Genomic DNA, 144179 nt, shown 5'->3' with positions numbered 1-144179 from the left:
TGCGTGACACAGTAAGCGAAGCCTCTGCACAAAGTCTGCTTGCTCCTCACTGTGATTACATCATATTGTCAATGAAAGTCTGCTCAGGTTGGGAGATCTGATGACTTTAGTTACTAGACTAAATCACTAGTGTTGGAAATTGTGTGAGTATTTAACTATAATTTCCATGTTTAAGGACTTAAAGGGAGTGCAGGTTGTGGAACCGTGTGTGTGTGTGTGTGTGTGTGTGTGTGTGTGAGAGAGAGAGAGAGAGAGAGAGAGAGAGAGAGAGAGAGAGAAAGCATTCATAAGTGGATGATGAGTCCTTTTAGTGACTGAATGAGTGTGCAGGTCAGGGGCCAGAGAGGGGAGGTCCTATTCTTTGCAGATGTGACTGTGTGTGTGTGTGAGAGAGAGAGAGAGAGAGAGAGAGAGAGAATTTCTGCATCTGTCATCACTTTATTGTGTCACCACCAATTACAGATAATTACACCTGGCAGCATCAGCTTCATTCAGCCAACAGCACACCACTTTCATCCAGTTTCTAATGGAGCGAAAGGGCTACTTTTACAATTTCTCCTTCTCACACACACAAGACTACAGATTAATACATTGACATTTTGTGTTTGTATGTGTCTTGTATCTACAACACACTGACGCCCCATCAACCATGAATTCCCGGCTCACGCCTAGCATTCCCAGGATCTACTCTGAATTCAGCATGACTCTGAACAGGATAAAGCAGTTACTGAAACTGAAGGATTGACCATGTCTTGTGTTTGAAATGAAAAACATAAACATTTTGACATATTTAATCACATCAAACTAAATATAAATTGTAGGCTTCATAGATTATCAACATTATTTACGTTTTCTTTTTCCTGACAGAATAATGTCATTGGTCCTGCACATGGTAAAACATTTGGCAGCAAACTTTTTTGCTAGCTAGCTTAGTATGGTGGACTTAAAAAAAAGAACCCTTCGACAATATCAGTAGTAAAGCTTGACCCAGTTTGGAAATATGAGAGGCAGTAGCAGTAGACACAAGAACAACACTGACTTGAAAAATGTATGTATGTTAGTATCATCCTCAGCTTCTACTGGACCTGAAGTTTTATTAGTTTTATTTGCTATATCATTATTTTTGTTCACATAAGGAAATGCATACGAACTGTAGTGCACTCTGGGCCAATTCCATGGCCGAGAAATTTTACTGTGCTTTGAGATTTATGGACAGGTTCCTCAGTACAGGATCAGACTATACCTGTTCTGGGTTATGATGTTGAGTCAGGGGAGAAAAACAATCTAATATGATGTTCTTGAGCTGTCGCAAGTTGCCCTGACAATCCACCCATCCATCCATACATCTACCCATCCATCCATACATCTACCCATCCATCCATACATCTACCCATCCATCCATACATCTACCCATCCATCCATACATCTACCCATCCATCCATCCATCCATCCATTTTCTGTAGCACTTATACTTCACAGGGTTGTGGATGAACCTGAAGCCTATCCTAAGAGACTCAGGGCCCAAGGTGGGGGACATCTTGGATGGTGTGCCAACCCATTGCAGGGCACAATCACACACTACAGACAATTTGGAAATGTAACTCAGCCTACAGCACGTCTTTGGGTTGGGGGAGATAAAACCGAAGCTTGGGGAGAGCATGCAAGCTCCACGAACACAGGGTGGCGGTAGGATTAGAACCCCTAACCCCACTGAGGCAAGACAATGAGTTAGAGAGTGACAAAGTCACTATAGTCAATAAGGAAAATGGATTTATTATTTCCCAGTTGTATAGTTGTTTTAGCTTCAGCCAACATAAGATATCGGTGACATAACAAATAAGCCAACACACAGTCTGTGCATTTTTGTATTTCAAACACTATTATATCACCATTCATCCACCAGTCTGTGTCTTTAGTGACCAGACATGATAGTTTTGTTCTCTTTGGATTTTAACTCCGATAGCTTACTACCATTAGCCCCAGAGATACATATAGACATGGGGAAAGCCCATATATTCTCCCTGCAGCACACTGTGACTGGAGAAACTCTTCCCTTTCAATTATGCTAGTTAACTAACATTAAGTGACTAGTTTATTCTGTAAGATGTTTATGATTCTCCAGAAGGAGAAAAACTACACTGTGCCAGGTCGACCATGCACGGGCACTGCTGCTAGATCTGGCAGCTAACTGGCTGACAGGAGCTAAAATACAAACTCTTTTTTTACCTGATACTCAGTAAATGTGATGGTTGATGTGTACAATCACATATATTGAAACCCTATTCAAAACTGCTTAGTACCGTAATAAATAGCACTGTGTGTCAAAACACCATTGTTGGCTTTATTTTCAGGCATACTTCTTCATTTTTGACTGCTTGTTGTATGTGTTGAAGGGTGTATTCTGGAATCCCCTGCCTCTTCAATATATATATGTACAGTGCATCCGGAAAGTATTCACAGCACTTCACTTTTTCCACATTTTGTTATGTTACATCCTTATTCCAAAATGGATTAAATTAATTATTTTCCTCAAAATTCTACAAACACTACCCCATAATGACAACATGAAAGAAGTTTGTTTGAAATCTTTGCAAATTTATTAAAAATAAAAAACAAACAAAAAAAAAGCACATGTACATAAGTATTCACAGCCTTTGCTCAATACTTTGTTGAAGCACCTTTGGCACCAATTTCAGCCTCAAGTCTTTTTGAGTATGATGCTACAAGCTTGGCACACCTATTTTGGGGCAGTTTCTCCCATTCTTCTTTGCAGAACCTCTCGAGCTCCATCAGGTTGGATGGGGAGCGTCAGTGCACAGCCATTTTCAGATCTCTCCAGAGATGTTCAATCGGGTTCAAGTCTGGGCTCTGGCTGGGCCACTCAAGAACATTCACAGAGTTGTCCTGTAGCCATTCCTTCGTTATCTTGGCTGTGTGCTTAGGGTCGTTGTCCTGTTGGAAGATAAACCTTCGCCCCAGTCTGAGGTCCAGAGCGCTATGGAGCAGGTTTGCATCAAGGATGTCTCTGTACATTGCTGTATTCATCTTTCCCTCAATCCTGACTAGTCTCCCAGTTCCTGCCGCTGAAAAACATCCCCACAGCATGATGCTGCCACCACCATGCTTCACTGTAGGGATGGTATTTGCCAGGTGATGACTGGTGCCTGGTTTCCTCCAGACATGACGCTTGCCATTCAGGCCAAAGTTTCATCATGGTCTGAGAATCCTTCAGGTGCCTTTTGGCAAACTCCAGGCAGGCTGTCATGTGCCTTTTACTGAGGAGTCGCTTCCCTCTGGCCACTCAACCATACAGGCTTGATTGGTGGAGTGCTGCAGAGATGGTTGTTCTTCTGGAAGGTTCTCCTCTCTCCACAGAGACATGCTGGAGCTCGGTCAGAGTGACCATCGGGTTTTTGGTCACCTCCCCGACTAAGGCCCTTCTCCCCCGATTGCTCAGTTTGGCCGGGCGACCAGCTCTAGGAAGAGTCCTGCTGGTTCCAAACTTCTTCCATTTATGGATGATGGAGGCCACTGTGCTCATTTGGACCTTCAATGCTGCAGAAATGTTTCTGTACCCTTCCCCAGATCTGTGCCTCGATACAATCCTGTCTCGGAGGTCTACAGTTCCTTGGACTTCATGGCTTCTTTTGTGCTCTGACATGCATTGTTAACTGTGGGACCTTATATAGACAGGTGTGTGCCTTTCCAAATCATGTCCAGTCAACTGAATTTACCACAGGTGGACTCCAATCAAGTTGTAGAAACATCTCAAGGATGATCAGTGGAAACAGGATTCACCTGAGCTCAACTTTGAGTGTCGTGGCAAAGGCTGTCAATACTTATGTACATGCGCTTTTTTTTGTTCTTTATTTTTAATAAATTTGCAAAGATTACAAACAAATTCCTTTCACATTGTCATTATGGGGTATTGTTTGTAGAATTTTGAGGAAAATAATGAATTTAATCCATTTTGGAATAAGGCTGTAACACAAAATGTGGAAAAAGTTAAGCACTGTGAATACTTTCCAGATGCACTGTATGTGTGTGTGTGTGTGTGTGTGTGTGTGTGTGTGTGTGTGTGTGTTTGTGTGATTTGTAATGAGTTATTAATCAACATTTATTTTTCAGAATATCAAATGCTTTGAATGGCTTCTTCAAGCTTATGAGATTTACTGTTCTTATTTAAAGCATTTCCTTTCATTTTCATCTTCAATCACTAGAGAATAATGACGAATGCTGTCTGAACTTCTTACTGAGAGAAAGTATATCTAATCAGTATGTTTTGGGAAAGCTTCCTGGTCAGACCATAGCTTGACCAAATCCAACCTTGAGGAAACTGTGTAGCTGTGTAGCCGTGTGTGTGTGTGTGTGTGTGTGTGTATGTGTGTGTGTTTGTGTGTGCACTCTGTTGTCACAGGACGTTCGGAGGTGAACTGATCATCTGACGAGACAACTGTAGCCTAAAATCTCAGAATGATGACCTCAGTGATTTACGTCGTGCCTCAATCAGGATGTGACTGACGTCCAAACATTTTCTACATTTATCTATGCCTTAACCAATCAGAATCATTCAACCTGACGTAATGACTAGCTTAGTGATTGTGTGAAAGTATAATTGTTGAAGTAATGAATGTGTACGCAGAGTGGCCTATGAACTCCTTGCTGCATATTGAAGCTAACTTCTGCTGATGAAACTGCAAACTGTTCTTCAGTAAAATCTCTTGATTTCTGGACTTCATTCATTATATCTGGTCCTTGGGTCTTTAACTATAAATTCCCTACAGTGTATTGACATGGCACTCGCAGCCATCCAATTAAACATCATGGGTATTGAAGGATGCAGAAGAACCCAGGGTACAACATTCTCCGCAATAGCATTTTTCTTCTAGAGAGGGCAGAACACCATCTTACTTCCAGCAGTTTAAAAAAACTGGGAAAGAGTGATGAGAATTTTGTCATCTTTATATTTGTTGTTGTTCTTGTTGTGCTAACTTAATCCAGGTCTGTTATATCCAGGTCTTCCATTTAATGATAATCATTTTTAGAGGGAATGTACTGTGTAGAAGATCTGATCTTTCTCTCTTATGTTCCAGTAAAACTAAAACTATTACAGGAGTTAGTTTAATGATTAAAGCAGCCAAAAATGTTTTTGCATAATTTAAAAATCATTTGTCATCCTTGGCTGACCCAGCTTTAGATTTTACAACAGCAGCTCTACACTTAATCATACTTTACTGCCTGGCCTAATACACACACACACACACACACACACACACACACACACACACACACACACACACACACACACACACACCCCTGCTCAAAGATGCACACACACAGTATGTGCAATAGTTTTCAAACATCTGAGAGCACACTGAATATCTGAGCATGGAACTGAAATGTTAACAATATTAATACAAAGAAAGGAAATGTTAAATATCTCTAACAAAATCTATATTCTACAATAAACAGAACATTCAATATTAAAGATTCTGCACTATTTGTAGGTCTCTATTTAATTGTAAGCAAATTTGTGTTACTGACCATGTTAATGCCTTTTTACAAAAGGTCAGATTTCTTAAGTCTGATCACTTCCATTGAAGCACATGTTCACACAACACTCTGATTTGATTGGATTGGATTGGATTTTATCTAACATGGATCGTCAGGTGTTATACAAGTATGTGGAGGCCATGCCAGCTCAAGCGGTTTCAGTTATTTAAAGCAAAGGGGGACAAACCATATAATAAGTTAAAAATTCAAAACAGAACCATGGTCACTGATGCTCTCAGACTTTTAGACCCCACCATAAGGCTGAAATGACTGCAGTGTCAAGGTTAGAGATGCATAAAGTCACTAACACACAACATGCCACACTCAAAGACATACCTAATTCACCAGTAAAACACACAGTGATAAAAGTGGCCTGGTAGAAGTCTAGTCTCTACCTTCAGTCATTTCCAATTTGATATGAGCAAAGCCAGTAGTCAGACACATACACTAGTCAGTTCTCTGTTCTTTCATCTGACCTTCTGCAGCACAGATCTATACCTATACCTATATTTCAGCAGCATACCCTCATCACAAACTCAATCAGTGTGATCTATAGCATGTCCTCTCTTCTGGAAAGATGTAGAGAATTGTGGGAGGAAGGAAGAGAGGAAAGAAAGGGGGGGTTGGTGAAAAGGGGGTATTCTTATTCCTTTAATTATGTAATTCTGTCTCCACCACAGCTTATTCTCTTTTTTTCTACCTCAGTTTCCAGTGACATCTTTAAACTGTAGAGTGAGTTCTCTAAATGAGGGGTCAGGCTGCTGCCTGCTTCTGATTTAAAACATAAAGAGCTCAAGAACAGAGAGACCGACTGCTGCTACCACCGAGATGCTAACTGTTACCATCTGTGTGTGCGTGTGTGCTTGTATGTGTGTGTGCGTGTGTGTGTGTGTGTGTGTCTTTGACTTTTCTTCCCTCCCCTCTCCTGCCTCTCTCTCCATCCGCATCCCGCTGATTCTTACCCTCTCTGAAGGCACCATAAAGCACATGCATGTAAGAGGAAGTGACTTAACAAGGTGTGAGGCCCAGGCTTGACCAATAAGAGGTCACATTTTGTGGGTCCCCTCCCACCCTGTTCACTCTGAGTGGCTGTCTGTGTTGCCCAGATGTTCTGTCTTTAATGATTTTTTAGCCATTAGGTTGATTGTTGTTTATGGCTGTGAAATGCTGGAATGTGGAACTCAGAGGAAGGGGCTGAGAAAGAGAGTGTGGGTGAGAGAGAGTGAGAGAGAGAAAGGGGGGTGGGGGGGGGCATATGTGGTGTGGAGTAAGGAAGCTGGTAGCCTTTGCTTTTGCTTTTCCACAATTTAACATTAAAAAGGAGTCTAAACACTCGAACCAAGACACTAACAAGTAACTAAAAATACATGTTTGACATTTGTATCTACAGTATTGTCCCAAAAGTCTCCATACTTTGGGGAAATTAACTCTATTTAGCAAAATGTCTTCCAAAAATATGTCTTTTTTTTTTCAGATAGCCTTTAAGAACGACTTTGACAAAAGAAGAACATATTGAAATCATTCTCATGGCTGGATCAGGGTGCTGTCGCAAGGTTGTGATGGACACTAACAGGAAACACGGCGAGCACATCACACACGACACTGTTGATAAACTTATTAACAAATTCAAAAAGACTGGAAGGGTTGCGGACCGACTGAAAAGTGGACGTCCACCAACATCCGCTGACGAAGACACAACCGACGTGGTGCTGGAAAACATAGTCCCCTATCCAAAGACTTTTGGGACACCCTCTATATGTCTTCCTGGACATATTGCATATTTACCCTTACATAGTTGAATGTAGGCACACAAAAAAATCACAGAGCCAAAGAAAATGATTTTTGTAAACTGTATTTTTGAACACAAAGTTTAGTAGTGCAGGAGAGCCAGTACAATGACCTAGAAATCACGGCAAGGAAGCAAAAGTGATGATTGTAGACTGAATTCTAGATATTCTCTCAAAACCTGTGACAATCATCGAGATAAACTGAATTAGATTCACTCATTACCTGCGTTCTCATTTCTATGCATGTCTCCTGAATTTTCTCCTTCATTTCTCCTGAAAACAGAGCAGATAGTCATACCATTAAACTCGCACTGAATAATGACAATCTCTACCATTACTGTGCTAAGAAATTAAAGATTGCCTGATTGTCCATTGAGGTAAACATTTTAAACTCATTATGTAAACTATTCTACAAACAACAAGGCAGATACTAATCAGATAACTCCTATAGTAAATAGGGTATGGTTTACTCACTACACCACTGCAATAATCAGACATAAACTCACATGTCCTTAGAGGATTGGAGAAGCCATTAAAACCTCATCAGCTATTTGGACAACAAGGCATTGATATAGACAAAGCCACTGTGGTCTACTCTCCACACAGCAACATCAAGGTTGTGCATTCATTACACTAAAAAGAACAAACATAATCCAATCTTCCTTCATTTATCCATTTGATAGCTATTATACTATTACTATATGATTAAAAACAATTCAGAGATAGTCTTATAGCTCATAACATTTTAGTTAAAACCATAGTTTGACCATGTAGTTTTAACTATCATGGTGTACACCAAGTTCCCGAAGTGATCCCAAGGTAGGTTCTGGATCCATGTGACCAAGGCCAATATAAAGCAGTTACTGGAGATTAAAACAGTTACATGCATTTCAGTACACAGTTTGATGCTTCTTTTTACTTTAAAAGGCTAACAGTATACTGTATGATGCTACAATGAATCTCCCAGGTAAAAGTCCATATACTTATTAATAACTATACATGAATGTTAAACTAAGCATATGAATCTAAGTAGAAATGCCTGTCAATATAGTAACTGTGTTTGCCAGTTTGCCTATTACACTTAACTCTGCACACTGGGCTAGTCACAAACTCTATTACACTAATCGTGTGTGCTGCTTGCTCACAAACACGCTAAACTGAAACCACCTGCTATAGCAATGAAAACCAGCCCTGCCTTTCACAAGCCTGGCTTTACTATACAGAAGCTACTTCACATGCAGACACACGACATGCAGCTTATGAAACTTTGTGCTATGGGTAGGCCATAATTCTCTAATGAACAAACATCAGGTTAAAAATAAGCTTGTAATTAATTATACAACATATATCACAAATCAGAAATCTTTGTAAATATATTTCTAGGGGATGGCAGGGCTGGCAAAAACAATGTCTCTGTTTAGCACATTGCTGACGCACTACAGAACATCTGCCTGGTTGTATAGAAAGTTAACATTCTCTTCTGTTATCTAGTGTTTTGTATGATGGGATAGTGACACAGAACTGAAAATGATTGCTGATCTTTTTCATGAAGGTCTGTTTTATACAATAACATAGAAATGTAAACCCTATCAGACCAGTCGCAATTAGCACAAATACAGTTTTACCAGATGTTAATGAGACAAATATATTTCAGCCACAGTTAAAGCTTTGGATTGTCATTTCAGGTGTATTTAAATCGATGATTAGTAATGTCTGGAGTAGCACTGTCATGAACACTCTGAACTAGCTAAAGCTAGACTATGAGAATTCAGAGAGCATATACTGTACTTTTTTTAAGTTCAAATTTGGTAGTTTAATTTCTCACATTTTATCATGCTAAATATCTAACCCTATTACTAGCCACTGTCTACCAGCAGCTAGCAATATCTCTACACTGGCTATAGAGATCAGTTGTGTTTACACTGGTAATACTGCCTTTATTGCTTTATTGATCATTTTCCATGTCTGTATTTACTACCATTAAAACCTTAAAAAACATTTAAATGTTTCTATCACTTAAATGGTGCTGTGTCAATTAATGCGTATTTGGTGGCTATTAGCTGACTAACTTTTTAACCAATTTTTTGACATCTAATGTAAGCATCCACCTTAAAAGCATATTTGAGGGTGTTTTTTGTTTTTTTTGGTTTTCAAATGAGTCAACAATCTAATGTAACTTCACAGAAGCAGCTCACAGAGGAATTGTAACTAATGTAAACAAGTCAATTTTTTGTGTCTTAGTTGCTATGGGAAAATCCCACTAATGGTCAGTGTGTTTTATACAATATTTGTTCTTCTACATGCATGTTAATGGGAATCCTTGTGTTTGATAGTAACCCATAGCGCTAATAGCACTGTTAAAGTACTGACCTACTAATGCTTCTGAATGTATACAGAAATGTGATATCCATTACACAAACTAATTCATTTGTCTTGGCAAGGGCTACAGAATTATTTGGTATACGCTTACAGAATACAAAAAAATGTTGTTATCTTTGATGCAAAATGTTTCATTCATGAGCAATGCTTCCTATTGTACAGCCAAGTTATTCGCTCAAGCCTGGCTGAAAAGTGTCTTGCTTTTAAATGCTTTTTCAGTCAAATAAATTACACATGTATTTACATTACTGCAATTCAGCCCATACCCTTTTCATAGAGAAGATTTTTACTGTCTCTTATTTACCATTAAAAGATCATGTGTGGCCCAGAACATGGAGCGAGGCCAGGAGAGTGATGGGTCTGTCTGTCGTGCTTGTGTGTGGGGGTGTACATGTGTGTGGTTCTGATCCTTTCCTATCCATCTCTGTCTTCCTGTATGTAGTGGAGCTGTATCCTGTGACTGAGGCATTGGCCATCTGGTCTGGCTCAAACTGATCACCCACATTACTGTGCTGCATTTGGCCAGGCACTCACTTATACATATACATCACCATGAACACACATTAGGGCTATAACGTTAAACATTAATTTCTCTTAAACCCTTCTAAACAAATGTACATTGTTGCTATTTTACATGCTTGTATTCTTATAAACCAAGCATGTGAACATACGTATACTGCTCAATGTATTCATCTGAGCACATACACACACATACACACACAAGATTGTCTTACTATCCTTGTGAGGACTTTCCACTGATTTCATCATTAGTGCAGCCAATTAATACTATGAATACATTTAAATTAATCAAAACCAGTGAATAACTTCTTTTTCCTGTCTATATATCCTTATTATTACAATCAAGACTTTCCTTTCTTCCCCACCCTCCATGACTATCCACTTCCTCCCCATCCCTTTCCTCTTCTCCACTGCACTTCACTATCTGTTGCTAGTGTTTCTTTACAGGCTAGTCCATGATATACACAACTAATTAATGTTGGAAGCCTGGCTTCCTTCACCATCCTGCCATATGTAGGTGTGATAGATGCCACCGGCAGGCTAAAGGGAAAAATGGCCACCACTGTGGCTAGAGGTGGCTACCTCGCACTCCATAAATTGCTCAACAACTCTGCCGCTAGCGTTTAATCAGCACCACCCCTGTGATCTTAAGCAGTATTAGCGCTTTACTGCTAAATGGCAGTTTAAAATAGGTTTTCTAAAGCAGTTCGATTCAGTGTACTGTCAGTGCTCTTCATGTCACACCTCTGCTGTGCCTTAACCTGGGCTAAGTTTAGCTATGACTCATCAGCTCATACCAAGTTGAATATGCATGTTATCGGGTGACATTTCATGGGAAAATCCAGTCAGATTAACCCTTGATATTATCCACAGACTACAGATGCTCTTTCTTTCTGAAACACTATCAGGTGTTTTCACGTTTCACACAATAGTCTTGAAAATTATGTTAAAATCATGCCTCATGTGAGTGACTCAGGTAGGTGTGGGAGTGTCTGGGCGAGAGCGAGAAGTAGATGCGCTATTCTGTCAGCTAAGTGCGAGTGAGCTCATCAAAACAATGACCAGTAGACACACAGGCGTCAAACTCTTCTCTAGATAAGGTGTTGTAAGCCTACTATTATCTAAACTCTTGGTGCATGGGGAGGTGTGTGGGGTGGTGTTTTCAGGGGAATTCCCTCTAGCACTCTTTCTCTCTCTCTCTCTCTCTCTCTCTCTCTCTCTTTCTTTCTCACCTAAGAGGTGAATATTACATTCCGTGTGAGGAAGAAGTTCAGTATGTATTTCAAATTATTGTGCAATGAGTAAAATAATCATCTGTTGTTGTCACAAGTCAAAGTTTTGTAGATGGCCGTAAAAACCCTACACAGACAACATAGAATATAGTACAGTTCGATCCAAACTGCCTACCAGGTCATTACTGCTGTTTAATTAAGGAGTGTTTCTGTAAAGCTTCTAAAAGTGGACCACAATATATGCTCTTTCTAGCTGCCTGTATACATGTTAGTCCCTTTCTCTGTCTCGTTCCTTCTGTATCATATGCGCCCCAAACCCTGTAATCTTTTTTAGCCATAATATGTCCAAATGACACACCCTGCCCTTACTCCATTTTTTTTCCTCATTAAATGAGGTACTAGCAGAGCTGCATTTAAGCCTAGTGTGAAGGGAAAATTATAGTTCTCTGCACAGTACACTTTGATATCAAAGGCAGTATCTTATATACACATACTTTCAAATGGTAGTCTATAAAAACTATTATTACTTTGTGTAACTTGAATATGGAAAGAAAGATATTTTTCCATACAGTTTTTTTTATTGCATTTGTTTATTATACTATATGAAAATATCAGGACATTGGTCTAATATAATTCTGTGGTCTAAAATATTTTATTTATAGGTGTAGTTTTTTGTAGTTGTTGGTGAGCAGTACATGTTGGCTTTATCTCAGTTTATTGAAGAATAATCTGTTGGACCTGGAGGAGTACAGTTCAGATGAACAATGCTAGGTCACTTCAATTGGATATACTGCACCCTATACTAAAAGCAAGCGTTTTATGATCATTTGTACGTGAACCACCCTGTGTTTCACTAAAGAGTCGTTCTGAGGGGTGGGGAGACACCCTAACACTGAATGACTTCCCTGGTCTATTGATCATCTAATCCACCTACCTACACCTCTTTGTAATCTCAGCTCATCAAAGGTCACTATAAAGGGATTTCAGTATCAGAGTCGTTACTAAACCCTGCCTGTCATTGTTGTTAGTGTGTTTATGAGCTGTTTCTCCTGTTAATTTCTCTGGGGTCATGTTTGCTTTCTGCCTCACTCTTTAAATTGTGTTTTGAATTCTGTGCTTTTTGTCACCGTGCATGCCCCTGTTTCTGCCATCTTTGGTTCATAGGAGCTTACTTCCTGGGAGCTTCATTCACACACACACATTCACACACTCATTTACACCTAGCAGCAATCCAGGTCATCAAACCACCTACTAATATGCTCTCATGCAAATAGAAAACCCACACAGACAGAAGGAGAAAATGAGAAACTTCACATAAACAGTAACCCGAGTTCAGAATCAAATCAGGGTCCCTGGAGCCATGAGACGGCAGCGATGCCCACTGTGCCACCATGATTCCAACTTTATTTCAACTGATCATTGTTCTTTTAGACATATTACATACAATATAGTATGAACAGTGTGCAGTGTGGCAATGAAATGCAAACCCACGAAACACACTTTTTGTCTCGCACTTCTGTTTATATTCTCCACAGCTTGCTAGGACGTTTAGCATCGTAGTAGCCTATATTAACACAGAACTCAAATTTGCAAGCTTTTGTTTGCAGGATTTAGGATATCTGCAGTATAAACTGCCAGTCTTCATTTATTTCCTGAATTGTCCAGTATAAACATCTAACAAGGAAAAAAAGTATTGCCTCGTGCTTTCAGCAGCATGCTTATGAAGTACACAGTATCAAAGCATAAGTAGGTCTAAAACTTTAATGTTACGTCTTGTCTTTATCTTTTGTGAGCAGAACTGTACAATGGCATTTAGAAGATCAGTGTAATCAGTAGGAGTTTAATAGCAGGTGGTGTAGGGCTGTTTGGGTCACTTAGAGACAGTTTCCAGCAGGAGTAAATAAAAAGGGCCTGTCATGGCTGCCTGCCGTGCTCTGTCCTGTAATTTAGAGTGTGTCTCTGCAGCCTAATCACTGTCTGACTGCTCACTGTTATTACCTGTGCTCACGAGAGGGAGAGGCTCACTGTGTGTGTGTGTGTGTGTGTGTGTGTGTGTGTGTGTGTGTGTGTGTGTGTGTGTGTGTGCGTACTGGTGCCAGTGAGACAGACTGACCTAAGGGCACTCATTACAGACGTGAAGGACGCTAACCTACAGCCTGAACAGCTCACATGTTTCACTCTTTAGTGCTCTCTTTACCCAATGAACAAAAACTTTGATCAAAAAACACTGCCCTACTCAACCCTGCTGGGTTTTTTCCCTCCCCAGCTTTTCAGGATTCTTAGGGACATATATTCCCACAAGAGTCCTTAGAATGTATTTCACTGTTTGAATACAATTAGAATTTTCCTAATATTTACATATTCAAACATTTACATATTTAAATATTCAAAGGTGAAATATCCACATTTGATTGTTTAAGAGCCCATGTTGAACTTATCTGTCAAATGTAAGGATATTGAAACAATTTTCCTAATCATTTTAAATGACCCTTTGTTTCAAACGGCTCTCAAAAATGGGGAATCGGCTCTGAAAAAGTGTGGCATTCATCTTTTGCGTTTTATGTGCATTTTCATGTCGCTGAATCTAAAATGGTATTCTGTTGGGCTCACAATTTAGTGCATTGGGCCTGTGATGTCATTATGTTATACACTAGGTAGTGAGTATAAACAATGCTGGAAGCCATTTGGGATTCAGCCTGAGTTGGAGTGTCATTTTAAAAAGCATCTTGTGTGAAGATGGCATGTTTTAACATGAGTCTTAAGAAAGTAACACATTTTCGAATAAATTTAAATACTTAAATACTTAACATTTTAATGCAAAATTTGCTACATTTCAACCCAACTGCAGAACTGTAGAAAAGTTTGTATTTCACATTGGCAATGTCCTAATGACCTCCAAACAGCTGTTAGTCATTTCAGTGACAACATTCCCTACATTTTATATTTACTGTATTTTACCACTTAAATGTTTGACTTTTGATTTTTTTTGTCAGTTATTCATCTTAAAGCATTATACTGTTTGTACAATGAACGTAATAGGAAAGGTACAGTATGTAGTTATGAGAGTGAGAAAGGTACAGTACCGTGCAAAAGTTTTAGGCACATGCAAAGAAATGCTGTAGAGCAAAGATGTCTTAAAAATAATGAAATTAAATGTTTCTACATGTTTTTAAAAAAATGCAGGAAAGAGCAGTAAACATTAGTAAATGTAATAAAGTCAATATTTGCTGTAACAAAAAATAAGTAAATAAATAAAGATAGTCTTTGGTACAATTAGTACAGTTTTATAAGGCAATGACCTGTAAGTTTCACCGAGCATCTTGCAGAACCAGCCACAGTTCTTCTGGAGACTTTGATTTTGATGTTCTTATTATTTTTGCAGCAAAACCCAGCAGCCTTCATTGTGTTTTTTGTCTGAAAAATGGTCTCTTGCATAATATGTTGCTTTCTTTACTGACATACAAACATTTTTCTGTAACGTTTAATTTTGTGCTGGAAAACTAATTAATCTTAAATGTTTGTTTTTTATGTACTGACTCGATAATGTAAAAGTCATAAAATAAAATTAAAAAATTCTATAATAAAGTTTGTACTAAAAAAAAAATAGGTTGCCTAAAACTTTTGCACAGTACTGTATGTCTGGACCCTAAGACTAGTCTTGGGAGTTTAAAATGTTAATGCAATCTGTTAATGCAAACTGTGATTTTTTAAAAAAAATCTGTCATTAAACGTGCTGCATGCTCAGCATGGCCACCTGTGTCCATAGCAGAGAATGTTTCTGCTCTGTCATTTACCTACCAAATTTACCTTTACCCAGACAGCCAGAGACATCAGAGCCCAAAGCAGAAGCCGGCCTATCATTTCAACTGCCACATCAGATGACTGCAGTGTTTGCACACAGTGTAACAGAAAATATGTCTGTCTTCTGAACAAAGATACAGCATTAAAATGATTCAAAGTAGGACATAACTAGTTGCATAAACATTCAATGGCACTTTAAGGTCCCTTAGTGTTGGCACTCTTCAGTTCAGTTTGAAACTGAGATTTACATGGTAGAACGTGCTCTGGAATTGAATAATGAGAGGAAGACAGCGTGGACTCTTCAGCTTTAGACTAGTCTAGTATAAAACCATCATCACTCTCGTTCCTCTGACAGTGAAGTTGGAAACAGAACTTTGGAGAAGAAAAGAATGCCATGCAGTCCATGCATGAAATATTTAGATTTATGTCCCAACAGTTTGTAGCTTTGGCACAAGAAGCTGTCTCCTTCTGTCCCTTCTGTACTTTTTTTAAATAAAAAACATGAAAGGAGTGCCCAGCTCTTAATGCATTGTTCATTACAACATTACAACCAGATGTTCCAAGCTATAAGTATGTAAGATGAAGGATTTAGCTTTAGTAGGCCTATTTAGTAAAAGAGAGGGGGGAAATGAATTGAATCAGGATATTTCTTTTAAAATGATTCACTGGATGGCTTTCAAAGGCCCTGCCTACATGGGGAAGTTCCAAGAGCTGAGAGTAAAAGAGAGGAAATGATAGTCTTTAAAATACCAAATGGCATGAATGCAATGGTTTGCAGAAAGAGAGATATTACTTATATATTTTTTTCCTCTTTACAATTACATAGTGCGCCTAACAGAGACCATGTAGGACAGAATGACTGTGCAATGATGTAATGAGATGGTTTTATTAGTGGCATAAGACTAAACTGCTTAACAGATCTGTTTCTGATGATATTTTCCTTTTCTTCTTATTTTTTTACATTATTGTTTGAGTTCTTGAATGTCAAAACTTTTTAAAGTATTCAATATTTACTGCTTTTAATAGAATTTTGAATAGGAGATTAAATATTTCATGTACTTTGTAATTTGGCTGTAGGAATCAATAGGATACATACAAATCATTAAAGTATGAAGTTGTCAGAAAAATTATCTATATGTATGAATGTATGTATGTATGTGTATATGTATGTATGTATGTATGTATATATGTATGTATGTATGTATGTACGTATGTATGTGTTGTAAATCTAATAGAGGACAGTGTGAAGAATGTAAAAAGCCTGGTGATCTTATTAGCATGGTAAGTAACTTATACTTTGTGAGTGTGTTGTTTCATGTGAAATTGATGTCCCTCAATCTTCCAGTATCTAGACTAAACATTAAGATAAAAAAAAAAACACATGTATACCTCCACTGTACAATCAGAGTGGTGCATTGGTGCATTAAATAATTAAAAGCATTGAATTAATCATGGAGCTGTGCTTTATACATATATGAAATCAAACTCAGGTTAAAGTCAATAGAGTACAATAGCTAAGCAATTTGGAAATATGGATGCTGAGCCTAAGACAGTTATGACTGGGTCAAACAATTAACTAGCTAGCAGCTACCTGGCCATTCAAGACTGTTATATGGACAGTGTAAAGCCATAGTGACAGTGGAGACTAGACAATACTATCAGCGATGTCAACATTTCCCCCAGATGTATTGCTACAGTACTAAGATAATATTTTTGAAGATTATACTCTGCAATTACACTTTGCACTAACCACAAACTGAACTTCTACAGGTTCCATTATATTGAGGAACATCAATGCACAAATTCAAAACTCTAAATTAGCAACATCACAAGAGTGAGCAGATTGTATGGTGTCTTTAGCACAGTTAACAGATATCCCCATTTAAACATAACAGTCTCTGATGATTAAGAGTCTACTTTGTTAACCCACACTTCTCACTCTCTCCAAAAATAGAACAGATGGAGTCCTTCAGACCCTTACTTCCCTCCTCTACCCAACAGTATGCACAGGTTACAGATAGTGCTGCTTCTCAGATAGACATGGCACCAGACAGAGTGATAACTGCACATACTTGTCTGGGATTTAGTTTCCAAGACATTGGCAAATTGTTGCACAATTGTGCACATACACATGTATGATAAATAACTGGTGGTCTGTTGAAGTTGTCGGTCTGTGTCTGTTATTCAAGGACACAAAGATAAAAGTTCCAGGATAGTTCATTTGGTTTTCTCTCACATACTGTATCTGTTGCTCCTTTTCTATTGACAAGGTGCTGGTTCTCCAACCATTCTGCATGTTTCCACTACAAAAGAACCAGGTCTTGGCTGGTACTAGCCCCAAAATGGTACTTGTCTAGAACCCTGAATTGGTGATGTCATGGGTGACATAAAAAAATTTTTATAGATTAATTAGAGCATATAACTAAATGCAACAAACTAACTAAACAGGAGCTAAGTTGCTACGGTTGAGTAGTTACATACTAAAAGTAGTTGAAGAATGTATCTGTCATCTGGAACTTAACCACTGCCTAAAACCTTCCACAGTTTAAATATATTTCTGTTACATTTTATATTAATATATTAGTACATTTCTTCTATGTTTAATTATGTAATGGGACATAATGGTTTGGTTTGTTAACCAGTGAAACATGAGTGTGTGTGCATTGTTATGCCTTGTGTTTTGCAGCTTAATATGTCTCCTCAAAAAGATTCAAATAAAATGGAGTAAATCTGACTCAATATGGCTCAAAATAAACAAAATCACATACGAATATTATCTTCACTTGATTAGTGAAACATTATGTACAATGGATATTACAAATGTCATATATGTGGTATTGAGAACAATCCAAAAAGCACCCTATTCACACCATTTTTGCACCAAAACTATGATTTTGAGTTCTGATTCATCTCTTCCCATTTGTCAATCAAACTGTCTTCCTATCTGTCTATCTTCTTCAAACATGCATCTCAGCATCCAATCTCTGGTGACCAACGACAAACACAATGGGTTCATTGAGAAGCAAAAAGCGAGGGATAGATATTTTCTCAGAAGGAGGACAATGGGCACTCTCCTCCATTCGCCTTCCCCCTTTCATCCCTGGAGGTCCACAAGGGAGCCGATTGTTGGGACTCAATGCAATATGTGGAAACTTTTGAGAAGACACATCACGTTTAATTAACTGGTGGTAATGATCTCATTATTGGAACCAGGGTTCACACACATAGTAGAGAGGTGAGACTGAGGTCAGTGGAGCAGAACAGGGCAGAAGAGAGGAGAGGAAAGAAGAGGAGAGGAGAGAACATAGGACTTTTGGACAGCCATCCTAAGTCTAAAATCATTTTCCTGAATTATAAGTCTTCATAATATTTTCTTTAGTAGATAAATGGACCTTAATGGAGAACAGAATGTCATGAATTCCTGTGAAGCCAAAGGCTTTATTCATGTAACCGTTTTTCTTTCAAGAGATGAGAGTTAATCTCTTGATATCACTAAAACAAACATTCTTTTCTCCATTCTGCAAAGTTAACCTTGTCTGGGAGTGTTTTTGTTTGGTCTGCCAGTTACTCAATGGCCTCTTACACTTTTCTCTTCAAGGCAACTACATTTATATACCAGAGGAGGATGTTGCAACATAAACACAAAATGGACTGCATTAACAAGACAGGGATGAGATATAGTCAGACAAAGCATCTTCTGACTGCGGCCCAAATGTGTTTGACAAACTGGAAGGATGAATAAGTGATTAAAGACAAATGAACAAGGACTGCTAATATGGATGTGTTTTACTAAATACTACAATCCACTGATGGAATGCTAACACAGTAAGTGGCAAATGATATAAGGAGACATGAGACATGTAGTAACTGCAAAAGACAAGCTACAGAGGGTCAGAGAAAGGGAAAGGGGAAGGGAAAGAAGGGATACAGACAGACACAGACTGAGCTGGAGGAAAATAGTAAGAGGGAAGCGGGGGAATTTCAGAGCTTGTTCTTATCTCCAGACAGGCAGGGCCAGAGTGATAATAGGCTCTGGAGACAATGTCCACTCCCATCCCACACCATGACCTGCCAGCCATGAGCGTGTATATACAGGGTGGAGCACTTGACTTTACAAATAAAGTGCACTGCACATACTGACCAGTAATCCTTCCTAATGACTATAAATATTTTATTTATTCATCTAGTTTTATAGTTTTTCACTTTGTGAACTTATTATCAAGAATCCAACATCAGGTTCACTGTGAAGGCATATTAAATAAATGTATTAATGCGCCTTCTTGTAAGACAGCAGGAGCTCTGGTATTTGTCCTTTTGTTATGTCTGGTGTTAAAGTGACTTCTGGCACACTGGCCCATCCAAAATAAACAAACCAGCAGACAATATGGCATGCTTCAGTCACTCTGAGCTCCAACTGCTACCTCAAACTGAAAATGGCTTCAATGGTGCATACAACATACATCTGGACTCACATACAAGTGATCACATGAAAGAGTGATAATTAATGATTAGTAAAAACGATTCTAACACTGTAATTGTGCTCTTAATACACTTGGACATAGCAGTGCTCTTAAATGTATTTTTTACCACAACAACAAAAAAACTCTAAGTAACAAGACGGTCAACTACATTACTATAAAAATGCCCGACATATTTTGGGTATTGCTTTACCAGATTGCCAAAAATAAATCTTGTGGGGTATAAACAATATATTCGCATATGTATCAGTTTAATATGAGTATTTCTCAATTACCGCTTATGGTAACACTTTTCATTATGCAATAGTAGTTATAACAAGAAGCAGGTAGCACCTACAATGTATGGTTAAAAATATGAATCATAGAAGAATGAATCACTAAGAAGCAGATAATTTTACCCAAAAGTATTACTGTTAAGTAGTCATAAATTATATATTCATTTATTTGAATTCATTTGAATTAATGTCTAGACTCTAATTTGAATTCATTCGAAACTAAATTGGGAAGCATTTCCATCACACAGCTCTGAGGTCACATGTTCAAACCTGAGCTTGGGTTACTGTCTGTTTTTGTGCATGTTCTTCCCAAGTTAGCATGGGGTTCCTCCAGGTTCTTCGGTTTCTTCCATACCAGTACAAAGACTGGCTAAGATAAATTGTCCCTAGGTGTATGTGTATGTGCATGGTGTGCTGTGATGGATTGGCATCTCATACAGTGTGTATTCCCACCTAACAACCAAGTGTTTCCGGGAATGTGCTCCGGATCCACTTCAACCCTGACCAGGATAAGCAGTTACTGAATATGAGTCAGTGAGTGAAGGTAACTTCTCATTTTGGGGGCCTTCAAAGCAGTACACAATTAGCTCTTAAATTACTACCATTAAATAATATTAAATATTTTTCATTTATTCAATGTTGTGCCAAGCAGTGATTGTTAAATTTATGGCCCACACACAGAAAACATTATGTTTAACAAATGACTTGGCAGGGGCTCAACTGCTCAATGAATTTAATTGAATCTCACACCAGACTCTCTATATCAACAGATTATGGTTTAAAGACGAAGGTCACAGAATCAGACTAGTTCTTCCGAATATTAAGTAAACATGACTGTGTTGGATGTGTAATAAGCATTTAAAAGATTTCAGACAATCGATCATTTATTAGTACTATTTCGTTTTTCATTATACTTTTCACTAGTGGGCTGGGATCTAGCGAGCAGGTAAAGGTGATGTGATCTTGTAGTTTTAAGCGCTTGCCAACACAGAAGACAAATAGAATAGCAGATTTATATGCACGACGTAGTGCACTGATTGATTTAGTCCATACCCTTAATGTTCTTTCCAGCGTTTGAGGTATTTTGTATTATTTATTGAAATACATTTCGATGTAGGTAATTGTGCTGATGACTGGCTGTGCCCACTCATTAACTGTCAAATGACTGTAAGTGAGTTAACACTCTTACCTTAGTTAAACATCTGATATAGAAGGTGGGTCTTTGAAGTTACATCCTGAAATAGCCAGATGCACACTGACGTATACAGATGTACAGTGGATATCTGGCCCTTCCTAACTAATCTTGATGTTGAGGCACAAAGTGTGTATTCTTTTTAATACTTCTTTTTTGCCCATGTTGATCTAAGTCTTCCTTATTGCTGATACAAGGCCCTGCTTCCATTATGCTGTTTGCTTTGGGCAGTTTTTTGGGCTGGGAGCCACAAGGCCTTTTTACAGCTAGGGTGAAATTAATAATTCTTATGTAAACATCATGCACAATTAGCTGGTAAAACAGAGGCTAAAAAGCTCTATATATGCATACATACACACAAAGGCCAGATATTTCATAGCTTATGATGAAAGCTGGAAAAGGGTCGATATAAAGCACCATACTCACAGCAATAAAATACCAAAACAAATATATACTGCACATAAGCACATCACCCTTATAGGAAGCAATATGCTATAAAGTCTGAACCTATGGACTTACCTGTGTGTGTGTGCGCGTGTGTGTGTGTGTGTGTGTGTGCACGCGTGTGTGTGTGTGTGTAGGGGGTAGATGGGTTCGAGGACTTTCTGCTTGCTTGCTAAAGGCTGTCTTTGGTGGCCTCCCTCATCACTCCCCCAGGGATATTCTCTCTGGCCAATGTAAACAGAGATTAAATAATGGCCTCGACCCATGTAACTCCCTATCATCCTCTGTCACTAGTACACACACACACACACACAAAATCAGGGTGTGTTTTGAGTTTCTAGTAATCTCTGACTAGCCCTTGTTTGTGGATAGTGATTATATGGCAGTGTGCTCTTTGAGACACACACATGCACAAGGTAATCACCTTCTGACAGTACACTGACTGTGACAGATAAACAAAAAATATTTGCTCTGGATTTGGCTCAGCTACTTCAGTTCGGTTTAGATCAATTGATAAAATTATCAAATTACAAGACATAAATATTTGAGATACCAAAGTAACATTATCATAAGATCACACGAAATGTGCTCTGAGTCACGATTGTTGCCTAATTACTACCTATACCGGTCTGTGACTGTTCTGTTTTGCTGGATTTTGTCTGAATGGCCTGTTTGCAGGTTAAGTCCGATTAGCAAGAGACTAAAAGCAAAATTGATCTTGTATAAAATGTAATTTTAGATTATAGGTGAGATCACTGTAATGAGCCTGAGCCCACTAACAGCAACTTTGAGAGAAACCAAATTACCTGGATCAATAAGCCAAATATTATAATGCAATTTGAAAGCACTATCTGTTAAATTGCCACTTTCTAAGGGTGCATTTGCTAGGGGTTTCATTATCTCAGGCTACTGTTGAAGTTGTGTCTGTGTGGACAGTCTACTTACGCTAGATGAGGAAAAGGTAACTATGCAATCCTTCAATTCCTGAGCGACAAAACACAGCACACATTTTTTATGTGTAACATCAGCTATTTGAGTGCAGAATTACTGATATGAAAAATCCTTGCAGCAATTATCCGTGAAAGGCTTTCTCTAAACTGCAAGGAAGATTTAACCTCTGAATCTCATATCTTTTAATACTATTTCTAAGTATTTATGCAGATATACAAGCTAATAAATATACTATATTCATATTAAGTTAGCTGTCTTTGCTTTATAGGCATAATATATAGGCATAAATGTGAGATTTAAGTTACATTATGGCTTATTCCGAAAATTATTTTCTAGTTGATTTGAAGTCAAATGTCACATCAGACCAATGCAATATTGCAACTCTGTTTTTTAGGTCCTGTTTAGGAACCAATAATTTTGTATTGTGGTTAGAACACACAGGTTTCACCTTCCTACAGAATGGGATTCTGGGACCAAAAACACTAAAGTATCACAAACATAACACTTAACTTTTTAATAACACTAACATTTTTAATAATAACATTTTTAAAAACACTTGAGTAGCACAAACATAGCACTTAACTTTATTTAATTCCTGGGATGGTTGTTATGGCACAAAACATCACTGCTAACTAAACTAACACAAAAAAAATAAATTTATATATTTGCTAAATCACTCATGTGCTACCATCTTCAATGTCAAACCATGTCAAACTGAACATGGCTGCTGATAAAAACCTGCTTGTGCATTTGTTTGTTTGTTTGTTTGTTTGTTTGTCTGTTTTACATTAGTTGTTATATGTGACATCGTGGAGTTCCTGGCTAGCTTCCTAGGAATGCTAGCTTTAAGTAACACTTATGGGACTTTATATGTACACTATCCTTACAAAAAAAATCACATACAATTCATGCATGATCATAAGCTGTTTTGCATGTGATTACGTGAGTAATATGTGACCACGGGAAAATTGTCCATGTAAAAAACCACAACTGAAAAATATAAACACATGCCCTACATGTGGATCATTATTGAAGTTCATATGAAGTTCATGTGATGGTGTTACAGTCAGGCCAAAGTGGTTCCATGGTGGACCATGCTGGACTCAATCTTAGTGGAACCTATAAGCTGTTTATTCATGAATGACAATCATCACAGCAAGTTTGAAGATTATCTTAATGAGTTTGCCCAGGGTGGGAAGTTATTATGGCTCCGAGCTAATGATTACACATATGTGAGCTGCTTGCAGCTGCTTCACTTGTGTTCTCTTTTGAAATTGAGAAATGCATTAAATTCACTGTAATTGAAGTCTGTCTGTCTTTCTTTTTGATGTGGGTAACATCAATTTGGATAATGATTTAATAAGATTAACATGTACTCAAATACAATTTAGGAAAGAACACTCATACTCATGTTCAGTCCGTTCTATCCTTACCTAACCTCAGACTGGCCTTATATAGCCTGTACCAGACAATCACTATCAAAATGCTGTGCTTTGGTTTTGTGCCACTATTTATTACATTTTATCTCTTGGCAGAAAATGCATCTTTGAAAAATGTATCAAAAATAGTTTACAAGTTTACATTAACTATCACTGATTGTGATTTTCATTAACATTAACAAACAACAACATTCAGAATGAATAAACCATTAGAAATATTAACAAAATAACAGACTGAGTTAATATGTATTGAATAGTAATGTTCAATGCTGATTAGTCAGAAGGTGGTGATTCATTTTCTGTTATAGCACGACTATGAGAGTAGTCGCAGGGACTTACTCAGGGACTTGTGTGGCAGAAGCTCTACATAAATGGAGATCTTCTGTGAAGAGATGTTTATTTAGCATTTTTTGGAAGGAGTCTCCAGTGTCAGCACTTTGTTACAGCTGTACATCTGACTGTTACAAAGTCTTCAGGACAGAGCGCTTTGCAGTTTCTTGGTAACATGACAAGCTACATTACCTGGAGGCTGGTGAGGGAACTATTGTTTATACTGTTATAATATGAGTGATAAGCAGAACTAACTTTTTCATGGATTTTCCAAAATATTAAACATAACTATAAATGAATAAAAAAAATATGATGTGTTATTCTTTCATTCATAGGAAAAATTGAATAATAGGAATAAACTTTGTGGCAGCACCAGTAACTCAGCTTTGTGTCACGGCTGCATTACACTGCCTCATCATTTATTATTTTCCTATAACAGCACACCCCATCATGTTTTATAACTTACCTAAACTCAATTGAACACCTTCGATCACATATTAGCCTCATTTATGAATTTTCCCAATTAACCACTGGAAATATATCAATTAAGGCACCAGTTCATATTGGTCAATGTGCAAGTATACTTTTTGGTTTATTTCAAAAAAATAATAAAAACAATATAAACATTAATTACTTGGGTAATGTTACTTATGGTGTGTTTATGTATAATGTTGGTTATAGTACTTTGTTACTGTGAATGAAAGATGTGAGGGGATTGTAATATAAAGCATTACACTTATATATATATATATATATATATATATATATGAAGAAGTGACTCAGTGAAAGGGCACTAAACATGTATCATGTCCTATGTGAAGGAGTTTCAACAATTTAGACAAAGGCTCAATAGAAACTCATGGCAATAGAGAGAAAAAGAGAATAAAAATAGCAGGAGAGTGCCTCACTCACTATAAAACATTCACACTGTGTGGTCTGTCTGCCTGGTTAAGGGCTGTGGTTGTGCTAAGAAAGCAGTTATACTTTTCTCCACCTCGTCTCATCAGCGTGTAACTTTGTGTGAGTCTGGATGGAACTATCGCCCCATGTTGCTACTGAGTCTGGATGGTGAAGTGGGCGATTAGAAGGCGCTCAGCCTAGCTTATTAAAGTTTGGTTTCTTTGAGGGGGTGGGGGTCTTTTGGAGTGAAAAGGGAGCTAATTTACCTGTCACTCAAAATACATGACGCCAGCTCCCTACTGCTCAGCACTTACGTTGGTGTAATAGTGCAGCATTAAGCTGAAACCACTTCCCAAGTTCATGGCTTGGGTAATGAAACATGCCATTCTGTTCATGCCTGTTGCCTAAATCCATCCACTTAGACATTGTAAACTTATGGATTATGTTGAGGCCTACATGCTCTAGATGACTCAAATATAAACAATGAAAAATAAAATAAGTCCACCAGACACTGACAATCTAGATTTAACCAAAAGTACGTCTTTATCAAGTATAATAAGAGTTATTGCTTACAGTAAATGTGCGATGTTAAAAACTGTACAAGGAGAATGACTACAGAGGGAAGTTTGGAAGATGAATGGCAAGTGGAACAGCAGGAGACAAGAGGAAGTGTGAGAAGCACGGGGAGAGACAGGGAGTGAATGACCAGACGCAGAGATGGAGAAAGAGAAAAGTTTGTTTCTCATGCAGCCTCCCCCACTTGTAACCTGATAGCATAATGAGCTTTGACTCCTGCCAACGACTTCCCTTTCCTTCAATCTCACATTCACACACACACTCTCACATCATACACACGTATACATAAACATGCATGCATACTGTACATACACATACACACCCATACATATTCACACACCTACCATTAGTTAAATGTTTTCTGCTTGTTACATGTGTCGCTTTTATTAAACAATATGAAGTAATAGAAATATCACTTGTGGTGTATTTTAATCTTCTTGTTTTTAATAGAGGAAGAAAGGTGGCACCAAGTACCAGAGGAATGACAGCCATTGTGTTGGTGTAATTTAGAAATCACAGCCCAAGGCGGGGCTGGTGGGTGTACAATACAGTGTATGTCAATCAAAGAGAAAGAGAAGAAAGTTTATATGAAAGGCGAGTGATGTCTGTTAAGAAACATTATTATTATCACCCTGAACTTCCGATTTACCTTAATCTGACAGGAAGGAACGCAGGAAGGGAGTGGATGATTGCCTGTAAATTGAAAAATCGTCAAGGACACTGTTTATGTTTGTGTTCTGTTTGTTCAGGTGAGTCTTGCCTGTACATTTTACCTACACGAAGAGAGTGTGTAGCAGCAGTGTGTCATATTATGCGAAGGAGCACATGGTTATTTTCTGCTGTAGAAAATTTGAGGCTTGCACAGAAGGAAAGACATTTCTATTTTGAGCAAGTGCATTATTTTGTTCACAAAGATCTGACATCACCAGGGAAGATGCAGAAAAGGGCAAAGATGGAAATGTGAAAACATACAAGTGCCATGAGCAAAGACACACACACACACACACACACACACACACACACACACACACACATACATAAAGGTTTGTTTTATTTAGGGAAATCTATTCGATTTCCCATTATTAAAAATATGCCATTGTTTATGATCATCACATTTAATACTTGCCTGGGCTGAAAACTGAGATGGTGTTGGTTAGATGGGGATGGCTTGCCATCGGGAGCAAGTTGGGGTTCAGTGTCTTGCACAAGGACACGTCGGCATGTGGAATCATGTTGTCTAGGATTCGAATCGCCAACCCTACTATTAGTGGACAACCTGCTCTACCACCTGAGTCACAGCCGCCCATTAATTTAGTAATTCAGCTTGAAAGTTTCAAGTTTTTAGTCAGGAACACAAGAGCTAGACTAGAACTAGAAACTAAATGTATATCAACCTTCAGTCTAATGTACCTAATAAAGTAAAAGTAGCTCTTGTGACCTTAGAATTATGTGAGGAATAAGGACGTTGTTGTATGATGGGATAGTGTGATGTGATACCACGCCAGAGTTGATTATTTTGTTATAACAGCCCATGCTGAAGTATTTTCTTCCTCTTATACCACAGTAATTTGCTTACAATGACATTTTCTTATTAATTAAGAATAGCATGTCATACATTTTACATGCCTTTAGCTATGATTAATATTGTGGAACAGCTGCAAGACAAGTTCCTGTTATCACTTACATTATAGCAGCTATAAACAGTCATTTCCTCACCAGTCTCTTTTGAAGCCTCTCTTCCCTTCCTTGAAGTTAAAAAGAAAAAAGAAAAAAAAAAGACAAAATGCAATTGTTACAACAAAAATTAAAGCACAAAGTTCTCTGACCTGAAGACCTCTTGTGGAGAGAAACTTACTGATCACTGCAAAGTGTTGACACCGGAGACTCAAATAAATAAATAAATAAAAGACTTGTAGAAAACTTCCATACTGATTGTTATAACTTTTTCTTTGGGTTTTTTTTTTACACACTTGTGGCAGTGACATCAACACTTATTTGGTGTCTGAAGTTTGCTTCTTTAGTTTTGTATTACATCTACACTGTAAAACTGGATAAGTTCATTTAACGCAATGTTAATGTAGTTATTGAGCAATCAAACTGCATGTCTAAATCATCAGAGACATAACTTAAGCCATGTCATGTAGTTTAGTATCTCAAACAAACTTAGTTTAGCTAACTTTATATATCACTATATAAAAATCTATTTTTTTGTAATTGACTGTGCATAGTTAAAGCTGCAGAAGCTGGTTGGTGAAAAAGTTTCCAACTAGGCAATTTAAAATGGACTGGTCACTGAAAATGGAATTTCCAGTTGAAAACTTCAGCAAGGTGGACCTTGTTGTGAAATAAACACGCTTGATATAACTGTCAAAATTGAAGCCTAGCATTTCTCTGTTTGGATCAGTTTTACACTTTTACTATGTATATATATATATATATATATATATATATATATATATATATATATATATATATATATATGCAGTATCTCACAAAAGTGAGTACACCCCTCACATTTTTGTAAATATTTGATTATATCTTTTCATGTGACAACACTGAAGAAATGACAATTTGCTACAATGTAAAGTAGTGAGTGTACAGCTTGTGCAACAGTGTACATTTGCTGTCCCCTCAAAATAACTCAACACACAGCCATTAATGTCTAAACCGCTGGCAACAAAAGTGAGTACACCCCTAAGTGAAAATGTCCAAATTGGGCCCAATTAGCCATTTTCCCTCCCCGGTGTCATGTGACTTGTTAGTGTTACAAGGTCTCAGGTGTGAATGGGGAGTAGGTGTGTTAAATTTGGTGTCATCGCTCTCACACTCCCTCATACTGGTCACTGGAAGTTCAACATGGCACCTCATGGCAAAGAACTCTCTGAGGATCTGAAAAAAAGAATTGTTGCGCTACATAAAGATGGCCTAGGCTATAAGAAGATTGCCAAGACCCTGACACTGAGCTGCAGCACGGTGGCCAAGACCATACAGCAGTTTAACAGGACAGTACAGGACAGCACAGATGCCGCACACTGCATCAAATTGGTCTGCATGGCTGTCGTCCCAGAAGGAAGCCTCTTCTAAGATGATGCACAAGAAAGCCCGCATACAGTTTGCTGAAGACAAGCAGACTAAGGACATGGATTACTGGAACCGTGTCCTGTGGTCTGATGAGACCAAGATAAACTTATTTGGTTCAGATGGTGTAAAGCATGTGTGGTGGCAACCAGGTGAGGAGTACAAAGACAAGTGTGCCTTGCCTACAGTCAAGCATGGTGATGGGAGTGTCATGGTCTGGGGCTGCATGAGTGCTGCCGGCACTAGGGAGCTACAGTTCATTGAGGGAACCATGAATGCCAACATGTACTGTGACATACTGAAGCAGAGCATGATCCCCTCCCTTTGGAGACTGGGTCGCAGAGCAGTATTCCAGCATGATAACGATCCCAAACACACCTCCAAGACTGAGGGTGAAGGTGATGGACTGGCCAAGCATGTCTCCAGACCTAAACCCTATTGAGCATCTGTGGGGCATCCTCAAACGGAAGGTGGAGGAGCACAAGGTCTCTAACATCCACCATCTCAGTGATGTTGTCATGGAGGAGTGGAAGAGGACTTCAATGCCAACCTGTGACACTCTGGTGAACTCCATGCCCAAGAGGGTTAAGGCAGTGCTGGAAAATAATGGTGGCCACACAAAAGTATTGACATTTTGGGCCCAATTTGGACATTTTCACTTAGGGGTGTACTCACTTTTGTTGCCAGCGGTTTAGACATTAATGGCTGTGTGTTGAGTTATTTTGAGGGGACAGTAAATTTACACTGTTATACAAGCTGTACACTCACTACTTTACATTGTAGCAAAGTGTCATTTCTTCAGTGTTGTCACATGAAAAGATATAATCAAATATTAAATTTATATTGTTAGTCCAAAATAGCATATAAGTGAAGCAGATAATGATCATTATAAGCATGTAAGCCTCTAGCTGTGCATATAAAGGTTAAAATCAACACTGGGATTTGTACTGATAACACTAACTGCTGAACTACCAATGCCTTCTTACTTGTTAAGCAGTCAGATAATGGGTTAAGGCCACATGAGATGCCACGTATAAATATTCAGCAAGCAGAAATGTCCTTTCACTTGAATAACAAATGTTCAGAAAAAGAAAGTATGCATCCTACTAATCACTGAGGATGTCATCAGACACAAGATGTGGGAATTAAGTAAACACTTTCCCAAATCAAAATGTCTATTGAAGGAGCACATTCTCTCAGAACGAAAAGAATCTGGTTTCAATGATGAAAATCAGCTGTAGATATAGATTACTTTAAAATGAGACGGAATGTGTGGAAAAGAAAAGGAAGGTCTTTATAGACGATGTGTCTTGTGTTCAGTTTTTCACGAAGAGGAACTAGGTACTTGAAGGTAGTGGCTTGATTAACCTAATTATGTACAACGTGCACACTGATCAATTAAATAACGAAATATAATCTTCGTTGTAGTACAACCATTAATATATCTTAAATAATATTTGATTAGCTGCAAACATGAAAAGGATTTGGGGATGTTGACTGTTAAATGGTGTAATGATTTGGGGCAGTTATACACAAACCTTCCAGACAAACTCAGGTTATTCTCAACTATAACATGATGAATCACAAAATATTTCTAAATTATTTTATATGCACAAAGTAAATGTCATGCACCGTTTCCCCTTTACAGCTGTGGACATCTGTTTTATATTTGAGTAGACAATCTTTATGTTCTTTACGCTCTTAATACTGACAAATTTGCTTGAGGAGAGGAAAAGAGAGACATATTCCCCGGTCAGTGGTCTTCAGTTTGAACCTTTTGAGAGAGACATATACCCTGCTCAGCAGTCTTCAATCTGAACCTTTTCAGATGAGTTTGTGTATGAGTGTGTGTGGTGAATGTGTGAGGTATAGGCTGTACGTTTAACAGCAAAGGTTGCTCTGAGAGAACTCATAAACATGCCACTGAGAGCTTGACCTTGCAGTAAACAGCTCCACTTTCTATAGTCACTCTGACTTCCTCTACATCACTCTCTCTCCTGTACGAACTTGCACCATTTATCCCTCCTTACTTTTGCGTTCTGTTTTTTCACCATGTGTTGGGAGTTTTTGGAGGGTATTACCCCATTTTCATATTCTGTTAACACTGTTAACACATAGCTTCACACCCTATGGTACATAATGGCGTGTGGGGTGTGGTTAGTGTACACTTTTTCTAGTGCCCTCATTTGTATGAAATCAAACAAAGTCCAACTACATTGCTTCACTTGTCCATTTTAATAATTTATTTTTTTTTAATGAAATCCATTTTCTTGCTTCTTTTAATGCCTAAATATCCCAGATTATTATTCAGTTATTCATTATTCTATGAGTCTATTTAGTAACCATATAGTGAAACCAAAAAGGATTAAGAGGTTTTGAGGGGTTAAGAGGTTAACTTGGACCTTGGTAATCTGTTGAAAAACTAAAAGAGATGTGCTACTACATGACTCATATTAAACAGCGACCATTATAACTTCATATTGTATAATCTGATACCAAGTATATTTCTCTCAGCTACTAGAATTTCTGAAAGTAAATTGCACTGGTTCTGCTTGGTTACACTTATTAGGCATAATTATGTGTTATTTGTGTATACTGCTGTTATTCCTGCACAGGTTTTCTTCACTATCATTTTACCCAGATGAGGACGGGTTCCCTTCTGAGTCTGGTTCCTCTCAAGGTTTCTTCCTCATATCATCTTAGGGAGTTTTTCCTTGCCACCGTCACCACCGGCTTGCTCAATTGGGATTAATCCACACACTTAAAATCTGTATCCTATGTTTATATATTTCTGTAAAGCTGCTTTGAAACAATGCCCATTGTAAAAAGTGCTATACAAATAAAACTGAATTGAATTGAATTGAATTGAATAAAGTAGTTTACAAATACCAGTTGGCTACATTATTTTGCAATTACATTATCTGCCTGGTGGTGGCCAGTGTCCACATTACCAACATATTCTCCATCCGGATAGTTTATGAATTCTACTAATATTCCACATTGAGTTATTATATAAAGCAAATAAGGTTAAAAATCCCTGCAATAATATATGTACACAAGTCAATTTTTTTGTTATCAGAAAAGGTTTGAATAGTTCACATGTCTTCTGACCTACATATTATGCTTCTGTTGTGCAGCATTTGTCTCAATTACTCATTCTCTATCCCAGTGCATCTGTCGCTGTCCTCTTAAAGCTGACACTCGCTCCAAACAATCCTTGTGCTTTAACGTTCACCAGGGAAGCACTGTAAACCATCTGAGGAGATTAATTCCTGTGCATTTAGCCACATGGTTTGGAACAGCAAAGAGCAACTGTCATTATTCACTCCCCCAGCAGCAAATTATACCTCACGTGTGGTGTCAGTGCCAATCCCTGCAGTGAACAAACAGATAAATTCACTTCATCAGACGGTTTTATGACAACATTTGATTTTATTAGCGGGAGGATCCTCCTGCGTGCGAAGTAACATTTCAATTAGCCTGATTTTCCACAAAACTAACAGTTAAGACTACCTTTGTGGAAGTATTGCTGTACTGCTGAGCAGTTCATGTGCTCTTTTCCGATTCTATAAAAAGACACTGTTTTGTGTGAGAACCAGCCTGATCATGCAGAAACTGGCACAAGAGTACAGAAAGTAGTCAGAGAGAATGACTTCAGTGTCTCTCCCATGATAATGATGTGAAAACCTTCTTTATTTTTTTCAGTTATGTGGCCACTGCAGGCAACCCCATTGTACTGAGGCTCTACTCCACCCTGTACATAATTACTGAGAGAGGTGTGGCCTTTGGCATTCAACAGCAATCACAAGCTCTCCTGAAAGAGCTTTGCATTTACAACCTGCAGTACGCAGCCTCGGTCCCAGCAGAGAGAAACGTGATAAGATACAGACTACAAGGCAAAGTAAACTGAGTGCCTTTTACTTGAGCACTACTGAAAATAACCAGTAGTTGCTATGTCACTTGGCTGGTTTCATGTGATGATTGTCTGCAAAGTGACTGTCAATTTCAACATAGAAATACAAGACAGACTGAACATTTTTAACAAAGGAGGATTAAAAAAGATTGTTTATCTGACCTTAAAAGACCCTTCCATGCCTCATTATAGTTTTCTGAAGAATGATATTTCCGTCTACCGTTCTAAGAATGTGAATCATCACAACATTACTGGCTATTCAAAACTAAACCACAGTCTAACTATACAAATGTTGTGTTAAAAACCGATCCCAGATCTGCACAGGTTGTACAAGTAAGCAAGACTAAGCAGAAGTGGAGGTGATATTTTTTAGAAGTCGGGTAGTAGGGAGAGACACAGGCTTCTCTCCTTTCAATACTGTAATCCAGGGGCTCTGCGCTCACAATGCAAATACATTATATCACGGCAGGAGGCCTGAGGCTACGGCTGCCAAGCCAGGGTGTGTGTCACAGTTTAAAAAGGAGCGAAGAAAAAAAAAGATAAGAAGCTTCTCGGGCAAGGAGCCAAATCTGCTTCTGTGAAATCCAGTATTAGTCTCAAGCAGTATGCACGCAACCTTTTATAGTTTTCCACCCCTTTTCCCTCTGTCTCTGTCCTGCTTTATCTACTCCTTTGTGTTGATGGTTTGTTTGTACCTAAACTCTTCATAGAAAATTCATTAGAGGGAAATGGATTTTTAACATTTTAACATTTGTTAACATTCATGACAGTGAAAATTTGTTCTCGTTTTGAATCAGATTAACAAGAATGCAAACTTTGGGCCCGAGTCTGTGTAGACGTTTGATACATTAGTATGCTCGAGCTATTTTGGTTTCAGTACTGGGGATTTACATGTCAATGGTGACCAGATTAAAGTTCAACTTTCAGCTAAAGTCCACCAAAAATGTCATTATAGCTGGAAGAAAGTAAGACTGCCATTTCAGGATAAAAGGCTTATTGGCAGGGGCGGCAGTAAATTCCTGCTGAAGTTCACATCCACATCTAAGAATATGCTACAAATTCATTAAAAATATTGTCTCCAAATGTTTACCCAGCTAGATAGATTGTATTTAATGTTAGCTAAAAAAATGTTAAGGTTGATTTGATTGATTTATTTAGGCACGTCAAGGTCAGTTGGCTTCAACCTGAGAGCAAATACCTTCTTGAACATGCATGTTTATCGATCCATCACAGAGCCCTCACTGTAACTCTTACAACCGTATCTGCACTTCCGTACACACTTCAGCAGATCAGTCACACTCAATAACAAGTGCCAGAGGCTCCTGGTCAGGCCTGGCCTTGTTTGGTGGTTTAGATAAACGTGTGTCCATTAGAGCTGTAGAGTGGAATGGGTTTTAGCAACTAGGGGTCAGTGGCTGAAGCCTTGTTCTTAAGAGCCCAACATTGTTCTGCCATCTATGGACGGGTTCCTCAGGGAAGGATCCTGCTGTCTACCATACAGCGAAGGCTTTTAAGTGCTTGTAGCCATGCTGTGTCTACAGATTAGAGCATCTTTACTTGATGAGTGTATGCTGGAAAGTTTTTTTTTTAAGTTGTGGTATTGTTAACACACAACCGCTATGGTTGGCTGAATGTAAAACCCACAATCTCTGAGCATACAAGTTAGGCGGCACTTCTGACTAGCGTTAGAACAGAAATACTGCCACTCCAGAAAGAGTTGGCCACATCCATGTTCCCTGACCTTTTCTTCCCCACTTCAGAGCACTCAGCAGCTCAGAAAATGCTACCAAAGTAAACAAAAAATTAAATACCAATGTAAAGAGGTTGACATTCAGTGTTTAAGAGGTATAGCCAGTCTTTTAAACATTGCAAGTATTATAATTTCTCTGTTGGTGCAGATTTATATCTAAATGTTAGCCTGACATTAGGTTAAATGTTTGGAGAGCAGAGGACTATGAGGATGTGTTTCCGGTTAGTGTTTTGCTGTCTTCAAAGCAAGGAGCTTTGCTTGTCCCTTCCTCTCAGGAAAATATTTACATATCCAAGCTATTAAATGGACACTTGTCAGAAGGCCATCACTTGAGTTTCCAAGGCGAGGTCGTTCAGTGTTTTACTCTGGGCATTACACATAAATAGCTGCTGTGGAATGATGGATTATGTTTGTTTGTTGGGAGTGCCTGGGTTTATTTCATTAGCAAAGCTAATAAATAATCATCTGAGACAGGGAAGACATTTTTTCGCAAATTTAAATCGGAAGGCCATCTTCCTGCATCTATCTATCTATCTATCTATCTAACTATCTACAGGGGGTTTCAGGTTCTTGGGGTTGCATCACTGCCGGTTGAAAAATTTTAGGGAAATGTTTATGATTAAAAGTGGTTAATGGACATCAAACATTTTTTTGCACTTTTTACTTAAAACAAACTTGAATCAATGCTAGTCTGGCCTGGCATAAGCTAAGAAAACAGGATAAGATGCCAGTTAGTGTTACTCCACATTTGCTGAGGTAGACTAACGCTGCTCATCCTCAAGTTCCACACTGTAGTCCAGTGCCTTATCGATATTCAAACACACTACAATATGTAGCATGTGAAGGTAAGAGCACGATTCCTGAAAGTGTTTTTTCTACATTGATGAACGTGATTGATTGCTAAGGAAATGATAGGATGCTAAACTGACTGTAGCATACAGTTACTGTTTGAATGCGAGAACAAAAGACTTTTGAGATCTGTAATGATTACTTTGAAGGACAAAATAAAAATGTAAGGAGTACAAAGGAAGTTTACAAGTAAGAGCACAAGTATTACATTTCCATAATAGTATATAGTAACGTAGTACAATTACTCAAATATTGTCCACGGCTGAAAACAAAGCATAATTTATAAACTGTATGTATTTATATCAAGTTCAGAGCTGCTGATATGCCAAAAAATAATGAGAGGAATGAGCGAGAAGCAGAGATGCAGATTCAGGCCCAATAAAACTAGACTGCTGAATGACAAGGAGAGCAGTTTGAAGTCACATCAAAACAAATTGAGCTTTTGTAGCACTCTCAGTCGGAGCCTCTGTCAAATTTACATCTCAATGCAGGCAGTCTGGTGGGCCAGTGGCATGGTAAATGAGCAATGCAAATAGTACACATACTGCTGTCTCTTTATCCACACACACACAAATGAAGAATATCTAGTGAGAGACCAACTCAGGACATGTTTGTGTCTAATTAGGATCAGTGGTAGCTCACTGGTTAAGCTGTTGGACTACTGATCAGAAGGTCATGAGTTCAAATTCCAGCACTCCCAAGCTGCAACTGCTGAACCCTTGAGCAGGGCCCTTAACCCTCAACAAAAAAACTAGATAAATGTAAGTCACTCTGGATAATGGTGTCTGCCAAATGCCATAAATGTAATGAAGCTTTATGTGTTTAAGAACAACAGACGGATGTTAGCCAATTGAGCATGTAAAGACACATGCCATCATTTCAACAATATGCACAAGACTTTTGCTTAAGACTTTCCAAATTTCACAAACACTTACCCCAAGTTTTATGTGATTGGCAGAGACAGACTTAATCACCTTCCATGTCTTAACGTGCTAACTTATAGCACAATTATCCTGTAAAGGCAATGAACTGGCATGAGGTTTCATTCATATAGTTTCAGTATTTTATCAGCCTCCAGAAATATTTATACATTCATTTTCTAACAACATATAAAATAGTCATCCGCTCTTCATGTTAGGTATATTCACTGAGAGCATATTATATCATTTCTATCAACATTAATATGAAACCATACCCTGTTACTTTTTCTAATATAGAAGAAATGTGACATGAGGAATAACATTTTAAATTAATTTATTAACTTATCAAGATGCATAAGTGAAATCCCTCAAAGGGTTTGTATGTGTTTTTTAAAAACACACATTAGCTGGTAAAGCAGATGATGGCTCAGGCTGGGTTGAATTCAGAACACAATTGGAGCATTAGCTTGTTTAAACTCTCAGGCTTTTGTTATCATTAGGTGAGCACTAATAGTCCTGAGGGAAGCGATCCTCACTAATGCTAGCAGCTGTTAAGTGGACGGCTTGCTAATGGCGTCTTGCAGAGGTACCTGACCCACAGAAAGATCACCCGAGATGGCCGATCTGATGCTGACCAAGCACTTAGAGCTGAGGCAGATTAACCATAGATAGGGTTGAAATTAATTTTAGTCTGGTAAATCAGCATGCAGAATCTTCCAGGATGTGGGTAGGCTTTGGAACTTGCACAGATGAGATTACGATCACTGGCAGCCCAAAGCAATTGAGTTTAAGGGTGAGAGTTTCTTTTTCAGTAAGCTTGCTTATTGCACCCAAGAACAACAATCTATGGAATAATTCAAATCATGCAAATGACTTGCATACGGCACCATGAATGAAACTGAAGAAACGTTTGGTTGATTTTTCAGGTAGTTATCAGGTACATTTCAGTGGCTGGCAGAAGGGCTTTTTTCAGTGTAACTAGTTAGAAGTCAATGTTATGGTTTCAAAATTGTACAATTATAGGGTTGTGGTTATAAAACAATGACTAGAATTAAACTATGGCCAAAAGAATTAAAAACATAATCTATCACACTATATTTAAATGATTATATTTAAACTAATATATATATATATATATACATACACACACATATACATATACACATACACACACACACATAAAACTGAATATTACTTCACCTGTGTTTTAAGTCTTGCTAAGCACTCTTAAAATGAAATTTGTTGGCAAATGTTCCTCACTCAGTCACCTTAAATTCTATTACTTCCTGGTTTTTATGTTATGATGAAAGTCTCTGTGGTTTCAACACCAAAAATATTTGCTTTGAACACCCATTCACTTTCAAGATCATTTCAAACCTAGGCTTCATAAAAAAAACAGGTATCAGATAATTCACTGTTCACTGCTGTTGAACAGTTGTTTTCCCACAATCGCAGCACTACACAGTTTACACAGTGCACACATGAAGTCCTTGCACAGATTACCAGGCACAACTTTATATGTTGATGGCTGTATCGCATCAACATAACCTATTTAAGACTAAAATCGAAGAAATTGTATGAAACATTTGAATTTTTTTCCCCGTACCATATCATGATCCATTACACACATCTTTCTAGCATCGATCATATTTACAATTGAACTGAAAAGATATCAGTGTTTTTGCTCATTTCTTCACTTCTGTCTGAGAATATGCGGAGCGCTTTACTACACCATCTCCATAGCAAACTAATTCACAGTGGAATGTGAGCCTTAGGTCAAGCTGAGCACTGTGGTTTGCAGATCAGTGTGTGAGTACAGTTACCCGGACACCACTATATTGACTTACTCTGAAAATGTCAAAGTTCTCGGAACAGGTTTGTAGGGAGGTGAAATCTCCAGGCTGGGTGAACACAGGAGCGTTACTGTGCCTGCAGAGTGCAAGCTGAGGGCTCAGAGCTTACAGCTTCCTGACATTCCCTCAAATGCTAAATAAATACTCACTCAGCCTGCAGCATTAATCCCCAGAGTGCAAGTGTGAGAGAGCAAGAGAAACGTAATGTGTCCCCTCTGGAGGGGCTTCAGAAATGACGCAGCGCAGTGGAAGGCTCTACTTTTGAACAAGGCCCCTGTGTTAACTCCCCTGCGTCTGCTACCACTAAACTTCAGAGAAAACAAGCATCTGTAAAACACACATTAATACACACATCCTTATAAAAAAGAATTATAAGAAAATCATTGCCAGGCATGTTTAAACATTTACAGTCAACACTGAGTCCTTTATTTATAGAACTTGACTGAAAAAAGGTCCTATTTGTACCCTGGTGTCAGTGATTTTTTTTTTTTTTTTTTTTTTTAAATGCAAAAAAGTATTTTCATCTCGAATTTATACAAATGTGCAAATAAGATGAATCCTTCAGTCTTCAGTGTCAGTCAAGGATCCACAGGACAGGGCTTGAAAGGCTTATTTCAACAACTCTGCCCTCTCAAGCTCTAATTCAAGTAAAGTGCTCCATCAAGGGAAAAAAAAAAGCATTTCTCTCTCCATTTACAAAAGAAAACAATAAAATTACAATGCAAATGGAAAATAATAATAATTATAATAATAATAATAATAATAATAATAATAATAATAGTACAGCAACAAAATGCTACACAGTTCAAGCATGGTGAACATCTTCACTCTGGTTCCCAAAGACCAGCGAGCGAGTTCAGTCCCAGCACAGAGGCACGGTGAAATAGTCACTAGTCATACGAACTCGAGTTTCCCGTGGCCTGTGTACATGCCCCAGTGCACGAGTGAAAGGAATCGTTCGCCCCCTTGTGCGCTCAGTTCAGCCTGACGGAGTTTATCACAACCTGCACAGCAGTTCTCATGGCCAGTCACAGGCACCATGCACTCCAGGTCCAGCTTTGCCATGTGGCCCTTCTTGGCATGGTTATGCCCATGGAAACTGTAGTGCAAGCGTGAGAGCATCTGCTGTCTCTGCACCCGGAGCCGCTTGTTCTCACTGCGCAGCATGCGGAGTGCCAACATGATGAGCAGCACCAGGATCAGGCCTCCTGCGATGGGTACGGCGATCACAGCCGCCCGGAACCATACCTCCTTCGCTGAGGCTAACTCTTGAACTCGTGTGATCAAGTTCTGGTTTGAGCTTGAACGATCTGAAAAAGCAAAAGAGACAAGCTTCTTTCATTGGTTGTTGTTTCACGTACAGGTTTTCCTAAGTGCTGCTTGTATCTATGCATCTAGCATGTGTTCTCTCCGAAGCACATTCCTGCACAGTGAGGTATTACATAATCCACATACTATCAAAAGCATGTCATTGTACCATACTCCTCAAAGGAAAACTATCTACTGCCTACTAAGCATGCAACTCATTAAATATCTGGGGGAAAAAACAACTAATCAAAAAAAGAGCCTTTTAAACTCATGCTCTTGAGATCTGGCCCTCAAGGACAAAACAAATTAAAATTGAACAAACCTCCAGATATCATCCATTATATAAATTGTTTTGTATATCTATTTTTATATAATCACATTAGTTCTCACCTGTGGGGTCACTTTGTGTGTGAACAATACTGGGTAAACCCCGGTAGTTGCACATATCATCATGACAGCACTCAATAGGAGACGGGCCTCCATTTGAAACATCCGAGTTCTGAGTGCACACATCCACAGAGTTTAATAGTGGGTCTAGACATCCATGTGTTAATGGGGAGTTTGTGTTAAACGGGTCCAAAGCCTTGGTAAAACAGGCGTTGAGCTCTGATTTGCACATGTATCCAGTGGCAACACACTGTGGAGCATCACAGTAGCACCTGATCTCTCCTGTAAAATAAAATATATAGAAATAAGTGCCGTTTAGTCGAAATGAACACCTGATTTCCATTATGACAACTATAGATAATGTATCATCAAAATTGCTAGACTCAATGTTCTTATAACTTGAATAGTTATTAAAATAATGTGTGCTTAATGAGAACAACAACAATGCTGACTGTATTTCAAACCCCACTTTATCTGACTATTCTAATGCCCCATAATTTAAGAGGGAGAATTATTGTATTAAAATGATACTATTACCGTGAGAAATTTGTGTTACATCGCAGAGAGACCAGTGTAGAGCCAAATCGGGTTACAAATGTGTGTGAAAATTCAGACCAGTGTCCAATATGGTTATCTGGGTCATGGATTTTAAACTGTCCCGTCGGTCCATTATGAAAAATAGCGGTTTATGGGTGTATAATACCGGGCATGTCTGCCACAGACAGTTTCACAGACCCAAATGAAAAGTTGTAAAGAAAGAGACGTGAAAAAGTCCATCTGCACATTACATGCAAGGCCTATTCTGAATATGTTCTTAAGGAGATATTGACAATACAGAGATAAGTTCAACATATTCAAAACTATAAATATCAGAAACCACTGGCATATTATACTGTAATGTGTATATATCACCAGGGGGAATTTGTGGAAGTGGTGTCCCATTGACCCGTTTCTTGAGCATTTTTAGACTATATGAAAACTAATTGCCAGTGTGTGTCGATGTACCTGGAACAGAACAAAGCACACACACACCGAGACGCAAACACAAATAAACACAGGTTTTGTACTGGTGTCTGTGGACCTGCAGGACTCGAGTTACAGGTCATCACTCTTGTTAGTGTAAACTGCTGACAACACAACTCATACAGCACCAGAAAGCAGAGGAATACAAGCTGTGCACTAAAGTTTAGGGCTATAAACAGGCTACTCAATGAAAACGGTAGTTCCATTTAAACGCTTATTGAAATTAGGAATCATTCAGGTTTTGCAAAAAGGTTTCTGGATGCACTTTTATGGATCTTACAAACAGAAGAATCCTGACAAGATCTTATAAAGACTCTTATAAAGTTTTTTGTTTTTTTAAAAAAAACACACACACACACACACACACACATCTGCTGGCCTGTGATAGGCTACAAAACACTACAAGTAATTTTCCCTAATATTACCTTCTCATTACTTTGTGACCACAATTTTGTGATTTTAACTGGCGTATAAAACCACACAAGTTATAATGAATGTAAGTGTAATCCCCATAGTTTCTGTAATCGCAGAGATACAGTTCAGTCTGCCTTCTGGTCCAGAATGTGCTACAAGTTCTGACACCTTGTGGATAAATAAAATGCTGTTTATAAACAACATACCGGGCTGAGTTGCACTGTTCCCCTTAGACAGAATGTTTTCAGTGAACAAGGTCGATCTAAGGTGTGTGTAAAGTAGCACCAGGTGCACAGCTCTTGTTTGGGGCCCAAACAAATAATAACCTATATAAAAGATATACTGATTGATTAGATGAAATTAAATATATAGATCGGACATACCTTTAGTGAGGAGCACGGCCATGGCACAGAGTTCCAGCTGAAGCCAAAGTGAAACGAAACTGGAATGGCGATCCATTTACGACCAGTTCCCAGTCCTCCAAGCCAGCGACAGAGACAACGTCCGATCTACACACTTGTTTACATGTAAAGACGTGCTTACATGTGGTTTATCACAAAGATAAACAAGTGCATTCCCGCAGTTCCTTCGGTTACATCATGATCAAAACCAAACGGAGTTAAAAACTCTCCTGTGCCATGGGCTTAGTGCGAGTGTGTGATGATGAGTCAGAGTCCGCACGAAGAAAAACACCACGCTACTGCAGAGGAACACTCCCTGTGTATAACCTACACACTCACAACGCAAAACAAAGCATCCGAATCACCACGAGTGGCCAAAGAAATAACTGTGGTGATGTGTAATCCAGCTGAACACAGCTTTCAATCAGGACACACGACCGCACGGCCGACTGAGTCACACACTCACTCACCACCCAGTTATCAGCGCACGGCTTCAGGAGACCTCTCATGGCCACGCCCTCTCTGCTCAATGATTGGCTAGAGGGGGGGGTTTCTTTGCATGCGCAGTGCGATTGGCATTCGTATTGGTTCAGGCGGCGGTCACACAATGAGCCCGCCTTCAGCGCGGATTAAAGCTGCAATTAAGAAATAAGGAAAGAAACTATTCAAAAAGTGGACATGTTTGATTAAAACAAACAAACAAAAGAAAGTACTTGATTTGGAATTTATATATATATATATACATACATATATATGTTTACATAGATGTGTACATATGTGTACATACACATGTGTACTATATACATATATATACATATATATACATATATATACATATATATACATATATATATACACATATATACACATATATATACACATATATACACATATATATACACATATATACACATATATATACACATATATATACACATATATACACATATATACACATATATATACACATATATATACATATATATATACATACACACATGTATATATATATACACATACACACATATATATATACATACACACATATATATATATACATACACATATATATATATATATACACATACACACATATATATATATACACATACACACACATATATATATATATACATACACACACACCTGTGTGTGTGTGTGTGTGTATATATATATATATATATATATATATATATATATATGTGTGTGTGTGTGTGTGTGTGTGTGTGTGTGTGTAATCATATATATAACGTTTTCTTAACATTGTTTATATGCACTGTTTAAAATATATTTATATTTAAGTAAATATATAAGACTGTGATAACATGATCTTGTTAATCAAGTCTATATAGAGAATCTGTTTTGTAGGTTATTACCGTGGCTACTGATTTGGAAGAAACGATGACTGTTGATATAGAATCTATATGCTATATTAAAGATAAACAAGAAAGAGTCTAAATACATTTTCTGTATGTATGATCAGGTTAGGACCAGCAGGGCTGCTAAAATGATGACCGTCTGAAGTAATATGTGTGCTCCTCAGACTACTGAAGTCTCGGAAGGAAGGTCGCCTATAGAGAAAAGCGAGAGACTCGGCCTAAACTGTTAGATAAATTAGCAATCCAAAGAGGCCCATGGCGCCAGAGAGCCGACACAGACAGACAGAGACACTCAATTAGAGCCGAGTCGATCCCATACAACACACACACACACACACACCCCGCTCCGCTCCGATCGATATCTCACCGTGGCCCTTCCAGTCTGTTCATATGTTTATCATTGAGGATAGGCCACTGTTCGAAGGTAAAGCGAATCTCTCACTCACTAGCAACAGTCAACCTCCAGAGATAAGAAAAGTCGTTATGAAATCGACCCAGGTATTGCATATACAAGTACATACACTTATATCATTTACTTATAAAATCATCCAGCGTTCAAAATATAATCTGATAATAAGGATAATCGGATGCCTTCAGATCAGGATCACTTTGACTCTTAAACCGTCTTATTTGGCCATCTATAAAGTTACACCAGTCTAAGGAGAGCTCTTTGTGGGGAAAATAGAGGTTTGTGGGAGAACAACTAGAAACAGACCAACTTGAAATAGCCTCACATTGTTGGGATAAATGTCCTAAACACTAACAAATCTATTTTAAAACAACAACAACAACAAAAAAAAACCTTGTAAGCCACACTGGTCAATACTAAAAGTGTGTGTCATGCTGCTTTGATGATGTGATCATGCTCTGTGCTAATAGCTCATCGTGTTTACAGGTAGAACAGCTGCTAAAAAGCCAGAGACAGACAGAGAGACGCTATTAGGGCCGATTGCCCTTTGCCTGCAGATAGAGGGCCATCGATCCAGTGTCATAAGGGGAAGGACTAGTCTGCTTTGAGGGACACACACACGCACGCACACACAGACACAGACAGAAGTGCACTGACAGCAGTTGGGGTAATTGTTGGGAATTTCAGCAAGGCGCCAGTGTGTTCAGTAGCTCTAGGCGATGTGCCTACACCTTTTACACGTTCTGCAGCTAACAGCAAGGCCAAAGGCAGCAAACCCCACACTTGTGTGAACAGAAGCCTGGAGTATTAACACCAGAGACAATCAATAAAAAGCATAACCATAGCCGGTTCTTTATAATGTAATTTTCTAATCTTCTAACACTAATTAGAATAATAGGGGGAAAAGCCCCCACTAAATATTTTTGCCTGAATCTAAAGGAAATCCTCTTTTCCCGACTTTCAGAAAGCTTTCCGACACAACAGGAAGTAGCTCATATAGTAATAGTCTACAGAGAGGGGATTTTCCTCCTAGCACCCGAAAGTATTCAGTCTCATAACCCTAATGTGCCCAAGAACGAGTAAGTGCTGCCCTCTTGTGTCTATCACTGCAATTACATTTAGGTGGGTTTAACACGGTCGTAAATACAGTTGAGGGTAAAAGATGGATATCCATGTTTGTGTTTGGGGTTTCTTTTGTGAAGGGAGGGTCAGTATGTTACTCATTATTGATGAAAAATGCATAAATAAACCAAACTAAATTAACATTCTTTGTACTGTGAAATATTGCATTGTAATTTTATCTAACTTTTCTTATAATATGGTGTATATACACATGATCGTGAACAACTGCATGACTCAAAAATGTGACACACAACCTACAGTTTCTTTAATACTGTCAGCAGAGTCTTAGTCCTATGGCATTACAAACACTCAACTATAACTGTGAAAAGTAACTGAACTCGTGTTCAATAAGGAAGACACTATTTTAAAAGTTGTCGAGGTACAAAATCCAAACAAACAGTCTTGCTGTAAGAGTAATACTTTACTGAATGGATTATGCTGTATGTAGAAAAACCTGTGTGCCTCGACTGGTATTGATTGCTGATTACCATTAGTGAGCACTTCAATAGAAATAGAAAGAGAATCAAAGTGAGGAGTGAATGGGTGTGGGGATAAGCGAGTTTGGGTAGGGAGGAAAAAGAGATTAAGAGAGGTGTGAAAAGGCCTGCAGCTCTGTTTACACATTTCATGCTGAGAGTTCACACTTTTAAAGAGATACAGTGAGAATAAGAGAGCTGTAAGGGAGTGGATCAGGAAAGAGGTGCTCAGACACAGCCATGATATCATCTGTAACAGAGTTTATCTGTGTGTAGAATTTTCTCTGGACTCCATCTTAAAATGCCTAATTAAGGAACAGTATCTTGGAGAAACACACTATGCACAAGCAATTTCTTTCATTAATCAGAAAATAATTAGATTAGCAGTAATATTCAGCATGAGGTGTCAAATTTACAGCCTGCACTATGGACTGGGAAAAGCAGCTTCTTTATAATGAATGCAGTAATATAATGCAAAGAGTATTATTAAATATTATGAACTCTCAACAATTCCTGAATTTGTGTTCCAGCTAGCTGTGGGAAAAGCAAAGGCATCAAATATCTGTTATAACAGCAGCGAGTATTCTTACTGATCATTGGCTTTGAGATCAGGAACTGAATACAATGTACTTTGGTCCAATTTTACCTTTAATCATGATATACACACCAGTTTTAATATCCCAAAAATAATATTGTGATCACTATGTGCAGAAATATAATCAAAGTTGACTTCCCCCCCTTTACATAGTCATCTCCTTCAGATGGGCAACAAAAGAAAGGTTATTATGGTGAGAGGCAATTTGCTGGCATGGTTTGGGTCCACTTTACCTTTTTAAGGGAAGAATCACTGCAAATCAGTTCATTCACATTGACTCTTCACATATCCTACTAATGCACTTATAAGTTAGCGACTGCCCCAGGAATAGGCAAAGATGACAAACAAATCAAGATGTACTTTTTAGCATGTTTATTACAATACATACATTTCACATTTGACCTTCTGACCCCAGGTGACCCTGCCCTGATTCTGATGTGGCGGAGTTGGTAATGTCCAGTCCACGGCCATGACCTTCAACATTTCATTTCCTACTATCCAGTAGCACTAGCGCCACTCTGTCCAATCAGGGTGCAAAGGAAAATGTGTGACAATAATTTATGAATACAACATATGATATACTAGTAATCACTGCAACTTTTAATAAAACTCTTTTTAAACTCCATTATTAATTATCGACTGTACAAAGGAATGAACTCTTGGTTTAATGCAAGCTGCAATAAACTTACTTAAAAAAAATAAGAAGAAAAGAAATAAAAATAAACTTGCCGAAATGTCTGGAACCCCAAGAACAACAAAAAAAAGTTGGTGTCAGCTAGACTTCACCAGTCTCTGGGGAAGCCAATTTGGGAGGCAGGTAGGCGGGCATTTTAGATCGAGCAGCAGGAATGATCATTCAATGAGCAAAATGATCTCTATCTTTCTCAGATTCACTCCTCCATACAAGCAGGCACTGGTGTTGACAGAGGGCACATTAGGGCCATTGGGGCAGAGACCACTGAACCATTGTGGACAGACATGATCTAATCCCTTCAAAAGGCATGGACTGGGGGAGTGAAACTTTTACGTTGCAACCAGAGAAAGCAATCAACGGAAGAAAGTCCATTAACCATTTAGCAACATTACAATTACTCATATGCAGAGAGAGACGGAAACAAACCAGACAGGGTTTAATAGGTGGAGGTGTGTGCAGTCAGAAAACATGGATGTGTGTGTGCGCGCGCTGTTGTCATTGTCACTAGTTGCCCCCACTGGATCGTCCACCTACCCTCCCCCCTACCCCATGCACGTATAGTACATGCTCAAGGCAATGGCTCACCAAATGATTTTCTGATGAGCAGATTTCAGGTTTTTTTTTTTTCTTTTCTTTTCATAAGCAAGTTTAAAAATCTGTGGTCAGACTTTTACATATGGACATCTGAAGACGATGAATGTCCTCAGCTGGACTTGGTGCTGATTGGGATCGTTTTTTTTTTTTCTTTTTTAACCATTTGGATGACAAAAGCTTTTCTGATAGGCATGGCTTCCCACGGCTTCATATCTACAAAACATATTTACAACATGGAAATAACATCTACAAGAAATCTACATATACACGGCCCCTGGCAAGAGCAGGTCCCAAAACATCTGCACCTCAACTGGCCCATAGCTTCCACCCATTATCCCCCTCCCTTGCCATTTAGTCCACAGCTCACCGAAGCTCCTTTTTGTGTAAGACTGGACCCAGAGCAGAACAACAGAATGTTGGTTCTCGAGGGTTCTGTGCACATAAAATGGATTCCTACTCATCCTCACACCTCTGCTGTCCTTCTATTCAAAACCCACACCAAACAAACCGAGAGTTCTCAAACCATGAAGGAATTCTGATTCTTCAACTTTTCAAGTTCTTTAATTTGTTGTCTCAAAAAGAGTATCCTGTGAGAGAGAGAGAGAGAGAGAGAAGCACAAAGGGAAATATAGCAGAAGACTGAAGATGAACTACAAGTCTAGAAATATCCATAATGAGATTTCAAAATAGTACAGTATTCTGACATTCACAAGACCCCTTTAAATAAATAAAAAAATTGAAACGTTCCACATTCTGATGAAGGCCAAAATGGTATTTAAAAAAAACATTCAATAAAACATTTAGGAGGTATCTACACTAATCTGAAGGCAGTGGTTACCTCTGTTCACGCAGTGTGGCCTGGATTTCACACACGCGCACTAGTGAGCGCAGGTTCTTCAGCTCTGTACAGTTCTCAGACATGTAAATGCTGCCCATGGTGTGAGCCTCTTCACGTAACCGTGACGCCTGAGAGAAAAGAAAAAAAAAAAAATCAAATTCTCTCTCCAACACTCATACCATGCAAAACATCTTATCCCAAAGAGAGCTCGCAATGCCATGCATCAAAAAGCAAACACAATGACTTTTTTTTTTTTTTTTAAGACATGCACTGGAAACAGTGACTACAGAGACTGGAATTGATCTGAAGTGGATCTGATTCAAAGTAAGTGGCTTGTCTCGGAGAAGGCTTGTTCCAGCTGGTTTCATGCTCTACACCAGCACTTTGACCATCACCACAATCGCCACTGTTACCGTTGCCAAAGAAGATGGGATGCCGAAAGGGGTTTTCGGCACTGCTAGCGCATTTGACTATGTTGAATGTTGCAATTGTAGTTTCACTCTTGACCAGAAGATGGCAATCCAATACCACAATCAGACAAGACTGCATTAACCAGTGCAATAATGTTACGCCTGAATTGGTTTCCTGTTCACCATATAGTGCACTATTTGGGCGACATCCATTTGGTAGCGTGGTCTTGGTGAACCCCCCCCCCCCCCCAAAAAAAACCCCACATATTGCAGTACACAGAACATTATAATATAATGAATATCATTATATGTACATCAGTCACTATTTACAGACAATGAACCCTATTAACATACCCAGATAGCACTGGAATATGGTTTTACATCTTCCTGTATGAACTAAGGAACACTAAATATGATTAATAGTATTCATTTTTATATACAAATTATTATTAAATAACATTTAATTAGTTACAGAAGTTGCCAACAGTCTAGAGAGATTTTTGGCAAGTTTCGAAACTGGACTGCAAAAAAAAAAAAAATTCTGAATATGAAAACAGTAAGTCTCCTATCTCATTCATCTGAGAATGGCAAAATCAGTGCCTTTAATGATGCATCACCGCGGTTGGGGGAAGTGAGCTCAATTCTTGCCTGTACAGATGAGCTAAATGTAGGTTAGACCAGGAGTGTCCACCTCCACCTGTAGAGCCCAGCACAATCTAGTGATTTTGCTTTGAATTTTTGAATTAATAGTGAATTAAAATCAGGTGTCATTGAGCAGAGACATCACCAAACTGTCCTACATTCAACCCACAAACAAAACTACTGTTTTGTACTGGGGCAAAGATTTAATGATTTGTAGAAAGGTGAAACATTTGCTGTGTTTACAAAAGACCTATAGATCAAACATTCTACACATGTACATAATAATCTATAGTTAAATGTATGATTGTGGTAGGTGACAAGGCAAAAAAAGGTCACACTGGACCTTAATGCACAATTTGAATCACTAAATTTAATCTGCACAGGTTTTGCTAATGAAATGGAGCCATTATATTTACACAACTGTTACCGTCCAAACACTGCCTCCGCATGATACCCTTTTCTGAGTATAAACGTTAACGTATCGTGACGTTATTACATCGTCCACCCATATTCCATGGCCTTACTTTATTATACGCTAACGGAACACTATCAGGAACACTATACTAATACTGGGTATTGCCGCAGTTGCACTTTCATGCTGCTAATCTCTCAGCCTACTACAAAAATGGTGTTCTCTATTTGATTCAGATCTGGTGACTGGAAAAGCCACTGAAGAACATAGAACCCATTGTCACATTCATGAGATCAGCTTGAGACGACAGTTGCTTTGTGACATGGTGCGTTATCATGCTGAAAGTAGCCATTAGAAGATGGGTAAATTGCGGCCATGAAGGGATGCATAAAATCAACAATAATCAAATGGGCTGTGGCATTCAAGCGATAATTGACTGGTATTAATGGGCCCAAAGTGTGGCAAGAAAACATTTCCCACACTATCTCCACCAGCATGGACTGTTGACACAAGTTGGGCACATGTTACGAAAAAGGCATTTCTATCCAAAGAACTGCCACCCCCTGGATGTTTTTTCTTTATAGCACCATTCTGACTGAACTGTAGAAACTGTCTTGAGTGAAAATTCAAGGAGATCAAGAGTTATAGAGATACTCAAACTAGCCCATCTGACACCAAAAGGTCAAAAATCATCCAATCATCCAAATCCGATGACTGATGTGAAAATTACCCAAAGCTGCTAGCGTGTATCTGCATGATTGTGTGCATTGCACTGCTGCCACACAACTGGCTAATTAGATAATTGCATGAATGAGTAGGTGCACCAGTGTTCCTAATAAAACGTCCAATCAGTGTATACACAATGTTAAGACAGATTCTACAGTACAGTACATTTAGATATTCACTGCATAGTAAAAAAAAGTATGCAAAAATCCTGTGAACAAACAGCAGATAAGACAGGACAGCAAAGTACCTGTTTCTCGACATGCTCTGCAGGCCAGCCTTGCACATGTTTGATGAGGTTCTCGTTAAAGTGTGCCGCCAGCGAGGGTGTGAAGGAGCAGGATTGTCTGGCTGTGGCTGTTCCAGCTGGTACTGAACCCGCTGGCCCTGCTCCGGTCCCCACGCCAGTACTCTGACCACCACCACTGCCATTGTTACTGCTGCTGTTGTTACTGTTTCCAACATGGTTGGGACCAGGAGAGGGACTTCTCTGACTACTGCTGGATGAACAGCACAGGAAAGGTAGTGATGTTAAAATACGATTTAGAACAAAAGCCTTACAATTTACATCCATCTGGAAGTGGGGTAAAATCTCAAAGTGAACAGGGATTGAAAAGTTTGAACTCTTCAGAAAGCATATACAATGCTGCACAGTTTCCAATTGCGGTTACATGACTGACCAAAAGATGGCAGCATAACACAAGCAGAGATCTCTTTCCTCAATGGAAAAACTCTACACTCTTGACTATAAATATTGTGGCGCTTGTTCATACATAAGCACAAGCAGCACTGCTCATGTCTATCATACAAGATCACACAGGTATACAATGTCACTCCAGCTCCAAAAAGCACAGCAGTTTTTGCACCTGGGAGTTCAGCTTCTTGTCAAAACTGGGACCAGATGGACAGACATATTGTGCATCTACTGTGAGTTTTTCTTGGTTTGAGAAATAGACACGGACCTCTGCCGCTGCAGTGTCCGTGGGGAGTTGCTGTTGTCATGGTGTTTATCTGAAGGGAGGGGCTGCTGAGATGAGGGCGGAGGAAGAGAACTGGCCTTAATCCCCAGAGTATTCACCTAATAAAGAGAAAGAGAAATGCCAAGAAGCAGTAATGAGGATGATGGTGTAAACTATACCACTTGGCACAAACAGATCTGTAATTTCAGCCCAAGGCTGAAATGGGTGTTTACCTTGGTCTGAGATGACACAGGTGTGGTGCTCAGGGGGGGTTTCAGGGATGCGGTGTTAGTTTGGGGCGTGCTGATCCTGGGGGACACGTATGACCGCGGGGATGAAGCATCTGACGTCAGGGACATCGGAGACTGACTGGACTGCTGTGCTACTCCAAGCGAAAGAAAAGAGACAAAGTGAAGAAAGAAATGAAACATTCATCTTTATGCCTTGTTTACGATTTGTAGTCATTTTAATGCATGTATAATTCATTAATAATTACTGATGGTTATTGTGCATCATTGTAGATACTTTGAAAACATCAGCTAAACAAGTTTGCTAGCCCAGGCAGACCGAGTTTTGAACATAGACAAAACGTTAAAATTTGACATCAAATAATGGTAATCCCTCCAATTAATAATCGGCTTTAGACAATGTCTTACGAACCAAGCTAATCATTACATCCATGCCAAAACTCTAAGGACAACTACTCAAAAAATAGCAGCTGGCCCATGACATACACCACTCGTCAAAAGTTTAGACACTCACTCTATTTTTACCTGCCTCAAACAAAAGTAGTCTTTTCAACAGTGTCAGGTGTTGCATTAAGATTAACAAGTGGACTAAAGCAGCTGTTTAAAAAGACCAGCTGTGTTTTTATGAAGCTGAGAAGTGTGAGCAAACAAATCACAAATCACGTTCCGATTTTCATCACTGAAGAGAGGGCTGATTGCAATGCTGCAGAGTGCCGTAAACGCATAACTGTCATCTCAGACAACGTATTCCATTTAATTAAAAAAAAGGTCCGTACAGAAGACCTTTTTTGTGAACCGTTTACGCTAATCAAGTTGATGCATAACCTGACAGTTAAAAACAACTTTTAATACAATATAGTGAAGTGCAATAAAATATGAAGCAACTTGAGCGTCCGGGACTGAGGCTGTGAGAAGTGAGCAGAGGGACTGAATATTGGAGTGCAAGGGTGTGTGTGTGTGTGTGTGTGTGTGTGTATATGGTGGCTGATACCTTGACTAGAGAGCTGAGCAGCCTGAGAGAGAAGTGTCGTGATGTTGAATGCGGACGGACCAGCAGTCAGGATCTTGTGGAGCATCGACTGCAGTGAAGCCTGTGTAACTGCAGCTGTGAGAACTACACGCAGAAAGCAAAAGAACAGAGCAAAATGAGTCACCAATTATACATTTTTAAATAAAATTATACAGTTATTCAGGGGAAAAAAAAGCTCTGAACAATCATTCACATTCTAGCTGCAACCTGTCCAATTACTTTCTCATCTCTTAACACTACCCGAGGAGTGGGTAGGAGTTCTTTGGAGGCTGTGAGGTGACAATGAAGGGCATAAGAAGTAAACCGTTACTTAGGAGTCACAAAATTATATTAACAAAATGTGCCAAGCACTGTTTGCCTGCTTCATAGAACACACAAAACTATTGACAAAGCAAAGTTGTTTTTATGGTCACAAGCAAACTAAGGGCTCTGATCATTTAATCTTTGGGAGAATGAAGTGCAAACGTCCTCAGACGACATTTCACTACAACAAACACTCAAAAGACAGTTGCAGTTTCTATGGCTGAATCTCAGATGGCACTGTTATACCCTACATAGTAAGCCAACTTAAATGGTGGATTTTTAAATGGCTCACAAGGAAGGAATACAAAATTGAGCTATAGATCAGCAACAAGTAAACATTACTGTGGATAAATCTACACAAACCAGTCCCTCAAACCAGGATTTCGCAATTCTGCGATTGCAGAAATGAACGCACAGTCAAGCAAACTCCACAATATTCAGGCGAGCCTGAATATTCAGCAATTTTTCAACATTAACACAAATTTGGGACAAGACGCGTCATGCGTCACCACAACATGCACTCAGCCAAAGTCCTCTTTGATTCAAGTGCATCGGAGAGGAGTACACCTAAAAGGTCTCATATAACAACAATCACTGTGAACAATCGTGCAACTGCAATTTCACCCACACCATTTGAGAACAGAAACTTTCAAGATCGCTGTGCCATATGTGGGCCTGCGTTATCACAACCCCTTAGTGACGACTTACTTTGACCATTTAAGGGCCTGCCAAATTTCTAACCTGGGCAAGAGGAGCAACCAGATTCAGCATGAATACTTGGATATGGCACAGCTCACTCGACAAAAAATAAAAAAATAAATAAATAAATAAAAATAATAATATGTAGGATAATGGCTAATTTACTGTCTGCCAGTCTGGAGGAAAACAGCTTCAGGGAGCCTATTTAAATGTTGCAAAACAGACACTGGGAATCAGCTTTACAAATGCAAAAGTTCCAACCTGAACAATTAGTGCTAAGAACACCAAGCTGTCAACACACCAAGCAAATGGTTGGGGGAAAAATAAAACCTGTCAACTAAGGTGATTTGAATGCATGATATTTTCACTATTCTCTAGTTTCACTCAGTGTGTCAAGGTTACCTTCGTTGATCTTGGCCATATCCACACTGGCATTGTTCAGCTGCAGTGCCGTCTGTAGCGCTGGGAGAAGCTGGCGTAAGAGGGAGGGGTCTTGAAGGATAGTAGGTGTAACAGGGGACTGCATCACCGGGGAAACTGTAGAACCTGATGCGGAGCTAGTGGGATTGGTTGTACTTAGCCCAGATACAGCAGCAGAGGAAGAGGACGGGGTTAGGGAGGAAGGCTTGTCTGTGGCAACTACAGACTCTATAGGATAAAGACAGAAGCACTTCAGTTAAAAAAAGGATCATTATCAACCAAATGTTGACATTAAGTATACATCTTACATGTACTGATGCTTCAGAAATGTCCATTAGCATACAAAAACAAAAAAACAAACCCCACAGACACAGTCCCACAAACGGCAAAAGCCAAAAAATAAACCAGAGTCACTTCTCCTGTTGGTAAAACACAGCCTTAATTGCAGCAAACATGAAGGATAACATGGCAATTTATGTTTACATGCTCAAATAATAAAACTGATATAGGACACAAGTTATGCAACAATTTCTGACAATATAATGGTAAATAAACAAAACACAGATTTTAATAAGACAACAAAAAAAAACTTTATTTCTACAAGAGGTTTAATGAAGACCAATAAAATGAACATACTATTCTTAAATTGTCCGTTTCAAGAAAGCCAAGATTTAACACCAAACAACTTGAAACACAACATACTAGCTTTTAGCCTAGTTACCCTGTGCCTAAATGTAGTCTAAAGCGCAGACATTCTGAAAAATTATTAAGTTGACTTAGAATACAGTGAGGGAAAAAAGTATTTGATCCCCTGCTGATTTTGTACGTTTGCCCACTGACAAAGAAATGATCAGTCTATAATTTTAATGGTAGATTTATTTGAACAGTGAGAGACAGAATAACAACAAGAAAATCCAGAAAAACACATGTCAAAAATGTTATAAATTGATTTGCATTTTAATGAGGGAAATAAGTATTTGACCCCCTCTCAATCAGAAAGATTTCTGGCTCCCAGGTGTCTCTTATACAGGTAACGAGCTGAGATTAGGAGCACACTCTTAAAGGGAGTGCTCCTAATCTCAGTTTGTTACCTGTATAAAAGACACCTGTCCACAGAAGCAATCAATCAATCAGATTCCAAACTCTCCACCATGGCCAAGACCAAAGAGCTCTCCAAGGATGTCAGGGACAAGATCGTAGACCTACACAATCTTGGTGAGAAGGTGACAACAGTTGGTGCGATTATTCGCAAATGGAAGAAACACAAAAGAACTGTCAATCTCCCTCGGCCTGGGGCTCCATGCAAGATCTCACCTCGTGGAGTTGCAACGATCATGAGAACAGTGAGGAATCAGCCCAGAACTACACGGGAGAATCTCGTCAATGATCTCAAGGCAGCTGGGGCCATAGTCACCAAGAAAACAATTGGTAACACACTACGCCGTGAAGGACTGAAATCCTGCAGCGCCCGCAAGGTCCCCCTGCTCAAGAAAGCACATATACATGCCCGTCTGAAGTTTGCCAATGAACATCTGAATGATTGAGAGGACAACTGGGTGAAAGTGTTGTGGTCAGATGAGACCAAAATGGAGCTCTTTGGCATCAACTCAACTCGCCGTGTTTGGAGGAGGAGGAATGCTGCCTATGGCCCCAAGGACACCATCCCCACAGTCAAACATGGAGGTGGAAACATTATGCTTTGGGGGTGTTTTTCTGCTAAGGGGACAGGACAACTTCACCGCATCAAAGGGACGATGGACGGGGCCATGTACCGTCAAATCTTGGGTGAGAACATCCTTCCCTCATCCAGGGCATTGAAAATGGGTCGTGGATGGGTATTCCAGCATGACAATGACCCAAAACACACGGCCAAGGCAACAAAGGAGTGGCTCAAGAAGAAGCACATTAAGGTCCTGGAGTGGCCTAGCCAGTCTCCAGACCTTAATCCCATAGAAAATCTGTGGAGGGAGCTGAAGGTTCGAGTTGCCAAACGTCAGCCTCGAAACCTTAATGACTTGGAGAAGATCTGCAAAGAGGAGTGGGAAAAAATCCCTCCTGAGATGTGTGCAAACCTGGTGGCCAACTACAAGAAACGTCTGACCTCTGTGATTGCCAACAAGGGTTTTGCCACCAAGTACTAAGTCATGTTTTGCAGAGGGGTCAAATAAATATTTCCCTCATTAAAATGCAAATCAATTTATAACATTTTTGACATGCGTTTTTTTGGATTTTTTGTTGTTATTCTGTCTCTAACTGTTCAAATAAATCTACCATTAAAATTATAGACTGATCATTTCTTTGTCAGTGGGCAAACGTACAAAATCAGCAGGGGATCAAATACTTTTTTCCCCCCCTCACTGTAGGCCAAATTAAAAAAGCATATTTTTAAATTCGTCCGAACTTAAAAACAGATACTGAACCAGCATTATTAAATGTTCTCTGGAATGTTATTCCAGACTTTAGGGGAAATAAGTGTGTGCGTGTGTGTGTGTGTATATATATATATATATATATAAACATAAACATTGGCTGTATGCGAATGTCCCTGATATACGACAGGTCAAAGGCAGTACGCCACAGTAGGTGAGAAATACCCAGATGATACCCGGACTGGCACGGATCAGCTGGAATAAAAATAAATAAATAAATGCCAACAGGCAGCGTGTCAGCTCTTTTGAAGTTGTAGGTCACATGACAATGCCAACATGGCAGATGTAGTATGTCTGGATTGTATTCATGCTACACACTTACGGTATCTATTCATCGCTGTATCAACAGCCAAGCAGAAGGTATTGAATAGAACGCAGTCACAATGCGCAATTTCAAATGCAGCCATGTGTCCACAACTGAGTTGCAACTGAACCTCTGGACTTATAGTAGGCCTGCATCAGTGGAATTAAGTGTTCAGTATGGGCTATGCTGCTGCAGGACATTAACAAAATACTCCAAAGCTAATTCTGGATACGTTTTCAGATCAATAAGCAGTTTTAAAGATGTTCGTTACATGGGAATTGACTGCTATACTAGTATCTTTTGGTTTTACTGGAAAGCCAAAATCAGCAACCTTGTGTGCAGACTTGGACTCAGTGGGGAGATGTGTCATCAATGCAGATGTAAATGCCAACACTCATTATAACTATGAGGCTGGATAAGAAGGAAGAACAGTAAGGGACTTGAACTTAATCCTTTTCAACACATTATTAATATTTAAAGTCAATCCTGAAAGCATTAATCTAAAAACTAATTTTTTTTTTACACTGATGACATTTGGCATGCTGGTGCCTTTTCATGTCATATGAAACATTTATTTTTCATTTTTTTCTTCCACATCGTCAAAAGTCTGGACACCTGATCACACCTACCTACCTACACACATGTTACTTTTCAGTAACTTTGTTACTGTTCAAAGGCTGTGTTCCAATCAGAGCCTGCTACATGTTTTTATGAGCTGAGCAAACATTTTACATCATTAAAATCAACTTACTTTGTGTCAATAATCAGTTTGATTGTAGCATACTTCGAGGCTTCATATCCTCGCCAAGGGCTTGTCGAGCACAGTCATACTTCACCAGACTAATTTGCCTAATCTTCACGGTACTTTAGACTGAGATGGAAACGCAGATAACCAAAGTGTGGAGGAACCAAATGGTCCCTTGAAAAAAGTTCCTTGGATTAACTGGGGAATTTCGGTGGAAAAGCGGCTAATGGTGCAGGTGTAAAAGTTCCTAAGCACTTTAGTTTAAGTTTTAATTAAAGTCTTTCAAGCGCCGAGTAATGTGGAGGAGATGCATGATGGCATCATCAGTGGAGCGATATGAGCGGTATGCAAATTGTAGTGGATACAGGGTGTCAGGTAGTGAAGAGGTGATGAAGTCTCTGACCAGTCTGTCAAAGCACTTCATCACAACAAATGATCGTTGTTGTTGATGAACGATAGTCGTTGAGGCAGGCGGGCTGGGGTTTTGAAAGCTATCCATTTGTAAACAATAGTTCCCACTGCAGAATGGTGAATTTCAAACTGTTTGGAGATCGCCTTATAACCCTTCCTAGATTGATGACCAGCAACAGTTGCTTCTCTGAGGTCATGGCTGATGTCCTCTTTCTTGGCATGACATAGGCACACACTTAAGCACTCCAGAACACCACACTGCCAAGAAGGAAGGGGGAACTTGTTTTTTTCCCACCGGTTTTCTAAATGTTGGTTTACGTTTTTGGGAAAAATTACTGAAATCTGTCAAAATATTGAAACCCATTGTGTTTTATGTTGTCACCTGAGGTAATTTGTTTGTTTATAGAAATTGGTGAGGCTAACACAATTGTTAGGTCAGCATTGGTGTACTTTCTTTTCCCCAAGTCTATAAAAAAACCAATGTCTTGACAGTCTTGGTCAAAACCTTTGATCAACTACTGCAACACCTTTCGCAAACTCATGTGAGAAGATCTGGGCTGGTAAGAAACTAAACGTAGAGATAATCACTGATAACCACTTCATTAAATATCTGGCAGTTAACAAATCTAAAATTGTATTGTATCTTTCGTTGTGTGGATCTGGGATTCAAAGGACACAACAGGTGGAATTCCTCTACTGTATAAAAAATTTTTTACCTGACAATCACTAACTAAAAACTTAGTTACTCTGTTGTGAGATAGGCAGTGTTAGAAATAAAACATGTTGAGAAAAATTATTTACTTATATAGTTATGGTGAAGAAGACGGATCTCGAAAAAAGTTAGTCACGTTGGAAATAGTGATCTATGAATGCAGCCATGAACTCTAGATCACCCTTAGAAGTCTCAGTCAAAGCATTTGTTTACATATTTTAAAGATTAACTTCTTCTATTCATAGCTTTTTTGTTGAACTTACTACCGAGGGTAAAAGTTGGGCCAGACTCTACTGGAAGAAAGTGAGGTCAGTTAATTCCAACGTGTCTACTTCAGCCATTGCTTTACCACACCCCCAGAAATTTGGGAAGTCAGAAGTTAATTTAACATCTCTGCAAGGCTGTATGTTACAACTTCCAGGATAAGTAAATAGCAAAGTTTACTTGTAACCTGCTGTAATTCAACTTTAATCAACCTCAAATCTGACCAATAAAATTGGTTATGTGCTGCTCAACCACTGAGACGAACCAAAGGTGCAAGAATCAACTCAAATAACACATTTTACAACATCTATAAATTAACACATTCATCATGACACAGGGCTAAAATTACTTAACAGCCATGTGAAAAGAATATGCCATGATATGCTGAAGATCAGGGTTTTCCTTACCATGGTTAGTTCCTGCTATCACTTGTGTTACAGCTGCTATAAGGATATATGCACTGAACTCACTATAAATCTGAAAGCTATTCAAAATTGGACCACCATCTTCAGGGTTTTCAGTGAGCTTTGATGCTGTCTGGGTTCCAGGGATTGGTGGGGGTTGAAATTATTTGAAGGAAATTAAGTTATTTTAAGTTTTTCCATGTTGTTTTCAAGCATTATTCTTACTATATTGGTGAAAGAAAGCAGTCAACACTTATTGTACCTACAGTGAAAAATCGAGTCATTTCACCAAATAACATTTGAGATTTAATGAAAATAAATGACTTTTACGTTCATTTGGCTTAAGGTGCTCCACAACACCACTTGGGCGCTGCGCCTAAGCCTTTCTTAGCTTTCAGAAATTCCACAACATTGAATCTTAACTATACATCTTTTTTTAATGCTTAAACATGCATAAAATTAAATTAACACCCTTAAGTAATAAAAATATATTTGGTGGATAAGACACTGGCCTTCTGATTGGAAGGTCAGGGTTCAAATCCCAGCACTGCCAAGCTGCCACTGCTTGGCCCTTGAGCATAGCCCTTAACACTCAACTGCTCAGTTGTATTTATTTTTAAGAAATATATATTTATTTAAAAAAAAAAAAAAGATAAATAAAAAAAAATAATAATAAATAAATAAATAAATAAAAAAAAAATCGATAAATGTGAGTCGCTCTGGATGAGAGCATCTGCCAAATGCCATAAATTTAAATGCAAAATGATTGCGACATCACACCATTTATCCAATCCTGCTCTATAATTGAAAACCAACACCAGAGCCACAGCAGAGCATAATTCCAGATTAATACCAGATCAACCATCAGAACACCCGCTAAATGTACAGTAGGCAACTAAATACAACAGAAGCTCAATTTAAACCATAAGTGTAGTTTTCGCCACTTCTCCACACAAACCTATGGCATTCAGTGATGAATTTCAAACTTGCTAAACATGGGAAGCTGTTCTGTAGCAAAACGAGCAAGCACTAAACACAATTTTACCATAACTTCCACTTGCTCAGAGCATCACATGTGCTTTAATAGTTTACCTACATCACTGGACTCCACTGAACCCTCAACTTGGCTCATCTATCCACGTTACAATTCTTCAGTGAACTGTATCACATGTGCAGGTTTTTGCAAAGTAAAGTACAATCAGAAGAATCACAAATGGCATTGTTAACAACCTAAACACATGAAAATACTTAAAATACAAAGAGCCTCTGCAGCACAACACCAGTGTGTCCATTATCAAGCTCAAGTCACTAATGTAACCAGTAGTTTCTTGAAACCAACAACGCTCAGAATAAAGAAGCTTTGTGAACAGATGTATGACATTGGCTGATACTCACTGGTAGGGGTGAAGCTGGTGGGAGCAGCCTGCATCACTTCACGTCTGTAGTCCCTGTCTTTAGGGAAGCTATTGACCACCGCTGTTGCTGTTGCCATCTTAGTTGCCTCCTTTTGTCTCTGTTCTCTGTAGTACACGAGAGAGGGATAATACATAAGAGGGAGCAAGTGCTTTTTACAGGGAAGTTGGGCAGGGGGTGGGGGGGGGTTGCTAGGGGGCGTGTAGAGTCCACATGGATGTCAGGAGGGACAGGCTGACCTTTAACCATGTCTCTCCCTCCCGCACCAGACAGTACAGTAAGAAATCTGTAATTCGACATTGTCATTATCTCCACTGCCAAAAAAAACTCCCCTGCTCTAACCAAGTACCCATGCTGAATTTGACTGGATTTCTTGCCAGGGTACTGAGTATGAATATATGTGTAGAGCCAGAAATAGTGTGGACCATTATCCTGGCATACACAAACATAACGCAACACTCAGGGGTCATCAGTAATCATTAGAAATGCTTTAATCAGTATTAGAGCATCAATGTGTCTGCCAAAGTTTCTTAGAACATCTCACTCTGGCCAGGATGCACATAAAATTCACCATCTTTAAGGTAGAATTGCTATACATGCTCGCTATATAGTGTATAACCATAATGATGTAGAACATATGTGGTGTACTATATGCCCAACAGAAGATCATTTGAGATCCAGCCACAGAATAGGAGTGACTGTACGTTTGCACTCAACACTTTCTTTTTTTGCAATAAAAATAAAGTATGGGCACACTTGGCTAAAGTATTGACTCACTGTGCGCCTCATGCTCAATAGACGTCCTAGGAGTCAGACAAGTATCAGCGCCATGTCATGGATTTGCATAATGAGTATGCAAATCTACCACACTACTTGCACACATCACTAGTCAGCATCCCTTCAGATAGTTACACAGGTGGCAACTTCGGTGGTCACAAACTAGCGCAGCAAACAAACCGAAAACAAGAACACAAACGACAACAGCTGACTTCCTGTAGAACATCAAAGAGGTGCTATTTGCAGAAGCACCCGTGTACCTCTCCAGCCACTCTTTGGGCTTCTCCCACTGTGACACTTCTGTTCTGCAATTGTAGTAGTACTTCTTCCCTGAAGAACTGATGTGCTCTGACCAGTCGTCTGCAGGGTCGTATGCCTGAGGAGATAAAGAAAGACATTTTAAAACAAAACCCAAAGGCAACCAAAACAGATTTTAAAAATATGACCAATATTAGTGCTTTGCGCACAGTTACAGATTTCTTCAGGTATTTCTTCGGAAAGCATATATATTTAAATAAATTTAACATCCAACATAGATAAAATACATTGAATTTAAATATTAATGTGTAAGCCAGTTCTCCATTGAAATGTAGTCATAGCATTGAATACATAACTTCAAAATCTTTCCAATCTTTGAAAAGATAAACAGTAAACCTCCAGCTTCAACACCATGACAACACAATTTTGATTCTTAAGGCAATGCTTCGATATTTGACCCCCATCACTGAATCTGCTATGATATGAATTTCAGAAAGCAACAAATCGATATTTGAAGATACCACTGAATCTACTGTGATAATCAGTAACATCAGAGTAATTAGCACAGTTCAGGAATGCAGTCAGGTCTGAACTGAAAGGAGAAGGCCAGACCCCAAGTCAGAGTTATGGAAAAAGCACTGCGTATGTACACACAGGAATGGATACAGGGACAATAATGAGCACACGCTCATGAACTAAAAGCAGAGAGTTTCCACTGAAACATACTTTCACAGAAAGTTGTTTTCACGAAAATGCCCCAGCTGCTAATAACAAGGTCAGCCTGGACAATGCCATCACCCGCTTTTGCCCCTGCTCTGGTTCAGACTCTCAACCTGCCGCATTCTAGCATTCTCCCCCCAACCCGAGCTGAACATGACATGGAGACCAAATTGTCCAACGGCATTTTAGATCATGAGTACTGTGGGTGGGTCAGGTTGTTATGGTTACAGTGTGCTGTGAGCATTTTTTTTATATGAACAAAAAACATGCTACATAAGGACTTTTTCATGCAAAAACACGATAACCTCTATTTGTTCTTTCTACCCAGTCAACATGGGTGATTATCCATGTGTCAATCATCCACAATAGAGGTTGACCAATAGTGGATTTTACCAATACCGATAACTAAGTTTGGCAGTATCTGCCGTTAAACGATTGATCAACCGATACTTTTTAAAACTGTTACTGAATGAAAACACTCAAAGCAAAAATACTGCTGAACCTCATTACAAACAGTAATGTCCTGTACTTAACTGAAATATCAAAATATTTACTATTAATAAATATTAAAGTAAATAAAAGATACATCCAAACTAATCCAAAAAGTAACACTCCAAATAAATGCAAATAGAGACAATTAAAATGAATGAAAAACACTTCAGGTAACAACAAAATTTGTCAGCAAGTTTTTATTTCGCCTCTAGAGGCCACTCTGATTCAGTCTGATGACAGCAGACCCTTCTCAGCTGCAACCAGGAAAAGCTATCGGCGTGGATTTTTGCCGATAACCGATAGTTCCAGCAATAGGTTATCGATGATGATTAATCGCCAAAACTGATCAATTGGTCTCTAATCTCTAATCGTCAAGGTCTATTTGTTACCATGTAATTTTTATTTCTATGGCAACAAAGCGATACCACTGATTCAATTTAACAGACTCCGATCAACAAGTGAAAAATGTTGTTGGGAATCTGCAGCAGTCCCACAGTTAATTCACAAATGATTACAACCGAGAGAAGGACTACTTCAAAAAGTATCAGAGTTAAAAGGAAAATCACTTTGCAAGCCTATTCACACATCAGTTAAATAAAAGATTTAATTTTTTTTTTTATATTTAACAGTTGTCTGTCCTTTTTTGATGTTGAAATTATAAGCAATTTATGACACCCCTGATGAAGTGTGTTGTGTTAACTGCTGTAATTCACATTCTTGTTTTTTGGCTTAATCACAAAATAGTTCACATAGGGGGGAAAAAAACAAATCAAAGGCAGACAAGTGGTAGAAATAGATTCAGCCAACATTACAGAAACAGACAGAGGCAATCAAGAGGAGCTGGTAAGAAACACTGAGATGAGTGAGGAATGAGGGGGAGGGGAAGTTCAAGGGAGCAAAACAAAAAGCACATGAGGGAAAAAAGTCGCATCCTGATGCAAGCGTTTGTAATATTGGGTAAGGCAGATTCTGGTGCATCACCCCTGCAGAATCTTTTACCCGACAGCACAGCCAGTATTTAACCGCGCTACAAACCAAATACAAAATCAATGCTCTACACATGATGTCGAAAACATCTGTAAAAGAAAGCTTTTCAAGCTCACAGAACATGACCATCCAATATTCCACAAACAGCATTTTCAGTGAGAGTTATTACATCAACTAGACAGATGTTTAAAGATGCACAAAAACTCTTCAATAGCAAAACTGCAAAAAAGTTTGCATCTCACATGGTTTGAGTAATAAATAAATAAGTGTCCTGCAAAAAAAAAAAAAAAAAAAATCAGGAAAACAGCTTGAAACTTAGCTTTTCCAAGACCCTTTTGGTCTACTGACCTGATTATACTTCCACTTTTCACTATTAACACTCATTACTAGCGATGATGAAACATCTATGAAATCTAGCACACTAAATATCTTGCTGCTAGAAATTCATCAACCTTTGCATTCACCTTTCTAAAAAAAAAAAAAAAAAAAAAGAAAGAAAGAAAGAAAAGAAAAGAAAAAAAAGAGAGAAAGAAGTGTGAACTACAAATAAAGCATTACAACCAATGAGTCAAATATAAACAGGAACAACCATCTGGCAGTTTTATCCCTACAATTCCAAATGAAAGAAACCAACCATCAAATGCATGCAGAGGCAAAACACTGGCAAAGCAAGATGGCCTGAAGAGCAGGAAGAGCTTTTTTCTCCAATTCAGAGACAAAATAATTCAAGATGGAGCATTTGAGTACCTAAATATAGCACTGTCTCAATTTTATTTCAGAACTCATATTAGAAAGAATGACGCACTGTCACAAGTTTATCAAATCCTGCAGAGTAATCCCCCCCCCCCCCCCCCCCAAAAAAAAAGTTACACAGACCAGACAACTTGACCTTACACGGAAATGCTTTAATATACGTGCTGTAAAGATATGTGCAATATTAGATCACCAAAAAAAAAAAAAAAAGAGATAATATTGAATTCAATACAATTTAACAATAACACTACATAAAAGTAACAAGAATTTATTTTCTTTCGGATTTGCATCCTTTAGAACACACAACTCAAGAAGGCAATTCGTCATGCAGCATTTGCTTTTTTCTTTCGAATAAGCAATGCCACAACTTTAATCATGCCGAGGTTAGGACTACAGAGTAGCTGATTTTGGAAGGCAAACTTCCCAGAATTCCATATTAGCATGCATTGCATAACTAGTCATCATAATGTTGCTTGTGTAATACTTTGTAAGCCAGCAGTAAAGCATCAGTTATTCATAAATTCAATGCAGTGTATATAATTATCTGTACAAGGGGAAAAGGCTGGGTGCTGGACAGAAGCCTTAAACACAAAGCTGTAATTATCTAGACATTAGAAATGGTTAACCGTAGTACATGTATGATACAGTGTAATTTAGACTATGTTCACATTTCCAGGTTGAAGTGAAACAAATCAGCCATCAGATTTTTTTTTCAGGACCACGTGCACAAATCTTTTCAAATCAGACCTGAGCCACTTTAGCATGTGGTCTTGAGATCGAATACATATCCGATACGTGGTCATGCGACATGAATAAAAGAAAAAGGTCAGATCGGAATTCATGTGGCTTTTTCTCCAATATGTATGCACATATCAATGCGTTATGATTCAGCGTCAGCAGTGTAGCAAAAACAACAATGGAGGACAGCAACAGCGGGAACTACATGCGCTGGAAGGGTGGAGATATTGGCGATTTACTTGACATTTGGGGAATCGATTCAAGCAAACCTGGGAGAAATCAAAACTGAGTAGTGTTTGAAACTACTGCCCAAGAAATCCATGTGCACACGCAGGCTGTATCTGGGGACAGGTGGCTTCAAATTAAAGAGACATATATGGGTCACCTGCAGTTATGAATGTTAATCTCAAGATGGAGAGATCTGATGTGAGCAAAACATTGAAAGCTTGTAATGTAAACATGGCCTTAATGTACTACTATTGTATCTTCCCACTCCAAGAGTGCAGAGATTACCAACAGAAATGGACAGATGGTCAGAACACAGGTGGAGGTTGAAACAACAACAGACAGGGACTGGACTCTCAAAACATAATAGCAAATGTATGCAAAATGCTGCAGTCACTATGACTTTCCACACAATTGTGCTTCCACATCTACACTTTCTTCAGTTTGGTCCATTTTGACATAAGTGAATACACCACTTGTACCTGTGTGCGCAATACTACCGAACCCTACACCAGAAATCGAGGGTCTCGGTACGCTTACATGTAAACCCTAATTCGGTTTATTACAGGTGAGAACACAGTTTGGTCCTCACAAGGGTTGTCAAAAGTACTTGTACTTCAGTACCAAGTCAGTACTAAAAAGAAAAAAGTTGACGGCACCAGATTTTCATAAGTACCAGTCGTGCATCAAGAAGACATGGCAGAGCTGCTGCGGCTCCAAATCCACAAAAGCTTGTGGACAAGACGGGTGCAAAGAGCCACGTCTGAAAATACTTTGGATTTGAGGCAGATCACAAAGGGAACATCAACAATAACCAAAAACTGGTGAAATCAAAGTTTTGTGACAAGAGGAAGACACACATTTAACCTATTAAAGCACCTTAAAGACTGATACCTAGATTTATTTAAAGAGTTCAAGCAGGTGAGTTCCACATTATGGTAGCGGGGTTTACTGGGGTCAAATAAATGGGAGGACATGGGGTTTACTAATTTTACACAACAAAGGCTTTTTAATGACCTACATATCCGAAATTTATGTTGGAAAATAATGTGTGTGGCTAGCACTGTTTGTCTTTAATATCGGTTTTCATTTATGGTGCTTAAACATTTTTAGAAATATTTCATCATCTCATTAAAGAGGAAAATGGGACTAAAAACTCCAGAAGTACAAAGAGAAACATCAAAATCCTGTTACTGACCTTCAATCACAGGTAGTGGCATTTTGTGGCTTGAAAACTGTATTGGCAATTTGACGTCTCAAAGAAACGTGCAATAGAACTACTACACCATGTTTAAATTACTGCAATTCCCACTTTATCATTTCTAGTAAAACTTTAAATAGGCACCAACTTATTCAAAATTTGGCTGCTACAGTCCTCAACCATAACAAATTCAGCACACATTAGACCACACGCCAACAGTTACACTGGTTCCAAATCTCAAAGAATTAAATACAAACTTCTCACTTACAAAGAAATACATGGCTTTGCCCCACCTCATCTCGCTGAGCTCCTACAGCCTTAAATGGACTCTCAGATCCATCAATACTGTACTGGTGGTACTTGAGGCCAAACTGACTTCAATGGGTACAGATCTTTTTTTGGACCAGCAAACAAAAGAAAATAAATGCTGGATGTAATACACAAAATATAGGTAGGTTACATATTACCCATTATTTTTTACTTATTTATATATATTTTATTTTTTTGGGTGGGGGGGGGGGGGGGCAGGCAACGACACATTAACCTACTATATCTTAAAGTATTAAGATATAGTCGGTTAATGTGTCGTCGTCTGTGTTGCAATAATAAGCAAAATTTTTCACTTGAGAAACTAACTGCAAAGGTTTTCCTTTACCATTAACCACAGCATAATCAGAATCAGTACTAAATTTGAGGTTTTATTTTTAAGAGAATAAAATGTTGTGTCCCCTCATCTCATGGTTTCCTCAGGCGCACGTGTGCGACAGCTCGCGTGTGTTAAGAGCACAACAATCTCAACATTCCTCTCGAGTGGAATCACTAACAGCACTTGGAGATCAATATGTTATTGTGTTACATGTGACGTTTTGGCAACTTTGCATAACAATAGACACCACCCATTTCCTGCCTCTTCAGTTATATTGGATTATACAGTAATGGAGGGGGGGGGACACTGACTGGGCATGATGGTTCAAAAACTACTATCTAAACAGTATGTTTAAGCTTCAAAGCCATTATTAGTATAAAATACGAGATATAGTTTGATTTGTTTTTAATTAATTGATCACAAACGCGTCAGCATCAGCAGTGCAACACAGACAATGAGGTACTTACTGTGTCCGATTTGTTGGGGTTCGAGTGAGAGTTGGAGCTGTGCAGAGAACTGTGGTTGTGTGAATTCTCTTGAGGGGAAATACTGGTGCCTGAAAATTAATAAAGAAATAAAGAACAATTAAAAATGCCATTAAGAACAAAGCGGCAGCAAATTAGTCACCTGACCTAGGCTCTGCTATAGTCAACTGAATAATTGGGTTTAGTTTTTTTTTTTTAAAGTCACTATTGACTATACAGGAACGGAAAGTGCTGGTGCTACAGTTTGAGATCCTTTGGCACCAGTTAAATTAAATACGTGGGCTTCACATTAGACACGTGGCAGACCTGTGGACAAAAGATTTTCGCTAATGTGTACAGTAACCCGAGCAGACAAGCTACAGATTCTCTGCAGGATATGTACATCAATTACACCACAGCATTGCTGAATTCTCTAATCTGACTGGTCAGGTGTTGCTTAATGTTCTAAAACAGCAGCTTTGACAGTAGTTCTGGTTGTAATGTACAGGATATGTTTATACTAATGCACTTTATTGTTTCTATAGTAGTAGGCTTAGCTTAAAATGTGCCATTATCTCACAAAGAAAACACCACATCAGAGAGGATCATGTTTCTACAACACATCCTGCTATTTTTTCCCCGGTCATGTTTTATACCGCAGCACTGCTCAATATTTAAGTCTGATTGGTCACTTGTTTAATTTTCTATAACAGTATGGATTGGACACCACTAGTGAGCTGTAAGCAATAAAAGCAGGCTCGGAGAGTAAAATATGCCCTGTGCGTGTGAGACGACAGCACTGAAGCTAGTGAAAATTAATCAACACCTGACCAAATCAGATTCGAGATTTCAACATCGCTGTGGTATAACAACAGAACAGCACATGACAGGTTCCGATTAATCTTCTATAACAGCATGACACTGACATGTACAACACAGCATGAATCTTGTATTGTATTAGTGTTTCAAGCTAGAAACCACAGGCCTCAAGAAGCAAAAACAGACACGGAGAGTCATGTTTGACTACAGCAGTACTGCATGCGGAAAAGGCTACAGTGGCGTTGTCGCCACATCTGCTGTACAAATAATTCTAGAAACAAACACGACTGCAAGAAAAGCGTGGGTTTACATTTAATTAATTTTCAAAAATACCTACAAAACTAGGAAACCAAACACTAATGTTCAGAGTACCATAACAGAAGTGTACACTAGTGTACATACACATATACGTACATATTATACACAGAGTTAATATTTGTACAAATATATAATCTGTAACTCAATTCTGCATATTTAGGGAGACAAGGAAGCAAACACTGAGCCTGATACACAGGCCAGAACTTTCTCCCAAGATACCTAATCTGACATCAACCACCATACATCTTGAAACTCGTGTTACATTATATTACCCTAAAAGCAAACACTACGGTAGTACGATTACTGTTCAAACATGATCATGGTGTCTAATCTTATCTGCAAAGCCCCAATGTAGCTGCAAGTTTTTCCACTCTAACCATCTTTGGGTGCACCATGTTGCCTTCGAGCCTCTAGCGTGACTTGAAGACATGCATCAAGACTTTTCTCTGTGCTGGCCCCAGGTGGCACAATGAACTTCCTCTGTGGCAGAGGAACAGCTGAGTCACGGACTTCAAATGAACACTAAAGTCCCACCTCCTCAACGAGTAACATTTAAAAAAAGAAAACCTTCGGTTGTGTGTCATTTATCGCTCTCACTGTACTAAGAATTCTCTAACAGGGGTTTTAGCTTGATAAATCTTGGACCTTGATCCATTTGCACTAGCATGAGGATGTGAGTCTTTGATGGAGACTTCTGTTGCTCTGATTAAATGTCTCTATAGTACAAAGCTACTAAAGGAACCACAATTTTGTATGCTCGTGACAAACATTACACATCGATAATAAACATCAAAATATTTTCAAACAGAACTCTTATAGGCCCATGCTCAATTCAGGAGCATTGACTTCATTTTAAAACGGTGCAGTTACAGTTGGGGGAAAAAGAGTACCTCAAACTAAAGCAGCATGACAGGATTGAAAAGCCATGCTGAAGCACTACACATGCCCAAACACAATTATAAACACTATCAGGGTTTTACCCATTTAACTCTGGTCTTCCAAAAAACAATCAAAATCACTCAAGATGCCACAAGAGCTCGAGAGTACTTTGATGTCCTGCATACACAAGCTGTTGCTCACTAGTGCACAAAACCAATGAATAGAATATAGTCCTTGAGTGACATAATACAGAAAACAATTGATTTGTCGGCAATTTCCACTGACCAGCCTAAAGCCCAGCTCACATTATACATGTTCAAAGCACCTTTTTTCCAAGTGTGCCTGCATAAAATGCATTTAAAATCACAGCAACTACATCCGAGACGTGCGTCATGGCACATAAAGCACAACTGTGTGTGTGTTGCACTGCCATAGTTTTGCATGATGTCTCTTCTGAAATCACAATGTTATCTAGGCACCAAAATTTATTTAAAATAACTGCATACAAAAATATCACGACTGTGCAGCAGTAGTTTCAGAGAGACACGATTGCACAGTAACGACACTCCTGGATACAGAAAAGGTCAAACAGGCTGCCCTGCTTCATGTCATTTACTGAGTCGTACTGTATTTACAGCTGGCGCAACTTGTTTAATTAACAAAGCTGAACGTGTGTAGTTTTCTTTATAAAAATTTAAGTTGACGGCATGCCGATAGCACACGTTCTGATGCTTGTCTGGTGTGTCCGGTACAAATTCAGCAAAATATACATACATATACATACATACACATTTTATATATGCGCATCAGTAAAATCAAAAAATACTACAAGTGCCTGGTTACATCCTGCTGATTGTCTACTGCAGGTGTGCACCTAAGCAAATATGTCACTACATTTATTTTTTACCTCCAGTAATCCTTTACTATAAATCAGAGGTTCTCAACCTTTTGTAATTAAAGCCCCCCGCAAGCTTCCACTATCATAGTGTCACACCTCCCTCCATAATGGTTATCCATATATAACTTAATCGACAATCTGTTTTTATAGATAGCTTTTGTACTTTTAATTACTTTTATGATTTTTTCAAATAACTTCTGACTTTAATAAAACTATATAACGGACAGGTATAGAACATGAATGATCAAAGATGTTTCTGAACACTATAACTACTCTGAACAAGAGAACTAGGCTGTAATAACGTGTAATATTTTACATGTAAAACATGTTGCATTCTATTCATGTTGCGTTCTAAAAACATTTGTATATAAATGATGTACACTGGGAAGAAGGACGCGTCTCGTTATCCACGACATTGATAAATCTCTGGCTCTCAGATACTCACTGAACAGAGCAGACGCAGAGAAAGGTTGTGAGTGTAGTGGGAAAGAAAGACCCCGCGCTTGCAGGACAGTAGTGGCCACATTTGGAAAGTTGCTAAAGTTTGTCCAAAAAGTCGCTAGGCACTTTTTTGCAAAAAAAAAAAAAAGTCGCTAAAGGGGTCTGAGAAGTCACTAAGTTAGCAACACTGGTCTGCACTGACAGCTAGATAAAAGGCAAGCTAAGCTCCGCCTCTCCCCAGGAAAGAGAAAACACGGCGTGAGAGGGAACGCGAAGTTTTTCATTTATGCACATTCTATCTGAAAAGCAATAAAATACACAGAGTACCCAAATGATGCCATGTGTGTTTTTTTCTTTCTTTAAAACGATTTGCGCCCCCCTTCCGTTCTCTCCGCGCTCCCTGTGTTCAGGACCTCTGCTATAAACAGTTGTAAATAACTGGAACGTTGGGCGTTGAATCATTACATTCTGGACCATTCAAAATCAAAGACTACAGTGATTAAGAGACAGACCAAAGAAAACACTGAACATTTAGTAGAGGACTGATCACTTTGAACAAGTTTTATGGACATTAATCAATATGAGAGTAAACTGTAAGTACATATGAAGGAGGTTGATGATTTGGCAATGTCTACATTATGGCTGTGGGTTTACAGACCCAGTAAGCACGAGCACATAGAGCAGACAAACTGATTTCCATGTTTTTTTGCCTCCTAATGTTTGTTTTACTCTTTAATTTAATACTGTGATCGAGTATTACGCTACCTCATTACTATTTGAATAAAGTTAAAAAGATGCATCATATTTTACAGATGAAACTGAATAGTGGGTTAAACTCCATCGAGACTTCTAGTTTGAGAAACAAAAATAACTGCCCCCTTCCTGAAACAATTTCGAACCATCGCTTTCGAAGGAACGATACATTACTGGAAATGGCGTCAAAGCATTTCTTGAGTTCAGAGAACTCAACTCTTAACTGCTCTTCAGATGCAGCTGCAAACCACTGGTTGGTCATTTTTGTACAGACTATAACTTAACACACTGTTAAACCTTCACTCGTAATTCTGATGATTACGAGTGCGTCGTCATTCCTGTTACACATCTACTTCAATCGTTTCCGCTGCAATTGGTTTCGGTCCATTTGTTCTTGTCAGATACTAAATTTACACTCAATAAATATGTATTAATACAAATTTCTTACACGCACCATCTAGTCCTGCACTATATTGTTCAGTGTATTGCTGAGCTGTACTGAAACTCAAATTACCACCAATGCTGCTGTGTGCCAGTAAAAGCATCTTGGATCCCAAACCATGAAGTGAGCACTGGCCAGTTAAGCCACTTTTCCACTGCACGGTACAGCTCGACTCGCTTTACTTTTCTGAGCTTCTACTTTTCCACTGCAGTTTAGTGCCACCTCAACGTGGGAGCCATCTTCCACTCGCAGGAATAATGTTGTATTATCGAAGCCCTGTACAAATACACGGTCAGGCTGTATTCCAAACGCCGTTCCTGTTCCCTGAACAAGGACGTAGTGCTCAATATGACTAAGTTAGATTCAGCCACGACAGGAGCGACTTCGATAAATGCCGGTTTAGAAATCAGTAACAAGCTAGATGTAAAAATCAAAGAGAAACCTTTGGTGTAATTTTATCTGTAATGACAAATAATGCATAATTTTCAATAAATAGAATATCACCATACGCAAACTTTGGTATGACATTTATTCAGGCACAATACAGAACCACTAGATAAAGAGAATTCCCTACTCCCTCTGTGCATGGCTTACGTTTAGTATTGGCTCGGCTCGCTTGGAACCTTGACCAAGATGGTACTTTAAAAAATAATTTAAAAAAAAAAAAAAGTACCAGGTACCATTCACAGTGGAAAGCCCCCAAAAAGCGAGCAGAGTCGAGTCATATCGTGCAGTGGAAAATGCCATTATTTACAGACAGACTGGTCTGTTTGGTGGGCACAGGATAAGCCGCGTGTGATCGTACCTCCGTCCCTGTCTCTGGCCCGGTGGAGGTGTGTGGATTTAGCTCTGCCGTGTGCACTGCTCTCAGTGTGCTTGCTGTCAGGACTGTCTGATCTGCGCAGCATCTTACACGGCGGAGTGCCATCGCTGCTCTCCCGCATCTTCTCATGTCGGTGATCACCACCCGGCTGACTCTTCGACGAGAATTTAAAAGTCTGTAAAGGGAAAGACATAATACATTCCTGCCTTCAGCACATGTACACACGTATGCAGCCGTAGACCTTCATCCAATATCTGATCAACTTCCATAGGGCTTTACATTCATAAACACTCAAGCAGCCCTTAACATAAGGTCGAGTCATGACTTCACTAGCATGTCGAGATGACATTTAACACAAGCAAAATATATGGGAATATTACAGCTGTATCTGATAATACACCGGCTCACACTTCTAACAGCTATTAAACTTAATAACCATGTGTGAAATTAATCACTGTATAATTATTACAATATATTTCTGACATCTCATTACTAACGGTGACAGCCGGGTCAGGCTGTTGTTTATAACCAACTCCCTGCTAAAATATATGCAAGGAAACATGTCATTGCTTACGAAGAATCCAAATTGAATGACTTATTAGTTTTTCATTAATTAGGGCCTTTCTTTAAATTATACCAACGTTAAAAATGGAGACATTCGGGCCTTTTCTTATCCAGCTAACTTCACAGCTCGCCGCTAGCATTAGCTTATGAAACTCGTTAACGTTACACCGCAAAGCTAGCGTTAGCTAAAGGGAAATTCGACGGTCAGTCAGCTAACAGGATAACTTAAGAAGAATAAATGTCGCGGGGTAAATGTTGTGTTTGTTTTCGACAGAAATCACGCCCGATTCGAGACTTTTGTGTCTGTTTTGCGCACAGAGGCCTGTAATGCTCCAGAAGCCTGCGCCAGAGTGGCCCTTTTAATCAGATTTGTTTGAGCCTAGCTTAGCGCTACCTGGTAGGGCTGAGAGTCTCTTCGGTCGTTGCACCTACAAATAGAGAGAAAACAGGTTAGAGACACGAAAAGTCATGCACATTTATAGTTAAACATTTCAACAACCCGCAACAGCCGCATAAGCTTCATTAGCTAAGTTTCTACTTATTTTGGTTTGACTAAAAATGGCGGACTGTCAAAGAGGAGAAGGAAAAGGAGGAAAAAAAATCGTAGTGCAAAAAATATAGGTCTTTACCCATCGCCGAGTCTCGGTTGTTTCCTTGTATACATTACCATCAATGCCGTGTTAGTGTGTGCGTGAAGTAGATGTGAAAGATGGGTTGCTTATATGGGTTTTTGTTTTAGCCTATCGAAGACCTGATCTCATCTATTATTTCAAGAGTTCTGGCTATGCGAGTCGCTCTTGGCCTCTGCTAGTCGGAAGAGCGCCCTCGGTCCATGTCCCTCTCCCACACCAAACTCTCAGCCTCGACATTGCACCGCCCCTTCTCGCTTACATCCGGGCGATTCTCCCCCTACATCGCCCCGCCCCATTTCCACTTTCATCTTCATCCGGGGTCTTTGTCGCAACTTCGGCTAAACTCGGCTGCAATCGACTGTTTTCGTCAAGTTGCCAAAAGGAATGGCGTTTGCGCCTCTGCGTGGTTTGAAGGGGTTGGGTCGCATACTGGCATAAAGTTGGCTTCACGTTGGATGTTCGATATTCGCAGATATGCAGAAATTAAGTTACCATCTCTAAAGTTACATACGACATTGTTAAACATCTTTCTAACTTCAATAGCATTTGAAGGGAATGACTTACATTCACAAATCTAAAAGGTGTGCGTCATACCTGACTCCTAGTCGAACACTTTACACTTGGTTTTGTGACGGTACGTCATTCCCTTCAAATGCTATCGAAGTTAGAAACGTGTTTAACAATGTCGTATGTAACTTTAGAGACGGCAACTTAATTTCTGCATATCTGCGAATATCGAACATCCAATGTCAAGATAACTTTACTTTATAATTAATACATAGTTGTCGCCATAATGACAATACTGTAGTATATATAAGTTTGGAGACACTCGACTGAAATGTCTCATGATCTTAAAAACCTTTTGATCTGAAGGTGTATGATTAAAATCGCTGTAGACAAAAATATAATTGTGCCAACATATTCATTTCTTTCATTAGAAAACTAACGTTTTATTTGCAAAAATAATAATTTTTTTAATGGATGACTTGGAGCGATATAAAAAGCAGCCAATAAGTGTCGAGCATAGGTGGGAACTCCTTTAATATTGTTTAAAAAGCATCACAAGGAGATTCCTCAGGAAATCGTTGAGAAAATGCCAAGAATACAATTCTGGAAATTCTAGTGATCCTGATCAGGATAGGGTGGTTATAATGAAGATGAATGCATGCACTGAACACCAACATGCTATATGGGGAGAAATATACAATAAAATAGTTCGGTTTAATTATATCTTTGCATGGTTAATATGTATATATAGTATTTGGGCATATGGAAAATTGGCAAAGAAGTTTTATGCTCACAAGCAGATGCAAATACCTCGGTCCCATTTCTTATTCATATTGTTGCAGGAATATGAAAATAACATTGTTTTATGCATACTTTACAATTAATTACTATACATACAGCAACACAAGAACTCATGATACAGACCAATGTCTTCACTGTCTATATAACCATGTTTATTAAGGAACTAATTGTTCAAACTCTCATTAAAAAAAAATCTCTCTATAAAAAGGTTAATATTAAACATCTCTGGATTCATGTTTATGACCAGTTTTGCCTTTTGAACTGTCACTAATTAGTCAAATTGTTGGTGAAAGTAATTTATTGCACCTTAATGGAGGTGAACATAGGTTTGTGGTTAAAATATGTCACAGGGTGCTCATTCCACCCCATCTGGTTTACATAAAATTTCACTGGCATTCCATAAGCCTGCCAGAAACATTTGCATTGCATACTATAAAGATTTCCCCCAAAACAAGGCATTTATAGATCATAAAATGTTAATGGCTCATGGTTACATTTTAAAACATGTACGCATGTGCTGTATGCATAATTTGAATGTCATCTGTTGACAGTCATTTTTTTAGACATCTAATTTTATCTACTTTTTCCCCAGAATAAAAAGACCCAAGCAAAGATCTATTAGTGATGGTTCTTTATTTGGACTACTAAATAAATACTTGAAAAATTACACAAACAAAAATCACAATAAAAGTATACATGCATATATAAACAAAGCTACATTGGTCATCTGTGCACTAAGCACAACATCAGAGAAGGCATTCAGTTCGTCATAGACTTGAAGAGAAGTCTCAGATAATCTCCAGAGAGTTGCCTCTCTGACTGTGTTGCCTTTCTTCATTCCAACTGAAGCAGGGAAACCATCAGGGCTCATTTGTATGGCCAGTATTTCAGCCCAATACTGAATAAAACCCTTCATTCAAACACCATATGGATAAAAGAAACTCCGAGTTTTGGGAAAACTGTGGACCAAGCCACAAAAACAGCATACATATTGCACTATAACTATTCATCTACAAATGCTGGCACACTTCGCTGATTAAATGCTGAGCATTTCGGAATCAAGAGACATCATAGAAACAAATACATCTTGTAACTGTATCTAAGGAAAGAAGGAATGTTGGTATAATCCATTGGAAGGTAAACACGCAACGCAGCAAGATTTCACTTGTTTGCCTGTCGTTATACAGATAAGCACAGAAGCAGCATTCAATTTTAGAAAATACAGTAACATTAGTAAAGATGATCTTAAATTAAGAAAAATTGTGTTCCACATCAGTGTCAGGTAGGCCTTTGCTTCTTTTCAGGAAGCCTTATACTAACCTTCACATTCAAAATGTAAAAATCATATTCTTTCCCCAAGTGGTTTTTGTATAATCATGGCTCCGGTTCTGATGTGAAATACATTTTACGCCCTTAACACAACTGTTGCACCAAGACATTAACACCAGGATTAATTAAGATGACAACTGGCAAAACAAAGAAGAAGAAAAAGAAAAAGGTGTTAATACTGGAAACTGGAACTTTAGTAACTTGGTTTGGAATCATTCTGTAATATTGAATGTATGTACTGTACATGTCTGCATCATTAGGTTTATGGAGAGATTTGGTTACAGGGTAATTATGAACTGGTATGAGCTGATCAGTAGGTTTATAAAGCACCTGTACCCTTTAGCAGACCATTAAAGTTGATCAGCATTAGCACTAATATCTAGGCACTACTGAATGTCACGATATTTCATGAGCCTTTTAAGATAACGTGACACTTAAAATGACTTTTGATAAAATAAAGGATACGTTCCTAGCACAAAAAAAAAAGGGGGGGGGGGAAATCAGGAAAGAATATGTATTTATGTTTCGGAGGCCACATTCTTTCTTCTTTCTCTCATGCAGGATAAGATTAGATTAGGGCAGAGTGCATTATGGTTGGTCAAGGAGAAAAAAAAAAAAAGGAAGGAAGGAAGGAAGGAAGGAAGGAAGGAAGGAAACAGAAAATGACAGCTCAGAATAAGGGGATTGAGTTTAACCCTCTCTGATGCTGACACGCGGCTCTGCCAGCGAGCTGTGCATGATGCTTGTGATGGACTCCACTCCCGCTCCCTGCAGGAAGGTACGATGGTCACCATCGATCACGTGAACTGAAACCTTCCCATCACACACCTGCACGCAAGTCGTATTCGATTTTTAAATACATGTTGCATAGTACATTGTTCCGATGTTTATTATGACGCAAATGATTGTATACAAAGGCTTAGCATATACGTACCTCATGCAGTTTGTAGTCAGCTCCTAGTCCGTCTCCGTAGTCACTGCTGGCTTTGGCCCTCAGCAGGGTGATGTTGCCGTGGTATTTGGTAGATGGGATGTAGCAGTCAGCCGCCTTTAATTTGTAGTAGAATGAGGAGGCAGCGAAGTGGAGGGAGTCACGGTTAATGCCCTTATGGCTTGATGCGATCAGATCCACCGCATGGTTCACTCGAGCCTCCAGATCTTTCAAAGGCAGCAACGTTTCTAAGAGCTACAAATGTGAATGAAGAATATATAGTTAGAGAGTTGTGTAAATTATTTTTTTTAAAATTATCTGTGCAAAAAAAAAAGGCTGCAACATTAAAATAAGCACGCCAACACGCCACAGTTTTTGTTAGTGCTTTTAAGCAGACATCTAAAGACATAGCAATGTGGAGCACTGTATTAAACAAAAAATTATATTTTTGTCTATAATCATGCAGCCCAAATATACTATCTTCTATTCAATGGATTGAATCAATAATTCAAGCTGTAATTAATTACTTTAAAAAATTTCTAGCAGGTTCTAGCAGGAAGCCTCGGCTTTAAGAAAAGTCTCTTTCATCTAATTGTGAAAGTGTCATTTCAGATTTAGAGCCGCTTTGTGAGACAATTCAGCCTAAACAGAGGAGAAGCAGATCTTGGATGAAGCCACATTTATTGTTTTGTACATACAAACCACAGAGATGAAAGCAGGAAAAGCCTGAAGGCAAACTTCCTGTTGCGGTTTACCTTGTTGTACTCAATGCTGGTGAACTGCTGGATGAAAGCACACAGCGCCTCAGTCTCGGCCTCAGACTCATTACCGGGGGTCAGCTTGGCCCTGTAGCTCTATTGGTGAGAAAGAAAAAAAAGAAAGAAAAAAAAAAAAACCAAAGACACAGCAAATAAAAAAAACAATGCATCATGCGTGTTTGAGGAAGAATATCGATCAAAGAGTTGCTCCCACCTGCGTATATGCAGCCACATAAGAGTGGGAGCCGTCAAACAGGAAGAGGTATTCCACAGGGCACTGCACTGCCTGCAGCTGAGAGCACATCTCGAAAGCTACACAGGCACCAAAGGAGTAGCCAGCAATGCGGTAAGGCCCCTCTGGCTGGGTTTGCCTCACACACTGAACGTAGTATGTAGCCAGGTTCTGAATACTGTCCAATGGTGCAGCTACAAGCACACACAACAGAGAGAAAAGTTCATTATAGCAGCATGAATTACTGTACAACAGCACTGACACTTAAGTACTGATTATCTGAGTAATGACTTGATGTTGAAATGGTCAGCTTTTATTTGTTGCATTAGAATTTGGTTATTCAGTTAATTTCATCTCCACCCCTTCAGAGAAAAAAATAAAAAATAAATAAATAAACCCAAACACACACACGTAAGGGATGGAGGATGTAGGAAGACCTTCCTGAAAGCAATCTTTAAGCACCACTGGAATTCAAGTGAGAGCAGAATTGAACTTTTAATATGTTTGGTGAAAGAATTGCTATTTATCCCCAATTGGAAACCTGTGGTTTGCATTTAAGAGTGTGTCTACATGCACATAAGAAATTAAAGGAGCTTTTATTTGTACTTCATGGAGGAGTGTCCTAAGCTACCTCTTTTATATATATTTAAAAAAAAAAAAAAAAAAAAAAAAAAAAGGTTTTTACAAACTAAGACATCAAAGGACGAGACATTGTGCTGCTAATCTTTCCAGGGGACATCACAAAATGTTAATTGTGGGGGGTGCTAATAATTTTGGCAAACAATGTTTTGCAGAAGGAGGAAAAAAGCATGACTACAGAAAACTGTTCAAATAAAACTATACAGTCTCCCTATGTACCGTATACAGGCATTAGATGCTTCGCATGCTTTGCTCATTTTAAGAACAGTGCCAATAATATTGGAGTTGACTCAATTCTGAGGAACAGTTATGGGCTCAGCGACTATCTGCTGTGGTGTCAGTACCTTTGGTGCACTGCAGGCCATAGCATGGCACACTGAGTTTGGCGGTGAGGGTGCGGAAGGCAGCCGTAGAGCCCTCAATAGGGTGAATGAGGAACAGCGGCTTTTCTGCACTCTTCACCTCGTTCAAAAGTGTCACTGTGGGACCATCCGGGTTTACCAGCATCCCGTTGGGATCAGAATCCAGCAAAGCCTGAGCTCCAGGATGCTTCCCCTCAGATGGCTTAGCTGCTGAAAATAAATGGGAAAGAGAAAAACAGCATGCTTGCTTTCCACATCTCTCCTCAAATGATAAATTATAAAGACACACTGGACGACATGCAGCATGTGCATGCTTACCTTCAGAGACTCCAGATTTGCTGGACATCTCGCGCAGTTTGTTGATGGTGAGCTGTCGGATATCTCTCATCTGCATGACAATATCGTAGTCTCTCTCTAGTGTCTGCCTCACCTCCACACCCATCAGTGAGTCCAGACCCAGGTCAGCCAATGATGCGTCAGGATTCAGGTTGCTTATGTCGCGCACGCCTACATTGTATGGCAAGCACATGTCAAGTTGTCTTTTTTTTCCCCGAAATTTTATTTCTTTAAGATAATATAGCAAAAATCATCCATGTAACTAACACACATTATTATGGGGCATTGGTAACACAATGGCTAAGATTATCTTCTAGTGACCAGGAAGTTGAGGACCAATTTTAAAATCCAGAGAGAGCTACTACTGGGCTCTTGATCACTTAACCACTGTGCATTATACCTTATTAAATTCTGCCCCTTGTATGAAAGCATCTGCTAAATGAATAAATGTGAAATGGATGTTTCTGATAAAACTCCAAAATGACACAAAACAAGGAAATTGTTATTAAAATTATTATTTTTATATATATATATATATATATATATATATATATATATATATATATATATATATATATATATATATATATATATATATATTTTAAATGAACTTACCTAGAATGTGAGCCACTGTTTCCACCAGGTCCCTCTGCCCACTGCCTTCCCCCTTTGCCACCTGCACCCTTTCTGCAAGCACGAAGCTGGACATGACAGCTTGCTCTTGGGACAGGAAACGGTCCAGCACCTCCAAGCAGGAGGCCATACGCTGGGGCAGTGTGCCGCCAATCACAGCATCGTTCCCACCCATGGTCTCCAAGACTACACCTACATCACCGATAGCACCCCACTGGACAGCCAGACCTGGCAGATTGTCATGACGACGCTGCTCACACACTCGTTCCATGGTGGAGTTGGCGAAACCGTAGTTGCTCTGACCAGCATTGCCACGGCCACAGCTGACCGAGGAGAAAACCACAAAGTGCTGCAGCTCTGGACACTTCTTCCTCGTCACTCTGTGGATGCGATCCAATTCGATAATTATTCACTGAAACTGACGGCAAGTTTTAGGATTTAAAATCCAAAAGCAATAATAAGTAAATCATTAGCTACAACAAGCCTACCTGTCCAAATGGAGAGTTCCGTCATATTTAGGCTTGTTGACCTCAATAAACTGCTTAGGCGTCAGATTCTCAAGCATACCATCTTGCAAAACCTACAGACACAGGATAAGGATATAAATAGTAAGCTGAACATCAGGAGAAAAAAAAATTCCTTGTAAATCAAAACTGAAAAGTAGTACACGCTAAAAATATGGAGGATTACCATTGCAAGGTGGAAGATGCCTCCAACAGGGCCTAACTGGCAGGCTTCAGTGATGAGACGCTCGGTCCCTTCCAGGGTACTAATGTCACTCGTGGACACTAGCACCTGGACGCCCATAGCTTGCCACTCTCGCACACGCTTGGCCTGGTAACCTGTTTAAAGGTTATCAACAGGTTATGGCATGTCTATAAAAAGTTAAATTCATAGTAGCATGACATTTTTAAACCTATGCGGAATAATATTCATGAGAGTTACCGTTGCGAATGCCAGAGCGAGATGTGAGCACCAGTTTGCGAGCTCCTCTCTCAGTGAGCCAGTGAGCCAGCTCCAGTCCAAAGCCTCCCAGACCTCCTGTGATGATGTAAGAGCTTGAAGCAGGACAGAAAGTCCGACATATAGCAGGGAGTGCGAGAGGAGCAGCTGTACTCACACCACTATCCTCTTCCACACGCACCTGAGGAAGACAGACACACACAGACACACACAGACACACACAGACACACACAGACACACACAGACACACACAGACACACACAGACACACACAGACACACACAGACACACACAGACACACACAGACACACACAGACACACACAGACACACACCTTTGAACCTGAGAATGTGAGCCAAAGGCAAACAAAAAGTGACAAACATGAAGCCAGATCATAATGTAGGATTATAGGAAGCTGGAACGCCACCTAGTCCAATACACAGATGGACATCTTTGTGCACATTTCAGGCTGACGTAGTGCTCACCTGCAGCAGCACTTTGCCAATGTGTTTGCCCTGAGCCATGTAGCGGAATGCGTCCTCCACCTGATTCCTTTCAAAAACAGTAGTGCGCAAAGGCTGCACCACTCCCTCCACAATGCCCCTCTTTAGCAACGAGGACACCTCTTCCCACTCACGGTTACCCTCCTCAAACAGAGCGTCCAGCAGGATACCGTGGAAGGCCACGTTCTTGAGGAAAATAGCCATGCCTGAGGCAGGAGCACAAGTCAGGGTCAGAAAACTTACCAGCTACTGTTTGCTCAGTGAAATAAATTATGGACAGTGACTGAGCATAGGTATAAAGGATGGATACTGGAGCACAATCATGAATAGCCAGTGGGTCAGACTTTTGTTTTTTTTAATAATGAGGCAGCTGCAGAGATCAACTACTCTCAAAGATATAGTTATTTTACATCTAATTGAGCCAGCTGAATCAAATGGGTTTAATCAAAAGCTGAAAATGTACATAGTATGTAAAATAAATAAATAAGTTTGTATCACATTAACAGCACTTTCCCTTGTTTTGTTAAAACTGCAGCTATATTCACATTGACGATATTTCTATGCGGTTTCTAACACAATGTAACTTGGGTTTTGTGAGTGAAAAGGTCAGATATTAAAAGTCCGAATGGCTCCAAAAATGAAATATGATCAATCATATTTGCTTAACATTGAAATATTTTAATTTGGGCTACGATCAGTGGAAAAAGTTTAAGAACCCCGTTTTATTCTAGGCAAGCTGAATGGACACATTGAATGTAGCTGCTACTTTTGTCCCAGTAATGTGTTTTGGTGGATTGTAGAACTCACCCAGAGGGGTGTTGTTTGAGAGGTCATATTTGCCGATCTCAAGGAAGCGTCCATGTCTGGCCAAACAGCGTAAGCTGGCCTGCAGTTTCTCTTCAGCCAAGGAGTTCAGAACCAAATCAACTCCTGTGTCCAAACAAGAGATTAGAACATACTATACAGTATATTATTCACACGTATAAAATTGTTACACAAATATGGCAGAATTCATCTCGAATGCATCATTTCTTTATACAGGTTCTGACCTTTGCCCTGTGTGTGCTTCAGCACATGTTGTTCAAAAGAGGCATCTCTTGAGTTAGCAAATGATTCTGCAGTGAGCTGTGGGAATCGTTCCTGCAGGTAGGCCCTCTTCTCTTTGGAACCTGCAAATCTCAGATGTCAGAACCAGTTTGTTTCCACAATGCAAGTTTTCGCTTTTCACTGCGGGTTTGTTATGAAGCACTCACCCACAGTAGTGAAGACTCTGCAGTTCATGCTGAGTGCGATTGCAATAGCAGCCTGGCCCACTCCTCCAGAGCCTGAGTGGATGAGCACACTCTCACCAGGCCTCAGACGCCCACGCACCACCATGGAGTAATAAGCTGTAGCGTAGACCACAGGTACTGAAGCAGCCTGCTCCAGTGTCCTACACACACACGGACACACACAGTTAGAGTTACACTATTCTCATGTTTTGGGGTTATAGTATATCGCTCTGTATTATCTGAGCACTTCTTACAGTAAGTGAGTGTCTTACCAGCTAGACGGGACATCCCAAAGGAAACGTCTATCTGCATCCACACAGGTGGCCAGACCTTTAGCAGGCAGGAGGCCCATCACACGACGGCCACTAGGGTCCCGGCCTGAGAATTCCATTCCCAGCATGCACTGCTGGAGCGCTATGTCTCCTGCACAAGGATAGAATAAAGTGCTGTACATGCCATGTCACTTTGCTTTATGTACTTAACAAAAGAAATATATTAAAAGTGTAGATAATTGATTAGATAGATAAAGTTAGATAAAAACTTTAGTTAGAAAAAAGTTAGTAGATAAAAGTACGATATGACAATCATCAGAGAGACAGTAATTTTTTAAAACTCATAAATGATCAATAAAAAGATTATGCACAAATAACCTTACTTCAGGTTTACTATAGTTCTTATGAGCATGAGGAAGTGGAGTTATCTACCTGGGATAGCATCTGGGGGCAGTTTGCCTGTAGCCAGCATAATGTCTCGGAAGTTGAGTGAGGCATAGTAGACAGTGCAAAGCTGCACGTCAGGGTTGGAGGGAACAAAGTGGCGCAGAGGGGACGCGATCCAGCGTAGTGAGGACAGATCACCGCGAGTCAGGACATTCACGTAGGCCTGCTCAGTCAGCTCCTCATTCAAATCTACAACACAGGTAAGATTCATGCACAAAAGCAGAAAACATATGATAGCGAGTGACGGAATTTTGTTTTGGCAGAAGTGTTTAGGGTAAAACTTTAGGGAGAATGAAGACATGGTATACCTTGTGTGAGTAGCTGGTGTCTGAACATCCCCCACTGTCCATCCCGGTACACGTTCATGCTCAGGTCCCTCTGCAGCACTGCCTGCATGTCCTTATGGGAAAGCTGGAGAGAAGGAGTTGCTGAGGACTTCTTCAGGTTAGACACAAACGCACACCTTGTGAGAAGAGACAAAAACCAGACATATGATGAACACTGATATTTAAAGCCAATCATCATCATCATCATCATCATCATCATCATCATCGTCGTCTTCATCTTTCAACCAAAAGCATAATGCACTGAATACACCCATGCTTTAGAAGACAGAAGAAGTGCAATAGAGAGAAATAAAACTAACCGGATGCGGTTGCCTCCAGGCTCCTGTCTCAAGCAGTTGACCATCCCCACCACTCCATTATGGCCTTGAGTGGCTGTCAGCCATATTGGATTATCTGAAATCTCAGTCAGCAGGCTCTGACGGAAGGAAGAATAAGATCAAGAATTTTAGATAGCAGAATTAAAGGAATCATGTCCAAAAGATGCAACATTTGTTACTTATAATATCACAGTATTCCGGTCCAAGAAAGTACATATTGTACAATGAGCTTCACTAATCAGTTTGTAGGAGAATTATGGCAATGTTTCAAAATTGCAGCACACTGTCTTCATTCTGAGATAAATAAAATAAAAAAAACCCCAGACAATTGTAGAACAAATTAGCTACTTATATTTCTTTAAATATTTGTGAAATGAATCAGGGGCAACAGCATGATCTGTTGGAAGAGGTCTGATTATCTATCTAAATAAAGCTAAGTATATTTTTCTTTTAAATCTTAATGTGCCTCTTTGATTCAGAAATGTTACACCTAGCTAGATGAAGTGTTTTTTTTGTTGTTTTTTTTTTTTTACATTGGACCCCAGGTTCCTATTACTGGTACTGTGAGCTACTGACTTTTTCTTAGAATGGTGCATTTTCATCAAAACAACCTAAATCACTTTGTGAATTAGGCAGAAAAATTTATTTCCCATAACTAAAATCTAGGTAAACCGATACGGTGAGACAAACCAGACTCACCTTCAGCGTCTCTACCCATTTGTAATCAGTGGAGTCTACAGACAGTGTAATAGGCTGTTTCTCAGGAGTTTTCCTTCTGCCAAGGAAGAGAACTGAGCCGTAGAAAGATTTCTTCACCATGACCATGTTAAGAGAGGCATTTTTGAACTGCTTTTCCCATTCCACCTACACACACAGAGAGAGACACAGAGAGAATGACTGAGAACCAATACTGAGCCAGATTACATGGCATGATTCGGGTTTTCAGAACACACACACACACACACACACACACACACACACACACACACACACACACACACACACACACACACACACACACACACACACACACACACACACACACACACACACACACACACACACACACACACACACACACACACACACACACACACACACACACACACACACACACACACACACACACACACACACACACACACACACACACACACACACACACACACACACACACACACACACACACACCTGAGTGAGGAGGCTGGTCTGATTCTCCATAGAGGTGAGGAAGGCCACAGTCTCACCCAGCGTGTCTCCCTTTAGCAGGGTGTGTAGCAGAACAAAGCCGTCCTCTCTGGCAGCTGACGTCAGGTTTTCCAGCAGAGCTGATGGATTTGAAATAGGCCCTGGGACACAGTTACACACCACCAGGTCAGCACCCCCAAGACTGCCCGTGGCTGTGCTGTGCTGAGGATCCCACTGAGCAGCTGTGATACCATGCTCCTCCAGAGAGCTCTGCTGGGCTGAGAGCAGCTCTATGCTCACATCAGAAGCTGTGTAGTCCAGACGCAACATTGGCTGAATGTTGAGGAGGCTGACGGCCCGGGAAAACACACGGCCATCGCTGGAGAGGGCCTGAAGTACAGAGGAGTACAGAGTGAAATTATGGGAAGCATATTGCTGTAATAGAAATTTATTTATAAGCAAAAATTTAGCCTAACACATTAAGAAAAAAAGAAAGATCTTTTTCACTATTACAATTCAAGTATAAATTTAAAAAAGGTGTTGTTCTGAGCAGGACAGATTATGGGGTAAAGTAAACATTTCACTGTACCTCGAGAACTTTGAGTTTGCCAGGAGTGGAGTTCTCCAGCGCGGTGTCGAGGCAGTGGCGCAGTGCATGAGAGTCTAGCAAGCCATTAAGGAGAGGATCCTGCAGCAGACATTCCCTCTCCTTCTGCACCGTCTGCTCCAGCTCAGAGCGCAGATTCCCATTAAGTTCCAAACCACAGAGTACGGACAGCAGGCGTAACAGGCCACTCTCTGTCTCTGCATCGATCAGCTGGTCCTCTTGTAGACCCTCCAAACCAGGGAAGGAAATCTTCACTCCCTGCGCGGCCAACTTCCTCTGGAGATGGTTAATCAGACCTGTAGAAAAGATTCATGCATGTCAAGATATTAAGGTCTGACAGTTGAGCTGTACTTTGCATGCATAGTTTTAAACACATACTAGAAACACAAGAGGAAGGGAACTTGCCTCTGCTGCGTCTGAGCTGCTCTGCTAGTTTCTCACTGGATACCAGGCACTCTGTGTCCACCAGGGGCACAAAGGCAAACTCCTCCAGAATGGGTGGGGTCTGTTGCTGTTGGCGACGGGGTGCCACTGTGGCATGGAGGCCACATATCTGAACTCCGCCCGCTGTAATATTATCCAGGCAGCGGTTCACAAGGACATCAATGGCTGAAGAAAATCAGAAACAGGATATGCTGTACTTTAGTTTATCCATGGCCGTCACACACGTAATATAGTTTTACATGCAGATATGTTACAGATATATACAAAACAAAAAGCTCTTAAATGCATTTACCTTTCCTATCCTCAGAGTAATCCTGAACTCTTTTCTCATGTAACGTTGGATCTATACACACGGAACGAATACGTGTTGGGAGGCGCAGGCTACGTCCAGGCAGGCCCACCACAATCATCTGCAGCATGGTGTCCAGAAATGTCACCCAGTTTCCTGTCCACTGCAGCTTCCCATAGTCACCTGCAAACCCAGACCAGGAAAAATAAATAAATAAACCAGATCGGAGAAGTACTCATATATTCATGACACACAACGCCGGTTTTAAACTCTATCGAAAATCAGTCTGTTTGTGTTTACCAGCATTGTTGGACTCCAAAATGCCTTGGAAGGTTTTGCCATAGTCGTAACCACGCAGACGCAGCTCTTTATAGAGGGCTCCAGCTTTCAGATGCAGTTGCGGTTCCTCTGGCTCTGTGGTAACATGCTCAGCCATCTGAGAGTAGAAAGAATCCAAAGCTGCCTCCTCCAACAGGCTCACCTTGCCTGAGACATTCAGAGATATTAGAAAGGTAGATGCAAACTTAGCAGCTTTATACATTGTGTAAGGGTATTTAAAAAGAGCTAATCCATATGATATTTGGCTAACTGGGTTATAACTTACCACTAACTGCCAGGTTGCCATTCTCAGACACCTCAAAGCGGTTGGTGGCGGGCATGAGACGAACCTCCAACTGGACCGATCCTATGGTGTGATGCAGAATAACATAACTGATTTTCATAGACTGCATTTTCATTCTTTGAGAGTTTTCTATTTACATGCAAAACAGACACAGTTTAAACCTGGATAACAAGGAACCATGATTCAGACCAAGATAAAGCAGTTAGTTCGTTGTGAAAACGGAGTGAATTTAATCTAATGCAATATAAAATTGAGCAAAGATGCATTACAGTACAAGCTGAGCAGTTAAGCAGGTCCTCCCCAACTTTTTAATTTTTCTCAATAGTCCAAAATTATCTGACAGTTCAGAGATTTCAACAGATATCCTTCTCATCATTATCTCAGGTCCTTAAACACTGAGCTACCTCTGCCCCATGTCCAGGAAACTGGCCTTTACTGTACCAGTGAAAACCACTCACCAGTCTTGGGAAGAATGGTGGCTCTGTGGATGGTGACATCCTCAAAAGTAACTGGGGTGTGTTCCATGACAGTCCCTAAGCTCCTCATCAGTGTCCTCCATGCCAGCACCAGGTAACCCGTGGCTGGATACAAGACCCGCCCATCAATACAGTGGCCAATCATGTAGTAGTCTGGAGATTCAGGGTTAATATCTGCAAGGTTGGAGGAGAAAAAAAAGGAAGAAGGAAAAGGTCAGTTGGATAATGGCTAATATCCTTAAGAACTACCTTCACTGATTATATGTTTATATTATATTCACCAATGTTGTACACAGTGGCTGAGGTGGAGCCTCCAGATCCTGCTGGGAAATCCTCCACCTTAGGCACATCCCAGCTCTGAGAATGGTCCCACTGGATAAGAGGGGAGATGAGGGGGGTCCCCACTGGAACAGGGTACTCGACAGCTGGATACAGCTGCTTACTGTCTACATTAATACTACAAAACAAACAAGAAAAATATATATGAGACTATAATAGCTTTTTATAATGTTTTGCAATATAAGCAAGTCAGTACTCACCCATTCATGTAGATCTTGCCTATGTGAGAAAGAAAGAACTCCAAGTTATTGGCATGTCCTCTCTTCAACAAGGGCAAAATGGAACAAGTGGGCTTGAGGCTGCGCTTCAGAATGGCCTGGAGAGGAAGTCAGAGTAATCCAATTTGAGTGCTGCTCAAAAAAAAAAAAAAAAAAAAAAAAAAAAAAAAAAAAAAAAAAAGTGTCTCTTGTTGGACTTAAGAACTCATTACAATCTTTATCACTCACCTGCAGTAGAGCGTGTGGAGCTATCTCCACCACCACAGCATTGTCAGGAATGAGGCTCAGGCCCTCCTGGAAGAGTACAGGGCTCACCAGGTTGTTTACGTGGTATTCAGCTGAGGAGTAGAGAGCCAGAGTGCTCCCCCACTCTGTCTGGGGGATGGATGTGCTGATCCAACGGGGAGAGCGAGGACGTGGGCTTTTTATCACCTGAGAAAGTGCACACAGAAAAATAACCGTTGGTCAGTGTACACTACAGTACTTGTCTTAGCTATTATTAAAGTAATCCTGAGTACCTCAAACACATTTTCAAATGGTTAACTGACATTTATGCCTAAAAGTGATAAAAGGCTGACATTTTTTGACAGAAAAATATTAAACAGGCCAACAATAAAGTGCCAAATATAATGCTTTACAAATAATCTAACAGCATACTGTATTAGCGAACCTTGCATTTTAGTGAGTAAGGGGCGAGAGGTGTTCTAAAAGAGTTTTAGTAGTTCATTGGCTTCCTTTGCAATTAAGCTTTGAGCTTTAAACAATTTATCGTATGTATATTATTTTGTTGAGATTGAAAGTTATACACTTAGGGGTACAGCAAGGGCACATGAAAATAAATAAATAAATAAAATCTCAAATTTTGGTCAGAAAAATGCTACAGCGCTTCTTTAAACCAAACCAGCAAATGGTGCTGAGGTGCTAGAGAGGAAGTTAAAACCCCAGCATACCTTCTGCAGAGCAGCCAGCAGAGCAGGAGCAATGGATGCCATGTAATAGGAATGGAACGCGACACCGGCACTGCGCACTTCTTTGGCAAACACACCGTCCTCCTTAAGCTTAGCAACAAATTTGCTGACTGCCTCCTACACATCCACACAAGACATACAATGCTTAATTAACCTTTAAGTCAGGTGAACTCAACAAAAGTGCACAAATATGAAAATGCATAGTGAGAGGTGTTAGCGTACCTGTGGCCCTGAGATAGTGACCGTATCCTCTGCGTTGTGGCAGGCTGGGACCACCCCCTGTGGACACTGAGCCTTGCACTCTTCCCAGGTCAAACCTGAAAACAAGTTTAAATTCAATACTGGAAACAACCAGGATATTAAATTCCACTTCACAACCGAATTCTCCAGAACAGGTTGTCTTACCCACTGCTGCCATGCCTCCAGGTGGCAGGTTGGCTTCTTTGATGCACTTTCCTCTCCAGTAGGCAGCCTGAAGGGCCTCACTGTGGCTGAGGGAGCCATCAGCGTAACCACATGCCAGCTCTCCGACAGAATGACCCACAATGCCATCTGGCTGGAGGCCCATCTTCTGCAGCATGTCTATCTGTGCAATCTGGGGAATGATGCATAATTATCATATCAAGTTTTCACGTCAATCTGTACATACACTTCATGCACACTGTATACACTGGAATAAAATGACAAATCGGCAGGATCACGGTTCAACAGACAATAATGCATCATAAAGGACTAAATAAAATGGAAATGCAATGGCAATGCAAGACCAGATTAAACGCTATAAGCAAGCAATAAGCAATGCAAATCAGTGCATATTAGACCTTTTACATAACAGATGAATTGTGCAGATGAACTAGGTAGCAAATTGTGCAAGAGCTGAGCATAACTGTCAACATTTAATAGAGTAGACATTAAGAGCAGAATATAAAATGGTGCAAAATCAGAACTCCCAGAGTATGAATTGTAAACATGTAATCTTTTTGGAAAAAAATAACCCATGAAATTAATTACTCAACATTCAATCAATTATTCAGCATGGATTACAACATTTTATGATGAAATAACCAGACAAAGAATGATTCCCGACATCAAATTTGATAGTGGCGATTGCAACACAGTGCATATAGAGAAGCACAATTCCAGGAATTGTGTATGTGCATCATCTGGGAACCCTGACCTGAATGGCTGCAAGGCCAACAAATGCATGGACTGTGTCCTCAAAGGTGTTTTCATCAGCCTGCATGAGCAGGCGTGACACACACAGCCCTGTGTCTTTCAAAGCCATGTCTGAACGCTGGATGGACTCCTTGAACTCCTGTAGTTGCATTAGGCTACGACCCATACCGGCCCACTGTGTACCCATACCTGAAGGAGTCACACAAACAAACATATTACAGTGGTGTGTAGAATTAGATCAAAAATGGCAGAATCCACAAAGAGGAATTCTTGTATTGGGATATTCTTGGCCATTGCCGACTTACCAGAGCAGATATACCAGAGGGGTCTGGAGGAAGGTGCAGCCTGCTGCACCTCTCTAACTTCACCTTGTGCTCCCAGCAGTGTGTATCCCCTGTAGGGCATGCTCGAGGTGGGAATGGCACACACCTCACAGAGCAGGTCCAGGAAGGCTGAATCATGCCCATATTCCTGGGCTTTATTCAGGAGAAAGGTAGTAGCCTCTTCAGTTCGCCCACATGCCTGCACTATCCTGGGCACAGATACTGGTGAAACTGGAGCAGTTGGTTTGGGCCCTGGTGGGCGCAGGATAATATGGACATTCGAGCCTCCAAAGCCAAAGGAGTTGATGCCTACAATGCCCCCACGCACGGGAATGGGCTCAGACACCACACGCACACGACCATCTAAGAGCGCTGGGATGTCTGGGTTGGGGTTGTGGAAGTGGATGTTGGGAGCCCACATACCATGTTCTAGTGACAAGAGCACCTGAGTGTACAGAGGAAAGATTTAGCCATGTATATACACATGAAAAAATAAGTATCTAGTGTCATCATGCCAAGATCTAAAGAGTTCTACAAGACCTTCAGAGGGGAGAGGGGGGAAAAAAAGGTTGCGGATACCTACGAGTCTGGCAAAGGATTTAAAAAGATCTCGAAATACATCATTCCACTGTGAGGAAGATAATCTACAAATGACAGATTTTAAACGACTGCCAATTTGTCCAGGACTGGCCCTCCCAGCAAATTCAGCACAAGAGCAGACCATCTGATGCAAAAAGAAGTCTCTAAGAACCCCAAAATTTCATCACAGGATCTGCTAGTAGGTTTTGCAACTGTTGGTGTCAAAGTACATGCTTCTACAATCAGAAAGAGATTGCACAAATCTGACCTGCATGGGAGGAATGCCAGGAAAAAGCCTTTACAAGACTACAGTTTGCCAATGAGCATATAGGCAAAGACCAGGCCTTTTGGATATCAAAGAGTGCCTGAAGATAAAGTGAAGCCATCTGTCCAAAAGTTGAAGTTGAACTGAAAGTGGACCTTTCAACAGAATAACGATCCTAAGCACACTAGCAAATGCACCAAGGAATGGCTCAAAAATCAGAAATGGAGGGTTATGGAATGGTGTAGTCAAAGCCCTAGATTTGAGTTGACATTGAAATGTTGTGAGGGGATTTGAAACAGGCAGCACATGCAATAAAACCCTCAAACATCTTACACCTGAAAAATTATTGCATCATGGACAAAAATATCAGCAAGCTGAGGTCAAAGACTGGAGGACAGTTATGCAAAACACCTACAAGAACTACAAAACACCTTCCTGCTAAAAGGGGCAATACTAGCTACTAAGGCCTAGGGGGGTACTCAGTTTTTCCACAGAAGAATATCACATCTACTGATTTTTCAGTTGAATAAATGATTGAAAAAGTTCATTTTTTGTTCACGTATACAGTTGCAATCAAACTTTCAGCTGTTTGCAATGAACAAATCAAACAAAAGCAATTGAAGTAGTTTAAACAACAAATGCTTCAACTGGTTTCCCCAAATTCAACTGAAAACTTATAATGAATTCTCCAGACTCAAAATTATCCAACCCCTTCATGGCAAGCATCTTTAGTAGAAGAGCACACTTTCCCGGTCATGACCTGCTGCAAAATGAGATGCATAGCTTCTGGCAGTGCTCCTGATGAATCTTAACCCATTCTTCATGAGTAGTGGGCTCCAGTTCAGTAATGTTCTTGGGTTTGTGTGCTGAAACTGCCTTCTTCAAATCCCACCAGAGATTTTCTATGGAATCCCAAAATTTCTGTGACTTATTTTATATGATTTTGAGCCGACTTTTCTTGTGCTTTGGGTCAGTGGTGGTGTACGTCTTGGAGTTCTGGCATGGAAACCTTCTGTGTTTAGTACACGCCTTACCGTGCTCACTGAAACCTCAGTGCCTGTTGCCACCAAGTCTTGCTGCAGGTCTTTTGCAGTCACTCGAGGGTTTTTCACAATCTGCCTTCTCAGAAATCTGGTTGCAGTCATTGACAGATTCTTTTTTTCCAGCCCTGTTCAGGCATTTCATTTATTTTCTACCCCTAGCCAGTTAAGGTATTTCATGTGTTCCAGCTCAAGCATACCTGGTGCTACTAATAAACCCTTCATTAGTTGCATCAGGTGTGCTTGAGACAACACCTGTTTTGCATATTTGTGCCGTTGTGAGGGATTCTATTCTGGGGGTTGAATAATTTTGAGACTGGAGAAGTCATTATAACCCTATCCAATTTCAGTTGAATTTGGGGAAACCACTTGAAGCATTCATTGTGTTGAACTATTTCAATTGCTTTTGTTTGATCTGTTCATTGCAAACAGGTGAAAGTCTGTAAATTTTTGACAAACCTGATTTACAATGTGGGTTGAATAATTTTGATTACAACTGTATCAACTTTATTAATGGGCACTATTTCAAAGACGATCAAATGTTTGCTTGTTCAAATAGGTCTAAAAAGGAAACACTTTCTATGGGGTGAACTTTCCATTTTTTCACATGACTAGATTCTTGATAATTTATATATACTCTACATGTATAACAAAAAAAAAGTTATGGAAGGACATGTTTGTAGACTCACTTTTGCAAGGGCAGCGAGTCCCGAGGCAGGCTCGGGATGGCCCATGTTGGATTTGGTGGATCCTATAAGCAAAGGTTCACGCTTTGACTGACAGAACACACTGACAATGCCATTCACTTCTTGTGGGTCCCCAACCTAAGGGAAAAATTAAGCCAGTATTAAAACTCATTTTAACACAGATGTGCATGTGTGTGTGTCTCCGTATCCTGACTCACCTTGGTGCCAGTGCCATGGGCCTCAACATATTCAACCTGCTCAGGGGAGATGTTGGCCTCTTGGTAGAGGGAGCGGACAAGTCGCTGCTGCATGTCTCCTGAAGGAAATGTCACACCTGGACAGAGTGTAAAAACACCATCAAATATCTCTCAGCATCAAATGCCTTTTGAAGTTCAGGTATCTCCATTACGTCCATGGCAACGGAGTCAGAAAGTTGAGGATGTTTTTCTTTTTGTTTTTCTCCTCACTGCTAACCCAGTAAGGAGATACTGTCTACATTGCATGGGTGTATTAAAGGTGCTGTGTGTAATTTTTGAGTGTTTCTAGACATAATTATATTTCTCTATGTGCATCTTTAAAATGATTGTGATTAAATTATTGCCCTGGATCAATATGATCTCACAAGTTTCTTAATTCAGGTTCCTGTTTTAATTTTACAGGACTTAAATTAGCTCTGCCCCCTGCCAGAACAACATTCCTCAGCTCTGCCACATTTCCTTAAAAGCTTTCTCTGATGAAAACACCAGCCATATTCTGCTTGCTATGCCATTTCACCCGCTCTGTTTCAGCATTACATTTAGAAACACTGGCGAGACGCAAGTGTGCCACCAGGCACTGGGGGAAAGGAGATGGCCTAAGGTAGCCAGAAGAATGGAGTCACCAGACTCCATTAGAATAATCTGATGCTTGTCTTCTTAGAATAAAACTGATTGCACTCTGTGCAGTACCTTGTTCTTTGTATCCATCAGTGTTGTTGCCAGCATTGAGCACAGTAGCATAGACTCTCTTGGCCATGGATTTCTTAGTGAGGAGTACAGCCACAGCAGCTTCTGAGCGACAGTAACCATTTCCTGGGAGAGATGATACAATAGGTTTTAAACTTCATAAATCTGCTGCCATATACATAATATAATAATATTATATAAATATTAGTGTAAATATTCAGATTTCTGGTATAACAGAAATACAATTAGTAATACCAACATTTAAATAAAAAAAAAAATAATAAAAAAGGAAAAGGAAAACAGTATAAATAATAGCAAAATCACCTGATACATCAAAAGACTTGCAGGCTCCATCAGGACTGAGCATGCCCAGTTTCATGAACTGCACTGAGGTGTTGGGTTTGAGCAACAAGTTAACTCCCCCAACAAGAGCTGCATCACACTGACCATGCCGAATAGCATTAAAGGCGTTCTCCAGAGCCAGGAGACTGGAAGAACATGCTGTGTCAATGGCTGTGCTGGGCCCTTTTTAAAAAAAAAAAAAAAAAAAAAACAATTAAAGAAAAAATTACACACAAAAAAAAAAAAAAAAAAAAAAAAAAAAATGCAACACCAATTCTGAGTCACTCAGTTAGCGCCACTTAAAGCATCACACCATACAAGGAATGACTCACAGTCAGGCATCACTGACAATGTGGTGGCAGGACTTTAAAATAATGGCCAACATGATCATCAAGATCATTTTGATCAAGATCAAGTCTTAATAATGATTTATCACAATCAGCCAATTTGTTAAATGTTGTATCATATAAGCCTGAATTACGTGGGTATAATATCTAAATAAAAACAAGACTGTTCCATGGTTAAAATCAATAAACATCGACACAATATGCACCCAAATTACCTGTTTAAAAATGTATATTATTTTATAATGTATAAATTGTAATGTGCTGGTCATTAAAACAATGTCTACAGTTAACAACTAAATATATAACTAAATCTAAATTTACCTATGCAGTCTGACAATTTAAAAATAAAAATTGATGACAAACAAATCATGACTGAATTACTATTAATTCTCCAGCCCAACAGGTTGTTTTGAGTAAGTTCAAATGAGTTCTAATTGTTATGAAAAAAATCACTTAAAAAAAAAGCTGCATTTAAAAGAATCTCTTGATAACATGCTTTAGAGCTCCATATTACAGACTGAGGGACATGAATTATAGAAAACTGAAACCTTGCATACCATTGAAGTCAAAAAAGTAAGAGAGACGATTGGCGAACATGGCGCGCTGGCAGCCGGTCATGCTGTACCCCAGCAGCTCTTCTGGATCTTTACTGAAGGCCTCGCCCGCCTCAGAACCACTCACACCAATGTAAACACCAGTTTTAGTGCCACGCATAGAGGTGGGGTTTATGCCTGCCAAGCACAATGAACACAAACATCATAAATAAACAGTACTAAGATGAAGCTAATTAACGAATTCGGATGTACCCAATTAAACATGAGAGTTGCTGCACAGAAGATGGGGTGCTGGGACACTGACCTCCATCAACGATGGCCTCGTATGATATCTCTAGCATAAGCCGCAGTTGTGGGTCCATGGTGTGTGCCTGTTTGGGATGCACGCCAAAGAAGGCTGCATCGAATCTGTCTATTTCTTTTAGCTTTCCATTTCTGCGAGGAAGACCATACAGACCTGAGGAGAGGTAAAGATATGCAAAGAGGTTAGCTATGAAAACAGTAAAAATAAATAAATAATACAAATCACATTTTCTGTTACAACAAAAAGAACTATCTTAGTCCTCAGCACACTAAGACTGCTGACACTTTAGCACATGAATGTAAACCTTAGTTGGTTGCCAAGGAGAGAAAGCAGAGAGGCAAGTGAAGAGAGGGATCTATTGAGAAGATGACAAGCGTGCCAAGGCCAGCACAGGGAGAGCAGCCAGGTAGGAAGAGAGGCCAACAGTGCAAAGAAACCAGAGACCACAGGGGGAGTCACTACAAATTTAATATGTAATTAGTTAAATCAACTCTGCTTTACGCATAGCAATTGTTCAGATGTAAACTACATTTTGAAATGAACAAATCTATTTTACATGCTGTAACAAAATATAATATAACAATAATAGTGAATATTACTTCAATTCATACTGAACAATGAGATGTTTAATATAATTTTATTGTTAAAAAAAAAACATTTTTAGTTCTAGTACTGCTTACTGTATAGAACATACAAAAGAAAAAAAAAATTTTACTTTTAAATTCCTTTGTTCTCTTTATCTACAAAAAAGGTTCATGTAACGAAATCCTTTTCAAGTGCGTTTTCCCTTTATAATTTTGCCCTTTTGTGTTTTATTGTAATGTTAGCGGTGGATCCAGAGCCTATCCATGACTCTGACCAGGATGACATGGTCACTAAAGATAACTGAATCAAAATTGTACTGTTAAATACAGTTGTTACACTGTATAATCATTCAAACACTTTAGTGTTTTTGACCAGTATATATTTTAGATATCTGATTCTGCAGGATACCTGGCTTCCACCTCCGGTCATCCTCTGTGACCATGTCGACTCCATTGAAAAGGTTCTGCCAGAATTCGTCCAAATCGTTCGACTCTGGAAGACGACCCGAAATCCCCGCTACGACGATTTCCTCCATCTTACCGTGAGAGTTTCTGTGGGATCAGACAAAAAAGAAACAAAAGGCAGTTAGGGAACCAACATCCAATTAACAATTACAGTCTGTCAGATTGCAAGTCAACCATTTTATCTGACCTACTTCCAACCACACGTTCATCCAGGCTGAGAGAGACACAGTGCTCAGAAGGGGGTTGCCTAGAGGAGTGTAGGCTTTGTTTATGGACCACAAATTCACTAATTCTGTTCATACAACGGTCATCAACAAAGCAGTAGCAGGGGCCGGATCACTGGCTAGTGCCCAGTGCAAATCAAGCTGAATGTGGAGAACAAAGTGTCCCTCTGTTCTGATTCCATCAAAGCCAGTGCAGGACTCACATGATGGGAATTCAATCACAAGCCTACAAATTAAGTAAGACTTCTCCATATACACATTTTAGGTTTCCCTGTTCCCTACATGCTTGATTCCATTCATAATTTCATTAATAAATCCATCCTGGGGCTTAAACCACCAGGACTGTTAAACACTGACCTACAAAACTGTCCCCCCACATCACTGCTTACTTGTCATCACGTTACACTTTTCGCACTTCAACTGTAACAGAATACCAACTAAATCTGACTAAAACTTAGCTATTAATTATTTTATAGAACGGATAGAAAAACCTGTGTAAACTTTTTCCTTGCTGACCTCATGTGTCTAGTCCCATAGCTACTCCCTGGTCTATTTATTTAACTGACTTCAGCTAAATAATTTACGAGAGGATTGAACAAAATAAGAATTTCATTGTACCAAGTACATATGACAATAAATATCTTGAAATCTAAAATGCATGTGACTGGATAAACAGCAATAGAGGATCTGCTACAGAAGCAATACTGGTTCATGTTTCGGAAATTACAGTCACTGAACCAAGGCTATTTTTCTAATACAGTGTGTTGATCTGCTTGGCTTGGTTCTTGGTTCAGTCCTCTAGTAATTGGTTCGGATTGCCCAGTTTAGCAGTTAACCAATTACGCTGGCTACAAAGTACACAACATCAGCTCATGTAGTCAAGTAGAGCTCTGCAGGAACATTTAGATTATAGGGAGAAAATGGCAATTTTACATGAACACAGCCAGCTGGCGTAATAGAGCAAAACATGGGAACCTCTAAAAGTAATATCAAATCCATCTGTCTAAGTGTAACCTCTAAGAACAGACAAATCTACTTAAATAAATAAATAAATAAATAAATAAATAAATAAATACAAAAAAAACCCCAAAAAAACAGTAATTTGTGGTTTGCTAAAACAAATAATTCTATACATAAAATCAGTAAAAATATGATGCACTTCCTGAACACAGGAGAAAGACTCAAACACTCCAAAGATGTTTTTAATTATAAAGGAGAAGGCTGCATGTGGTATTTTTCTGTTGACTGGTCAGGGAAACCTGCTACTGATTGCTACTGATGAACATTAGTTGCTTGGTCACCCATTAAATTAGTTTTTCACTGAAGATTGAACAATCACCATATCATAAAGAGAAATGCTTATCTGACTGATTCATGGATTTGTTTAATGATCCATTGTTCAAAATCTGCGATTTCATCATCCCGTTGAAGAATGGTGTTTGCCAGTACTATTCCTGACGGTTGCTAGATGATGTATTCACAAGCAGGTGCTGACATGCAACAGTTTGCCATTGTGTGTATGCGCGTGTTTACGTGTTATGGTGATATTTAAGAGGCTTTCTGATGAGTCATCACAAAAGTATTCACACGGTTTCTAAAGCATTATTTAAGAATGAGCCAAGTTTCAATCTTCTGAGAGAGCTGTAGTGCATGACTTGTTGCTTGCATAATTATGATACTTTATTATTTCAGCACAAGCAGATGCCGGAGCACTTAGACCAGAGCAGATTGAGCGAGCAGCTAAACGGCTTTCCTGGAACCGGGAGTGTAATCTACCTGACCCAGATCTAATGAAGCCTTTGCACATATGCAGGAATGAGAGAGTCACCCAATGATTCAAATACATACATAAGCATCAGCACCTCTTATGGCATAATTATAGGATGACCAGACATCCCATGGTCTAGTACAGGACAAATGGGTGGGGGTGATACAAATTAATATATTAGCTAAGCACTGCTGAACTTACACCATCATGAATCAGAAACAATGGGTTTAAATTGAAACGAAGCCTCTCTCTCTCCCAAAATATGAAAAGTCCCTTTCATCAGATTTGTGCTTCTGTCTGTTAACATTAAAATAAATATAAAACATTTCTAAGGCTTTAGACAAATTTCATCTAGATATTTCTCTTCAGTAACCCCACACTGCAAATGGTTGAACTAATTGGTGATTTACTACACGATGCTCAGTGCATATTTGGTGAAAGAATCCAGTGATAAAAAGAAACTTCGGAACTTAAATAATGGACAAATAAGCCATTTTGTGAATAAGCAAGACCACATGAAATAACACTGAAATATGGCAATGTCCCAGAAAACACAGGCTATCCGGACATCTTGAATAGCTTGATTCAGGGCCTGTGTTCTAGTTCTCAGGTTCCCAATTGGTTCCCAGAGTATGGTGCTACCATGTTATGTTATGGTGTTACAAAGCAGCGGGGTGTCCTAGACATTTGAGTCTTTCCTCTATTCTACACAACCACTTTATCTCAGGAATTAGATGAATGAAATCAGATGTGTCACAGCAAGGAATACACTAAAATGTGCAGGACAATCTGTATTCTAGTTCAGTGGCAGCATGCCACAGGTTGGGCACACAATCATGAAATGATAGCACACAATTACACACGAGCCACACAGCCAGGCTATAAACATGTGCCGATAAGAAACAGAAGCTGAGTTGATAAAGCTCGTCACTTGATGATCATATAAAATGGTTTCAGCAGCACAGGACAATGGGAAGTGTTAAACTGCTGTCTGACACAGTGGCAAATTCCACACTATAGCTACAAGACAGCCTATTCAGAAGCAACTTCCTTTCCTGAAACATCTCACAAAAGTCTGATGTCTCACCACACTGTTCAGGATGAAATTAATGAGAAGTTAATGAGAATTAAGAATTAATCCGCAACACAGCAACACTAACATATCCTCTCTCACTCTCGCACACCTAGGCTATAATAAAGGCTGCAATAAAGGCTGCATTAGGCCAAGCAGGCCTTGTGTAAAGATCACAAGCCTAAATGTGTAACAAATCCGTTAATGCTTCTCTCAAAACTGTTACTTTTTCTCTAAAACAGTGCACTTGCGGACTTGGAGCGAGAAGTGGACTGATTCTGTGGTTATACACAGAGTTTATGGTTCATAGCTGCTTCAGAGCTTCAGAGTATTCACTATCAGGGCTGAATGTAAAATGGCTTCCTACTCCCTGTTCAAGTGCACTGCAAAGGGTGTGAAATAACAGCTCGTATGCTCTACGCACTGCACACTAACTCCCAAGTCATTTGGGATTCAATCTATAGGCGCTAAAAGATGCGCGTTTTCATTTTTATCTTTATTTACCCGGTTTCTATACAAAGTCAAGCTCGTATAGATGTTATAGCTAGTAAAAGTGGTCGTGACACTATATTATATTATATATATATATATATATATATAAAAAAATTTTAAATGAGGACATAAATATTTCCTGAGTGTAAAAAGCTCGAATGTGCTAAAAGAGTGCATTGCGACATAAGAATATCTGCATAGACTAGCACTTCCTCTTATCATTTCTATAAGGAAACATTGTCATAAGGTGCATATTCAGTACTCACCAGCTGCAATAGTTGTACAAGGGCTTGAAAGATACTTTTGGAATGGATGAGCATCCGAGGTCAATGGCGCCTGGGCTGAGCTGTAATTCCTGAGTGACTGGAATGGTGGATCTGGCCCAATAACCCTGGTTAAATCGCTTTGTCTTGCCCTGAAAATCACTCTCACACTGCTTTGGTTGCGTTGCACTGATGTCTGTTTCATTTAAATGTTTGCCATGTTGTATAGCCACGCCACATGGGCTGACAGTTGCTCGGTATTCTGGTCCAATGAGAAGGAAGGCAGGTCTCCGGTAACCAACCACTGAGCACATTTCCCAACGTTAATTCCGCCTGAAACACGGGTTACTCGAGTTCAGTCATGAGAAAGCAAATCTATGCGCAATATCACGCTGAGGTTTACAGCACACCGCATGTTATCACTGCAACCCAGACATGCTATATTACTTTATGAAACCGGGTCAGAATTGTTGCCAAAGACTCATCAGATGTAGACAGCATCGATAACGCATTTTTTTTTCTTTACTAGGCTACAATTGGTTTCTCTTCCTGTTGCACATATCTTAAAATGAGATGTTGCATCTGTAGGAAGATGTATTTGTAGGGAAAATATATTGAGGAGAAACAGATTATTTAAAATTTTTTTTTCCAATAACCGCATTTCTTTTATTGTTATTATTACGTGGACTTCTATCACAAAATCATTAGAGGATCAAATGTATAGGACGTAGTTATTTTTCGGTTGTTGTGTTGTTGATTTTTTTTGTTGTTTTTTTGCACCCGGTGATCTGGTATGCTGCACTTGAGGCAGCTTGTCGTACTCTGCAGTGACTTGACGTTTACTTTTGGCCAATCAGGATGAATAAAGGGCGTGGCTACGGCATAGGGTGAGGTGATGACGGGAGGATGGGAGGAGTCCTGCTTCAGACAAGAGTAGACTGTGAGGTAATCAAGAAGGCGTGTCTTATAACAGGGTTAATTCAGTTCAAACCATAGAAGATATTTTATACTGTTTATTTATGTTTAAAGCACAAAAGCTTCTTGTTTCACATACATTCAGTTGTCGGTTTTCCCATACAGGTGTGCTAATCTACCCTGTCTATGAATGGAAAGGAACCATCTTAGTGTGGTTAGAGTAGCATCCTTACAGTAGCATCTTAGTGTATGTGGTGCTGGTAGATCTGTATAAGGTTCAACAGCTTTGCTGAGAAATTATAACGCCTCAATGTCATTGCTGGTTGAGAAACAAAAATATCCAACCAACATCAGTGCTGTGGTTAGAAACCGAGACAGATAAAAGGAAAGAAGCCTTTAAGCGTGTACACCTAACGGCATGTGTCTAATAAAGCAGCCAGTGAGAAACAAGTGTGCTACACTCACTACCATGTCAGTATCACTCCTGTGCACTACATATATAATATCTGGTTAATAGTGGCCCTTTTCCAAGAGACAGGTGCTGACAAACTGCATATATATACTTACTGCTGAGCAACAGTCAGTCACCGTATACAAGCGCACCTACTATATAGCATAGGTTGACCTGATAAAAGGGCTAATGAATGTTGGTGTAAGAAAGGTAAAGATATAAGTAGGTGTATATTGTGCAGATAAAATACAATGACAGGACACAGTTATTGAGTATAAAAATATTTTATCATTACCAAAATATTTCATTTTCAATGACTTCACATTGCTTAGCCAAAACAATCTTATCTGAAAACTTACAGATGTTCTTGTTCAATTTCCATGGTTTCCCCAGTGCAGTATTTATATAATAATGGTGATCTTAAGTACCATTTACAGTATGTGCATATGTGTAACCCTCATTTAGAGTTAAGGAGAGGCTACTGATTTCACATTTCAACATGTATGTGATATCTGCTTTATATGAAGTTGTAATTTAACATGGTCCATGTGATGGCAAATCATTAAAATCGGGTTTGTTAAATATTAATTTCAAAATGTTGTTGAGATGGCACATTTTGTACCTGCTTAGTTTCAGTCTTTAATGTTGTAATTTCGAATATTGATTGCTTTACCAGCAGGCCTGGCCTTTTTACCATGTTCAGATGTAGTTCTGGCTTGTTTCTTTCTTTCCTGGATCGCTGCTTTCAGGCCCTGAACCCTAACTGGTAATCCGGGACGTGGCGTGTTTCTGTGCTCTTCGGCTCTGGCTGAAACGGGAACAGTATCTGTAAGTTATTCAGAGGAAGCCCACACAAGGCATCATGACATAAGGTCACAAAAAATGTTGTGCTGCTGTGTAGCTCTGCATATAAAGTTATCATACTGAATATGAGCTGCATTTTAGGACTCCATATGCTATACAATGTGTTTGTCTTTTGAAATATGATCTTGGTGTTGAAAACAGGTTCAGAAGGGTACTGAGAACTGTGAAGTCAATAGGATTCAGGATGTTTTGACTGTTTATTGTCTTACAATTTCTAGCCCAATATAGTGTAAGAAATTATAGACTGCCTCTCAGCAGATTCCACCCCGAACTGCTTAGGATAAGCTTGTTCCCCAAAAAGGCAGAATTATCAAAGGGACAATTGATCTGGGTCTCAGCAATGTGTGTATAATACCACCTAAAGTGACATTCACACAGTTATAGCATGGGAGTGGCAGTGGGACATCAAGAACCATCCCTGAACAAAGGGCTACGTGACCATAATTAGTATTCAGAAAGACATCTGTCTCGATAATCCCATCACCTCACCATTTGGGGTCACACCTGTAACAACATCCTTACTGTGAGAACAGAAAGTGATCACATCAAATGCTATCCTTAATTTACATTTAGAATGAAACTTTATTTACACTCAAACCAGGTTTTCTGTATGTGAACAGTATAAAATGTGTGTGTTGATATCATTCGGGGTTCACTTTGACTCCAACAACCCCGAAGTGCTTCATGTACTTTGTCACTGCCAGGCTGTAATAAAGTTATTCTTCTTTGAGATCTTCGACATACTCTTCATTTTTCCTTACATTAACCAGTTTCAGTGTTTAAAGTCTTCTACGTGCCATACATTTTCTTCCATGATATGTCGTCCTCAGTCTATTTAAGAGCACTAATCACTGCCATTTTCCTGACAACAGTCAGCACACCTGCCTCCACACTACCCAGTTCAGTGCTAAGCCAGTATAAAGCCTCTGATCACGCTGTACAGTCGTGTAACTGATAATGACTGTGTTGTAATACAGGGCATTAAGATTACACTCAGTAGGTAACAAATAAATAATAAAGATATGCAAAACTTCATGGTCTTAAGTTGCATATATCTCTCCTGGAGGAAAGTCAATTTTTATAATTCATGCTAATTCATAGAATGGCATGATGTGATGAAAAAGGTGCACTCTGGCCTGTTGAGTGCAATGCCACAGATTGGGCAAGCTCTGTCAATTGTCCTTGAGGTTTGGGGCAGTATGATTTTTTGTTCCACAGAAATACTGGACATTTGCCTAGATACACTGAATGATGCAAATTTGTTCTTGTCTTTGTTCATTGTGAGAAATTTATAGACCAAATTACCTAATGCTTTTGACCAATTCTGTCTGTGATCAATGGTCTGATCATTTTAGTCCCATACAGACAGACCCTTATGGTTTTGCAGGCAGATGCTGCAGATTCTTGCACTTGTTTTTTTGAATGCTGCTACTTGCTATATTTACTTATCTAGCACATCTATCCCTATTAAAAACGTCCTGAATCAAGAAATCAGAAAAACGTGTTCTCTCCGGCTGATTAAATGTGTTATAATAATGATGGCTACATTTATAAAGCCACTGATACTCACATGTCAGAATATCATTGAACTTTTTCTAGAAATTATGTATGATATGATCAGGGATATGAACTTAATGTTCACTATAAGGTCAAAAGTTTGTGGACACCATACCATCACACCCATATGTAGACCTTCCATAAACTATTGCCACAAAGTTGGAAGCACATAACTGTATAGGATGTCATTGTAAGCTGTACAATTTTCCTTCACTGGAACTAAGAGCCCCAAACCTGTTCCAGCATGACAATGCCCCTGTGCACAAAGCAAAGTCCAGGAAGACATAGTTTTCTAACGCTGGAGTGGAAGAACTCGAGTGGCCTGAACAGAGCCCTGACTTCATCCCCACTGAACACCTTTAGGTTGAACTGCAATGCTGACTGCGCTGAATGAGCAAATCCCCACAGCCATGTTCCAAATATAGTGGAAAGCCTTCCCAGAAAAGTGTTAATATAACAGCAAAGGGGGACTAAATCTGGAATGGGATGTTCAAAAAGCACATATGGGTGTGACTGCTGAGGTGTCCACAAACCTTTGGCCATATATTGTATAAAAGGTCAGTCTGGATTTCATTACCTTCAAAGATAAGTCATACTGACTTACAGTCCCCTTCGAAACTATTGGAATGGCAAGGCTAATTATTTTGATTTTGCTATACACTTAAGGCATTTGGGTTTGAGATCAAAAGATGAATATGAAACGATAGATCAGAATTTCAGCATTAGTTTCCTTAGAACTTAGACTTCGAAAATAGCACCTTTTGTTTGAACTCACCCATTTTTCAAGTATTCAAAAATATTACTAAATATTAGGTGTGCCCTGTTAAATTGATTGGTTAAACAATTAAAATCTCTGAATATCTACTCTTGGTTTGAGCCCTGGGTTTTGCATGTGAAAAATGAATTTGTTGTTAAAAAAACGATAAACCAACATGAGGACCAGAGAGATGCCTATGAGGAAAAAAGCAAGCAATTTTGAAGCTGAGAAAAGGAAGATAGATCAGATTTTCAATATAGCCAATACAATAATTTGGAATGTCCTGAAAAAGAAAGAAACCACTGTTGTACTAACAACCAGATATCACACAGGTCGGCCAAGGAAAACAACAGCAGTCGATGAAAGAAATGTTGTGAGCGCTGTAAAGAAAAAAACAAAAAAACAACAGCCAGTGACATCACCAACAACCTCCACAGGGCAGAGGTGAAGGTATCAGAATGCACCGTCCAGAGAAGACATTGAGAGTAGAAATATAGAGGTCATACCACAAGATGCAAACCACTCATCGGCAGTAAGAATCAAAATGCCAGATTGGAATTTGCAAAGAAATACAGAGATGAGCCACAAAAGTTCTGGAACCAAGATTAACCTCTACCAAAGTGAGGGAACTGCCAAAGTGTAGGAAAAGAAAGCATCTGCCCATGATCCAAAACACATGACCTCATCAGTCAAGCATGGTAGAGGTAGTGTCATGGGCTGGGCTTGCATGGCTGCTTCTGGAATGGGTTTACTAATCTTTATTGATGATGTAACTCATGATGGTAGCAGCAAAATTAATTCGGAAGTCTACAGATACATTCTGTCTGAATTTACAGAGAAATGCAAAAACAAAAGAACTGGCCTTGCCATTCCAATACTTTCGGAGGGGGCTGTATATGGCTACTGGCAGGGTTAGTACAGAAATTCACCTTGGTCCTCACTGTTACTAGGAGTGAGCATTGTGGGACTCAAGCCATGCTCCAGCATCTTCCACACATCCTGCAGAGACTCATCAGTACCCACGGAGGACAGCAGGGTTTGAGGAGAGTTGGCCTGATGAACTGGGCCCTTGGACTGAGAATGAACAGGGGGAGTGTTCTCTTTACTGAATCCATGCTAGAAGAGAGAAAAGAGAAAATATGTTTAGCCAGTAAAGGCCTCATGTGAAAAGCATCAGCTTTGTAAGGCCATTTATGATGGTGAAAATAAGCATCTTTAGTTACCTGGACTCTAACTCTTGTTGGCAGGTCCCATGGGTTGGTGTCACTGGCACCACTCCCAGACAGGGGACGAATTGTAACGGGATTTTTCTTACTCTGATCTCTCTGAGCATACTGCAGTTCCTGGATGGAGGGAAACTAAATTATAACCAATAGTGTATTTACTGGATTGCATTAGATTGAAATTTTTGCAATAATACATCTGATAAAAGAGTTCAATCACCTCTTTTCTGGCACTCTCTAGTGGCCTCACTGATAACAGCATTGCATAAGAAATATGACTAAATCAGTCATGTTGTATGGAAATATGCAATGTATGTGCACAGTAAGCTTAGTAAGCACGTATAATGTTTTTTGAACTAAAGTTTATACAGCTAAGCTTTTGTGTCCTGCTGTCTAGTGCACCTGATTGGTAAGCTTGTACTGAAGTTGTTCCAGGGCAGATAAACGACCATGTGGCTGGGCATCAGATTCATCTTTAGAGGTTTCTTTCTCACAAAGGCTAGGTTTGGACCTTGTTTCAGAATGCTGCAAATCTGACAGAAAAAAAAAAATCAATAACTATTAACATACTAGGTCACAGTCTTATTTTATTTATTGAATACACAGTAGCTGAAACATTATTGAATTGATTATTGGTGTAACACTAGTTTAAACTGCATGTAATTAATGTAATATGATATTAAGATGTGGGGTAGTATTATAGAGATATGCATTTATTTTGTTAACTTGTGTTATGTTAACAGAGAGTATGGGGATTATTGTGAGACATTAAGTCAAGTCAAGTCAAGCTAAGCGGGCAGGTTTTTATTGCCATTCTTCTATATAGCTTGTATACATTGGAAGGAAATGTCATTTCTCCAGGACCATGGTGCAACACAGAACAGTATGCAAGACAACATAAAGTACAATACACAAAAGTGTAAGACGAGTGCAGGACAATAAATACACATAACAGAACAAAATAAAGACGACCTGGCTGAATGTCATAATTACTGAATATAATGGATCATTTCTTTAGAAAATATTTAGATTTTGAGTATTTAGATGACTTACAATATAATACCTGTTACATATAATTAGAAACTTCGTGTGGTTCAAACAAAACTCACCATCCAACCCTGACTCTATCAGCTGAGCCCTGAGTCTGTTGCCCATCTCAATGAGCTGCTGTTTGTCCTGGCTGAGGCGAGATATCAAACGAGCTGCCTGCTTAAGTTTGGTTTGGAGCTGACGGGGACTGCCAAGATCGTGTCCTCTGCCGGTACCCTGTAACAGCAGCTGCTGTCTCAGGCTGAGATTCTCCTCCTGAAGCTGCTTCACCATCTCGCTCTAGAAAAGGAATAAGTGAGATTAAAACATGCACCACAGGCATAACAATGCTTATCATAAAGTTGCATGAAAATGACAAATGACAATTAATTCAGTGTTGTTGTTTTTTGTTATATTCTCCAAAGAAAAGAAATGTTTTTACCTGTGTAAGTATGATGGGCTCTCTCCTGCTTGCAATGTCCAGTTTCAGTGCAGACACCTGCACAAAGGCACTACATTTAAATCATTTCTCCCATCAATATTTGTAAGGATTCTGAGCTTCTATTAAAAATATGTTAACATGCACACTTCTGGACATCATGCCCACCTGGTTGCCCAGGGCAACTGTCTGCAGATTATGAAGAATGCTGCCTTTTTGGTACTCTTCTGCCTCTCTTTTCACCTCCTCTAGCTGCATCTCTGCAGCAGTCAACCTCTGCTTCAAGCTTGCCTCTTCAGCTGCTGCTCCTCTTTTTTGATTTGCCAGTTCTAATCGTAGTGCTTCGTTCTCCATTTGTCTTGATTGACACTAGAAGACGACAGAACACAGACATGACTATACAAAATATTGGTCATTCCACTCAATAAAGGCCTGGTCATTTAGAATAAATTAGACAACTTACAATCTATTAATGTGGTTGGTAGCAGTTGGAAAGGGACCCAGTTCAAACAGAGTGAAAATTATAGCCTGGTTTTATTACCTGCTGTGTGAGTTGAGTCACAATTGATTCCAAGTGGGCCAGCCTCACTTCCTGTTTCTTCAAAGCAGCAGCGCTGGCTACTTTTTCAGCTCGCAGTCCACCTGCCCCCACATAAAATAAATAAATAAACAGCTTAGAACAGCATGTTTATGCCAAAACAGTTCTGCTCAGCATTGTTCTCAAATGATTTCATGAGTTGTTGTTTTTTTTAAACTTTATATTTACAGAACTAGTCATAGTCTTTGAAATAAATACAAATTCAGTTAACGGACAATAATGAATGAATGAACTAGTCAAATTCACCTATAGTTTCATTAAGGGATCTGATGTGGTTTTGAAGGTAGGCATTATCAGGGGAAACAGGAAGCACACTTGTAGAAGTGGGAATGCGATTGGTTGTCTTAGACGCTTCTTCTAATTGATCTTCAAGACGTCTACATTTAGCCTTCAGGTTTTTTAGTTCCTCTTCTAGTGCCTGGTTGTATTCTGTAATTCCTGTCATAACAAATGAACAGTTTCAAATAACAGAATGAGGCTAATGACTATAAAGAATACACAACTCGCACAACAACCTCTAAATCAGTGGTTGTCGATTCTTGGTCTAGGAAACACATGCTCTCATATTGTTTTTGCTCTGTTCTAACTCACTTTAAAAAGTCTATTTATATGCTAATTTAGTTAAGTGTGATGAGACCTTGACACTGCAAGCCAACTGTCAGTTACTACTAATTACTAATTCCTATTTGACTGATTAAGCATGACAAAATGGCATTAAATACCTGTAAGAGAAAGAATTATTTGATTGGCTGTTCAGCATACCAAATCATTGCTCGAGAAGAGAAATAGATGTGGGCAAAACAAGCATCTCATTTCCAACTGCTGTTCATCCGCGCTTTATATCTCATAAGCTTCTAATCTGCTGTGGTCAGTTATATTTTTGCAACAAAATGACTAAGCAGACAATGAAAATGGTACCTAGAAGCTAGACTACCGCACTAAATATAAATGACTACGTTTACATAGACAGCAATAATCTTATTAATTACCTTATTCTGAATAAGATAATATTGTGATTAAGGTGTTTACATGAGTCGCTTTTAGAATATTCCTTTTATGTTTTACATGTTATAGAACATAGATCGATTAACGTCACACGTCATTACGTGCGCCACGTAATCTGACGTTCCCGCCAGAATTTCATGTATTAACATAGAGTTCTTGTTCCTTATGGTACCGTATACAGTTTTGGGTGTTTTTATTTTACGAAAGCTTCAAGTGCAGTTAATTATTTGTCATGCTATACGTGCAAATAGATGACTGCTTGAAGCTGTGGGCTGCGTCCCAAACCGGGTACGTACCTACTATATAGTAGCCGAAAAACACATGTATCTCGCCTACCATATACATGTATTCCGCCTACTATATAGCAGGTAAGTACGTGGCTTCAGACGCAGCCGTGCTCTCTTGTTTGCCGTCAGACAGTTGAGCGCTGCCGTGTGTGTACGTGTCCTGTAGCAAAACGCGGTGAAAACTCCCACACGACGTTAATAGTGTGATTAAGGTGTTTACATGTCTGTGATGCACATTGATAACAGGAGTTCAAGGAGTACTCCATATGTCTTGATTCGATTAGTGTTTACTTCAAGTATGACTTTAATCGGATTAAGGTAATAAAAAAAATTGCTGTTTACATGGTAGTTTCTTAATCAGAGTATTGTCTTAATCGGGTTAATACTGGATTATTGTTGTCCATGTAAACATACTGACTATTACAATAGTTACTACATTGGTTGACATTCTTTGACATAGGCCTGTTGCGTCACAGACCTTTGAACAATGTAATCACAAAAATGTGCAAAGCATGGAGTCTTTTAAGATGCACTGCCATAAATGACAGTGCTATAATTAGTACCTGCAGTGGAGGAGGGTATAGGGTCACTGTGCTGAGTTGTCATTGGATTCTGAGGTAGGGCTACTTCTGTGCTGAGAGTCTCCATTTGTCTCCTCATCTCAGTTACCACCTCCCGCAGGCTGCTGTTCTGCTGCTGGAGCCGCCGGATCTCCTCTGAAGGAAAACTGCTGCTTTCCACTCCAATTACCTAAGGGGAAAAAGAAACATCACAGACTATTCAACAGAGTAGCAAAACAGAGTGGATTTTGCAGGTAATGTCCCCAAACAGTGCTGCTAGTGCAAATAGATCAAAAAAATTCTATTTTGATTACCACAGCCAGTAACAGCTAGAAGCTGACCATAACTTAAAGGCCCCATATCCTTCATTGTTTACTTAATCCTTTTCCCTCAAATCCATAATAAATTTTTACATTTAGTTAGTTAGTTACATTTATATTGTGCTTTTCTAGACACTCAAAGCGCTTTACAAAGTATTGGGGTAGCGGTCCTCATCAACCACCACCAATGTGTAGCATCCACCTGGATGATGCGACGGCAGCCATAGTGCGCTAGAACGCCCACCACACACCAGCTATTAGTGGAGAGGAGAGAGTGATGTAGCCAATTCAGGGATGGGGATCATTAGGGGTCATGATAGAGAAGGGCCAATGGGGGAATTTCACCAGGACATCAGGAAATAACCCTACTCTTCTACTATAAGTGTTCTAGGATTTTTAATGACCACAGAGAGTCAGGACCTATTTAACATCTCAATCGAAAGACGGCACTGTTTTTACAGTATAGTATCCCAGTCACAATACTGAGGCATTAGGCCCCACACAGACCGCAGGGTGAGCACCCCCTGCTGGCCCCACTAATACCACTTCCAGCAGCAACCTTGGTTTTCCCCAGGAAAACTGGTCTCCCATCCAGGTACTGGCCAGGCTCAACCCTGCTCAGCTTCAGAAGCTAACTAGCTATGTTCATACCAAATAATCATAAGTCAGAAAAAAAAAAACTTCAGGCACTCCTTTTGAATGTTTAGGTCCTTTGGAAGTTTTTATATAGAGACATGTTTGTTACCTGACAGTCAAGAACAGCACAATGTCTTCCTATCTTTTATTGTAATAAGTGCTAGAGACAGAATAGGTGGGGTTAACTGGCTATAATGTGAATGGGTAAGGCTAATATGCTGTAAAGAGAATGGGTGGGGCTGACCTGCTTGTTGTTCTGAGCTTGAAAAAATATTGCTCTTATGGACTGGGGCATAAGTGATACATTTGTAAACTTTAAGAATGTTTACAACCTATATTAATCTCCTTTATTATAATAAACCAATTACAATAAAGGTTTCCATGATAGGGGCCTCAATGAGTGGCAAGGATAGTGACACTAAGCCTAGTAGAAGAAGGCTGTGTGTCAGCTGAGATATATAATTCAGCTGCTCTACAGATAACTGCACATGCTGCAGAGGAAATACATACACTCACCCTCCAAGAATGGGAACTTTCATGCAATGCAAAAAACATATAATGATGGTTAAAAGAAGTTACGACTAACACTGGCAGAAAGTTTGATAAAAAGAAACTGATGCTATTAAATGATAAGCTTATAAGCAACAAAGTGAGTAAAGCAAAACTTTCTGTAGACAAAATATTAACCGTACACATCCAACTGACATGTAAAAACCCTAATGATGCTAAGTGCTTAGCTGCCACTAGATGGAGACACCTAAATCTCTTTAGGATCGTCCTACTTGTACAGATGCATCTAAAAAAAAAAATTAATATGGTGGATATTTTTCTTTTTTTCATAATTTAATTCAAAGGTGGAACGCTCATATATTTCATTTAGATTCATTACACATAAAGTGAAATATTTCAAGCCTTTTTTTTTTTTGCTTTAATCTTGATTATGGCTTACAGCTCATGGAAATGAGATACCGGAAAAATCCAGTATCTCAAAAATATTAGAATAAAAAATTTATAATACAGCAATGTCGACCTGAGAAGAGCTCTAATCAGCTAATTTATTTCATTTGGAAATCAAGGTCCCAGAGTCTGGAGGAAGAGTGGAGAGGCACAGAATCCAAGTTGCTTGAAGTCCAGTGTGAAGTTTCCTCAGACAGTGATGATTTGGGGTAATGATTTGTCATTTGCTGGTGTTGGTCCACTGTGTTTTCTTAAGTCGACAATCAATGCAGCATCTACCAGGAGATTTTAGAGCACTTCATGCTTTCATCTGCTGACAAGCTTTACTAAGATGTCGATTTCCTTTTCCAGTAGGACTTGGCACCTGCCCACAGTGCCAAAACTACTAGTAACTGGTTTTCTGACCATGGTATTACTGTGCTTGATTGGCCAGCCAACTCGCCTGACCTGAACCCCATAAAGAATCTGAGAGACACCAGACCCAACAATACAGACGAGCTTCCATAACACCTCAGCAGTGCCACAGGCTGATTGCCTCCATGCCACGCCACATTGATACAGTAATTCGTGCAAAAGGATTAAAGCCCCGACAAGATATTGAGTGCATAAATTATCGTACTTTTCAGAAGGTCAACATTTCTGTATTATAAATTCTTTATTCTAATATTTTGAGATACTGGATTTTTGATTTCCATGAGCTGTAAGCCATAATCATCAAGATTAAAACAAAAAAGGCTTTAAATATTTCACTTTATGTGTAATGAACCTAGAATATATGAAAGTTCCACTTTTTGAATTAAATTGCAGAAAAAAAGAACTTTTCCACGATATTAAAATGCACCTGTATACTTTTTCAGCCTTACATTTGAATACTCTCGTGACCAATGACATTTTCAGCCCTTTTCTATTCAGTATCATTCTGTTGGCAGTAATTATTTTTAACCATGGTATGTATATAAATAATAATCTTAAGAGCAAACTTTCATGCAATCAGGAAGTATCCCTAATGAATGCTCATAATTATGGAATTAAAAAAAAGATGTCCACACATTAAGACAGCATTCACCTTTGGTTACCTCAAGATACTTCTATGACTTTTTCATGGTCTGTTGGCTGGCAGGGAACTGTGTAAAGTTATACGCAATACAAAAGTGCACCACAGTACACCAAGATCCCATTCGGGTCACGGTTGGGTCATCTGTGCAGTTGGATAATATATGTGACAAATATATTTGAGTCTCAGGTGAATGTTGTCAGATTCAGCTGTTCAGAATGAATGGATACATGTAGCCTTTCCTAAAATACTCCCACAAGAGGCACCTTGAACTTTGAGTGAAGCATTCTGATACTGTCACAGCATCCTATGCTGACATGCTACTTAAAGGCCTTTAAATGTTACATGATAAAATGACCTACAAAGCAAATCAGAGAGAAGATAACTCAGGGATCTCAATGCCTCTGCTGAATGTGCTGGCATCACCATGATTAGTTGTGATCTCACCCCGTCCTGTGGCCAGGGTTATGTATTCTAGTGATGAAAGATCTACTACTCTGAGTGTGAAGTGAGGTTTTATTGAATGAATGGAAATCAAACACTTGTAGTACTTTATAGAAAAAAATAATAATAACAATTATAATAATAATAATTTTATATTATATATATATATATATATATATATATATATATATATATATATATATATATATATATTTATCACTCAATTTGTGTCATTTTTGCGGTCTAACCTGAGAAGCTGTGTTTGAGGTAAGTCCACGCAGAGCCTGGTCTCTCTCTATGGTCACGCTCCTTAGCAAAGCCACTGTTTCCTGCAGCTCTTGCTCCTTCTCCATCAATTCAGCATTTACCTGAGGACATATAGTTCAAATCATTAATACTATCATAAAATCAGTCACAGATTACTTTTTTTCAGATTTTTTATTTACATGATCCTTTTCATGTTTGTGGAGCCCTCTGCTGAAATGTGACATGTAATTATCTTTGTATGTACTTGGTCAAGCTCACTGACTACCTCTAATGCCTCTCATGACTTGGTTGATTTCTGGAGTGATATTTTAGCTTGTCTGTATTTAAGTGTAAGTAACGCACCTTTTCTCTGGACTGGGTCAGCCCGTGGATAAGCTCCTCACTCCTGAGGTAGTGTTCAGCACGTACATCCTCACAGCGCCGCTCCCAGTCCAGCTCCAACTGCACACGCTTCTGCTCCAGAGCCTGTTCCCTCTGAGCAGCATTGGCCAACTGCTGCTTATACCTGAGTCCAACACACGTTATCTATATTAAAGCTCTAAAGGGGCAGTTGTAGCTCAGTGGTTAAGACGGTGGACTTCTGACTGGAAGGTTGTGAGTTCAAATCCCAGCACCCCCAAGCTGCCACTGCTGGGCCCTTAAGCAAGGCCCTTAACCCTCAACTGCTCATGTGTATAAGTGAGATGAATGCAAGTGGCTCTGGATAAGGGTGTCTGCCAAATGCTATAAACGTATTAAGTTACACATAGTACAGCTTTCCACTGTTTTTAGAAAAGCATTTTCCAGGACTATTTCAAGACATTTTCCCATTAGCTGCAAACATACTGTACATGACATCTGTTGCTCTTGGATGGTCATCTTTTAATGACTTAATCTGACCTTATCAACCTAGCAGCATCATCAACCTACACATTCACAAAAAAATTCTGCAATATGAACATTTATTTATTTATTATTATTTGTTGCTCACACTCTAATGTCAACTGTGCAATAATCCATTTATCCACTTATTTATATAAACAAGGTGTTACTCATCTGTATATATTCATATATGTATTCATCTGTACATACATTAAGATGTTCATAGTGTATATATTACCATTATTATTATTTTTTACTACTTTTATTCTTATTTTTCTATTCCTATTGTATATATCTTCTTAGACATTTTTTTTCAATTCTATTCCTATTTATTGTGTATTCTTTCCTATCTGTTTTTTGTGTAATTGAGCTGCTGTAACAAGGGAATTTCCTCAGTGTGGGAGCAATAAAGTTTATCTTATCTTATCTTATTAAAGTCAACTCTTTACAACCCCTTACTGACTGACACTCACAAAAAAAACATTCCAAAAGTAATTATTATTACTTCATCACAAGTTTCACTGAAATATTAGACGTTTAAAGGACTGTTACATTTCAATTAGTTTAAATCTTGCATTTACAACAGAAACAACATACTAAGGAAACTGAACAAAGTTCAGATATCGAGGAAGTTTTTATACTTAAGTCCAAAATAATCTGGAAAGAACTACAGCTGTGTCGGTCTTGTGTTCAAGTCTCATTTACATCAGAGCATTAATCGGTAAAATAAAGGTTAAATAAATAAATTTAGATAGAAATATGAGCAAAGAAGGCTGTGGAAAACTGTCCTTACTGTTTAACCTTTTGATCTTTTGTTCAAAGAATTCACAAAAATACTCTGCTCTCAGGGATATTAAACAACACAACACACAAAAAAAATCCAAAAAAATATATGTTTGTTAAAAATAGGTGTGCCACAATTATTGGCACCATTTTAGTCAATACTTTGTGCTACCTCCCTTTGCCAAGATAACAGCTCTGAGTCTTCTCCTATAATGCCCGATGAGGTTGGAGAATACATGGCAAGGGATCTGAGATCATTCCTCCATACAGAATCTCTCCAGATCCTTCACATTTTGAGGTCCACGCTGGTGGACTCTCCTCTTCAGTTCACCCCACAGGTTTTCTATGGGTTTCATGTCAGGGGACTGGGATGGCCATGGTAGGACCTTGATTTTGTGGTCAGTAAACCATTTTTGTGCTGATTTTGATGCATGTTTTGGATCATTGTCCTGCTGGAAGATCCAACAACCATGGCCCATTTTGGGCTTTCTGGCAGAGGCAGTCAGGTTTTCATTTAATATCTGTGTCCATGATGCCATGTATCCTAACAAAATGTCCAGGTCCTCTGGCAGAAAAACAGCCCCAAAACAAGAGCCACCACCATATTTAACCATAGGCATGGGGTACTTTTCCCATATGGCTACCTCTCTGTGCGCCAAAACCACCTCTGGTGTTTATTGCCAAAAAGCTCTATTTTGGTTTCATCTGACCATAAAACCCGATCCCATTTGAAGTTCCAGTAGTGTCTGGCAAACTGAAGACACTGGAGTTTGTTTTGGATGAGCGTAGAGGCTTTTTTCATGAAACCCTTCGAATCAACTTGTGGTGATGTAGGTGACATCGGATTGTAGTTTTGGAGACTTTCTGACCCCAAGATGCAACTAACTTCTGCAATTCTCCAGCTGTGATCCTTGGAGATTTTTTGGCCACTTGAACCATCCTCTTCACAGTGCATTGAGACAATATAGACACGCGCCCTCTTCCAGGTTGATTCATAACATTTCCAATTGACTGGACCTTCTTAATTATTGTCCTGATGGTGGAAATGGGCATTTTCAATGCTTGTGCTATTTTCTTATAGCCACTTCCGATTTTGTGAAGCTCAACAACCTTTTGCTGCAAATCACAGCTATATTCCTTGGTCTAACCCACTGTTATGAATGACTAAGGGAATTTTGCCTATGTGTGACCTCATATTTATACCCCTGTGAAACAGGAAGTCATGGCTGAACAATTTCCTGTTCCTATTCACCCAGGTGTACTATTTTTTTTTTTTTTTAAATCAATGGGAATATACTTCAAATATATTTTTCTCATATGAATTCATATGGGTGCAACATGCAGTAACTTAGCAACAGGTTTAAAGTAAATATAAACTCTTATCACTGATCACTGTGATTACTGGTAAGCACCTACCTCTCTGAATCCTCTTTACATTTCTCCAGCTCTGCTCTGATTTTGGCCTGTCTGTCCAACGCAGACAGCAGCTCCGTGTCCTTGGCAACTGTTTCTTTAGAGACCTGTGTGATGTAAGCATCCCAGCTGGCCTGTGTTTTCTCTAGCTGCGCAAAGAGCCTTTAGGTCAACAAGAGATCTATTATTATGATAATGTGACAGATTAATATTCCCTCTCATGTTACTGCTGCAAGTAGAACTCCCATAGGTTAAATTAAAATGATGGTCTATATTTATGGTCCATAATTAAATTATGGTCTGAATTAAAGAAAATAATAATGGACAGAGTTAATTATTAATAGTGACTGAGCAATAACTGTATCTAAATAAATCATTATACACCTAACCAAATAACAGTTTTGTTACAAGTTTAATTAAACAAGTCATGTTTGAGGAGCCAATATCAGAGATACAGAAAGGCTTTCTATGCTCACAGAAAAGAGCATGTGACTTTCCCTGAGAGAACAAAAAAACAACTTATTAGTCCTAAATATATCTTGTTACAGTGGATATATGATCTGTGTGTGTTTTGTATCACTTCTGGGCCAGTTCATGTTTTGTGTTCTTACATTAGCAGAAGTAATCAACATGCACGCATGTGTGTATGTGTGTGTGTGTGTGTGTGTGTGTGTGTGTGTGTTTTACTCCTGGATCTGCTGCTCTCTGTGCGACATCTCATCTGCATGTTTTTTATCTCTCCTCTCCTGCTCCAGGATCAGGCTGTCCAGCTGCATCTGGACATGTGTGGCTTTCTTTTTCTCCTCCTGCAGGTCAGAGACGTGAGCCTCCTTCATGGCCTCCAGAGCCATTTCTCTCTCTCGGACCCTGCGCTCCAACTCTGCATGCCTGGAATGAGCAGCCACACAACATAGCACTAGTCACTTCACAGCAGCCAAATAACCCTAGCCTGAAGTGCACCAGTTATTTATAGTCCATATATCACAGTAAAGTTCACAACCTATGTATATGTGCTGATTAAATTGGGAGGTTGTGTAAGGTAAATCCTGTATATTCCATGCATTTTTTTTTACATTTATTGTTAATATCTTTTTTATGTATTTAATTATAAATCCATTAACAAGTTATTCAGCACTAAATTGTTACTTCCTGTTGCTGACTTCTTCTTCTTTTTTATGTTTAGCCTTCATTTGGGTCATTTTTTCCTCAAGCTCTTGTATCCTAAAAAAAAAAAAAAGACACGTAATGTCAGTGAGTGAAAACTTAGTTAAATGAGAAATAAGACAGATATGCTGTATGGAATAAGCACTTTGAGTCTTTGACTGCAGATGTGTTCCTGAGATCCCAGTCTCTTTGAAGGATCTCTTTCTGTGCTTGTTGACAGAGGTGCTCAGACAGCTGCAGTGCCTCGACAGCCTCGTTACGGCCTTTGGCATGAACATCCAACTCTTTATTCAGAAGCTGCACCTGTTAAATAAGCAATCCACTTACAGTCATCTAAACACAATAAACTTACAGAAAACACAGCTTTAGACTGTTTTTGGCTTGTGATTCATGTTTCATTAGATTTCACCTTGAGCTCATGAGACAGCACAACGTTACGCATCTCATCCAGTCTCAGGGTGAACTCGTGTTCCCGTTTTCGCATCTCGCTGTCGAAGTCTGCTAACATTTCCTGTCATTAAGTACAAAAGGACACGAGCTGTCATGCACTTGCACAACTTACTATAACGTCACTCAGGGCTGTACACTTGCAGCACATCTGTTTCGAACAAACAGGAAAAAGCTGCTCACTCACACATATGTCAGAGGCAGTTACAAAAGATCTTATATAATGTATGTGGAATTCATTTAGATCTGGTATATTAGATTTCCCTCTTTTAAATTGTCTAAGATAGTCAACTGACGTGTGTAGAAGCTTATATAAAGAAGGTTTCGAAATTATTTATAAGTAAATAAAAATACTCAAGACTATGTTGAGTGCTATGCATGATACACTACAAAAAATAATCAGGTGCCCAAGCAGACACATCCAATTGCAAACTTCATCAAGGACCGGTTTATTATTTTAGTGTTAGTATGCCATTCTGTTCATTAGCCACTCAGTATCTAAATGAACTACTGTGGCAACAGACACTACTGACATGTTAAAAACGCAGCTGGTGAGTACAACTCAGCTGATCCCAGCTCAACAAGCAAATGTCAAAGGCGACTGCATTGAAATGAATAACACAACACCTATTCTCGGTATGAATAACACAGGGTATGGCCTTTTACTCAACAAAACCATCTAATGTTTAGTCCCTCATCAGCTTCTCATGTTACGTTGCAACGTGAGAATCCTCTGGGGATAAAACCCACTGAGACCCAGAAATAGGGTCAGACGAGGTACCTCCAGGTCAAAAATGTTAGTTTAAATACCACACAATGGCAAGCAGATTTATGGGAGGGGGCTAAATGTAGACTAAATAATACAGCTACAGACTTTATTATTGTTTCTCTTAAATCAAATCAATAGCTTTGTTGACGTGTTGACAAGTGAATAAGCCTACAAAAACATCACCATCTAGGCTAAATGCTGTAAGAAATTACAGACTGCCTCTAAACAGCTTCCACTCCAAGGTAGTTGTTGGAAGAAGCTCATCCCTGAAAAAGGCTGACTTATCAATTTACCTCAGTCTCAGCAATATGTGTATAATACCACCTAAAGTGACATTCACTCAGTTATAGCATGGGAGCGGCAGTGGGACATCAAGAACCATCCCTGAACAAAGGGTTACGTGACCGTAATTATCATTCAGAAAGACAGTCTCAATAATCCTATCACCTCACCATTTGGGAGTCACACCTGTAACGACATCAGTACTGTGAGAACGGAAAGTGATCACATTGAACGCTATCCTTAATTTACATTTAGAGTGAAAGTTCATTTACATTACGTACAGAAAACCTGGTTTGAAATACGGTATAAAATGTCTGTGCTGATATTGTTCGGGGTTCACTTTGACCCCGAGGAACCTGAAGTGCTTCGTGTACTGTGTCACTGCCATGCTGCAATAATTATTCTTCATTGAGATCTTTGACAACCTCATAATTTTTTCTTACAATACTTTGCCAATTCAAATGCACCACAGTAAGACACTTTGTATACTGTGCTTCTTTGTAACAGACAGGATTTCTGACAGATTGGACAGGGTACCTGTTTTTGTAGTGCCAACTCCCCATCTGATGCCTGGATTCGCAGTTGGAGATCACGTCTCAGTGTCTCGTTCTCTTCTCTGAGTGTCTGAATCTCACCCTCCTTCAGACTGCAAAACAAAATTGTTATTGAAGCGGGGATTCTCGATGTAATATCCCTGATTCAGACGTAGACTATCTAGCACTTTGGATAACTAGGAATGCTTATCATTTCCACAGTGACATTTCAATTACTATAAATGTATTAGTGTAATAGCACTCCTTAGCTGTTTGCAAAATTCAGTGGTATTGAACTGCAGCCCTTTATCAAAATTTAAATCATGATGGTTCCTGATAAAACACTCTTTAACCTGTACACTCTCTCCATCTGTATCCGGTGCTCTACTCCCCTCTTCTGATACTGAGCCTGCAAATCTTCGTATTGCTTTTTTCCTTCTCCCAGGGCATCCTGCAGTTTGGCTAGCTGGATCCTCAGCTCACTGAGCTCTGTCTGCCGGGCACTGTCTTCAGTCTGGACACGGACAGCCATCGCATCGTAGCGCTCCAGCTCTCGGTCCCGCTCCTCCAGCACACGCAGATTGTACTGGAAATCATCCCGCAAACGCAGGAAGTGCTCTCCCTGGGTGGAAAGCTCACTGGTGGCCTCAGACAGTGCAGTCTCCAGCTGCTGAATACGCAAGGCCTGAAGCTCTTTCCATTCCCTCTCCTTAGAAGCTAACTGGGCCTCAAGATCCTCACTGTCCTGCATGGCTTTTAAAGGCTGAACATCAGGACGTGGTTCAAACTGCCCTCAATGTGTAAACCTGAAATCTGTAAATATATGAGCATTGTGAAGTAATGACGCAATCGACAAAGCATTAAAGGAACAAATAATTCATATACCATGGGTTTAAAAGCACTGAATAATTCAAAAGCAATCACTTTAATGGTATCATATCTGTGATTTTTGTAACAATGGCATATCCACAGACAATTTCTTGTATCATACAGCTTCTAGTAGCCATGTTTTCCCTCATGAGGACAGCAACGTGCCAATAATTCATTACTTTGCTTAAGTGCTTTTACATTGAAGGCAAAGCAAATCTGATTAGGTTTTTAAATCATGCAACAGCAGATGAACAGATTTAAAAAAAACAAAAAAAACAAATATGTCTAATTAGAATTCTAAATTGTGAATTTTGATAAATTGGTTACATGTAACCAAAAAAGAAAACAACCACTCACACACAAATGATCATGAAATGACATTTATAGGCTTTTAGAGTACTTCGGTCTCTCTGTTGATGTACTGAACATCCAACGGCATTCTGTGCACTAGGAAAGAAGCACATTTCTATTAGATTTCCTACTTGAAACTGACTGTGTTGTTGAAAAGCTTAAAGGGCTTTAAAGCATTAAAATGCACAGTCATGTTTAAAAAGTGTAAATTATATATATATATACACACTTTTATCAAAAGTAGAGACAATATATATCCAGTGGTTGTCTGAGTTGCTGAATGGGGTTCATAGAAGTAATTGTACACAATGAAATACAGTTTTAAAGTGCTTCAACGTTTATTTCCATACCTTTGAGCCTTTAGCACTTTCTTTCTGGGTGAACTCAAACTGTGTGTTTATTTTCCACAAGTCATCTACAAGAGAAAGCAGTTGTCTTAAGCAAACCATAAGAGACATACTATTCTTGCTCCAACTTTAACAAGGACCTAGTATTTTGGTTCATTTTTAACAGGAACCTATGTTCCTGTTCAAACCTATGTACCAGGAACCTATATACCATGATATTGTACTGATATTGGCATTAGTTAGCTAAGTGTATGTGGTTGGAGTTAGCTAACCTGCTTGAACCAGGACACCTGATAGCAACTACATTTCATACGACTCTAATTCATAGTTAACGCTAGCAGCCGCATTATTGCTAAACATTGAGGTATTTATAAGAGTTACTCGTAAACATTACTGAGTGAACAATATTTAAATTATTTACATTTAATATTAACACATGTTGATTTTCGCTACGGACTATTTGCCATCCTTCTAGCCGAGCTCATGATACACAACACCGCGTGAGCCAGATAAACCGAGACATTCCTGTATTGTATATTGTGCACAAAAATGGGAAATTTACCACAAACCACAAAGGCTGCCGAAGGTAGCTGGGGAAAGAAAAAGACACAATTACCATTTATTCTACAACAGCTTTGTGTGCACTCCGTCAGTTTCGTTCCTATAGGAACAGCAGACCTAGAGGTTCGCCGGAAGGAAATTCCGTGTGAAACTTCTAGTCGAGATGAGGAGTTCCGCGTTTGTACAACCGGGATTGTGTCTTGTTTGTTTTTCTGTGAACCGACATATTAACGTGCGCCTATGGATGGTACTACTTACAATTGTATGAATAATTGTACAACCTTCAAGAACAGAAGGATTAGAAACCACGACCTGTGTACCAGGTCTCTAATAAGATGTCCAATAGTTATTGAAATGGAAATAGCCATATCATAATGAGTCGGATTTTAGTCAGGGATGCAAATTAGTGCATTATCACATTGCAGGTTTATCCTCAGCTGACCCAGCATGACTCAAACATTCCTGGTCCTGTGTTCACAGTGACGTTCCCTGGCAGGCTGTAGCACAGTGACGCCTATTTCCCGAGCAAAACAAAAGGCACGTGACGAAATAGAAACCTGAAAACCAGCGGTCGTTGTTCCGACTCTTTCCAGTGAGTCAGTTCATTTGGTTCACAAATAAGAGTTGACTCTCTGTGCTCTCAAACAGCTCATTGCCACTTTCTATACATTTTCTTTTCTCATTCTCGGCCCAACTATGGCTATTTCATGAAAACGTATTCTTGTAGTTAACATTACTTCGAATTGCATTAAAAAGATGTATATAAATATATTTTTCTGCCTGATTAAAAAAAAAAAATTAACTTAATTATTTTGCATATAGATGCCTGCAGATGACTACATCAGGGAGCTATTATCTGGAAAACACAATGGGACCACAACATGAACCCTTACCTAGTCCAAATTCAAATTTGATAACAATACCACAGAAAAGTAATATTTTACACATGTTTTCTAAGGATATGTCCAGATATTTTCCAAAATCACCTTTTGGAGACTCCAAAGGATCCTTGGTAACCATGGACACATACCTAGGATGTGGAAAAGGCTACTACTCTTGAATGCTTTAACATACAGTCATAATTTTAGGCACTAATGAAAGGTGACACTTAGAGCTATCATATACCATATTCACATTTACTATTAGTATTGCTGACAGAATAACTGAAGCATAAACACATTAGAGTAGCTTTTCCCTTCTTGAAACTAAACTTAGTGCATATAAAAGAGTCAAAACAAGTGCTATGGTGGAAAGCTAGACAAAACTTTTCTGTCTTTTCTGTATTCTACATTTTTACAGCTCACCACCACATCTCAGCAGTTCACACAATGAAACACAGAGGAACACACAAACCTCCCCCAGAGGCCAGCAGTAACACCTCAACACAAACACACAAACACACAAAAACACACACACACACACACACACACACACACACACAACATTATATGCTTATATATAGTTTTTCTTTTTTTGTGTGTGTAAATCCATCCATCCATTTTCTATACCGCTTATCCTACTGGGTCGTGGGGAACCTGGAGCTTATCCCAAGGAGCATGGGGTGCCAATCCATCGCAGGGCACAATCACATACACATTCACACACCCATTTATACACTATGGGCACTTTGGACATGCCAATCAGCCTACCACGCTTGTCTTTGGACTGGGGGAGGAAACCAGAGTACCTGGAGGAAACCCGAGCTGCACAGGGCGAACATGCAAACTCCACACACACGCACAGGGCAGCGGCGGGAATCGAACCCCCAATCCTGGAGGTGTGAGGCGAACCACTAAGCCACTGTGTGCCCAATATGTATGTATATTTACTGTAAAAACACACACACACACACACACACACACCAAACACCTGAAATTGTAACGGCCCCTGTGGGTCTCTTCTTGTAATTTCTTTCTTTCTATTGGTGTGTCTAGTGGATACCATTAAGGACCAATAATGGTAATGTTTTTAATGGTTTGCTGATTATTTGTAATGTTATTTGTATTGGAAACCATTAGAATTTTTGTGATGATTTATATTGTGTGGGTTTTTTTTATGGTAACAAAATCAGCAAGACAGTGCAAATGTGCTTTGAAAATACAGTAAGCATCCCTGCATTAATATTATTGGCCTGCTTCATTAAAAAGATTCTTTTACATTTATCTTGATACCTGATCACCATCCACGCACTGAAAGCAGGCCTTCCCTTCTCTGTCATACTGCCTCATACACACACAACTTGGAGTCAAACACACCTCGCAAGGTTCACACTAACGAACAGCACAGATGTTGAAAAGAGCATTTTGATTAAGCTATACTGCAAGAGTATATGCATCACAAAAAGAAAAAAAAAGGGAAGAAAGAAGAGAAAACCATCAACGACTCATATATGCGAGTCGGCTCTCAAAAATCACCTTAAAGAGTCGGATCAAAGAGCCGAATTGTTCATGAACAACACATCACTATCAGTCTCTACCTGCCTGATATCACGTAGCCCTGGGTGCTCTGCTGTCGCATAGGGAACATATAGCAAATCCCAACGTGATGAATGGTGCCTTCTTGATGAAACATTTGACAATGATTATAGATTAACAGATCATTAAAAAAAAATAATAATTCACTCGGAAGTAATTGCTTAAACATGTCAGACAATACACATTAAAAAATAATAAATGGGTCAGTGAATAATTGATTGATGCACAGATGCAGACGACCATTTTATTCACAAGCACGAGTTGTTCCAAGTCCTCTTCAATTAAAAGGAGAGCGAGTGAGAAAGGGGAAGTAGAGGAGGGAGGAGAGCGGAGGGAGGAGGGAGGAAAGAGGTGAGAGAGAGGAGAGAGGAGGAGGAGGATGCACGTAGCAGCGTTAGAAAAGCGCAGCAACTAAGCACGTCCGCATTCTCCTTACTCAGGTGTCTGTGGAGCCTCGCCGAGCCTCAGCACATGGGAAAAGAGCTATGCTTCTGAAAGGAAACATTTATCAGCTGAAAATCGACACGGTAGGCTATTTGCGTATACTTTTAGTATTTCCTAGCGTTTGCTTGTGTACATGTTGTCCAGGCTGAGCATGTTCCATGGCATTTTACTGTAAGCGTAACAGGTCAAGCAGGATGAATGAATCACAAGTCATCTCTATTGGCATATTTATTATTCTGCCACACTATTTATAAGCTGCTATGTATTTCTGAGTGTTTCTTCAACGGTCACCAATTAAGAATCTTTGAGCTATTTCGTATTTGAAACATCGCAATTGGTTGGTTTCTTGTAGCCTAATATTTACAAGCTGTTCCGAATAGCCCCAATTAAAACAGCTCTAATTATATAGGCCTAAGCTATTTTTATTCACACTGCCGTTTGATGTCGATTGATTTTGATAAGCCTGTAAATGAACTGAGTAGCAGGTTGTAACAAACAGCGCATTTGCAACTGTGTTTCAAAAATGATGCGCAGTCATTTCTAGGTTTCCTAGAATAACTTTACTAGAGGAGAAGTAGTACCCCAATCTAGTCACGTACACTATGACGTGCTGTGGTCTTCATCCTACCCAGAGTTATTCCATTACATGCTTGTACATTTGACATCAACCAAAAGAGGGTTTTTTTTCTTTCTTCTTTTTGCTAGATGTAAGTTAGATGGGAGTTTCAATTAAGTAATTAGTTGATCCAAATCTAGCAGACCTACACAAAATGTACGTTTTGTCAACTTTAACATGTTTAATGAAGACCCATATGCTTTGTTTGTCTGTTTGTTTCAATTTATGTAAACTAATAGTCATGCTTTTTAATGTTTATTTTGGGATCCAAGCTTACTACTTGAAATATTAGACTTTTTTTTTTATGTCATACTTCTCTGCTAAATGGAAAATGAGGTAGATAAAAGGTTTGTTGTAATTAACATGTTTTTCTCAAACGCAAGAAAGATGAATGTTTGTTTGAATGGAAAAATCTAAATATAAGTATCGTGACTCTGTCTAATTGTAGACTTATAAACAAGATTACTAAACTGTGCCATGACTTGTTGCTGAGCTGGTACCCTCAAGGGCTCTTTTAGACAGTTTGTCTGTATCTTTTCTGTAGAATGGTGCATGTAGTACAGCTTTACTCAAAAATGTAATCATGGTCCAATTATTATGGTACTGTAAATCTTTTATTTTTTTATATATATAAGTGCAACTGGAAAGGAATGACTGCTTTACATGTGTTTCTGTGCTCATCATTATGCACAAATTGAGAACACCCACCTTTCAAGTGTTTGTTAACATTGACCTACTCAGCCAACAGTTGTCTCTTTGGGAATGCAGAATGAACGCACGCACGCACGCACACTCACTGATGTCTAATTATGGAGCTAGTGCCAAATAATATCACAGTTCTAATTTAGGCTGAGTAAAGTCTTTGAGTGCTGGGGGAAGGTTAAATAGTGTTTATCCATACTCCCACCCACAAAAGCCCCACAAGATATGCAGCCATGGACGCCGTAACACTCACGTGTGGAAAGACTCCAGGGAGCAGCTGGGTAGGTTCTTAATGCATGTTAACTGCCTGCTTTACAACTGCTCATGTGTGTTAATCATTGGAAATCCTCTTGCATTTGTAGTCATTAGCCATAAGTATGTAGCCATATGTAAAGTTATAGTAAGTAACAATACAGTGCCCTCCATTAATATTGGCACCCTTGTTAAATATGAGCAAAGAAGGCTGTGAAAAATTTGTCTTTTTTTTTTATTGAAACTTTTGTTCAAAAAAAGGTACAAAAATACTCTGCTCTCATGGATATCAAAAAACTGCAAACAGAACACAGGTTTATCATAAAAAATCTTTGTTAAATATAGGTGTGCAACAATTATTGGCACTGTTTTTAGTAAATACAGAGAGGTAGCCATATGGAAAAGTACCTCATGCCCATGGTTAAATAGGATAGTGGCTCTTTAATGTTTTGGGGCTGTTTTTCTGCCAGAGGACCTGGACATTTTGTTCGGTACATGGCATCATGGACACAGATATTAAATGCAAACCTGACTGCCTCTGCCAGAAAGCTTAAAATGGGCCGTGGTTGGATCTTCCAGCAGGACAATGATCCAAAACCTGCATCAAAATCAACACAAAAATGGTTTACTTACCACAAAATCAAGGTCCTGCCATGGCCATTGCAGTCCCCTGACTTGAAACCCATAGAGAACCTGTAGGGTGAACTGAAGAGTGTCCATCATCGTGGACCTGGAAATTTGAAGGATCTGGAGAGATTCTGTATGGCGGAATGGTCTCGGATCCCTTGCCATGTATTCTCCAACCTCATCAAGCATTATAGGAGAAGACTCTGAGCTGTTGGCAAAGGGAGGTAGCACAAAGTATTGATGATATATATTTATTTATTTATTTATTGATAAAGCTGTGTTTTGTTTGCAATTGTTTGATATCCATGAGAGCAGATTGTTTTTATATATTTTTAACAAAAGATCAGAAGGTTAAACAATAATTTCTCACAGGCTTCTTTGCTCATGTTTACCAAGGGTGCCAATATTAGTGAAAAGCACTGTATACTGACACACAATCAATATAGTTTACTCAAGAGTGTTGAAGGGAATTTCACATGGGTTGTTCCAATGACAGGATGTTTGTCATAGATCATGTTCCCCACACTGAGCTCATGCGTAATAGTGGACTAACTTGGAAGAGTGTTAAAACTGGAATATTTTGTAACAGAAAAGGGACCGTTTCAAATTAAGCATCTCTGTTTATACCATAAATGTTTAACGTGCATGTGTGTTTTACATTTGGGACATTTATTTAATTAATATGAAAATGCTTCATTATTCACTTACCCTGGTGAAAGTTTCAAAATGTAGCTGTAGTTGGGACTGGTTGGGTATCCATTACCATGTCACTTTATGTTGTACATTTAGTGCTCTCGCTCCGTAGTAATGGAACAGATCTTGAGGTGCCACGTGCTTTCCTGATGTACAGTGACCTCCACTAAAACTGGCACCCTTGGTAAATATGAGCAAAGAAGGTTGTGAAAATTTCTTTATTGTTTAACCTTTTGATCTTTTTTTAAAAAAAAATTCACAAAAATAGTCTGCTCTCATGGATATCAATCACAAACACAACACGGGTTTATCAAACAAAAAAAAAACTTTGTGAAATATAGGTGTGCCACAATTATTGACACCCCTATGAATTCATATGAGATATTTGAAGTATATTCCCATTGAGATTTTTATATAATATATATTATATTATATTATATTATATTATATTATATATTTTTATATATATATATATATATATGCAACCATGACTTCACAGGGGTATAAATATGAGGTAACGCATGGGCCAAATTCCCTTAGTTATTCATAACAATGGGTAAGATCAAGGAATATATGATGTGTGGCAAAAGGTTGTTGAGCTTCACAAAATGGGAAGTGGCTATAAGAAAATAGCACAAGCATTGAAAATGCCCCTTTCCTCCATCAGGGCAATAATTAAGAAGTTCCAGTCAACTGGAAATGTTATGAATCAACCTGGAAGAGGACGCGTGTCTATATTGTCTCAATGCACTGTGAAGAGGATGGTTCGAGTGGCCAAAAAACTCCAAGGATCACAGCTGGAGAACTGAAGGAGTTAGTTGCGTCTTGGAGTCAGAAAGTCTCCAAAACTACAATCCGATGTCACCTACATCACCACAAGTTGGTTCAAAGGGTTTCAAGAAAAAAGCCTCTACACTCATCCAAAAACAAACTCCATTGTCTTTAGTTTGCCAGACACTACTGGAACTTCAAATGGGATCGGGTTTTATGGTCAGATGAAACCAAAATACAGCTTTTTGGCAATAAACACCAGAGGTGGTTTTGGTGCATAGAGAGGTGGCCATATGGGAAAAGTACCCCATGCCCATGGTTAAATATGGTGGTGGCTCTTGTTTTGGGGCTGTTTTTCTGCCAGAGGCCCTGGACATTTTGTTAGGATACATGGCATCACGGACACAGATATTAAATGAAAACCTGACTGCCTCTGCCAGAAAGCTCAAAATGGGCCATAGTTGTTGGATCTTCCAGCAGGACAATGATCCAAAACCTGCATCAAAATCAACTCAAAAATGGTTTATTTACCACAAAATCAAGGTCCTGCCATGGCCATCCCAGTCCCCTGACATGAAACCCATAGAAAATCTGTGGGGTGAACTGAAGAGGAGAGTCCACCAGCGTGGACCTCAAAATGTGAAGGATCTGGAGAGATTGTGTATGGAGGAATGGTCTGAGATCCCTTGTCATGTATTCTTCAACCTCATCAGGCATTATAGGAGAAGCCTCTGAGCTGTTGGCAAAGGGAGGTAGCACAAAGTATTGAATAAAATTGTGCCAATAATTGTGGCACACCTATATTTAACAAAGATATACATTTTTTGATAAACCTTTGGGGTTTTTTTTGTTTGTTTTTGTTTTGTTTTGCAGTTGTTTATCCTTGAGAGCAGAGTTTTTTTTTTTTTTGTTTGTTTGTTTTTTTTAAATTTAACAAAAGATCAAAAGGTTAAACAATGGACAACTTTTCGTAGCCTTCTTTGCTCATATTTACCAAGGGTGCCAATATTAGTGGAGGGCACTGTACACTGTGTTCCTTCAGAGAAAATGTATTTATATTATCACTATTGTGGGAAGTTGCCTAATGTTGTTTTTAACTTAGGGGGGAAAAAAGAAATATATCACAGAGGTGGTTGTATTTTTAATAGAGGGAGTTCAAGGAAACAATGTTTGATGAGCAAAGTCCAATTAACTGTAATTATATGGGATTAGTATGGATATGTTCTGTGACAGACCATGTTGAACAAAAAGTAAATGCAGACAGAGCTGATGTGCAATATAATTGGGGGGAAATAACTGAGGTATGATGGGCAGAACTGTCCCTTCATTATTTTATTTGATCTTGGTCAGAGCTGCAGTGGATCCGTAGCCTATTGCAGGAAAAGTTGGATGCACTGTCAGCATGGTCTGTAAATTCTGGCTGTAACAATTCAACTAGACACCTAATTCGAACTGCTGTTACCCTAACCTGGCAGTTACTAATGACCAATAAATAAATGCTGTAAAATGAATAGCACAGCACCGAACATGGTCTTTGTTTGTCCTGCAAGCATTGTATCTGACCACACCCATGCACCTATAGTAAAGTAAAAAACCCCAATTTGCTAGTGCAAGAAAAATTAACAGTGCACATCCAAATAATGTCTTTGTATTTGGGTACATAACTACTGGGCATAACAATCATGAGTAAATAATAAGAAAGTGGAATGTTTTCAAGACAGAAACCCTAAACTATAAGTACAGGGTATTTAAAGAGGTCATATGATGCTTTTGAATGTTTTCCTTTTGTGTGTAATGTATCTGTTTCTGCCTGTGTAAGATCTGCAAAGTTACAAAGCTCATAGTCTCCCCCAAAAGGATTTATTCTAAAAGAGAGCACTGCTCCAGACCTGCCTAAAACACCTCGATTGAAGTCCAAATATTATTTCTGCAAACATCTACTTCACAATTTGAAATATCAGCATAATTCCGCCATAATTAAAATAAATAAATAAATCATTTTTTAAAAGACATTTTTAACTGTGTCTTATACTGTCGCTTCAGGACATAAATTTGTTACTGTGCAGAAGACAAATTAAACCATTATAACATCGTATCTGAAGGTTAAGAGAATTACAAAATAAAAACTTACCACTGTGAAAGGTTCTGCTCAAGTTGTGCTTGCCTAGTTGGTTCGGACTGATCTGCTTGATCATCCACATTTCCAGAGTCTGACTCGGGCTCGATCTGATACGGTAAAACCGACGACATTATTAACTGTGTTTGATTGTTTTAAAAGCTGAAGCTTGCGATTATGGTAAGGGGCGTTACATTTCCGACACACACTATTTGTCCAGTCACAACATAATGGGTCAGCTGGCCAATCAGAGCACTCTGGGCTTTTTGGAAGGAGAGGCTTAGGAGAAACCTGAACTCAGAGTGTTTCAGACAGACTGGGAATTGAGGTACTTCAAAAATGTACAGTATGTGAAAAATATTTATTTTATTTTAAAACATTAAAACATGTTAACCTATTCTATTACACCCAATAAACAAAATGAACTTTTAAAATCATCATATCACCCCTTTAAAATAACAAAATATAAACCACACAGGAGGACAAAAAAAAATTACAATGATTATCATTGATGGTAGTTTGCTAATGATATATTGATCTGAATCTTTTAATGAGTTGTTCAGCTCCTGGGGCACATCAGAAATGAATGGACAGCTAAGCCTCTCTGAGCCACATCTCACATAAGCCATGAACTGGCTAATCACGTGTCTGTGTGGTCATATGGCATAATTAAGCAACAGTAATATAAAGCACTTAATGTTCTCTGTTAAATTCTGTAAGGCTCTTAGCAATGCTGAGTGGCCAACTGTTCACTGATGGTAGATAGTGTGTTAGGAAATCTGTTGGGAACTGTTAGCATTGAGAAGCACCAGTGTACATTAAGTATGTCGGAGATCTGTTTTTATTGGCATTTTAAACTTTCATTCCACTACTAATTTTGCTCTGACAGTTTTTCTCATGCACTTTCCATTTGGCCACCAAACTGGGACTGTTTTGCTCACATATAACTTTACTCTGTATGTCCATTTATAGCTGTAATAAGTTGATGAGACCCAAGGAGAGTATACTTTTCCTGTTTGTCTATGTTTAACCCTGGCTTTTCTTTTTTTTTTTTTCTTTTCATAGTAGCTTCAAGTGACTTGAACAGAACATCATGGGGGGAGTGGTGGTGGATGATGGACCCAGTGGCGTAAAGGCCCCAGATGGAGGATGGGGCTGGGCCGTGCTCTTTGGCTGCTTCGTCATCACTGGATTCTCCTACGCTTTTCCTAAAGCTGTCAGCGTCTTCTTTAAGGAGTTGATCCGGGAGTTCGGCGTGGGCTACAGTGACACTGCCTGGATCTCCTCTATTCTGCTGGCAATGCTCTATGGCTCAGGTTGGCACACTGTAGAAGTATAAAGGATGAATGAGCTGTAATATGGTTTAATTTTTAGAGCTAAACAATATTAGAGTTCATGAGGAAAAAGTCAAACCAAATGCTTTTTTTAAACATGCGAAACAGCCAAGAAAGACTGTATTGCCTGCTTATAACTAAGATAACCTGCCTTTTGAATGAATTGAAATGAATAGCTGGTCAATTAAGATTTGATTCATTCATTATTATTCACAGGTCCCTTGTGTAGTGTTTTAGTAAATCGCTTCGGGTGTCGGCCTGTAATGATGGTGGGTGGTCTCTTTGCTTCTTTGGGGATGATCTTGGCATCCTTCGCCAACAACATTATTCAGATCTATCTCTGCACTGGAGTAATCACAGGTGAGTTGTTCATATCAATACTTTCTTTTCTTTTCAAACTGTTGAACCAAATAACGGTCAGTGTGTAAACAGACTCACGATTGCAACTAAGGTTGCGACAGGCACCCTTAAGCTAATACTTTCTAATAAAATGTCGGGTCTATTGCAGGTTTGGGTCTGGCCTTGAACTTCCAGCCTTCACTCATCATGCTGAATAGATACTTCAGTGAGAAAAGACCCTTAGCCAATGGACTGGCTGCAGCTGGGAGTCCTGTAGCATTGTGCTGTTTATCTCCCCTGGGCCAAATTCTTCAGTACAAGTACGGCTGGCGTGGTGGTTTCCTCATCCTGGGAGGCCTACTGCTTAACTGCTGTGCATGTGGAGCCCTCATGAGGCCACTGATGGCACCAAAGAAGATTGAGGAAGACCAGGAAGAAGCAAAAGAAATAGAGAAAAAACCAAAACGCAAGTTGCTGGACTTAAGTGTCTTTAAAGACCGAGGGTTTGTCATCTACACCATTGCAGCAGCTATTATGGTGTTGGGTCTGTTTGTGCCTCCAGTGTTTGTCGTTAGCTATGCAAAAGAGCTGGGCAATGAAGACACCAAGTCTGCTCTTCTGCTCACCATTCTTGGTTTTATCGATATCTTTGCTAGGCCTACGTGTGGCATTATTGCTGGACTGAAGTGGGTGCGCCCGCGGTGTGTTTACTTCTTCAGCTTTGCTATGATCTTTAATGGGACCACCGATCTTATAGGCTCCATGGCAAAGGACTACACAGCACTTGTAATTTTCTGTATTTTCTTTGGTATCTCCTATGGAATGGTGGGAGCCTTGCAGTTTGAGGTTTTAATGTCCATTGTGGGAACAGAGAAGTTCTCCAGTGCAATCGGCCTGGTACTCCTGGTCGAGGCCGCTGCTGTGCTAGTGGGGCCACCCGGTGCAGGTCAGTTCACATTATTATTCGCTCTCCTATCTTACCATGATATTAAAAGGTAAAAACTCTTTAAAACAGAATTTAATTTTTTTTTTTTTTATTGGATCACAGGTTTGCTCCTGGATGCCACCAAGGTCTACATGTACGTTTTCCTGCTAGCAGGCTGTGAGGTGGTCCTCTCAGCTGTTGTACTTTGCATCTGCAACATGCTTTTTATCAAGAAGACACCTCAGCAGCCTGAGCCACCTGCCAAGATGGAGATGGCTATGACAGAAACTGAGATGGAGCAGCTCAACAAAGTTTCTCAAGATGACCAAGAGAACCATGGTGAAGGGAACGAGTTAGAGCCTAAGTCAGGAGAACAGAGTACAAAGGTGGAAGAACTGAAAGAGACCACAGAGGACCCAGACAAGCCAGAAGCAGCAAGTCAAGATGAAGGTCAGGTGGACTCTGTAGATCTTGAGCTTTCTAAAGTAGCGACCAAAGCAAATGGCGGGGTAGTGGAACCTGAATCTTCTCTGTGATGTCAGTACCGTGATAGAAATAGACTTCGACTGTTGTAAAGTCATCAGAAAGAACTTTTGTGTTCACGTTTGATGTTTTGATGTGTGCTTTCTGTACTGCACTGAGATATCTCGTGTTTACAGGTACATTGGTGGTTGAATTTCAATGGCATTTAGAACACTTTATCCGATAACATGACGGCACGAAAATAGATTTTTATGCACTCCAACAAAAACTAGGTGGCATCCGTAGTACCACAGATTTAAAGTAAGCTATGTGTACAAGGATATGTAAGCAGGCAAACTATTATTAAAGTATTGGATTAAAAATGACTCTCTTAATGGTTATTCTGTTAAACTTGCACTAGAGCGAAACAGCAACTCGGTCATTAAGTACTCAGTATCTAAGAAGGGATTAGGTGGTTCAGCAGTACTATTTAAAGGACTTGCCCAGATTACTAAATGTGCACCAGAGAGATTATTTGTATTTTAGATTCATTACCAAACCAACAGCCAGTAACCGTTCATAACCATTATTGTCAACATACTTGATCTCCATTGCACACAATGTTGGCTACTGTGTAACAGGTTCATTGTCTATCAAGCTTACGGTAAAGGATTATTTGTGGCATATGTCAGCATACATTATACCCAAACAACAATTTGCATAAAATTAGCTGCTGCAGGTGACTCAGTCAAATGCATAACAAATAAATGTCTATATGTCTGTATTGGAGACCCATTGGTTCTACTTGGGGTGACTTTTTTTTGTTTGTTTTCATTGTGTTACAAAAGTGAAGTTTTAAAACGGGCTCCTATGTATAGTTTGTGTCAGTGTTTCCAAGTGACGGTGCAGTGCAACTTCAGTCATCTACTGGTTGAAGCACATTTTAGTAGGTCGCCTCCCTTCACACCAGATTTTACTCGCATGCTCATTAACAAGCCATTTGTGAGCTAAATTATGTGTGTTCTAGCAAAAGCAAACATTAGTACTGAAGTGTCAGAAAACAACTGAACAAATACAAAGCAGTGGAGCTTGAATTAATTTTGGGATTAATAAGGAAGTGAAATCACCAGTGACGCTGCTGTCATGTAAAGGTTATAGCTTTACTGTTAGAAGCTGTGTTACAGTATTTTTCATTATTTATCACCGTTTTTTAGTTATTGTTGCTAGATATTGCTATTGTTTAGTGACTTTTTATATATATATAATAGATGGATTTTGATGTTTTGTTTGAAGTAAAAACAAAATGTCCAGCATTTTAAGGATCTACTGTTCATGACTACCTATCCAGCATCTTGTTTTGTTCAGTAATGAGACATGTCTGATGCAAGATTCTTTTGTGAACCAGCCGAGTATATGTGGTGCTTTTAGTTGATGATTTTAAAATACTTGAGAGTTGGCTGTGCCTTAAATCTGGAATGAAGTTACAGCAAACATCAAGAGGAATATTTTAAAAACGGTAGTCCTCACATGTTTCTTTTTTTTTTTTTTTTTTTTTTTACTCAAGATGCTGTGTATGTGTCTATATTTCTGTAAGATGTTGAATAAAATTCTTAACTGAAAGACAGTGCTAAATGATGCATGCTCATTCTAAGTGTGGAATAAAGCAGGTAAAGGCATGCTGTTATAGAAAAATAATCAATGGTAGGGTGGTGTGATATCTGACACAAAGGCCATTAGCACCCCAAAGTTAACTGTTCCTATAAGAGCATGTCCCAAAGTGTTTTATTCCTCCTATACAGTTCTGCCATCCATTTTTATTCTCTCTTGTAGACAAACATGCAGCTGGACATTACTGAAAAAAAGCTGAATGTGCAAAGTCCTCTGTCCTGAAGGCTTTCCCTTTATAATGAGAGGAACATAAACCTGTTAGCACTTCATTTGTGCTGTATTAGCAGGATTAGAAATACATTAGCTTTCACCTCACCTATTCATTATTACTGGCATTAGGGGCATACTATACTTGCATAATATAATAGTGTCTGGTGATTGTTACTGATAATAGTATTACTAAGGTAGTGTATGGTTTTGGATGTAGTTAATTGTCTGACCAGGCCTGCTAGTTGCCATGGTTGCAGACTGTAATAGTTGCTGTGACCAGGCAAGCTACTGGACATGACAAAGACACACACTTGAGACAGTATGTGGGAAATGCAGTTGTTTTATTATGGCTGACTGGAGACAGTGTTTTTGCCAGTAAGTGCAGTTTACTTGAAATCTTGGGCAGCGTACAAGATAAACAGAAGCAACCATGTCGTGCTGAGTAACTAAAGGAAAAAAACATGGTCCAAATATACAGAAGATGCAAAATGAGGATTAAAAAAAGCATACTGGTAAAAGAAAATCTATTGCTACGAAAAATAACAAATTCAGACAAATTACAAATGAATCACACATAGTCTTATTGTTCCTTACTGAAGTGGCTGTTGGGCAGCACAGTAGCTTAACATGTTTGCCTCACAACTTTGGAGTTGGGGTTTTGAATCCTGCCTTTGGTGCATACAGCTTGCATGCTCTCCCTGTGCTTCAAACAATGGCCTTGAATTTCCTCCATTTGTACACAATCTATCTGAGTGTGGACAATGTGGACTCTTTAGAGATGGTTTTGTAACATTTTCCAGCCTGATGAGCATCAACAACTCTTTTTTTCTGAGGTCTACAGAAATCATTGCTCATGCCATAATGCACTTCCACAAACATATGTCGTGAAGATCTGATAAATCCCTGTTCTTTAAATAAAACAGGGCGCTCACTCACACCTGATTGTCATCCCATTGTTGGAAGTCATCCGACTCCTAATTTCACCTTCAAATTAACTGCCAATCCTAAAGGTTCATATACTTTTGCTATGCACAGATATGTAATATTGGATCATTTTAATAAATAAATGACCAAGTATATTATTTTGTCTCATTTGTTAATTGGGTTCTCTTTGTCTACTTTTTGTACTTGTGTGAAAATCTGATGTTTTAGGTTATATTTATGTAGATACAGTATCTCACAAAAGTGAGTATACCACTCACATTTTTGTAAATATTTGATTATATCTTTTCATGTGACAACACTGAAGAAATGACACTTTGCTACATTGTAAAGTAGTGAGTGTACAGCTTCTGTAACAGTGTAAATTTGCTGTCCCCTCAAATTAACTCAACACACAGCCATCACACTCAAAAGTGAGTACACCCCTAAGTGAAAATGTCCAAATTGGGCCCGAAGTGTCAATATTTTGTGTGGCCACCATTATTTTCCAGCACTGCCTTAACCCTCTTGGGCATGGAGTTCACCAGAGCTTCATAGGTTGCCACTGGAGTCCTCTTCCACTTCTCCATGACGACATCACTGATCTGGTGGATGTTAGAGACCTTGTGCTCCTCCACCTTCCGTTTGAGGATGCCCCACAGATGCTCAATAGGGTTTAGGTCTGGAGATATACTTGGCCAGTCCATCACCTTCACCCTCAGCTTTTTTAGCAAGGCAGTGGTTGTCTTGGAGGTATGTTTGAGGTTGTTATCTTGCTGGAATACTGCCCTGCGGCCCAGTCTCCGAAGGGAGGGGATCATGCTCTGCTTCAGTATGTCACAGTACATGTTGGCATTCATGGATCCCTCAATGAACTGTAGCTCCCCAGTGCCGGCAGCACTCATGCAGCCCCAGACCATGACACTCCCACCACCATGCTTGACTGTAGGCAAGACACACTTGTCTTTGTACTCCTCACCTGGTTGCCACCACACATGCTTTACACCATCTGAACCAAATAAGTTTATCTTGGTCTCATCAGACCACAGGACATGGTTCCAGTAATTCATGTCCTTAGTCTGCTTGTCTTCAGCAAACTGTTTGCGGGCTTTCTTGTGCATCATCTTTAGATGAGGCTTCCTTCTGGGACGACAGCCATGCAGACCAATTTGATGCAGTGTGCGGCGTATGGTGTGAGCACTGACAGGCTGACCCCCCACCCCTTCAATCTCTGCAGCAATGCTGGCAGCACTCATACGTCTATTTCCCAAAGACACCCTCTGGATATGACGCTGAGCATGTGCACTCAACTTCTTTGGTCGACCATGGCGAGGCCTGTTCTGAGTGGAACCTGTCCTGTTAAACCACTGTATGGTCTTGGCCACCGTGCTGCCGCTCAGTGTCAGGGTCTTGGCAATCATCTTATAGCCTAGGCCATCTTTATGTAGCACAACAATTCTTTTTTTTCAGATCCTCAGAGAGTTATTTGCCATGAGGTGCCATGTTGAACTTCCAGTGACCAGTATGAGGGAGTGTGAGAGCGATGACACCAAATTTAACACACCTGCTCCCCATTCACACCTGAGACCTTGTAACACTAACAAGTCACATGACACCGGGGAAGGAAAATGGCTAATTGGGCCCAATTTGGACATTTTCACTTAGGGGTGTACTCACTTTTGTTGCCAGCGATTTAGACATTAATGGCTGTGTGTTGAGTTATTTTGAGGGGACAGCAAATTTACACTGTTACACAAGCTGTACACTCACTACTTTACATTGTAGCAAAGTGTCATTTCTTCAGTGTTGTCACATGAAAAGATATAATGAATTATTTACAAAAATGTGAGGGGTGTACTCACTTTTGTGAGATACTGTATATAGAAAATTCTAAAGGGTTCATAAACGTTCAAGCACCACTACATTTTAGCACCTTCTGTTTCCTTTAGGGCAGCTGACTGAACATGATACCATTGCCAAGCCATCTGTAAGTTGAAATCATGGGTGTTGTTATCGCATTCACTGGAAAAAATACTTACAATGTGGTATATCGGGAAACAATCATTACTGAAGGGTTAAGATTAGAAAACACTGACCTAAACAAGTACAGTGTAAATGAGCTTGACTTATTTGCAGAACGTGTTCAAATGCCCTCATGGATGGAATGAAATTTGTAGATGCCTCACATCACATCATAACCACTCAACACTCTCAATAAACTCTGACCGTACTGCTATGTCTCAACTATCTTGTGCCACTGCACACAGTCTTTGATTTAATCTCTCGTGGTAAATCTGCTGCCAATTTTGCAGGACCAAAAATAAAGCCAACAATCTGTTGACGGTCCTGCAATCTGATCTGACATGTTCTAAAAACAGTTACAAGTCTGTGAATCAGAGGTGCCAACCTCCAGTAAAGGTGAGCTAGTATCCAGCAGTTTGGTGGTTTTAGTGCTCACCAAACTGGCAGGTTTGGTATAGATGTAAGAACAGGGAATACTATTACATTGTGCTGGATTTGAAACCTGCAGGACAGGAACTTGTCAGACATGCTCTAAATGTAAGCTTGAACTTTAAACTGCCAACATTCTTTGGCCATTTCTAGTGATTTTAGAGGATAAAGAACTCTATTAATCCTGCTTGTTTGACTGACACAACAACATTGCTTATTTGAAAAGAAAAATTGTGTAAAAAAGTGTGAAACTATTAGTGTTATGAAAACTGACATTGTAAATTAACATCTGTTTGAGTATATGGTGTAAAATTTCATTTGGTCACATCATTAATTTTTCATATTTTACATTACTATAACTATATCATATGTTCTCTTGAAACTATAGTAATAAAATTTCAAAAATATAAAATAAAATTAACAGTAAGCTCTGCCCATTTTGCACAATCACATCGTGTCATACAGTCCCCTCTGAAAGTATTGGCTAATTATATTGCTTTCACTATACATTGAAAACATTTGGGTTTGAGATCAAAAGATGAATATGAGACAATAGATAAGAATTTCATCTTTCATTTCCTGATATTTACATATAGAGGTGTTAAACAACTTATAACATGGCAGCTTTTGCTTGAACCCAACCATTTTTTCAAGTGATCAAAAATATTGGAACATGTTACTGATAGGTGTTCCTTGCTGTTAAATTGATAGTTTAAATAATTATTAGCTCTGAATGTCTACTCTTGGTTTGAGTCCTAGGTTTCACTTGTGAAGATGGCATTTTTTTGTTAAAAAGGATAAACCAACAAAAAGACCAGAGAGCTGTCTATAGGAGAAAAACGAGCCATTTTGAAGCCGAGAAAAGAGGAAAAATTGATCAGAGCATATATAAATTTATCAGAGCACAAGCATTAGGCATAGTCAATTGGGCATAGCCAAAAGAAAGAAACCACTGGTGCACTAACAACCAAACATGGAACAGGTCGGCCAAGGAAAACAACAGCAGTTGATGACAAACATTGTGTAATCCATGAAGAAAACCCCCAAAACAGCAGTCAGTGACATCACCAGCAACCTCCACAGGGCAAGAGTGAAGGTATCACAATCCACCATTCAATGAAGACTTCAAGTGCAGAAATATAGAGGTCATACCACAAGATACAAACCACTCATCAGCAGTAAGAATCAAGAAAACAGATTGGAATTTGCAAAGAAATACAGAGATGAGCCACAAAAGTTCTGGAACCAAGATTAATCTCTACCAAAGTGATGGAAAGGCCAAAGTGTGGGAAAAGAAAGGATCTGCCCATGATCCAAAACATACGAGCTCATCAGTCAAGCATGCTGGAGGTAGTGTCATGGACTGGGCTTGCATGGCTGCTTCTGGAATGGGTTTACTAATCTTTATTGATGATGTAACTCATGATGGTAGCAGCAGAATGAATTCAGAAGTTTACAGAAACAATCTATCTTCCAATTTACAGATAAATGTATAAATCTGCAACTCACTGCTTTCAGGCCTCCCAGCCAGCTCCATCAAACCCCTTCAGATGATTCAGAATGCTGCAGCGCACCTCGTCTTCAACCAGCCCAAGAGAACCCATGTCATACCCCTCTTCATCTCCCTCCACTGGCTTCCTGTAGCTGCCCACATCAAGTTCAAGGCCTTGATGCTCACCTACAAGACCTTGTCAGGAACAGCACCCTCCTACCTCAACTCTCTCCTGAAGGCCTACGTTCCCTCTCGCAATCTGCGATCGATTAGCGACCGACGTTTAGTAGTTCCCACTCAGCGTGGCGCAAGGTCACTTTCCAGAACCTTCATGCTAACTGTTCCTCAGTGATGGAATGCACTTCCAATCTCAATCCGGACCGCAGAATCTCTCACCATCTTCAAAAAACAGCTAAAGACCCACCTCTTCCGTGAACACCTAACCAACTCATAATAATAAAAAAATTAAAATAAATAAAAAAAAATATTGCACTTACACCTCTACTCTGTTAATCTCAATTAATGGATCTTGTATGGTGGCACTACTTGTATTGTTCTCTGCTTGATATATCGCTTTGCTTGTATTTTTCTCATTTGTAAGTCGCTTTGGATAAAAGCGTCTGCTAAGTGAATAAATGTAAATGTAATGTAAATAAATGCATCCAATTTAATTGGGAGGAACTTCACCATGCAGCAAGACAATGACCCAAAAAGCACTGCCAACACAACAAAGGACTTCATCAGGTGGGAAAAGTGGAAGGTTTTAGACTGGCCAAGTCAATCACCAGACCTTAACCCAATTGTGCATGCATTTCATCTCCTGAAAAGGAGACTGAAGGGAGAAACTCCCCATAACAACCAACAACTGAAAGAAGCTGCTGTACAAGCCTGGAAAAACATCACAAAAGAAGAATGCAACAGTTTGGTGGTGTCAGTGACTCACCGACTTGATGCAGTTATTGCAAGCAAGGGATATACACACAAATATTAAGTATTACATACTTTTGCTCACCTAAAAATGGGTTGGTCTGTCATCAAAGGTGCCATTCTAAGTTGTTTAACACGTCCAGATGTACAAGTAAAAAAAAATAAGTACACCCCATGGAAATTTTTGGCTTTTTTGACATATTTGGACAAACATTTGATCATCTTTGAAACAATTCCTATTAATAAAGTTGATGTACTTTAACAAAACCACAAGGACAACTACCCTTTTCAATCATTTATTCAACAGAAATATCAACAGTTGTGATATTTTTCTGTGGAAAAAGTAAGTACACCCTTGGCCTCAGAAGCTAGTATTGGCCCCCTTTAGCAGAAATAACTTTTTGTAGGCGTTTTGCATAATTGTCCACCAGTCTCGGACATTGGCTTGCTGGAATTTTTGACCCCTCTTCCATGCAATATTCCTTCAGTTGCAAGATGTTTGTACTACCGTTTCAAATGCCCCCACAACATTTCAATAGGATTCAAATCTGGGATTTGACAAGGCCATTCCATAACCCTCCATTTCTTCTTTTTGAGTCATTCCTTGGTGGATTTGCTAGTGTGCTTAGGATTATTATCCTGTTGAAAGGTCCACATTCAGTTCAACTTCAACTTTTGGACAGATGGCCTCACATTATCTTCAAGCACTCTTTGACAAGATGTAGAATTCATAGTTGTATCAATGAATGCAAGTTGTCCAGTCCCTGAGGTAGTGAAGCAACCACAAACCATAACATTTCCACCACCATGCATTACATTTAGTATGAGGTGCCTGAAAAGCTGTCTTTGGTCTGTGCCAAACATGTTTGCTGTTACTGTGGCCAAAAAACTCTTTAATTCATCTGTCCCAAGCACATTATTCCTAAAGGCCTGGTCTTTGCCTATATGCTCATTAGCAAACTGTAGTCTTGGAAAGGCTTTTTCCTGACACCTCCCATGCAAGTCAAAATCTCTTTCTGATAGCAGATGCACGCACTTGGACACCAACAGTTGCAAGACTTTTTGGAGATGTTTTTAAATCCCTTGCCCGACTCCTAGGGCATCCACAACCTTTTTCTGAAGGCCTTATAGAATTCCTCAACTCTTGGCATGATTACACCACACACCTCAATAGCAGTTCCACCTGCATTCCCTAAGCAGGTTCTGATCACTGGCACCCAACCCTGATTTTAATTATATGGATTTGAAGGTGTGTACTTACTTTTTCCATATGCCTGATCTGTTTTTTATTTTTTGTTAAATTGTGATTGTGTTTCCTGATTTAGATAAATTTGTCATTATGATGTACATATCAATTTCCTTCACAAATCAAAATAGTTGTAGGACCACATTGTATTTTTAAAGCAATAAAAAAAAAACAGGCCTTTCTACATTCAGAACCTAGAAAAAAGTTACCAGCTGACCTGCATTCATTAAATTTTATATGCTCATTCCTATCCCAATTAAGAAACATATTACAGAAGAATTTCCCCAAAATGTTTAATATTGTTGGATCTAGGCCATTACATT

General features: G+C 39.3%; 5 protein-coding genes across 12 annotated transcripts; 1 reads left to right on the top strand and 4 right to left on the bottom strand.

The window, feature by feature from the left end:
- Positions 1-37545: 37545 nt before the first annotated feature.
- On the bottom strand, positions 37546-42247 carry bambia (BMP and activin membrane-bound inhibitor (Xenopus laevis) homolog a). Its single transcript, XM_053640571.1, has 3 exons — positions 41735-42247; positions 39918-40196; positions 37546-39529 (listed from the first exon to the last, which is right to left on the bottom strand). The coding sequence occupies exons 1-3, from the start codon at positions 41808-41810 to the stop codon at positions 39114-39116; spliced, it is 771 nt and encodes a 256-aa protein (XP_053496546.1). The 5' UTR covers positions 41811-42247; the 3' UTR covers positions 37546-39113.
- Positions 42248-46090: 3843 nt separating this feature from the next.
- On the bottom strand, positions 46091-74532 carry waca (WW domain containing adaptor with coiled-coil a). Of its 2 annotated transcripts, none has more exons than XM_053639755.1 (13): positions 74215-74532; positions 73980-74013; positions 73004-73196; positions 67652-67740; positions 61425-61540; positions 60370-60494; positions 53688-53933; positions 52245-52367; positions 51239-51387; positions 51009-51124; positions 50297-50546; positions 47860-47987; positions 46091-47608 (listed from the first exon to the last, which is right to left on the bottom strand). In XM_053639755.1, exons 1-13 carry the CDS (start codon positions 74253-74255, stop codon positions 47539-47541), a joined length of 1680 nt encoding a protein of 559 aa, XP_053495730.1. In that variant the 5' UTR covers positions 74256-74532; the 3' UTR covers positions 46091-47538. The 2 variants fall into 2 exon arrangements, with proteins under 2 accessions (XP_053495730.1, XP_053495731.1); XM_053639756.1 differs by having other exon boundaries at positions 50297-50543; positions 74215-74529.
- Positions 74533-76141: 1609 nt separating this feature from the next.
- On the bottom strand, positions 76142-101780 carry fasn (fatty acid synthase). Of its 2 annotated transcripts, none has more exons than XM_053639259.1 (42): positions 101446-101780; positions 97568-97710; positions 96575-96727; positions 96274-96447; positions 95352-95552; positions 95031-95153; positions 94302-94417; positions 94087-94221; positions 91496-91958; positions 91192-91379; positions 90420-90609; positions 90237-90331; positions 89997-90131; positions 89275-89478; positions 89029-89144; positions 88771-88946; positions 88472-88663; positions 87996-88076; positions 87692-87877; positions 87395-87574; positions 87064-87267; positions 86641-86954; positions 86055-86441; positions 85563-85727; positions 84846-84961; positions 84508-84662; positions 84185-84388; positions 83753-83903; positions 83463-83641; positions 83259-83378; positions 83017-83139; positions 82192-82415; positions 81691-81889; positions 81436-81587; positions 81234-81325; positions 80728-81125; positions 80095-80283; positions 79759-79986; positions 78758-78969; positions 78541-78639; positions 77789-78040; positions 76142-77682 (listed from the first exon to the last, which is right to left on the bottom strand). In XM_053639259.1, the coding sequence occupies exons 2-42, from the start codon at positions 97692-97694 to the stop codon at positions 77545-77547; spliced, it is 7536 nt and encodes a 2511-aa protein (XP_053495234.1). In that variant the 5' UTR covers positions 97695-97710; positions 101446-101780; the 3' UTR covers positions 76142-77544. The 2 variants fall into 2 exon arrangements, with proteins under 2 accessions (XP_053495234.1, XP_053495235.1); XM_053639260.1 differs by having other exon boundaries at positions 79759-79983.
- Positions 101781-103048: 1268 nt separating this feature from the next.
- ccdc57 (coiled-coil domain containing 57) lies at positions 103049-123807 on the bottom strand. Of its 5 annotated transcripts, none has more exons than XM_053639262.1 (22): positions 123188-123805; positions 122629-122693; positions 122285-122374; positions 121411-121870; positions 121062-121170; positions 119436-119537; positions 119172-119329; positions 119009-119083; positions 118550-118750; positions 117866-118024; positions 115148-115310; positions 114787-114906; positions 111131-111317; positions 109522-109713; positions 109219-109319; positions 108846-109046; positions 108681-108737; positions 108319-108538; positions 107612-107742; positions 107210-107329; positions 106916-107102; positions 103050-103616 (listed from the first exon to the last, which is right to left on the bottom strand). In XM_053639262.1, exons 4-22 carry the CDS (start codon positions 121806-121808, stop codon positions 103441-103443), a joined length of 3057 nt encoding a protein of 1018 aa, XP_053495237.1. In that variant the 5' UTR covers positions 121809-121870; positions 122285-122374; positions 122629-122693; positions 123188-123805; the 3' UTR covers positions 103050-103440. The 5 variants fall into 5 exon arrangements, with proteins under 5 accessions (XP_053495239.1, XP_053495237.1, XP_053495236.1 ...); XM_053639261.1 differs by having other exon boundaries at positions 123242-123805; XM_053639264.1 differs by lacking the exon at positions 109522-109713 and having other exon boundaries at positions 103049-103616; positions 123242-123806.
- Positions 123808-125994: 2187 nt separating this feature from the next.
- On the top strand, positions 125995-137709 carry slc16a3b (solute carrier family 16 member 3b). 2 transcript variants are annotated; one of them, XM_053639600.1, is made up of 5 exons: positions 125995-126187; positions 132950-133197; positions 133432-133575; positions 133724-134500; positions 134603-137709. In XM_053639600.1, the coding sequence occupies exons 2-5, from the start codon at positions 132975-132977 to the stop codon at positions 135013-135015; spliced, it is 1557 nt and encodes a 518-aa protein (XP_053495575.1). In that variant the 5' UTR covers positions 125995-126187; positions 132950-132974; the 3' UTR covers positions 135016-137709. The 2 variants fall into 2 exon arrangements, with proteins under 2 accessions (XP_053495575.1, XP_053495574.1); XM_053639599.1 differs by having other exon boundaries at positions 132947-133197.
- The last annotated feature ends 6470 nt before the right edge of the window (positions 137710-144179 follow it).

The sequence above is a fragment of the Ictalurus furcatus genome, chromosome 13, assembly GCF_023375685.1.
Source record: "Ictalurus furcatus strain D&B chromosome 13, Billie_1.0, whole genome shotgun sequence".
NCBI classification, from domain to species: domain Eukaryota; kingdom Metazoa; phylum Chordata; class Actinopteri; order Siluriformes; family Ictaluridae; genus Ictalurus; species Ictalurus furcatus.
This window is presented reverse-complemented; position numbering and strand designations above follow the sequence as displayed.

Coding starts and splice junctions, on each gene's coding strand:
- bambia (XM_053640571.1), bottom strand. CDS start 41,810: ATGGATCGCCATTCCAGTTTCGTTTCACTTTGGCTTCAGCTGGAACTC. Junction 40,197..41,734: donor GGCCGTGCTCCTCACTAAAG/GTATGTCCGATC, acceptor TTTATTTTACAG/GAGAGATCAGGTGCTACTGT. Junction 39,530..39,917: donor CACACAAAGTGACCCCACAG/GTGAGAACTAAT, acceptor TTGCTTTTTCAG/ATCGTTCAAGCTCAAACCAG.
- waca (XM_053639755.1), bottom strand. CDS start 74,255: ATGGTAATGTATACAAGGAAACAACCGAGACTCGGCGATGG. Junction 74,014..74,214: donor CAACCGAGACTCGGCGATGG/GTAAAGACCTAT, acceptor CTCTATTTGTAG/GTGCAACGACCGAAGAGACT. Junction 50,547..51,008: donor CGGACACTGCAGCGGCAGAG/GTCCGTGTCTAT, acceptor CTGTTCATCCAG/CAGTAGTCAGAGAAGTCCCT.
- slc16a3b (XM_053639600.1), top strand. CDS start 132,975: ATGGGGGGAGTGGTGGTGGATGATGGACCCAGTGGCGTAAAGGCCCCA. Junction 133,198..133,431: donor GGCAATGCTCTATGGCTCAG/GTTGGCACACTG, acceptor TATTATTCACAG/GTCCCTTGTGTAGTGTTTTA. Junction 134,501..134,602: donor AGTGGGGCCACCCGGTGCAG/GTCAGTTCACAT, acceptor ATTGGATCACAG/GTTTGCTCCTGGATGCCACC.
- ccdc57 (XM_053639262.1), bottom strand. CDS start 121,808: ATGCAGGACAGTGAGGATCTTGAGGCCCAGTTAGCTTCTAAGGAGAGG. Junction 108,539..108,680: donor AGCCCATCATACTTACACAG/GTAAAAACATTT, acceptor TTCCTTTTCTAG/AGCGAGATGGTGAAGCAGCT. Junction 107,743..108,318: donor GATAGAGTCAGGGTTGGATG/GTGAGTTTTGTT, acceptor TTTTTCTGTCAG/ATTTGCAGCATTCTGAAACA.
- fasn (XM_053639259.1), bottom strand. CDS start 97,694: ATGGAGGAAATCGTCGTAGCGGGGATTTCGGGTCGTCTTCCAGAGTCG. Junction 87,268..87,394: donor TTACTCTGAGGATAGGAAAG/GTAAATGCATTT, acceptor GATTTTCTTCAG/CCATTGATGTCCTTGTGAAC. Junction 86,955..87,063: donor GCAGCTCAGACGCAGCAGAG/GCAAGTTCCCTT, acceptor TCTTTTCTACAG/GTCTGATTAACCATCTCCAG.